The sequence below is a fragment of the Sprattus sprattus genome, assembly GCF_963457725.1.
Source record: "Sprattus sprattus genome assembly, chromosome: 19".
Taxonomy (NCBI): domain Eukaryota; kingdom Metazoa; phylum Chordata; class Actinopteri; order Clupeiformes; family Clupeidae; genus Sprattus; species Sprattus sprattus.
This window is the reverse complement of record NC_137917.1, coordinates 26,877,359-27,019,858: the sequence shown is the minus strand read 5'-3', so window position 1 is coordinate 27,019,858 and position 142,500 is coordinate 26,877,359. Positions and strand designations below refer to the sequence as shown.

The following is a 142,500-nucleotide window of genomic DNA, read 5'->3' as shown; positions in this document are numbered from 1 at the left end:
CACTCTGTCCCTCTCACTCTGTCCCTCTCACTCTGTCCCTCTCACTCTGTGTCCTCTCACTCTGTGTCCTCTCACTCTCTCATCTCACTCTGTGTCCTCTCACTCTGTCCCTCTCACTCTGTGTCCCTCTCACTCTCTCCTCTCACTCTGTGTCCTCTCACTCTGTCCCTCTCACTCTGTGTCCCTCTCACTCTCTCCTCTCACTCTGTGTCCTCTCACTCTGTCCTCTCACTCTCTGTCCTCTCACTCTGTCCCTCTCACTCTCTGTCCTCTCACTCTGTCCCTCTCACTCTCTCATCTCACTGTGTGTCCTCTCACTCTGTGTCCTCTCACTCTGTGTCCTGTCACTCTGTGTCCTCTCACTCTGTGTCCTGTCACTCTCTGTCCTCCACTCTGTCCCTCTCACTCTGTCCCTCTCACTCTGTCCCTCTCACTCTGTCCCTCTCACTCTGTGTCCTCTCACTCTGTGTCCTCTCACTCTCTCATCTCACTCTGTGTCCTCTCACTCTGTCCCTCTCACTCTGTGTCCCTCTCACTCTCTCCTCTCACTCTGTGTCCTCTCACTCTGTCCCTCTCACTCTGTGTCCCTCTCACTCTCTCCTCTCACTCTGTGTCCTCTCACTCTGTCCTCTCACTCTCTGTCCTCTCACTCTGTGTCCTCTCACTCTGTGTCCTCTCACTCTGTCCCTCTCACTCTCTCCTCTCACTCTGTGTCCTCTCACTCTGTGTCCTCTCACTCTCTCATCTCACTCTGTGTCCTCTCACTCTGTGTCCTCTCACTCTCTCCTCTCACTCTGTGTCCTCTCACTCTGTGTCCTCTCACTCTCTCATCTCACTCTGTGTCCTCTCACTCTCTCATCTCACTCTGTGTCCTCTCACTCTGTGTCCTCTCACTCTCTCCTCTCACTCTGTGTCCTCTCACTCTGTCCCTCTCACTCTGTGTCCCTCTCACTCTCTCCTCTCACTCTGTGTCCTCTCACTCTGTCCTCTCACTCTCTGTCCTCTCACTCTGTGTCCTCTCACTCTGTGTCCTCTCACTCTGTCCCTCTCACTCTCTCCTCTCACTCTGTGTCCTCTCACTCTGTGTCCTCTCACTCTCTCATCTCACTCTGTGTCCTCTCACTCTGTGTCCTCTCACTCTCTCCTCTCACTCTGTGTCCTCTCACTCTGTGTCCTCTCACTCTCTCATCTCACTCTGTGTCCTCTCACTCTCTCATCTCACTCTGTGTCCTCTCACTCTCTCTCCTCTCACTCTGTGTCCTCTCACTCTCTCATCTCACTCTCTCTCCTCTCACTCTGTGTCCTCTCACTCTCTCATCTCACTCTGTGTCCTCTCACTCTGTGTCCTCTCACTCTCTCCTCTCACTCTGTGTCCTCTCACTCTGTGTCCTCTCACTCTCTCATCTCACTCTGTGTCCTCTCACTCTGTGTCCTCTCACTCTGTGTCCTCTCACTCTGTCCTCTCACTCTCTCATCTCACTCTGTGTCCTCTCACTCTGTCCTCTCACTCTGTGTCCTCTCACTCTGTGTCCCTCTCACTCTGTCCTCTTACTCTCTCATCTCGCTCTGTGTCCTCTCACTCTCTCATCTCACTCTGTGTCCTCTCACTCTGTGTCCTCTCACTCTGTGTCCCTCTCACTCTGTCCTCTTACTCTCTCCTCTCACTCTGTGTCCTCTCACTCTGTGTCCTCTCACTCTGTCCCTCTCACTCTGTGTCCCTCTCACTCTGTGTCCTCTCACTCTCTGTCCTCTCACTCTGTGTCCTCTCACTCTGTCCCTCTCACTCTCTCCTCTCACTCTGTGTCCTCTCACTCTGTGTCCTCTCACTCTCTCATCTCACTCTGTGTCCTCTCACTCTGTGTCCTCTCACTCTCTCCTCTCACTCTGTGTCCTCTCACTCTGTGTCCTCTCACTCTCTCATCTCACTCTGTGTCCTCTCACTCTCTCATCTCACTCTGTGTCCTCTCACTCTGTGTCCTCTCACTCTGTGTCCTCTCACTCTCTCATCTCACTCTGTGTCCTCTCACTCTGTCCTCTCACTCTGTGTCCTCTCACTCTCTCCTCTCACTCTGTGTCCTCTCACTCTGTGTCCTCTCACTCTCTCATCTCACTCTGTGTCCTCTCACTCTCTCATCTCACTCTGTGTCCTCTCACTCTCTCTCCTCTCACTCTGTGTCCTCTCACTCTCTCATCTCACTCTGTGTCCTCTCACTCTGTGTCCTCTCACTCTCTCCTCTCACTCTGTGTCCTCTCACTCTGTGTCCTCTCACTCTCTCATCTCACTCTGTGTCCTCTCACTCTGTGTCCTCTCACTCTGTGTCCTCTCACTCTGTCCTCTCACTCTCTCATCTCACTCTGTGTCCTCTCACTCTGTCCTCTCACTCTGTGTCCTCTCACTCTGTGTCCCTCTCACTCTGTCCTCTTACTCTCTCATCTCGCTCTGTGTCCTCTCACTCTCTCATCTCACTCTGTGTCCTCTCACTCTGTGTCCTCTCACTCTGTGTCCCTCTCACTCTGTCCTCTTACTCTCTCCTCTCACTCTGTGTCCTCTCACTCTGTGTCCTCTCACTCTGTCCCTCTCACTCTGTGTCCTCTCACTCTGTGTCCTCTCACTCTGTCCTCTTACTCTCTCATCTCGCTCTGTGTCCTCTCACTCTCTCATCTCACTCTGTGTCCTCTCACTCTGTGTCCTCTCACTCTGTGTCCTCTCACTCTGTGTCCCTCTCACTCTGTCCTCTTACTCTCTCATCTCGCTCTGTGTCCTCTCACTCTCTCCTCTCACTCTGTGTCCTCTCACTCTGTCCTCTTACTCTCTCATCTCGCTCTGTCCCTCTCACTCTGTCCTCTCACTCTGTGTCCTCTCACTCTGTGTCCTCTCACTCTCTCCTCTCACTCTGTGTCATCTCACTCTCTCCTCTCACTCTGTGTCCTCTCACTCTGTGTCCTCTCACTCTGTCCCTCTCACTCTGTCCCTCTCACTCTGTGTCCTCTCACTCTGTGTCCTCTCACTCTGTGTCCTCTCACTCTGTCCCTCTCACTCTGTCCCTCTCACTCTGTGTCCTCTCACTCTGTGTCCTCTCACTCTGTCCCTCTCACTCTGTCCCTCTCACTCTGTGTCCTCTCACTCTGTGTCCTCTCACTCTGTCCCTCTCACTCTGTGTCCTCTCACTCTGTCCCTCTCACTCTGTCCCTCTCACTCTGTCCCTCTCACTCTGTCCCTCTCACTCTGTGTCCTCTCACTCTGTCCCTCTCACTCTGTCCCTCTCACTCTGTGTCCTCTCACTCTGTGTCATCTCACTCTCTCCTCTCACTCTGTCCCTCTCACTCTGTGTCCTCTCACTCTCTCCTCTCACTCTGTGTCCTCTCACTCTCTCATCTCACTCTGTGTCCTCTCACTCTGTGTCCTCTCACTCTGTGTCCCTCTCACTCTGTCCTCTTACTCTCTCCTCTCACTCTGTCCCTCTCACTCTGTGTCCTCTCACTCTCTCCTCTCACTCTGTCCCTCTCACTCTGTGTCCTCTCACTCTGTCCCTCTCACTCTGTCCCTCTCACTCTGTGTCCTCTCACTCTGTGTCCTCTCACTCTGTGTCCTCTCACTCTCTCCTCTCACTCTGTGTCCTCTCACTCTCTCCTCTCACTCTGTGTCCTCTCACTCTGTCCCTCTCACTCTGTCCCTCTCACTCTGTGTCCTCTCACTCTGTGTCCTCTCACTCTGTGTCCTCTCACTCTCTCCTCTCACTCTGTGTCCTCTCACTCTCTCCTCTCACTCTGTGTCCTCTCACTCTCTCCTCTCACTCTGTGTCCTCTCACTCTCTCCTCTCACTCTGTGTCCTCTCACTCTGTGTCCCTCTCACTCTGTCCTCTTACTCTCTCCTCTCACTCTGTGTCCTCTCACTCTGTGTCCTCTCACTCTGTGTCCTCTCACTCTGTGTCCTCTCACTCTCTCCTCTCACTCTGTCCCTCTCACTCTGTGTCCTCTCACTCTGTCCCTCTCACTCTGTGTCCTCTCACTCTGTCTTCTCACTCTGTGTCCTCTCACTCTGTGTCCTCTCACTCTGTCCCTCTCACTCTGTGTCCTCTCACTCTCTCCTCTCACTCTGTGTCCTCTCACTCTGTGTCCTCTCACTCTGTCCCTCTCACTCTGTGTCCTCTCACTCTGTGTCCTCTCACTCTGTGTCCTCTCACTCTGTCCCTCTCACTCTGTGTCCTCTCACTCTGTCCCTCTCACTCTGTCCCTCTCACTCTGTGTCCTCTCACTCTGTCCTCTCACTCTGTGTCCTCTCACTCTGTGTCCTCTCACTCTGTCCTCTCACTCTGTGTCCTCTCACTCTGTGTCCTCTCACTCTGTGTCCTCTCACTCTCTCCTCTCACTCTCTCCTCTCACTCTGTGTCCTCTCACTCTGTCCCTCTCACTCTGTGTCCTCTCACTCTGTCCCTCTCACTCTCTCATCTCACTCTGTGTCCTCTCACTCTGTCCTCTCACTCTGTGTCCTCTCACTCTCTCCTCTCACTCTGTGTCCTCTCACTCTGTGTCCTCTCACTCTGTGTCCTCACACTCTGTGTCCTCACACTCTGTGTCCTCTCACTCTGTCCCTCTCACTCTGTGTCCTCTCACTCTCTCCTCTCTCTCTCTCCTCTCACTCTTTTCTCCCCAGGCCATCACACGGCCCTCAGCAGCCAATAAGAACTTCCCTTACCACGTGCGGACGTCCCAGATCGGCATCCTGCTGCCCAGCCCTAAGGGTGCCGGTGGAGAGACCTTCCCTCACCACGCCTACGGGAACAGCAGCTTCCTTGGCGACTCGCAGCCCAACTTCACCGAGCTCTTCTCCATAAACGCAGTGAGTGAGAGGGGTGGGGGGTGGGAAAGAGACACAGAGCTGATGCTGATGACTGAGAGGGGTGGGGGTGGGAAAGAGACATGTAGGCTGATGCTGATGAGTGAGAGGGGTGGGGGTGGGAAAGAGACATGTAGGCTGATGCTGATACTGATGCTGATGCTGATGCTGATGCTGGTACTGATGCTGGTGCTGATGCTGGTGCTGATGCTGATGCTGGTACTGGTGCTGATGCTGATGCTGATGGTGGTGCTGATGCTGGTACTGGTGCTGATGCTGATGGTGGTGCTGATGCTGATGCTGGTACTGATGCTGGTGCTGGTGATGCTGCTGATGCTGATGCTGATGCTGGTGCTGATGGTGGGGCTGATGCTGGTGCTGGTACTGATGCTGATGCTGCTGGTGCTGCTGATGCTGACGACTGGGACTCACACACACACCTCTCTATAACTTCTATAACTGTTTGTTTGGTGGCCACAATGAAGGAAATTAGACCTATTTAATTGTTTTCATGTTTTGTAAATAACTGGCTAATTCTTTGTGCAGTCTTAAAAAACAAAAGAAGAAGTACCCTACATTGTTCTACATGCTGTATTAGTAATTCTTCCCATAACCATTTTAGCAGTAAGATTTCAAGTGGATTTGATGGTGGGTGGGACCTCGGGTGTGGAGGCGTGTATACAAACTCTCCCTCTTATTTTGATCTGCAGGCCCCGATGAAGACTGTGGATGAGGCAGGGGTGCGCAAGAGTCAGGAGGTGGCCCGGAACAGCGAGCAGAAGATCATCACCACCACGGCCGACCTCATATCCACCCTGACCCCCCCACCGCTCCCGCCCCTGCCCCCCCGCATCGTGGCCCACTCGCCCCCCACCCTCCGCCTCTCCTCCCACTTCACCGAGTACTTCAGCATGCAGGGCGGGCCCGGCCACGCCTCCAAAGCCTAGTCTCAGAGTGAGAGGGCCAACAGATCGGGAGGCAGACAGGCATAGAACAGAGGAAAGAGATGGATGGTTGTGTATCTGTGTGTGTGTGTGTGTGTGTGTGTGTGTGTGTGTGTTTGTGTGTGTGTGTGTGTGAGTGTGTGTGTGTGTGTGTGAGTGTGTGTGTGAGTGTGAGTGTGAGTGTGAGTGTGAGTGTGAGTGTGAGTGTGAGTGTGTGAGTGTGTGTGTGTGAGAGTGTGAGTGTGTGTGTGTGAGAGTGTGTGAGGGAGAGAATAAGGATGACATGGGATGGACTAGCGGATGCGAGGAATTTGCTGAGCTGCGTCTTCAAGAAAGTCCATTTTCACTTTTGTCTGGTTCGTATTTTTTTTTTGTATGTGTCAGGAGCAATAGGTAAGTGAAGTATCAAGGTGGGGAAAAGGAGGGGTTGGGAGAAGAAAAGTCAGGAAGTCGACTCAACTTCAAAGTGCAGAGCTTGTTAACGAATGAAGAAGCAATAAATATTTCAGTGGGACCAGGGAGAGACTGGGGCCCAGGCACAGGAGGAGCCCAAGGACTCCATCAAAGATTCATGGGGAGAGCCACGAGGAGGACCAGGGAGGAGGACCATGGAAGAGGGCCGTGGAGGAGGTCCATGGAGGAGGGCCACGCGTGTAAATAGCTGTGATGATAGCCTCCATGAGTATGTGAAATCACACAGACAAAACCATCACGTCAGAGTTTTAGACATAAACAGTCAGTCATCTTTTTATGTATTACTTTTAACTATGGTCAGGGTTTCTTGTGGTGCTGTGATCATCAAGAGAGACGCTCATTGCCATTGCAATAGAACTACGACTATGACGTTATTTACCTCCTTCATCTGAAACTATCTATTTGTAATGTTTTGGTTTTTATACACTTGTTTGCTATGATGTTGTCAGTGAACTCCATTTATGTTTGTGTTCATTCTGCACCGGACTTGTTATAATTATGAACAGTGAGCCTAATGTGGAGTTTAGCGCTGGCACTTCGCCGTGTGTTTCAGACAGGCATGCTTTTCTTACTGGTGTCTGATCTGAGGATCTTTTCAAATCCTCCTGCTATCCAATTTTGTGTATAGTCAGTTGTATATAGGCTATACATATATTTTCTATAATTTTACGTGTATGTGTATCAGATTGAGGCTATAATTGTTTAAAATTCTTTGTTTTCATTTAGTTAAATACTTCAGGATAACTTCATTTGTAGGGCAGATATATCCCAGTTTTTTTTTTTTAAATGTCTAAAGGTATCACAGTAACAGTATATTTCAATCTAAATGTTAAACTTCTGTAACACAGGAGAGCTAAGAGAAAATGTATACAGTGGGTCTGAAGTCGAGCGCTCCATATCCCTCTGGCGCCATCATGTGGTGTGGAGTCTTTATCCTTAGCGTCAGTGTATTGGCAGTTATCTGGACAGTCCCAAAGGATTGGAGCGACAGCGCTAGTTGTTTTATTACCTGTTGCATTACAAACATTCTAATCTGCATGGTGCACTTTAAAGTTACCTTGTTTCTCACACTCATGCTAACTCATGCCAATGCAACTCTAATGCTATGTAACGCATTATTACATGTGTTAAGGGTCAAGTATGTTTTCTTTGTAAACGTGTTTACTATTTTCGTATATATATCTACAAATATTTCCATGATTTGTAACTCCTTTGCAGAAGTGTTCATGTCAACAGCATAACTTACCATGCGTAGTGTCGATATTTGACTTTAAGATAGATAGGCTGGTACGTTATGTGCATAATGACATATTTATAAAGAGAGGTATTATTTAATGCTTATACAGAGAAGTCATACTTGAATCAGACTATGTGCAGGTTGGAATAGTTTTGTTTTTTTGAATTGCGTGTTCTCTCATTCCTCATTATACCCACATTAGTCCATATAATCTTAATCTATCAGCTGACAGATGTTCAGTCAGACAATTTAACAATTCATGATTTATGATATTAATGATCGATACCCTGAAGGGAACTCCTATGAATGATGCACATACAAGGACACAGTCACCTTATGAATGTTGCCTACTATAGAGAACAGCACAGTCACAAGCACGTTAGAGAATGATCCTGTAAAGAGCACACTACTGTTCAAAGACTTGAACAGCAACTGTTTTGAGTGTCAAATGGAATTGATCTGAAGCAGCCGTATGTACTCTTTTTGCCAAATTAAAAGAAATGATTTTGTTAAAAGGACTAACGTTTCTTCCTTCATTGTGAAGCTGGAAGTGAAAAATGCAATGATCAAGCGGATTTGTTCTGCTCAATGTCAGCACCTAGGGAATGAGTGAGAAGTGGAGGCTTGTGACTGAACTACTGAATATTGTACCCCCTCATCATGGGTCATCCAGAGAGTGGAGCTAACGTATAACAAAGGACCTTATCTTCAACACTTTACTTTAGGAAGTACGTTAGTGCCAATGAGTTTCTTGTTCTCATTTAATGACCTTCACACATCAAATCAACACATAAACATACATTGTTAATCAATTCAAACAGACAAAAAAAAAGCTCTTGAGTTTGACTTCAGACAGTTCTCTGTGCCACCCTCACTCAGGGCTCACTGTGGGCTAGTCAGCTGTGCCCTCTCCTCCCTGTAGCCCTTCAACAGCTGGTTGATCAGAGTCAGTTCGTTCTCCCGTTTGACTGGGTATAGTGGAGGGAATGGGTTACCCTTATACTCCAGCACCGCCATTTCAGCCCGGTCCAAGTTCTCCCTGTTGGGAAGTCGAGCCAGGCGTGTGTATCCTTTGACCTGGTTCTCGAATCTGGGCGCCAAGACCTTGAAAAGCTTCGGGAGCAAATCCTTTTCCTGTGAATATGGAGTGGGGAAATAACAACATCAAACCACAACCCAAAGTTTTCTCAATGCATTACAAATGTAAAAGGGCTGAGCTCAAACTCTAAGCAATGACAGGCTTCACAGCGGGATTGAAATCATGGAAAATGAGCTGCTCTTAACATACCGTGAGCCAGAAGTTGGCCATTTGCATCGCTCTTGCGTCCGTGTCTCCTCTCTTGGCGTAGTCAATCAGCTGAATTGAAAAGAGAGATCTATTAGCATGGACTCATGATTACTTGAAGTCTCTTGTGAATCACAGCCAGTAGTCTAACAGGAGGCATAGGATTTAGGCTAGGCTAAATAGACAAAACTTCAACAAGTTAATAAACAAGTAGCCAGTAGACAGCTGCCTCCATCCAAAAGCACAGATAACATTACAACCTATAATACAATCACTGCCAGATTCTGGTTTAACTTAAGCAGTAACATAACGTTAGTTGCTTTTTTGTAACGTTAACTTAAGCCCTGAGTGAAGTAAAGCAACATGGACCACCTTGGAAGCACATCAATGTTGTATACTCATAAAACAACGCTCACCTTATCGGCGTAGAACTGGACCTCATCTGCCCGTGCTCGTGTGGTCTCTATTCTCTCATGCCGAACCAGTCCTGTCAAAATGTTCCGGAGCATGTTGATCCGAGACTCGGGTCCCAGGCCCATTTTCCGGGCCACACGGCCATGGGATATCAGAGCTTGCAGCGTGAGTCGCATCTTCCAACCTAGCCCACGTTTTACTAGTTTGGAGAACCGACTTGCTTAACTGTAACTCTTCCTCGAGGATATTAATACATTAAGTAAGACAGACGCAAGTTACTGTGTGATTAGAAATGTAAGCATAACACTGAGATGTATGAGATGTACACTGGCTAGCTAACCAGCTAATGTCATAACACGCGCAGGCTTCTATGACATTGCCTGTCCGGTTGTATAATAGATCCGACTTGACAACTGCTCCCTTTCCAATGGTTCCGCCTTTGACTGTGGTGTCTTGTAAACCCACGTTTTGCCAAGTTTGCATGTATCGTCATCATTGTGTACATAAAATGAGAAATGACAGACACAGAAAAATGTAATATGCCTTTCCATTTAAAGGCATAGTCCATGATATTGACCCTTTTTTTTGTCAAATTCAGCAAAATTCTACTCATGTTCCTTTAGCTTTTCCTAAAAAACAACCCAGCTCTGTTAATGGAAAACAAAGTAGTGTTACTGTTCCATCCTTTAAACAACAAGGGGTGCACATATGCCAGGCCCCGTAGTGGTAATGTCCAAAGGCCACATGGTCGTTTTGGGTTGAGAACCGGCTGCCTTACACCCCAGAGTCATTTTTGACCCCACGGTCGTTTTGGCGATTTTTAAAATTTGTATTAAATATTTGAATAGTGTTTTATCCCTTATGCATTTCCCTAGTATAAGTGGAGTTTAAGTGGGGTTTAAAGAGAAACTTCAAATCACCACCACGGAATCTGTAATTTTACTGCAAAAAATCACCCCGAAAAGTTGCACAATCCTGGATGGACTGAAATCTTTACATGCATGAGTTTGCATGCATAAGTTTGCAGGCCCCAATGTCGTTTTGGCGTGTGGACCCCACACCCTTTTGGTATGTGGGCCCACACGTGTTAGGCCCCACAGTCCTTTTTCAGCTTGGGCCCCACAGAGCTACGGGTGTGCGGGTCCAACTGTCGTTCTGACCACAAACAGGGGCAGGGCAACTCAGGAACAGGGGTGAGAACCATAGACATACTGTATATAAATATCTATATGTCTATGGTGAGAACCTGCTGCCTCTCATCTTGTGAAATACCACCACTGGGCACTAGAGGGTGCTGTGGAGCCAGTTGTCAAGGCGCACAGGTAGAATTCTTCCAGTTTCTGTCAGTCACATGACTTGATATTAGAGTGCTGGGAACAACATGGGTAGTAACTGGAGTTTCCTGTTAGCACAGCCATAAAGTCACAAGAAAGTCAGAGTGTAAGAAGTGGCTTTCTTCAGGTCAGACATTTAGTCTGTGACTCCGTGACCATCGGCACCAGCTCTCTTTCAATGTCACCATGGTAGCTTGGTTTTGAATGTATTGTTACTTGTGCTGTATCAGTATTATTTTACTGGTGTTTTGGTCCTATGTTAAGTCCTATGTAGCTGTAGCCTATAGTATTATTTTACTGGTGTTTTGGTCCTATGTTAAATCCTATGTCACCTTGGGTACCTAAACCTGCACCCTGTCCACAATGCCAAAGAGCCAGGCCTATTGGTATGGCAGTCAGAGTGCATATTCAACCGTAGTGACGGCACTCCATCACAAGCTGGACAAAAGTTATAACTATAACCTCTCGAGACCGTGCCTTAATTATAGTCCAAATCCAGTGACTTTGGTATAATAAAGGTATAAGGTATTATAAAAAACCGGTATATGACTTCAAATAGACCACCACTCCACTCCTTATGAATCAGTTTATGACACAGGAAATCCCATGCATTTCAATCGTCCGCCACTTGATGAGCACTGGACAAGTTGCAACTTGCAAATTTCTTCTGGAAAAACACCAAGCGCTGTACTAACAGAAAGGGCGGTGCTTTTCAGTAGTTCTGGAGAATTTCTGGTCATTCGCGTTTTGCAATATTAATTTAACTCAGACGCAAACGTCTGCAGGGGAAGCTGTGTGGCCAGGTCTACAATTCGCACCCACACTGACGTGGTCCCACGTCTTTCTGCCACAACAGAAGCTGGAAGTCGAAGTTTTGATGTTGCTGCTGCTTTTGTGCTTTGCCCGGAAAGCATACCGATTTATCTCAGAAAACGGTGAGAATGGATAGGAAGGAAGGAAGGATGGAGGCTAATATCACGTCTAAAACTAGTTACCGAATGGAGAGTCTTCCTGAAACTCTCGGACCCTCGGTTTCCTAACCTATTGTATGCATCTATGTATGCGTCTTCCGTACTTTTCCAAAGGATGAAGTGTTGTCATTGGGAAAATCTTCCATTCTGTCATGTGCATGTTTGGGCATTAAGCCAATTCATGACATTACAGCCAGGAAACAAGCGGGGAGCCAGGCCCAGCCCACACACAATGTTGGTCATATATGACGGTAGTGATTGAATGGTGGAATATTTAAACATATGTTGGCCTATGTCTTCAGATAGTGTCAGCATTATTTGTCTTTGTGTTTGTTATATGCTGGCCGTCAACCTATTTAGCGTCATGCTAATATGGCCTGAACATACTGCAAAACGGTTATTTGATCGATTTGATTAGTTAACGCCTCCCGTTATGTTCAGAATGTAGCCGTCAAAGTGTCAACTCACAAATATCAGAAAAGGGGTGTGACACTTTATCAGCGAGGGAGCGAATGACTAAGTTTATAAAAGAACACAGACGTGCTAGGGCATGCATCAAAAGAGCAAGTTGGGACATTGTTGCTACGTTTACCACGTTACTACTGTAGGGTAACGTTATCTAGCTGGCTGAGTAAGCAGCAGTGGGCTATTCATGATCCCCGCCGGGGCTGTAATGGGGTTTACCTTTAGCCTACATGTATCACTGTTAGTGGATCGTGTTTGAATTAAGCTAACTTTATTTTAAAAGTGAGAGTTAACCACTCATACTTTGACGTTGGCCAACTTAAAGTTTGGAAGTGATTATTGTCTTACGAGTTAATAGGCATGTGTGACGTTTTTGAAAGATTCAAGGAACAATAAAGCATGGCGCTGAATATAACAAGTCTGCTGCCTAGCGTTTTTTTTTATTATTATTTGATTTGGGTGAGGGCGGGGGGCTGTTGAAATAATTTTGTCCCGGGCAGGCATCATGCACGCCATGCCAGATAACAGCATTAAGCATGAACAGCATTACATTAAGGAAGTTGTTCTTATAAATGAATCATTCGAAGGCTCGAAACCACAAGACCATGCCCATGTTCAATGCATTTTTCTTCAACGGTCTGTATTAACGTCGCCGTCCATGTGTGTTGGACAGAAGACTGTGAATGAGGGACGTGCAGTGTGACAGAACCTAGAGACTGATGAACGATCAGCACCTCGGCCACCACATGCGCTCTGATTGTCTGATCGTGTCACCACAAAGAATGATCGCAAATTCACTTCATCACTTTTATCTAAGCCTTGTCTTGGGAGTGAAACATTTTGAGTGGTACATGCATAGGCCTTCATTGGAACTTCTTCTTGAGTAACTTGTGGCAGCTTATTATAAAGTCTTTTTCTTGAGTAACCTATAGCAGCTTAGTATAATGTCTTTTTCATTAAGGGTAGTTTACCCAGTTTTGCATGTGTGGTCAAAATGAAAGCCAGTCATTAAATACAAGTTTATCTGCCAATTGAATAAAAACAGGCTAAACTGTCACACTGAATGTGTCACACACTAAACGAAGGAGGCAATGGAAATACAATAATTTTGACAATTAAATAAAAAGAAGTTCCAGAATGGGTAAATGCAGAGGAAAAATTCACTGCGACCTCTGTTTGTGTGTGTGTCCTGTGTCGCCACCCTAAATGCACGTGTGTGTTGCTGTGTGATGTTTTGCCACCCTAAATTAACTGACTTTGACTTAGATGTTCGTCATCGGCTGATACACGCTCCAAAGCCTTTTAGTTAGTCATTGGCTGATACAAGCTCCAAAGCCTCTTTAATTTAGTTTAATGTATCATAATACAGATCCTTACCGGATTAATTATTAACATATAAGTGTCCTTCATTTAGCCAATTTAAATGTTATGTTCAGGTTCATTTTGAGCACATTTACAGTTCATAGTTAATGTATCACTACACAGATTCTGTCATTGTATGAGTAAATAACACACATGCTGAGACAGGGAGACCTCGGCGGACTGTGTTGTTGTGGACATTGCTCAGAGCTTTCATTGCTTTTGAGGGGTACATTAGATTCATTAGATTATAAAACACGCTTCCAGATCAGATGAGACATATTGAAGTTATACAAACTCAGGAGAATATTGTTTTTCACTTAATTGCAGAATTGGCAGTTTTTTTAGAACTACACTGTCATGTTAGCACAAATGTAACAGAAAAGTTTAGGGTTTTTTCTGTCCTGATGTGTTCATGATCTTAAAGTTAATGCTTAACCTTTCAACTATCGAGTTTGTTAATTCCATTAAAAGAATGCATTCTTCAACATGGGCATTCAGAGGAAGTGAAACCCACCTTTAGGAACCTGTCTCGACTGCTATAAGCATTTAACACTTAAACTAAATCGTGCATTTTGGTACATCCTCCATGTAACTTAGAAATCAAGTGCAGATGTAGTGCAGGTTGAGGAAGCAGCAGCTGGACCATCAGGGCTTCAGGTGAGATCTCACTCATGTTTGGGATATCCAAAAAGGACAACAAAAATAAGTGGTCAAATAAATTTGGAGGATGTTTTTTTTTTTTTTACTTAGTTTTTATTATTAGTTAGTACACAAATGTTTGCCGGTTCAATATAACATCAATTAAGTTTATTTCTATATGGTGGGGGCTGCTGGGCAATGCTGAGACCAAATCTACGCCCTTGCATTAAGAGGAAGTGAAACCCGCCTTTGGGAAACTGTGCATATTGGTACATCCTCCATGTTGTCCCTCCCTGTGTGCTTAAGCCCTTTTGCTGACATATTACCTTGATTTAAACACACACACACACACACACACACACACACACACACACACTCGCTCTTTCACACACACACACACACACACACACACACACACACACACACACACACTCGCTCTTTTGCTGACACATTACCTTGATTTAAACACACACACACACACACACGCTCTTTTACTGACACATTACTTTGATTTATTGGGTGTTATTCATAGAGTAAAAGAGTTATCTCCAATTTAAAATGAGTTAAAATAATGCATGCTATGCATGTTGAGCAGATTTGACACTTTGACAGTAGTATCGAATGTGTTCAAGGACTCTTACTCTTAGGTACAGTGTGTAGTGTTTTTCTTTTAGCAGAAATGGAATACTGTTTTAATAATTATATTTTTATTAGTGCATAACCACCTGTAACTTTTGGTGTGTTTTCGTTAGCTTATCTTATCTGCATAGGAGCAGGTCATCTTCCACGCAGGCCGTCATGTTGCACCACAAAATTTCTACAGTACCCCAGCACCGACAACACTGCTCACAGACAGCACCGACAACACTGCTTACAGACAGCACCGACAACACTGCTTACAGACAGCACCGACAACACTGCTTACAGACAGCACCGACAACACTGCTTACAGACAGCACCGACAACACTGCTTACAGACAGCACCGACAACACTGCTTACAGACAGCACCGACAACACTGGGTTACAGACAGCACCGACAACACTGCTCACAGTCAACACCAACAACACTGCTCACAGACAGCACCAACAACACTGGGTTACAGACAGCACCGACAACACTGCTCACAGACAGCACCGACAACACTGGGTTACAGACAGCAACACTGGGTTACAGACAGCACCAACAACACTGCTCACAGACAGCACCGACAACACTGCTTACAGACAGCACCGACAACACTGGGTTACAGACAGCACCGACAACACTGCTCACAGACAGCACCGACAACACTGCTCACAGACAGCACCGACAACACTGCTTACAGACAGCACCGACAACACTGGGTTACAGACAGCACCGACAACACTGCTCACAGACAGCACCGACAACACTGGGTTACAGACAGCAACACTGGGTTACAGACAGCACCAACAACACTGCTCACAGACAGCACCGACAACACTGGGTTACAGACAGCACCGACAACACTGCTTACAGACAACAACACTGGGTTACAGACAGCACCGACAACACTGCTTACAGACAACAACACTGGGTTACAGACAGCACCGACAACACTGCTCACAGACAACAACACTGGGTTACAGACAGCACCGACAACACTGCTCACAGACAGCACCGACAACACTGCTTACAGACAACACCGACAACACTGCTTACAGACAGCACCGACAACACTGCTCACAGACAACACCGACAACACTGCTCACAGACAGCACCGACAACACTGCTTACAGAATGCACCAACAACACTGCTCACAGACAACACCGACAACACTGCTTACAGACAACACCGACAACACTGCTCACAGACAGCACCGACAACACTGCTTACAGACAGCACCAACGACACTGCTCACAGACAACACCGACAACACTGGGTTACAGACAGCACCGACAACACTGCTCACAGACAGCACCGACAACACTGGGTTACAGACAGCACCGACAACACTGCTTACAGACAGCACCGACAACACTGCTTACAGACAACAACACTGCTTACAGACAGCCTTTTGCTTTTTTTATGTTTTGGGTGGGAGCTTGAATTTGGTGGCGCAAGTTGGAAGATAAAGAAGAAGAGAGAATGGGAGTCAGTGGTTGGCGGTAATGTCTAACCATTTTGTCTTTTGAGATGTTTGAGTTTGAGAGTCCAAGTTTTGACATGGAGGATCCTTATTATTATTTAGCACAAGAAAAAACAAGGCAGTGTGAATCTTTGATGTCAAAGAGGCAAGAAACATGAAGGAAAACGAAATGGGGATAGCAGAAAACAAGGATAAACATGAGTGCGGCCTTCCCAAATCGAAATCGCAGAAGAGGGACGAATATTTTCAGAGTGACGCCGAAGTTGTCTGACAACGAGTTGTAATCTATCCAACCAACAGTTAGTTGTTTGATAGATTTAGCTAGAACAGGGCCGTGGGGATAGCACATAAGGGGGGACCCATCTGCTTGAGGTCGGCCGGGTGGTGATAGGAAGGTGGGAAGGGGGAGGGTTGTGTGGCAGAAGGGGGAGGGACACAACAGGGGTTGTACACAGCCAGCATTAGGGCGCTGGACATAGTATGTATACAGACATTAGGTGAAAGGTCTACTGAAACGAAGAAAGCGAAAGCAAGCCATGTTGTCGCTCTAACCACAAAAAATGACTATGCAGGGAACACACACAACTTTGGTCGGAAATGACGGAGATAACAAATGTGCAGAAAACACACACATGTACGATAAGAGCGTTGGTTCAAAGTATCCTATCCTAAAAAAAAATCTCTAAGAAACTCATTTGTCAAGTGATGACGACTTCATTGACACGTTGCCTTCACAGTTCCCTTGAAATTGCCCCCAGCTGCTGACAATTATTGAAAATAAAAGTGTGGGTTAACTGTAAACGTGCTCATAATGAAACTCAACATAACCTTTATCAGATTATATTGGCTAATGGAAGGATATAATTTATGACTTAATGACTATAGCCTATCTTTATGATCTTAAAACACATGACATGTTTGATTAACCTCTCCACACCTGCAGGCCAAGGTGATTACGGGAAAAGTCTCCTGAAAGCAAGAAAGCGAAAGCATGCCATGTTGTCACTCTTACTACATTAATGACTGTGCAGAGAACACACACAACTATGGTCAGAGATGACTGACCAGGACACACACAACTATGGTCAGACATAACTGACCAGGACACACACACAACTATGGTCAGAAATGACTGACCAGGGGACACACACAACTATGGTCAGAAATGATAGCGATAACAAATGTGCAGAGGACACACACTTGTACGAAAAGAGCGTTCCAAAAACATCCTCTAAGAAACTCATTTGTAAAGTGATTCATTCATTGACACATTGCCTTCAAGGTTCCCTAAAATCCTGTAATTGTAACGTTATAATTCCTGACAAAAAAAGACAAAATGAAAAAGAAAACATGTTCTCAGTACGCATTTTTACTTTTCAGACCCCTTATCAGCATTTCAGTCACCTGCAGTCTGGGATTTGTCAGGGCCCAACAGCTTGGGAGTGTTGGTCCACCTGACCTTAGAGTTGCTATTATGTTTTTAAATGACAAATGTGTACCAAGTCACGTGCTGTGACTTTAGATTACAGGTGGCAATAAATAAATGAACACAACTTAATCATGTTTAAAGTGGATGATGATCTATGTAGATCACATAAGATCATATTGAAATTTAAAAAAAGATGTACTATAAGAAGATAATAACGAAGATTATATCCCTAAAGCTGGTAAGGTAAAACCCAGCGTGATCAAGCATTCACTGATACTGTCTAAAAGTGTCCTCCAAATGTTTAGACTTTTTGTAAAAGTGTTCAAAGGTTGCTTCATTTGCACAATGCTTTGTGTTGATCACATAAACATGCTGTACTTTCGATCTCATTTATTCACATGACGGCACCATGTCAAAGCGAAACAGATGAAATGTTTGTTTAATTAACCTCTCCACCTGCAGGCCAAGATGATTACAGGAAAAGCCTCCTGAAAGCAAGAAAGCGAAAGCATGCCATGTTGGCACTCTTACTACATTAATGACTGTGCAGAGGACACACACAACTATGGTCAGAGATGATAAAGAAAACAAATGTGCAGAGAACACACACATGTACGATCAGAGCGTTGGTTCAAAATATCCTCTCCAAAAACTATCCTATCCAAGAAACTCATTTGTAAAGTGTTGACTGCTTCATTGACACGTTGCCTTCAAGGTTCCCTTAAAAAATTGCATCCTGTAACTGTAACATTATAATTCATGATATTAAAAAGGCAAAATGAAGAAGAAAACATGTTGAATGTTCTCACTATACTTTTTTGCTTTTCGGACCCTTCATCAGCATTTCAGTCACCTGCAGACTGGGATTGGTCAGGACCCAACAGCTTGGGAGTGTTGGTTCACCTTGGGTCATTCTGAAAGTGATGTTGACCTCGGAATTACTTTATTATGTTCTGAATTGACAAACTTGTACTGTGACCTCTTTTAGAAGTGGCATTTAAAACTTTTCAAACTGTTCGATATGAGAAATGTCTTGAGATGTCCAAAGGAGATCATAATATGTTGTCATGAAATGAAACGGTTCAAAGTTGTATAACCTGATTACTTTTACTTTTATTCTTTTGAAGTTATAAGAGAAGAAGAAAATCAACACACTATCCTATGTTCCCAAAGTGGATGATGATCTATGTAGATCACATAAGATCACATTGAAATCACATAATCCAAGAGATACAGTATGTGCATGTCCATATTACCTATATTTATATTACAGTAGGAAGGCAACTAAGCTCTTCCTCTTCACTGTGTCCCCCCCCCCCATTTGTCTGTTTGCCTGCCAAGGCTCTGAATGACAAAATGTTTCTTATCAGTGAATGTTAATATTTACCTGAGTTTGATTGACAGGTCATGTTAATATTTACCTGAGTTTGATTGACAGGCCATGCTGGAGGGGCTGAGATGAAATCACATGGTTACTAGGAAAAAGCACTGTATGCTAGAGCTCTTATATGTGACATTAAATACAAACATTGCAAGACACTGGTGGATGAACTGCACACAAGCTGCAATTTAACTGATAATGTGAAGTTGTTTCACACAGGGATGTGTGCAGGCATAAAGTAAACATCACCCCCATATTAAACACATTGTGAGAGATAGAGAGAGAGAGAGAGAGGGAGAGGGAGAGGGAGAGAGAGAGAGAGAGGGAGAGGGAGAGGGAGAGGGAGAGGGAGAGGGAGAGGGAGAGAGCAGGAGAGAGAGGGATGTGCAGGCATAAAGTAAACATCACCCCCATATTAAACACATTGTGAGAGATAGAGAGGGAGAGGAAGAGGGAGAGGGAGAGGGAGAGAGAGAGGGAGAGGGAGAGGGAGAGAGAGAGAGGGAGAGGGAGAGAGCAGGAGAGAGAGGGATGTGCAGGCATAAAGTAAACAGCACCCCCATATTAAACACATTGTGAGAGATAGAGAGGGAGAGGGAGAGGGAGAGAGGGAGAGAGAGACACAGGGAGGGAGAGGGAGAGGGAGAGAGGGAGAGGGAGAGGGAGAGGGAGAGAGGTAGAGGGAGCGAGCAGGAGAGAGAGGGATGTGCAGGCATAAAGTAAACAGCACACCCATATTAAACACATTGTGAGAGATAGAGAGAGAGAGGAAGAGGGAGAGGGAGAGGGAGAGAGAGAGGGAGAGGGAGAGGGAGAGAGAGAGAGGGAGAGGGAGAGAGCAGGAGAGAGAGGGATGTGCAGGCATAAAGTAAACAGCACACCCATATTAAACACATTGTGATAAATATGACAAGTTGTTATGAGCCTCCATGTGCCTTCACTAAATGAAAGACAGTTGTGGGGTTGTCTGTATTCATGTGACCGTTCATGCGGTAAGACACACAATACATTAGTGTAATTATCATAAGATTTGTATTGAAGGCTTTGGTCATTGCATCATTAAAAATACTTCTCGCAATCCTTTTATTACATTCACAGCATGCAATCGAGATGTTTATATCTTTGTAATTGAACCTATAAACAAATTACATGTTGTATAAGTCCTCCAAGGCCATGATTTGCAATTCATTTATGAACCAGATTCAGCAGCAGTCAGAATGAAACAGAACCCTAGGTGGTAGTTTTTCCATTATCCTGCCAAAAAACACATACGAACAAACACACCGAACACATAACCTCCTCGGCGTGAAAACCTTTCCATTGGTTTGACCTGTAAAGATGTACAGATCCTGCCGTTGGCAATAGAGGGATCAAATATAGAGATACTGATGGTGAACAGTACACAGAGTTCACAATGCATGTTAACGCTGCAATATGTACATATTATATGTCCATCAGAGATAGGCAGAATAAAATATGGATGGGGAACATGAACCCCCTGTAATTCAATTAAATTAAATTCAATTTTATTTGTATAGCGCCATAACAATACAATCGCCTCTAGGCGCTGCCTGTTAGGCAGGAAGAAACCTTAGGCAGAGACACGAAGGAAAGGACTGCTCGTGATATGAAGTTTCAATCTACTAGTACATGCAATAAGAACTAAAGCATGTGTTTAAGTGTCTGAGATATGTTTTCTATTTCTTAAAAAGGCAGTATTTATTGTTACACCAGGTTTTATTGCTCTTAGTTTGACTGTTCTCTCCCTTGTACGTCGCTTTGGGCAAAAGCGTCTGCTAAATGACTAAATGTACATGTAGAGATGAAATGAGATATGACTGCAGTGAAAATGATTCTATGTAACAATACATTTCTGAGTTTGTAAGATCTTGCATTGAGCATCCCACCCAACAATAACAAGCGAAAAAATTACAATCAAAGTGTATTCTGAATCAGAATCTCATTGTGAGGTTCAAGACGAGTGCACAATGTTAATGCTAGACAAGATGCAGTTGCATCAGTCTGACAAAAGCTTTATTGTGTAATGGTTAGGCCATGCTCCAGACTGGGGAACAGACTCATGTGTAATGGACAGGCCATGCTCCAGACTGGGGAACAGACTCATGTTGTCTGTGGGGGTGCTCAGAGGACTAGTCCTTAGTGGAGTTTCACAGACTGTGTGATGGTTACATAGCTGCCATGCTTTGTGGCATTTTGCTGATTCTGGTCCAGCATTACAGTGCAGCATAGCTCTGCCTGGAAAGAGTTCAGTCTCCCACTCAACTGCACTCACCCATCTTCACAGTAGCTTTGTTGTTTGACCAGTAGAAATGTCTAACTTTCACTTTGCAATCTCACAAAGTAGGTTACTTGTAGAAACATTAATGATTGTTGTGTTATGATTTGTAGTGGGGCTAAAGGAGTTCATTATGTTTTTTCAATGTTTTACATTTTTGTATTTCTATCAGTGCAATTTAAAAGCAATTCAGACTTTTAAAACATGTACATTTTTGTGACAGATATTTTCTTCTTATCATGTATTAGATCACGGGACAGCAGGAGTAAAGAAACATGGCGTAACAAACATGAAAAAAAATGAACTGCTGGCATGCCTGCCCAAACACATGTCCTCACATCTGCAAACAGACACATGCGCACAGACCTCTAGGTACTTTTCCAACACTAAGTCTCCTCCCAATTCGACAGCCCCTCCCATTTCCTTTTCACTGCCTCTCCCTGATGACAAATGTTTGTAAACCCCAGGCACGTGCGTTTCTGTGGCTATAAAGGCAGGCTGAGTTCATTCAAACAGAAACAGACAGTTTAACGGATTACCAGATGAGTCTGTGGGTCAGTCCAGATCTCATTGACTACAACACACATGCAAATACAGAATACAAAGAAATGACAGACAACATGAACGGTAAGAATTTGTACTTCATTTGTTAAACTTTTCTTTCATTACAAAGCTACAGTTATAACCAACCTGCACATTTTCATCAAATCTCTTCTAAACATCAGGCTATTCTAACACCAGTCAGTAATACAGATAGCTTGTTCAGGCAGTTACAGTAGCATCATGGGGGTACAGATAGCTACCATTTTTGGGGCAAGTACAGTAGAATCATGGGGGTTTCCTCTGGTCCTATGCGTGTAAATATGGCAAAAATGTGAAAGGGAAGTAGAGATGGTAGTCATCAGGAGTGGCAGTTTATCAGTCACCTGCTTCCCCAGATATTACTATTGCACTAGGCCGTGCATGAAGACACACTCTTATTAGTTGGTTAGATGATGAAATCAAATTCAAATTAAAGCTTAATTTCAAATCTAAAAATAAAAACATGGTTGAGGAGAGAGCACTATGACTGGGGGAGAGCTCTTAGATACCTAATGTATAGGTAGCACGATTACATGAAACCCAGTTTTTCTCTTTTTAAAATAGTTTTCTTTTTTCTTCTCATTGACCAGTAGGTGCCAAGCTCACCCATCGTTGTGGACTAACCTGCCTGGGCCCTCTGACCTTCCACCCTGGGGCCGTGGGCAAGAAGGTCACCCTCAGCCACGGGAACTGCAGGGCCTCGAGGGACTTGGAGACCTTCCAGGATGGCCTGGTGTTCAGCAGTCGCCCGGTGAAGCCTAAGGAGACGGTGCATTTCCAGGTGGAGCGAAGCCTTTTAGCCTTTCAAGGAGCCGTGCGGGTGGGATTCACCAACGTGTGCCCAACCAACCGCTCTCTCCCATCCCTGGCCATACCCGCCCTCACAGACAAGCCTGGGTACTGCGCACTGCCGGTGCCTCATAGTCACTGCCCGCCTGGCACCATGATCACCTTCTGGATGAACCGTGCGGGACAGCTTTGTTTCAAGACATCCACTGGAATGTGTAAAAATACGCAGACTGATTTGGACCTCACTCTTCCCCTTTGGGCCCTTATTGATGTCTACGGGCAGTCAACCACAGTGCTCTTACTCGGTGAGTTCACAGACGGTGTACAATGAGGCCATTTCTATCTTATAGGCCAACTATAGCCAGTGTGTCCTACGGTAATTGACTGATCTTCTGGTTATGTCTCTACTTTATAGGTTCTGAAAGGAGGACTTGTACGTTTATTAGAGAATCCTGCCCTGTTCCTGACAGCTTGTTTGAATGTGGCTATGAAGACACCCCACCTCGGTTAAAGAGAAGGATAGAAATGGCTCAAGGGGACCAAAGCAACAATAACAAACCTCCAACAGGTTAGTATCATTCAGTAGAAAGACCTTCTGAAGGCAGGCCAAGTGAAGCCTAGAAATCTGTAATTTTCAATGGAGCAACTCGAATTGCTTTTACAATATGCAAACCTTGAGTCAGGCATTCCTCTAAGACAGCTCTTCTTCGATCTTCCAGAATCCAGGTCAGAGGACTTGTGCTCGGTGTGCCAGGATCGTGAAGCTAGTTTGGCCCTCCGCTGCGGACATCGCTGCCTGTGCCTCCCCTGTGCTAACAGGGTGTTTGCAGAGTTCGGGACGTGTCCTCTGTGTCGGCAGAGTGTCTAGAAGAGTTTTGGACCTGGGCCTAGTTTCCCGAACGCTAAAAAGGACTTGAAATCGGTCGTAAGAGGGATTCTTGCTGGGCGGTTTCCCGACGCCGCACTTACGGCTATGATGAGTCTACGATGTCGCCAAAATCCACGTCGGCCGTTAAGATACGTCGTTATCGGGAAACGAGGCCCTGTCCTCTGTGTCGGCAGACAGTCTAGAATGTTCCATGCGGTGGTTGTGGTGCTGCCGTGCTGCCCACAGGCTAATAAAGACACTAAAAGGTTTCAAATCAGATGCGTCTGGTAGACACTAGAAGTATACCTGCACCCTACTTCAAGCAGTGCTATATGTTATTGCACTCTGATCATTTTGTACAGCCTTTATGCACTTTAAATACTGTTTTGAATACTCATTTTTTAAAGCATTTATGCACTTTAAATACTGTTTTGAGGAAGGCTTTTCCAATGTTTGATCAATGTGAATTGATTAAGGTTTACAAAAACATGTACTGATCAGAAAGTCTAATACGTCTCCAGTCTCCTGAGGGAACTGTTTACACCATACATTGTATATTTTGAGTCCTGTTTACATTATTTATTTGGTACTTGTAAATATTTGTGAATATATTTGTCAATATTTGTATATATAATTAAATCATGACTTGTCAAAACATGTACATTTGGTTATGGTTGATCATTGTTTTTCAAAAGAGGGACTAAGAGAGAGAGAGAGCGAGCGAGAGAAAGAGAGAAAAGGGGAGAATAACTAGCTAACTGACAGATGGGGTATGTTGTATCTGAACAGCCAAATAATCAATCATTTGAATATGTTATAATAATCAAGAAATAAAGTCTAACCACTAAAACCTTGTTCTCGGTATGGACGGGAAAAAGGAGCATTTAGTAATCTCTTCGGAAGAAATGAGCAATCAAATCAGCGGATCATATTGATCTGGTTGTTGCTTACTGTCACTTTTACTGACTGATAGTGATATCACACAATTTATGATTCACTATCGATCTGCTACATACCCAGCAAACCAACAAACTTCTACTCGTATTCAGTAAACTGAGTCTGTCTAGGACGCTGTTTGAACTAGGATCATTTATTGATCAAGAAGATTGATCCCTGCATTGAATTAGCATCATATATTGGTCAAGAAGATAACCCTCTGCATTTAACTCCTCCGTTAGCAGCGAACACAAACACACCCGGGAGCAGTTTGGGTGCCTTGCTCAAGAACACCTCAGCGGTGGATGTTAAGAAAGGGGAAAGCACACTTTATTCTGCCTACATCTTTATTTTGTCTACATCTTTAGTCTGTCGACGGCTTCATTCTGTTGACGTCTTTCTTTATTTATCACTGCTGGTTCAGAGAAGTAACTAGCTCGGTCGCAAGACCGCTTCTCTAATACCTAGGCCAAGGCTGCCCCACGCAGCTTCCAATGACCTGTTTGATGCCCTATAGGCTACTGATGGCTGTGAAGACTCAAACTAATAATATAAAATAACAAAAGCACAACAGGTTTGTTCGTGTTTTCTTGATTGTGAATTGATACCAGTAAAAAGGATCCTCTCACCAAAAACCAACTAATAAGACTGATCTAGTTGTATAGTTTAGAACTACGTGAAAACAGGCAGAACCACCACTTCCATCCTTTAAACGTGATCAAATCATAAAGATTGAAATGAACTGATCAGAGTTCTTTTAGTGTACTTGCTTTCATCAGCGTTAGTTGAAGACTGGTTTCTGTGTTTTTGAAGATATGCTGCCACCTAGCGACCATATGATGTTTTTTTTTTCAGTAACACCAAGAGAAATGACCAGATATGATTGTTTTTTTGGACTCAGATTGAGGAAAGATGATGACATGGAAGACATGGTCATATAGAATAAACCATACAGGGACATCTCTGACGTAAGTCAGCTGCACATCTAAGACCCACTTACCCCTCCATTAAAATACAAGGGTCGTTAGACATTGTTAATTACTCTATGCAGAGCATTAACTTAAAAGTGACTTTACAAACAGGCTCTCAAAATACTTGCCAAAAAAACCTAAATCACATCATCACTGTTCTCTCCTCCATTAGTACAGACTTTTGAGTTGGGACAACCTTATCACATTTAAGAACTGCTGTTTAATGTTCAAAATACGGTTTTACCTGGCTCCACCACTATGCAGCCTATAGTTTAGAACAGCAGCAACCAGTGCTACTCGAGGGGCAGCAAGAGGAGACTGTGATATTCCTTTTAAAAAAAAAGTGTGTTTGGACAGTCGGTTTTCTCAGTAAGGTCAGCCCGGGAATGGCACCATCTCCCACAGAACATTAGAGAATCAATCTCATTCAACTGCTTCAAAAGAAATCTCAAAGCATGTGTGAAAAGGCAGCCCCTCCTTTTCCCTAACGCACCTGACACCACCCGCGACATTTAAACTGAACGCTACTTCTCTGCCACACGGAAACACGCACACACGCATCCATACACAACCGGTTACTTTGGAATGTTGCACGGTGCCGGCAACCGTGTATCCATTCCAACACAGCACGATCATATTTCACAAATCGCTCTGTTACTCACCCAGTTACCATGCACCATCATAGCGATCAGCTTGGTACCAGTTGTATCCGCTCCATAACTCATTTCACGCTGTTAATCCATACATTGTCGCACCACACAAACAAGCATTGACATCACACACACTTCCTGGTCCCGCAAACTTTCCGTCCCCCAAGAAACCTGAGCTCTGGACAATTGCATGATTAAATGCTGAGATAATTGTGTAATTGGGATGGGGGAAAGGGAATGATTTGTGCAGGGGTAATGTCATTGTGTATCATGTCTACTTATATGTAAACGGACTGTTTAGTACCCTATTGTAGATGGTATGTTCCAATGAAGATAATTGGAAGGCTTTATTTAAGCTCAAGATTTTCTCACTTCTGGGTGGGAGTCTGGAGAGCAGGTAGACTGAAAAGCAAGTAGAAGTGATTTTGATTGTGAAGGAGAATTGTGCATTAGTAATTGGTGTTTGTTTGTTTGTTTGTTTGTTTGTTTGTTTGTTTGTTTGTTTGTTTGTTTGTTTGTCTGTTTAGAGGGTGTTTGCTGGCGTTTTGTCACTGCACTGTTTTGTCATCATTGTTTTTGCACTGTAAATAAATTCTCACTTAAGTTCACTGGATATCACCTTGTTTTGCCGTGTTCTTCACACCCTCACCCAAGACCTCTGGAAGTCCTAGGGCCACCATCCTGGTGTGGGAGTTAGCGCGAGGCGCAATCTTTTCACAGCATGGTTGAAAAATAACCAAAAATTTGATCATTAGTCGGTAAGCAGTAGAACTTGTATATTGGGATTCATTTTATTTTATTTCATTGTATTATATTGTATTTTATTTATCTTATTTTATTTTTGATTTATTGTCTGATTTTGATTTATATTTGATGTATACGTTCATGCCTTTTTTTTTAAGGTGTATAGCCTTTTTCACTCTGGCCGGGGGACTGCCAATGGAAACTAGCCTTTTGGCTATAATTGGGTGCATTTACATCTTAATGTTCATGAATGTACACTGTCCCTCTTGATCAAATAAACAAATTGTATTGTATTGAATAACTGTCAAAAACCTCAAGACTAGGAGCAGTGTGATTTCCCTCATATATATAGGATATGTAGCATTGCATTGTTGCATACATCAAAAGTAATTACCAGAAGAAGCATTGTGGACCTAATTTGCAATAAGAATAATGAAAAAAAAACAGCTGAACGTTAAATATCATTTTTCACAACCATTTATTTTCACACAACTTCTCTGTGACAGAGGGTTGTGCTGTGACTGCACAATATGATGTTACAGTGAGACACTGAATGGCAAGTTGTTCAATTTTGAGCCTTTTCAGTGTGTCAGGAACTTGAGTCTGCTGGTCATCCAGGTCTTAGGACAGGACTTAATAACTGGCCATAGTGCTGGTGAGCCAGTCGTTGAAGAGGCAAACCTGTTTAGTAAAAGAGACAAAAGTTAAATAAACTGGCATGTTAAAAGAAAGTCTAAAAAGAAGTCTAGATACTTTGTGTCATCAATCTTACCTTGGCGTAGACACCGGGGTTGCCGGCCTCAGCACAGCCGTATCCCCAGGACACAACACCCTGCAGCTCACCGTTGCACACCACGGGGCCACCAGAGTCACCCTGAGACAGAGAGAGAGAGAAGGAGAGAGAGAGAGAGAGGGAGAGATGTGTTTGGAATATCCGTGGAGTTAGCTACTGCAGTGATCACTCCAGATCATCAAATAGTGACCATTTTTAGATTTGGTCTTATGATGGAAAGCCTAATAAACTGAAAACCACACACGTTCATTACTAACTAAATTTAGATATTGTGTTTGGCTACTTACATTATAAATACATTTCAAAACATGTAAAAAAAATTATAAAAGACACTCCAGTGCTAAGGTTCCATTTGTCTGGTGCGTGACTGTACCTGGCAAGAGTCCTTGCCTCCCTCCAGGTATCCAGCGCAGAACATGGCATCGGTGATCATGCCGGGGTAGGAGTTGTCACAGTCGCGGTCGGAGAGGATGGGGATCTCCAGGCACTGGAGCTTGTCGCCGCTAACAGCTTAAGAGACACAATGAGGTAATTAATGGATTGAAGGGGATCAAAACTAACTAATGACTGTTTGTCATTCCGGTAGGCTCTGTAATGGTTAACCTCAGGGTGGCATACTCACCGGAGCTCATGGTGTTGCCCCAGCCGGACACGAGGCACTTGGTGCCAGCGGCGGCACAGCTGGTGGGCAGGGCCACGGTCTGCACGTACTTGTTGAGGGTGGCGGGCTTGCTCAGCTTGATCAGCATGATGTCGTTGTCTATGTTGTAGGAGCTGTAGTTGGGGTGACGGATGACGCGGGAGGATTTGATGAACTGCTCATTTCCCTCAGTCACTCTGATGTGGTGCTCGCCCATGCGAACCTCAACACGGCTGAGAGGCAAGGGTTACAATGCATAAATTACAAATGAACCAAACAGTAAATTATCATTTTTATTACTTTTGATGTATGATGAGTTTTGTGAACCCTTTTTTGTAATAGTATTGTATCTTATCATATCATGCAACACCATTTACATTTTGTGAATGCTCAATGGTCAATGTTCAACATTCAACATTGAGGTATTTCAGTTAGTCTTGGTGTTAAAGCAGGACGAGGCCAACACCACGGTCTGTGTCAAAACAAAACTATAAATAATACATTGGTTGAGTGCAAAAACTTACGACTTGTAGCAGTGAGCAGCAGACACGACCCAGTTCTCGTTGACCAGGGAACCACCGCAGAAGTGGTAGCCGGAGTTCAGAGACACCGTCCAGGGCTTGGAGTAGGGCTCGCACTCATACCCTCCAACAATCTTATCATCATCCAGAGCAACTGCACACAAGGCAAAAACATCATGCATTAGTCAGAGTAAAGTATAAGATTTTTTTTTTGCAGAGTGTACAGACATTTTGCGTTATACTCACAAGCAGCTCCCAGGAGCACAAGGAAGACCAGAGACCTCATGATTGCCAGTTGATTCTGTCGATGAATGTCTTACCTGGACACCTGGTATTTATACAGATCGTGAGGTGAGGTGGTGTCGCTGAAACCACGGTTATTGGTCAGTCAGTGACTTATCAGTTTCTATTTCTAGGCACAGTTGTGTTTTTAAGATAAAAAAGAAAACAGCTGCCTTTTTCCCAGGACTTGATTATGTAAAGTGGCTTCATTCCCTCAAATCTTATGTAAAATGCACATAGTAACCCCTGTCTTCTGTTGTCTGATACAATTTAACAAAATGAAACATTACATACAGTATATCCATTTCGATAATTGTGAGAAACAAGTCTCTAGAAGTACATAGCCTAGAAATCACATTGCTGTAAAACTACACACAATTCTTCTGAACAGATATCAAAGACTGAGCGACATAGGAGGTCATTCGTCCCAGCTGCCATTGAACTTGAATTATTATGCTCTTTACACCATACCTCCTTCATCCACTGTACATAGTACATAGCTGCATTGTATTGTTTGTAAGGTCTGTATATATTGTTTGTAATTATTGTAAATATGTGAGAACTGCAAGATCCCTGAATTTCGGGATTAATATAGTATTTATATAGTATCTATCTATCTATCTATCTATCTATCTATCTATCTATCTAGATAGATAGATAATTGAGATCTCTGCAGTTCTGGGTTTGGACTCTGGTTTGAAGAAAGATGATAACATGGAAGACATGGTCATAAAGAATAAACCATATAGGGACAAGCTTCGTACTGTGGCCATGACAATGGCACTGGAGCTAAATGCTATGAGCCAGATTAGCCTCTGCAGGACCTTGGTCTTCTTGTCAATCATGGCCACTGAACAAACAGGAAGGGACTGGAGCAGTGCCAGTCTCTTGTGCATTGGGAGCTATTTCTCAAGAGTGTCAATCAGGAGTTGGAAATCGTAATTGCCGAGGTCGCAGGAGGAAACTAGGAACACTTTAGGGGCTCCCACTTTCTTCAGATTATTTGTCAGTCCTCCCTGATTTGGCTGTGATAAGTTCTTTTTCTTCCTCTCGGCGCGGATATCATTGTCAAACTTCGAGCGCACAAAACAGCTTTTTCTTCCTCCTAATCTCTTTAGCCAGCATGATATCATTCTCCTTAAATCTTTCAGAGGTGATAATGATGTAGGAGTCAAAGGTTTTGAATTTTACATCCTTAGATAAAGCTTTCACAAGACGTTTGTCTCATTCTAGCAGGATCTGACTTAGTCTTTATTTGAACTCTAATAGTTTCACATTCAATGTCAAACCATCTGTTGGATGAACTATTGCTTTTCACGTTTAGTACTGCATCCAGGATAATGGAAAAATTCTCTTGTGATCTGAATTTGAGTTATCTTTGTTATCTGTGCTTTCATTGTCATACTGTATATCACTAAACACCTTTAAGTCATGATCATTCACTTCATATTTTTTACACTTAGTCCTGCATTCAAAATTATGTAAAAGTTGATATCACAAAGTAATCAAATCATATAACACTCTTATGACCTGAAATTGAGTTATCTTTGTCATCTGATTGTGCTATCTTTGATATCTGTGTTTGCTTTATCATATATTACTACACCCCTTTAAGTTAAGGTCATTTATTTCATACTTTTGACTGAGGCATGATTTTTTTAATGCCTTACATTTTATAAATATATATATAAAAAAAACATTTGAACAGAAGTGTTTCTCTCCATGGAGCGTTCAGATTCGGATGGAGTGTAATTTAATTTACTACGTTCAAGGCACTTGCTTGGATTTCCAGTTAAAATGACAAAATATAACATTTAGATTTTCTATCAAAATAAGAAATTGTATCCATAACTTACAACAGCACTACAAACAAATCCAAACAAGTGACTGTAGGTGATTATATTATTTTGTGATGCATGTGTTTTGGCCTGTCTTGTGTTGTCTGTTTACCAGCTGCTTTGTGTTCTGTTTAGTAAATGTTCGGTGGATGCCAGATAAGAAACCACGTTGAGATATGTTTGTAAACACACTGACTGACAACCTCAAATACACGTAGGAGTCTTAATCAAGATATGTTAAGAGATATGATTAAATTCATTGGTCATTTGTGTATTCTTTTTTCCTCTTTACTCACTTTATATAACCCGATTAACGATTACCTTGAATGCTTTAATTTTTCAATGTGACCGGCCTATATCTACGAGGGTGAACAACTTCTGTTTAAGAGATCATTAAATAAACAAAAGTCACAGGTTAACCTTGAGAGAAATGAGTGAACAAGCTATCACTCACGTAAAATTTGCCAAATGAAGATATACTGGTTGCCTTTCTTTGAAAACCACAGAAACTGGGGGTGGAGTCCCAGGTTGAGGTGCGTTGGATGTGGTTTCAGGTACCTCCTTTGGGCTCAGATACACATACGCGTTTTTGTAAAAACGGGACGCGAGCAAATGCATTGATTCCTATGGTACGCCCCTTCTCCACCACGCGTTGCGTCTTTGAAGCGTTTTTTAGGTGCGCTTAAAAGTTGAACTATTCTCAACTTTCCAGCGCAAGGCAGGGAAGCGCACCACTTCTGTTTTGGCCGCCGCACTTTGCCAAGGCGTTACTGAAGCGTTTCTGCCTGAAAAAAGACGCGTATGTGTATCTGAGCCCTTAGTGTGCATGTGTATTTTTCTTGCTCTCCATTAGATTGTTTGCCTATAATGTTATTCAACATATCAACCTTTCCCGCTTTGACTACTTCAACGCCCTCCTAACGGGCCTGCCGCCTTCCGTGGTGAAACCACAACAGATGAATGATAGTAGTTGGCTTCCCCTATCATAGAGACCGATGGTGACAAATTACCAGTGTGCATGGTTTGTTCTTCCGTGCTATCTAACGAAAGTATAAAGCCATCAAAGCTGCAACGACACTTAAAGACAACCCATGCTCACTTGGTAGAAAAAAAACATTTAATATTTCCAGCCTCGTTTTAAATCGTTTGCGAGCTAGCTTTTAAAAGCCCTTCATCAAGTTGCATTTCGTGTCGGGCAGACCACCAAGCCATACATAATTGCGGAAAGTGTAATATTGCTAGCAGTTAGTGATATGTGCATAACAATGTTTGGGAAGGATGAGCCCGCCCTGTGGATGAATTGGCAGCTGATGTAAGAGCACAACTAGTCGCGAAACTCCCGAAGGCAGATTATTTTGCACTAGGCTACAATTAGATGCACCCACCGATGTGTCAAACTACGCCCAGCTTTTAGCGTTTGTGCGGTTTGTCGACCAAAATGAGATGCAGGAGGAATTTCTATTTTGTAAGCATCCGCCTGGACGTACAAATTCAGAGATTTTCAAAGGGATCGAGGATTTTTTTCGTGAACATGATATTCCCTGACCAAAATGTGTCGCTATGTGCAAATATCAAACTACAGGCCTCGTATGGGATATTTCAACCATACTTAAGCTTCTCAAGCTACTCAATTCTTTTCCCCTCCCTAATTGAATTCAGAGTGATGGCTAACTAAGGGAGAAAAAATTTCAATAATAAACAGAATAAATTGAAATGAGTTGTGTGTTTTACAGATGATGTGTAATTCGGTTCAAACATGTGTAGGGGACTGTGCGTGTGTGTGTGGCTATCATTTTGTTCCAAATAAAATATATATATATATCAGGCTTAAATTTGGGAAGGCAGGGTGTGGGGGTCCCTGCTCAGTGTTCCTCTCAGCTAAGGGGGCCTTAGGCTGAAAAATGTTGAAGATTCCGGGGTCAGGCCATGCTCCAGACTGGGGAACAGACTCATGTGTAATGGTCAGGCCATGCTCCAGACTGGGGAACAGACTCATGTGTAATGGTCAGGCCATGCTCCAGACTGGGGAACAGACTCATGTGTAATGGTTAGGCCATGCTCCAGACTGGGGAACAGACTCATGTGTAATGGTCAGGCCATGCTCCAGACTGGGGAACAGACTCATGTGTAATGGTCAGGCCATGCTCCAGACTGGGGAACAGACTCATGTGTAATGGTCAGGCCATGCTCCAGACTGGGGAACAGACTCATGTGTAATGGTCAGGCCATGCTGCAGACTGGGGAACAGACTCATGTGGTCTGTGGGGGTGCCAAGAGCACCAGTCCTTGGTGGAGTTTCACTGACTGTTCGATGGTTACAAGAGTTCAGTCTCCCACTCAACCACACTCATCCATCTACACACTAACTGAGCTGCCTGACCAGTAGAAATGTCTAACTTTTACTTTGTTTGGTTTTTTTGCAATCTCAATTGGGATCTCATGAAAACTCAACTGCCGACATGCCTTTCCAGACCCACTGACTTTCATCCTCACAGAAGGGCAAACAGAAGCTCTCAGACTCATGCACACAGACTTCCAGGTTCTTTTCCAACAATTCGACAGCCCCTCCCCTTTCCTTTTCACTGCCTCTCCCTGATGACAAATGTTTGTAACCCCCAGGCACGTGCGTTTCTGTGGCTATAAAGGCAGGCAGAGAAAGGCTCAGTCAAACAGAAACACACAGTTTAATGTATACCAGACTAGTCTGTGGGTCATGCACATACAGAATACAAAGAAATTACAGACAACATGAACGGTAAGCATTTTTACATCCTTTGTAAAACTTTTCTTTAATTCCAAAGCTGCAGTAATATTAACATGAAAGAAGTTTATTTTTTAGAAATGTACCAACCTGCACTTTTCCAGATCAAATCTCTTGTTTTTAGTTCTTGTTAGTTAGAGTTCAGACTATCCTACTTACATTTATAGTCATACAGATATCTACCATGTAGATCACCTTGTGAATAATGAAGGCTATAAACTTCAAATAGCAGACAGTCGCTAGTCCACAGACACACTGCATTGCCATGTTGTGGCAGTTTCAGCCATGGATCATGGACGCTTGCCAGTAAACCTGGCCCCTAAATAGTAAATATCCAGTAAGGCAAGAATGTGAAAGAGAAGTAGGGATGGTAGCCATCAGGAGTGGCAGTTTATCAGTCACCTGCTTCCCCAAATATTACACACATTCACTTTAATAACTAGACACACTCTTTTACCACTTTAAAACTCTTTTACCTCTTTACTCTTTAACCTCTTTAACACTCTTTTAACTCTTTAACACTCTTTCTTCCCAGCTATTTCTGTGAACAAGAAGACACACTCTTCTTCTGTAAACAAAAGCATTTTGATGGGGGAACACGAAATAATCCTTTGTGTTTTGAATTTATATGAATTGATTTAGATTACAAAGTCAATTTTGAATGTGTAATTCAAAACATGGTTGAGGAGAAAGCACTAGGTGGATGAGAGCCCTAAGATAGGTTAAGGTTTCATGTTTACATTAAACGCAGATTGGCCAATGTGATTGGACACACACTAATGTCAACAAAAGGGTGATTGGGATAACAACAGGGAGCTGTTTAGAGCAGTTTTTCTCAACCATAAACCAGTCGGTTGACCACTGGAAAGGGCTTCACGCAGCCCAGTGGTTGAGAAAAACAGCCCTAAACAGCTCCCTGTTGTTATCCCAATCACCCTTTTGTTGACATAATCGTGTGTCCAATCACATTGGCCAATCTGCGCTAAATGTAAACATGAGAATGGAATATAGATTAGGTAAAATAAAGTGGGGTGTCTGTTGGGCCCCGGCCTGTTACAAATACGAACAGGTGGGCCTCGGAGTAGAAAAGGTTGAGAACCAAAACTTAAGGATACAGGAGAAACACAGACTCCTCTCACCGCAGTGGTTCTGAGGATAACACAACAGTATCAGAGGACTAAAGCCATTTCCAAGTCCTACAAAACAAAGTCTAGGATAAGGAAGACACAAAATCATGATGACATTACACACAGGCCAAACCAGTCGGTTGATAGACTTTGCAGCCAAGATATTGAAATTTGCTTTTGATCAGTTGTTGCTGATCTCTCTAATCACTCTGATTGATTCTTTTTCTCATTTCCCAGTAGGGGCCAGGCACTCCCGCCCCTGTGGACTAACCTGCCTTGGCCCTCTGACCTTCCACCCTGGGGCCGTGGGCAAGAAGGTCACCCTCAGCCACGGGAACTGCAGGGCCTCGAGGGACTTGGAGACCTTCCATGATGGCCTGGTGTTCAGCAGTCGCCCGGTGAACCCTAAGGAGAAGGTGCAGATCAAGGTGGAGCGAAGCCTTTTAAACTGGCAGGGGGCCGTGCGGGTGGGATTCACCAACGTGTGCCCAACCACCCGCCCTCTCCCATCCATGGCCATACCCGCCCTCACAGACAAGCCTGGGTACTGCGCTCGGCCGGTGCCTCATAGTCACTGCCCGCCTGGCACCACGATCACCTTCTGGATGACCCGTAAGGGACACCTGGGTTACAAGACATCCACTGGAAGGTGTGAATATACGCAGACTGACTTGGACCTCACTCTTCCCCTTTGGGCCCTTATCGATGTCTACGGGCAGTCAACCACAGTGCTCTTACTCGGTGAGTTCACAGACGGTGTACACTGATGCCATTTCTATCTTATAGGCCAACTATAGCCAATGGGGTCTTACAGTCATTGACTGATCTTCTGGTTTTGTCTCTACTTTCCAGGTTCTGTAAGGAGGACTTGTATGGGTATGTTTATGAGAGAATCATGCCCTGTTCCTCACAGCTTGTTTCAATGTGGCTATGAAGAAATCAAACCTCGGTTAAAGAGAAGGATAGAGACGGCTCAAAAGAGCAAACCGTCTCAAGAGGACAAGGGCAACAATAGCAAACCTCCAAGAGGTGAGTGTTCCGTCTGAAGGCCAAATTTTTACAATTTTCAAATCTTGTTTATATACTCCTTGGATATTTTTTTTTTAAGTCATATTGGATTGTTGACCATTGCACTGTTGTATTGTATTGTTTTGCACTGTTGTACTTATTGGCACTGTTGTATTGTTTTGTGTTGTGATGTATATATGTGTTATATGTGTAAGCACACTGAGAACCACTGCACCAAGACAAATTCCTTGTTTGGCTAACTTGGCCAATAAAAGCTGATTCTGATTCTGATTGAGTCAGTCATTCCTGAAAGACACCTCTTCTGTGATCTTCCAGAATCCAGGTCAGAGGACTTGTGCTCGGTGTGCCTGGAGCGTGAAGGTAGTTTTGCCCTCCGCTGCGGACATCGCTGCCTGTGCCTGCCCTGTGCCAACAGGGTGTTTGCAGAGTTTGGGACATGTCCTCTGTGTCGGCAGAGTGTCTAGAAGGTTCCATGCAGTGCAGCTGTGTGTTGGAAGAGTTCGGGCAGGTCCTCTGTGTCGGCAGAGTGTCTAGAAGAGTTTGGGACGTGTCCTCTGTGGCGTCAGAGTGTCTAGAAGAGTTTGGGACGTGTCCTCTGTGTCGGCAGAGTGTCTAGAAGGTTCCATGCAGTGCAGCTGTGTGTTGGAAGAGTTTGGAACGTGTCCTCTGTGTCGGCAGAGTGTCTAGAAGAGTTTGGGACGTGTCCTCTGTGGCGTCAGAGTGTCTAGAAGGTTCCATGCGGTGGTTGTGGTGCTGCCCTGGTGCCCACAGGCTGATAAGGACACTGCAGGTTTCAGCCCAGATGAGTCTGGTAGACACTAGAAGCATACCTGCACCCTACCTCAAGCAGTGCTATATGTTATTGCACTCTGATGATGTTGTACAGCATTTATGCACTTTAAATACTGTTTTTAAGGAGCACATTTCCAATGTTTGATCAATGTGACTTGATTAAGGTTTACAAAAAATGTTTTAGTCCTGTTTACATTTTGTATTTGGTACTTGTAAATATTTGTAATTATAATTAAATCATGACTGGTCAAAACAATTACATTGGGTTATGGTTGATAATTGTTTTTCAAAAGAGGGACTGAGAGAGAGAGAGAGCGAGAGAGAGAGAGAGAGAGAGAGCGAGAGAGAACGGGGAGACTAACTTGCTAACTAGGTAAGACTGATAGTTATATTTTTAGAACTATGCGAAATCAGACAGAACCACCACTTCCATCCTTTAAACGTGATCAAATCGTAAAAGTGAAATAAACTGATCAGAGTTCTTGTATGGCTTCTTGCTTTCATCCCGTTAGTTGAAGACTGGTTTCTATGTTTTTGAAGATATGAGGAATGTTGAAATGTGACAGGGGCGAAACACACTTTTTCCTTGTTCATTTAGTTATTTTAGTTCATGGAGAGCATTAAGTTATTTTGGACAAAATAACTTAAATTTCAACAGAAATTTTAACCATCCCTAGCCAAAGGCCTGGAGTGCATTACATGCGCTAGTCTGAATGGATTTTGCAGTGGAGCCTCAAAGCAGTGTCCCGCACTTCGTGACTCGTGTGCCAGCATCACCACTGCAACTGTAGAAGGTGAGAAAATGAACCCTTCACTTTGACAAACACTGACAGTTGATTGAATACATTTTTTATAAAAAAAGTTTCTACTGTAGATTAATAGATAAGCTTAACATCCTTACTCTGAAGTCTAGATTTCTTTCTTTGTTTGAGATTTCTATCGGTCCATCTATTGGATTATGGGTTTGTGTTTTCCTCATGACTATATTATATTTTGTATTTTTTGTTTGCAGGGGGTACCACTGCTATAGGAAATGTCAAAAGGTGCATCCCATCTGCACAATGTCTCAGTGGTTCCCTGAACTATGGAATCTCTAGGGTCACACTGAGCGCCTTGTGCTGTAACACAGACAACTGCAACACTGGAAGTCCTCCAGGTAATTATTTTGTGCTGACGGAATCTAATGATGAATCTAATGTTCAGAAAGGAGGCTGTGGGATCAATTTAGCGACTTTTTAGGCTTTGTCTTCTAAATCTAATGCCAATTCAATTCTTCCTGCCCTGTTTGGTTAAAATAATAGAAATTCTACAAAGCTGAACATGAAAGCATGGTTAATCTTCCAGTTGCAGTAAATGACACGGCCAATGGGAGGCAGTGTTTCACCTCGGATTCGGCGGGCTTCTCATCAAGGCTTCAATGTGCCGGTGATGAGGATCGCTGTTTCTCTGCAACAGGTGTGTTTATTTGTGTGTGCAGTACTATGTATTTTGAATAAAATGGCGAAATATATTTCTAGACAGTAGAGGAACATACCAGTCGAGGGTATGTAACACTGAAAGAGTGGAAAAGTATATATTTAGTTATGTAATCTATTGCTTTATTGTTTTATATTGATAGTACATTATTGTTTATATCTCTCTGTCCCTCCCTTCTGATTTTCCCTTCCACCACTAGTTAGTGTTGATGGACAGAGCACTACCTGGAAGGGCTGTGCCACCAGAAATGCCTGCTCTGGAGCGTTTTCAGAGGAGCTGGACTCGGTGGCTGTGGAACTGACCTGCTGTGAGGGGAATCTGTGCAACAGTGCCTGGAGTGCTACACACAGTGTCCTGTTCCTGCTGTGGCCCCTGGGCTCTGTTCTGCTCTTCCACTGAGCTGGCTTCAACTCAGGGTGACTCCTCTACTTGTGTTTGTGTGTGTTTGTTTTCATTCATGTGTTCTTAATATTTCAGAAACTATTAAAATAACTCCTGGACACATTTAAAGTCCATTTTCTTTAAAGTTTAAATCTATTTAGGAAGTAAACAAGTTGTCATTTGGCAATGTCTTTATTCAAGATGAACATTTAAGTACTCATCACATCTTGCTAGGGCCTAGGTTTAAAAACTCAAAGTTTCCCTTTAATTGAAACAATTAATAATTTACATATGGTGTGATTGTTCATGTTATGTGAACTTGGAACTCACCTGAATCATTTGTGGGTTTCCAATGATAGTTTCGCCTTATAATTACCAGTGAGTGTGTGTGTGTGTCACCATTACAGCGAGTAGTAGGACTGCAGTTGCAACCAACCATCCTTTGGAGTGTTGAAGTGTTGCGCTGTCATGAGCAACTTTTCGCTCATGACAGCACCATTGATTATTTATTCCTGTGATAAAACTAATGCAAGCATCTTCTGTGTTTTGACTTGATGCTGTTTTCTGTTCAACCATTTCACTCTGTCTGCTATGTTTCCCTCCTAGTGATGTTGGTATGTAGTTGATTTGTTTTGTTCACTGAACATGACTTTTGGGATAATCATGTACAGTATGTATTCAGGTTTATTTGGTAGTTGGCTTAGCCACACCATCCACTCATGGCTGTGAAGACTCAAACTGTGGTAAAAATATAAAATAACAAAAAGCACAAAAGGTTTGTTTGTGTTTTCTTGATTGTGTATTGACATGTATCACATCACCCATTATATCATTATCAGTAAAAAGGTTCCTCTCACCAAAAAACAACCAATAAGACTGATCTAGTTATATTGTTTAAAAGTTTTGAATGGAATGTGACATGCACAAGACAGCAAGTTATGTTCAGATGGAAAAAAGGTAAAGCCAGGCCTGCAGCAGGCCATAACCGAGTCTGAGTGTCAACTGACAACAGCACCAATATGTTGCTAATCTCACCCAATTGGACAGGCATTACAGTGCAACCATTCAACACAACAGCAAATCAGTTAAGTTGAACACGTGGGGGTGCCACACAAAGTGTAGTGTCCACCACAGTGGTCAAAATAAAGATCAACCACAAAAATCAGTCTTAATGTAATATATCAGTCTCATAAAATATATTAAACTATCAATTTGGAACTCTGATTAATAATAAAAATGAATTACTACAGTGTCAGAATGGGAAAAGGTGGCACGTAGAAAAGAAAGCAGACCGGAGAAAGCTCTTGACAACGTGCAATGTGCAGGTCAGCAGATAAAATACAGAAGTACTGTAAAGGGGAAAGTACCACAAACATCTTGTGCTTTTACTGTGTCTAGAGTGGACCAGACGTTATGTAACCATCTCATGATCGATGGGGGGCGGCCTCTCGGGACCCGGAGTGACATCACATAACTGAGCTTTAAATGCTTGAACATTTCTTGTGTTTGGCAGAAGGGTTTCTCCAGCTATTGATGTTGATGTATCTTTCTTGACTGCATTGCATTGATGGTTGTATTGTGTCATCATTTACCAACTTAACTTATCTTGCTACTGTAAGAATATTAAGAGTCAGTTTTTAGTCTGCATAGAAAATATTAAAAGATCAGTTATACATAGGAAAATACAGAGGCGGGGGACCTTTAGCACAGGAAGTGTAGAGGCAGTTGAGACCTTTGAAGTCTCCAGATCAAAAACTGTCATATAGCTAATCAAAGAGTGTCGAGCAGGCAATTCTTGTCAACAACTGTTTTAATGTTAGACACGTCACGGGGTCAGACCAGGGGCAAGGATGGAAACGGCCTCCGAAGCAAGTTGGAAACCACTTTCGATATGTCACTCGCACAACAGTATAAGAGGGCCGCCTAACCGCTCTCTCATCAGAACTCATCTTCTCCGACCATACAGCTGTATCGTCGTACTTTGTTGTGCCTCAGTAAACTTTTCTACTTGGTTACATTTGAACTTGTACGCCTCTTAACTCGAACTCCAACACCGATTAGACACGTCATTTTCCTACACTACAAAAAAGCTTCGTCCGGTGACTCCTCTCTAAACCAGCACGCAGGTAGAAAATACCTAACACGTGTTATGTGGAGAAGTTCACTTTGATTTTGACTGATGGACACTCCCATCAATGAAGAGACCAATATATAAACCAACACATGTACGCCGAACTATCTACCGTCAAGATGGTGATTGAAGTCATTTTTGTTGTGATGTGCCTGCTTGTGTCTCAAGGTAAGAAGATTATATCATCTGAAAATGAAGTAATTTGTTGAAATGTGACAGGGGCGAAACACACTTTTTCCTTGTTCATTTAGTTATTTTAGTTCATGGAGAGCATTAAGTTATTTTGGACAAAATAACTTAAATTTCAACAGATATTTTAACCATCCCTAGCCAAAGGCCTGGAGTGCATTACATGCGCTAGTCTGAATGGATTTTGCAGTGGAGCCTCAAAGCAGTGTCCCGCACTTCGTGACTCGTGTGCCAGCATCACCACTGCAACTGTAGAAGGTGATAAAATGTACCCTTCACTTTGACAAACACTGACAGTTGATTGAATACATTTTTTATAAAAAAAGTTTCTACTGTAGATTAATAGATAAGCTTAACATCCTTACTCTGAAGTCTAGATTTCTTTCTTTGTTTGAGATTTCTATCGGTCCATCTATTGGATTATGGGTTTGTGTTTTCCTCACGACCACATTATATTTTGTATTTTTTGTTTGCAGGGGGTACCACTGCTGTAGGAAATTTGAAAAGGTGCGTCCCATCTGCACAATGTGTCAATGGTTCCGTGAACTATGGAATCTCTAGGGTCACACTGAGCGCCTTGTGCTGTACCACAGACTACTGCAACACCGGAAGTCCTCCAGGTAATTATTTTGTGCTAATGGAATCTTATGAGGAATCTAATGTTCAGGAAGGAGGCTATGGGGTCAATTTAGCGACTATTTAGTCATTGTCTTCTTAATCTAATGCCAATTCAATTCTTCCTGCCCTGTTTGGGTAAAATAATAGAAATTCTACAAAGCTGAACATGAAAGCATGGTTAATCTTTCAGTTGCAGTAAATGACACGGCCAATGGGAGGCAGTGTTTCACCTCTGACTCGGCGGGCTTCTCATCAAGGCTTCAATGTGCCGGTGATGAGGATCGCTGTTTCTCTGCAACAGGTGTGTTTATTTGTGTGTGCAGTACTATGTATTTAGAACAAAATGGCGAAATATATTTCTACACAGTAGAGGGGCATACCAGTCGAGGGTATGTAACACTGAAAGAGTGGAAAAGTATAACTTTAGTTATGTAATCTATTGCTTTATTGTTTTATATTGATAGTACATTATTGTTTATATCTCTCTGTCCCTCCCTTCTGATTTTCCCTTCCACCACTAGTTAGTGTTGATGGACAGAGCACTACCTGGAAGGGCTGTGCCACCAGAAATGCCTGCTCTGGAGCGTTTTCAGAGGAGCTGGGCTCGATGGCTGTGGAACTGACCTGCTGTGAGGGGGATCTGTGCAACAGTGCCTGGAGTGCTACACACAGTGTCCTGTTCCAACCTGTTCCAACCAATAAGACTGATCAAGTTATATTGTTTAGAACTATGTGAAAACAGGCAGAACCACCACTTCCATCCGTTAAACGTGATCAAATGGTAAAAGTGAAATAAACTGTTCAGAGTTGTAGTATGGCTACTTACTTTTATAGTCCAGAAAAAGTAGCATTTTACGACAGACTAATTGTAACATTTCTTTGTATAACAAGTTTCTTTGAATATGAATGTTGATATGCAAATGAGCTATACACTAATAGAATATGCCCAAAATACTCCCAAATAGGCTTAATTTTTTCCAAAATGAACCTTTGCATAGAAAAAGTTTATTTTTAAATTAATTTGAATATGCACATGAGCTCCACACTTATTGAATATGTCCTAATTTGCATAGGCAGAAACACCATTCATATATATGACGAATACATCTGCACAATCTTCATCCAATCATCGTACTGCCCATGGGTGATGGCAATGCTGCTTATAGACTGGCCACTAACCTGAAGACTGCCTGGCTTGGTAGTACCTGCCAGGGGTATGGTGTTTCTGCCTATGCAAATTAGTACATATTAAATAAGAGTGGAGCTCATGTGCATATTCAAACTCATTTCAAAAGAAACTTGTAATACAAAAAAAACCATACAATAACTCTACAATACACTTGTGGTAACAAAGTATTTTTTTAATCAGTCCAACATGTTATTGTAACACATTTTACTGCTCTGTACTGCTTCTAGTAAATGCACAAATGGCTCCTCAGTTGAGTGCAGAAGAGTATGATGTAGAAGTGAGCATAGGAGTACTAGCCCTGCTCCAAGCCCTGGCCTGATTGGTCACTGACTGACCAATAGACTTGGTTTTAGCAACAGCACCTCACCGCATGATCTGCATAATACCAGGTGTCCAGGTAAGACCTTCATCAACAGGATCAACTGTCAATCATGAGGTCTCTGGTGTGGGGAGCTCCTCCTCTGCTGCCTCAAACGTGAGGGGAAGGGCTTCCTCTTCTCTCAGTCGTCCTCCAGGTGGCGCCATTTCCAAGGATGTAGTCACCTTACAAATGTACAAAACAGAAAACGACACACTAACATGGGGAACAGCATGACATCAGAGAAGGATCTTGTAAAGTGCACACTACTGTTCACAAAAACTTAAACAGAAACTGTTTTAAAGTTGCAGTAGGTAATCCTTATTAAAATAACTTTTTGTCACATTTGCTAAAACTGTCACTATGTCCTGACAGTAGTAAATGAGAAGGTCATCTGTGGAAGAAAAATCAGGCTCCTCTAGCTCCTACTGCCATTGGCAAGAGTCCCTCATGACCAAATCAAAACAACCAATCATAGCCTGGAGGAGGGTCTGACAGAGTGTCAGTCACTGCCTGTGCACACGTGGTGGACAGAGAGGTATGGGAGTTATAGTGAGAGTAGATTTGCTCCCCGTTTTGCATCCTCACTGATTGAAGTTGATCAGTGAAGATGAATTGAACAACATTTAAATCTCTACTCTTAGTTCTACTTTGTAAACTAAATACTTCAATATCAAGTCCAAGGGCACAGCAGCTATCATTGAATGGTTGAGTATTTATTTGGCACCAGTTTTCATCAGAGCTTCTGGGCTGATTTTCTTTACAGTACATGAGTCATAAAAGTAGTAGTAATTGTTGTTGTGACTCTACTTTGGTGTCTTTCTCACCTGTGTCTTTTTCAGACTTGTCCTTATGGCCACACTGTGGGACATGGACTTCCCAGCTTCCTACATTTCTACAAACGTATGCAATGGAATAAAAGGTCATTCACAGCCATCCATCCGTGAGGTGATTTTGGGGGATACAAGGTGGGCACTAAAACAATTAGCTGTACCTCCAGGTCTTTTGGAAAGGAGAACAGTGGGGGTCTAGCAACAGGACTTGTTGTTTGTGTTGTTCTGCTGTTTTGAGTTTTAGTCTGCCTTTTAGGAAGTTTGCCTGCTAGTCTTGGACTAAAGCACCAAAGCTCGTTAGACTACTTTAGAATCATTTTACATTTTCAATGGAGGATACACAGAAATGAGCGGGTTGCTATGAAATGAAATGACAGTAGAACCCAGCGTGATCATGCATCCAATGACTTTGAACCTTTTTGTGAGGTGTTCACAGGCTGCGTCCTGCATAGGACAGCACTGTGACAAAATAAAACATATGGAATGTTTGTTGTTGTAAGTAAGATTATTCTGGTCAGACTTGTTTGAATCAGCTGCAGGCCAAGGTGGAGTTGCTGTCAGTATGTTGAACGTGATGGCTGATGGCAACTACTGACAGGCCTGAGAGTCAAGGAATGCCTTGAGGCTTGAGGACAGATATACTTGAACTGACTGATATGATCTGCACTAGAGAAACATTAGTTTTATGCTCCGATTCACTGATTTGGATGGCGTATGTGCCAAACAGCTGACCGAGTAGCTGACCGAGAGTTACCATTACTGAGATCCTGATTGCTGGAATTTTGGACCTCAAAAATGAATGAGAATGAGTTAAATTATAGATATTATAGAAGACAGATATTTAGTTATTGTGCCCCTAGGAAGGTAACAGCAGATATACTTGAAGTGATCTGTGTTGCTGCATGTCTTCAGTCTTCTGCTGAAATGGTCATACTAACATCACAGCACACACTCACTCTGTATCACTGCAAGTTGTGTCAAAGCTACAGTACGCTTTAGTTTATCTAGTACCTTAATCGAATCCCTCAAGCACTCTATTCCGATCTTATGATCCCAGCACCGGGAATGGAACTCTATTCTGATCTTATGATTCCAGCACCGGGAATGGAACTCTATTCCGATCTTATGATCCCAGCACCGGGGATGTAACTCTATTCTGATCTTATGATCTGTCAGGGGATGGAACTCTATTCTGATCTTATGATCCCAGCTCAGGGAATGGAACTTGAAATTGTGCCTCCTGTAGAAAGAAATCCCAATTAAATGTTCAAGGGTTTTCTTTTCTTTTTTTACCAGGATTTTTTTCATCCTGGAAAAGTCATGACACTTTAAAATCCCATTTTCCAGGCCTGGACAAATCATGAAATTCAGTAAATTCATTGACAGTTTTGGAAAAATTAATTCTGGAGTAAATTAATTAGTTTTAGAAAAGTAATCTTGTTGTAAGTAGGTCTAATTAAATTAATTATTGTGCTCTTCCAATGATGATGTTTTGTTGTCAGAATTTCTCCAGTGTTACCACTGGAATTGACATAGCCTGACCTATTAAAAAAAAGAATGTAATTTTCATGAACACATTAGACTCAAACCTGTGGACTAAAGAAGGCAATTTTGTGTACTTGTAGATTGTGAAAGCTCAGTGACAAATCACCAAGGATCCTTGACAAGTCATGGAAAAGTTTTAAAATGTCAATGAAAATGGGTGGGAACCCAGACAGGTCACATGAATACTGCAGACCGCACCCCCACTGTCTGTCATTAAGTGAAGGCACATGGAGGCCCATAATAACTTGTCATACTTATCACAATGTGTTTATTATGGGTGTGCTGTTTACTTTATATTTGCACATCCCTGGGTGAGAAAAATTCCCGTTTTCATAAAAACGTATTTGTGAGATGTTCACAGGGCTGAACCTATAAAGGACATTGCATGATGTATTATTCCTTCAAGGCCATGATGTGTTCAAAACAAACAACCTACAACACAAGACATGAATGGCAGTAATCTATGAAATAGGTTTCAGGCAAACAGCTCTTCACTGGGCCTTTCTAAATAATGAGGGGTCCCTCCCCCTACAAAAAGGCAGCCTTTCTCCTTGAGGTCCACTGCCTCCAATCCTAAACAGAGGCCTGGTTTGCTTGTCCTGTCTCTTACAGAACTTACTGGAAAGGCTTCCACTCAAGACTCCAGCCAAGGCCAAATGCCCCTTGCAACATTAATAAAAGCAAAACTGAATTTGTGGATCCTGCCCGTGATTCGGATCAGCTCCAGAATGTAATGGCCCACACTACACCCTTCCACCAAGTTTCAAGTTTCATGAACATTGGGGCAGGAGTTGTTCTGTAATCCTGCAAACAAACAAATCACACCCTAAACATAATCTCCTTGGCTGAAGAAAGAAAACATTTCTTATCATTGTGGTATGTAAACATGTCAACATTGTGGTATGTAAACATGTCAACATGTAGACATTGTGCTATGTAAACCTGTTCCTGATTTACAGACCCTGCTACTGACAATAAAGAGGTTTCTCTGAAAACTCTAGGTAGACTGCATATTAAAGTTGCAAAAATATTAACTTGCAATGTAAACCACCTCTTAGGTGAAAGGACTGCTTGGGATATGAAGCAGCAATTACCATTGCATGTAATAAGAAGTGAAATATTTGTTTAGGTGTCTGAGATGAAATGAGAAATGGCTGCATTGAAATGGTCCTATGTATCATAACATTTGTGAGTTTGTAAGATCTTGCATGCAGCATCTTACCCAAAAGAAAAATCAAAAATGACAATCAACTTTTCTCTGGTTCAATCTTGCTCACAGTATTCTCAATGTAATCAGGATCTCAGTGCTTAAGTGCACAATGTTAATGCTAGACAAGATGCAGTTGCATCAGTCTAACAAAAGCTTTATTGTGTAATGGTCAGGCCATGCTCCAGACTGGGTAACAGACTCATGTGGTCTGTGGGGGTGCTCAGAGGACTAGTCCTTAGTGGAGTTTCACTGACTGTGTGATAGTTACAAGAGTTCAGTCTCCCACTCAACCGCACTCATCCATCTACACACTAACTGTGCTGCCCAGACCAGTAGAAATGTCTAACTTTTATTCTGTATGTTCTTTTCTTTTTGCAATCTCAATTTGCATCTCACAAAGTAGTTTATTTAACAGCTACTTTTAGTGTTATAGTATGTAAATGTTTTGTAAAAATAAAGATTGTCTTCATATCATGCATTAGAACACTTTAAAGCATGAAGAAGAATAACATGGTATGAAAACTCGACCTCCGACTTGCCTTTCCTAACCCACTGACTTTCATTCTCACAGAAGAGCAAACAGAAGCTGTCAGACTCATGCGCACAGACTTCTAGGTACTTTTCCAGCCCCTCCCCTTTCCTTTTCACTGCCTCTGCCTGATGACCAATGTTTGTAAACCCCAGGCACGTGCGATTCTGTGGCTATAAAGGCAGGCTGATAAGAGTTCAGTCAAACAGAAACAGACAGTTTAACGGATTACCAGACTAGTCTGTGGGTCTGACCAGATCTCATCAACGACAATACATGTGCACATACAGAATACAAAGACATGACAGACAACATGCATGGTAAGCATTTTTATACCATTTGTAAAACTCTTCTTTCATTGCAAAGCTGCAGTAATATTATCTTGAAAGAAGGTTCTTTTTTTAGAAATGTCCCAACCTGTACTTTTCCAGATCAAATCTCTTGTTTTTAGTTCTTGTTATTTAGAGCTCAGTCTATACTACTACCATACAGTCCTACAGATACCTACCATGGAGCTCACCTTGTGAATGAGAAAGGCTATTAAACCTCAAGTAGTAGACAGTTGAAGATTGTCATGATGCAAGCATTGCCATGTTGTGGCAGTTACAGTCGCATCATGAAGGCTTGCCAGTAAACATGGGCCCTAAGCCAGTAAATATGGCAAGAATGTGACAGGGAAGTAGAGATGGTAGCCATCAGGAGTGGCAGTTTATCAGTCACCTGCTTACCCAAATATTATTATTGCACTGAGCCATGCATGAAGACACACTCTTTTACCTCTTTAACACTCTTTCTGACTAGCTTCTTCTGTAAACAAAAGCAGTTTGATGGGGAACACGAAATAATCCTTTGTGTTTTGAATTTATATGAATTGATTTAAATTATGAAGTCGGTTTCAAATATATCATTTAAAACATGGTTGGGGAGAGAGCTCTATAAGTGGGTGAGAGCTCTGAAGATTACATGATTACATGTAAACCAGTGTGGCCAATGTGATTGGACACACGATGATGTCAACAAAAGGGTGATTGGGATAACAACACTGAGCTGTTTAGATGACACAGACTCCCCTCACCCCAGTGCTCCTGAGGATAGCACAACAGTATCAGAAGACTAAAACCATTTCCAATTCCTTCAAAACAAAGGCTAGGATAAGAAAAACACACAAGCCTGATGACATTACACACAGGCCAAACCAGTCGGTTGATAGACTTTGCAGCCAAGATACTGCAATGTGCTTTTGATCAGTTGCTGCGGATCTCTCTAATCACTCTGATTGATTATTATTCTCATTTCCCAGTAGGGGCCAGGACCACCCGCCCCTGTGGACTAACCTGCCTTGGCCCTCTGACCTTCAACCCTGGGGCCGTGGGCAAGAAGGTCACCCTCAGCCACGGGAACTGCAGGGCCTCGAGGGACTTGGAGACCTTCCATGATGGCCTGGTGTTCAGCAGTCGCCCGGTGAACCCTAAGGAGAAGGTGCAGATCAAGGTGGAGCGAAGCCTTTTAAACTGGGAGGGCGCCGTGAGGGTGGGCTTCACCAACGTGTGCCCAACCACCCGCCCTCTCCCGTCCCTGGCCATGCCCGACCTCACAGACAAGCCTGGGTACTGCGCTCGGCCGGTGCCTCATAGTTACTGCCCGCCCGGCACCACGATCACCTTCTGGATGACCCGTAGGGGACACATGGGTTACAAGACATCCACTGGATGGCGTGAATATACGCACACTGATTTGGATTTCACTCTTCCCCTTTGGGCCCTTATTGATGTCTACGGGCAGTCGACCACAGTGCTCTTACTCGGTAAGTTCACAGAAGATGTACACTGATGCCATTTCTATTTTATAGGCCAACTATAGCCAATGGGTCCTATGGTAATTGACTGATCTTCTGGTTATGTCTTTACTGTCCAGGTTCTGTAAGGAGGACTTGTATGGGTTTGTTTATGAGAGAATCATGCCCTGTTCCTCACAGCTTGTTTCAATGTGGCTATGAAGACACCCCAGCTCGGTTAAAGAGAAGGATAGAGACGGCACAAAAGAGGAGCAAACCGCCTCAAGAGGACCAAAGCAACAATAACAACCATTGGAGATCAGGTTAGTATCAACTCATACAGTAGAAATATCTAAAAAAAATAAATAATAATGGAGCAACTTGTTATCGCTTTTACAATATGCAAACCTTGAGTCAGGCAAGTCTTACTGTAAGACCATTGAAAAATCTTCTTCAACTGGGGCTCCACGACCCCCAGGGGGTCTGCGGAGGTACTGCAGGGGGTCCCCCAAATAATTTCATCTGAAGCATTTTTAAAATAATACTTAGGCTACCCATGAATCTTCACACGGTCATTTTCTCACCATAGCAACATGTGCAGCTACAGTAGCCTACATTTAGCCATACCACGTTAACTTCCATAACCATACAATTTGAAATAATTGTTTTGTAATTTCTCGGAATAAAGCTCCATGTCAGACACCGCTGATGGCCATTGTTCAGATGATCTACCTTCAGAGAATGCCAACACCCCTTCCATGAATAGCCATTAGCGCAAACGGGAAAGAGACGCATACTTAAATAATTACGTTTGGCTTCACCTAAGAGACCGGTGGTGACGAAATACCAGTTTGCATGGCCTGCTCTTCCGTGCTATCAAAACGAAAGTATAAAGCCAACAAGCTGCAACGACACTTACAGACAACCCATGCTAACTTGAAAGAAAAAAAACCTTTCACATTTCCAGGCTCGTTTGATATGCAAAATAATGTTTGGGAAGGATGAGTACGTAAAAAAAACTGAAATGACTTGGCAGCTGATGTGAGGGCACAACTTGTGCAAAATAATCTGTCTTCGGGAGTTTCGCTACTACAAAGATGAATCCACCGATGTGCCAAACAAAGGCCAGCTTTAGCGTGTGGTTCGTCGACCAAAATGAGATGCAGGAAGAAATTATATTCTGTACGCAGCTGCCTGGACGTACAAGAAGTTCAGAGAATTTTAAAGTGATCAACATTTTTTTCCGTGAGCATGATGCCTGGTCAAAATGTGTCGCAATGTGCACAGACGGTGCAATAACCATGTGTGACGCACTGCATGGTTCATAGAGAGAATCTTGTTGCCAAAGACATGAGTGATGATTTGTCAAACGTCAGGCCTCTCACTAGACATGAGATATTTCATCCATACTTTTCAAGCTACTCAATTCTTTGTCCCTCCCTAGTTGAATTTATATAATGGCTGTGAATTTCAATAATAAACAGAATACATTGAAACGAGTTGTGTGTTACAGATGTGTAATTCTGCTCAAACATGTGTAGGGGTGTATGTGTGTGTGTGTGTGTGTGTGTGTGTGTGTGTGTGTGTGTGACTGACACTTATATTTGAATATCAGGCCTACATTTGGGCGGCGGGAAGGGGGTCCCTGCTCGGTGTCCCTCTCTGCCAAGGGGTCCTTGGGCTGAAAAAGGTTGAAGACCCCTGGTCTAAGACATTTCTTCTGTGATCTTCCAGAATCCAGGTCAGAGGACTTGTGCTCGGTGTGCCAGGATCGTGAAGCTAGTTTGACCCTCCGCTGCGGACATCGCTGCCTATGCCTCCCCTGTGCCAACAGGGTGTTTGCAGAGTTCGGGACGTGTCCTCTGTGTCGGCAGAGTGTCTAGAAGAGTTCAGGACGTGTCCTCTGTCTCGGCAGAGTGTCTAGAAGAGTTTGGGACGTGTCCTCTGTGTCGGCAGAGTGTCTAGAAGAGTTTGGGACGTGTCCTCTGTGTCGGCAGAGTGTCTACAAGAGTTTGGGACGTGTCCTCTGTCTCGGCAGAGTGTCTAGAAGAGTTTGGGACGTGTCCTCTGTGTCGGCAGAGTGTCTAGAAGAGTTTGGGACGTGTCCTCTGTGTCGGCAGAGTGTCTAGAAGAGTTTGGGACGTGTCCTCTGTGTCGGCAGAGTGTCTAGAAGAGTTTGGGACGTGTCCTCTGTGTCGGCAGAGTGTCTAGAAGAGTTTGGGACGTGTCCTCTGTGTCGGCAGAGTGTCTAGAAGAGTTTGGGACGTGTCCTCTGTCTCGGCAGAGTGTCTAGAAGAGTTCAGGACGTGTCCTCTGTCTCGGCAGAGTGTCTAGAAGAGTTTGGGACGTGTCCTCTGTGTCGGCAGAGTGTCTAGAAGAGTTTGGGACGTGTCCTCTGTGTCGGCAGAGTGTCTAGAAGAGTTTGGGACGTGTCCTCTGTCTTGGCAGAGTGTCTAGAAGAGTTTGGGACGTGTCCTCTGTGTCGGCAGAGTGTCTAGAAGAGTTTCGGACGTGTCCTCTGTCTCGGCAGAGTGTCTAGAAGAGTTTGGGACGTGTACTCTGTCGGCAGACAGTCTAGAATGTTCCATGCGGTGGTTGTGGTGCTGCCGTGCTGCCCACAGGCTAATAAAGACACTTAAAGGTTTCAAATCAGATGCGTCTGGTAGACACTCACAAGTATACCTGCTGCACCCTACCTCAAGAAGTGCTATTGTTATATGTTATTGCACGCTGATCATGTTGTACTGCATTAATGCACTTTAAATACTGTGTTGATAAAGATAAAAAAAAAGTTCTGATAAACCAAATGTACTAAATATTTTAGATAGACTAAAAATGGTCTGTGTACTGTGTGTACTGTCTACACCATAAAATGGACATATATTATGTTCTGCCATTCTGTTTATACAGTTTATTCATTATGGTACTTGTACTGTGAATATTTGTAAATATAATTAAATTATGACACATATCCATTTGGTTATGGTTGACGATTGTTTGTTTTTTGAGAGAGAGAGAGAGAGAGTGACAGAGAGAGAGAGAGAGAGAGAGAGAGAGAGAGAGAGAGAGAGAGAGAGAGAGAGAGAGAATGGGGAGACACACATCACTGACTTGGAGACAGATGGGGAGTGTCCTGTCTGAACAGCTCATGATTAAATTGGTGATGATCAGGACCAAAACCTCACGCCACAAAACCATCTTTTTCCCGGCTGCAGTTAGCCTTGTTACCCCCACCTGACTTGGACTCTTCTCCCGCCCCCCCACCTCAAGTCTGTGTTACATTAACACACACTACATTGCACATTGCACATCCACATTGCATTATGCACTCCACTTTACTTCCCTTTATGTATTGTTTATATATTGTATCGTATATATTGTGTTCACTTTGTTCTTATGTGTAGTACGTATTGTGTGGGTATATTTTATGTTATGTGTAGTACGTATTGTGTGGGTATATTCTATGTTATGTGTAGTACTTATTGTGTTTGTATATTTTATGTTATGTGTAGTACGTATTGTGTGGGTATATTCTATGTTATGTGTAGTACTTATTGTGTTTGTATATTTTATGTTATGTGTAGTACGTATTGTGTGGGTATATTCTATGTTATGTGTAGTACTTATTGTGTTTGTATATTTTATGTTATGTGTAGTACGTATTGTGTTTGTATATTTTATGTTATGTGTAGTACGTATTGTGTGGGTATATTCTATGTTATGTGTAGTACTTATTGTGTTTGTATATTCTATGTTATGTGTAGTACGTATTGTGTGGGTATATTCTATGTTATGTGTAGTACGTATTGTGTTTGTATATTCTATGTTATGTGTAGTACTTATTGTCTTTGTATATTTTATGTTATGTGTAGTACTTATTGTGTCTGTATATTCTTATGTTTACTGTATGCACCTACTCACCAGAACAAATTCCTGGTAGGTGTAAACCTACTTGGCAATAAACTCGATTCTGATTCTGATGGTGGACCGACTCAACCCTTTTAAATGGACTGACTCAAGACCATGCCCAAAGGTAGACCAGCAACAATGACCCTTATTGATCGCCTCATGGTATTGTCAGTCCTTTAGTGTTCCTTGTGTTTTTCAATTCCTGTTCTGAGATCGCATTTGTTTTTAAAATTGTGCAAAAAGGAAATGTATTCATGAAGACCTTTCATGTTTTAATATAAATCCTCTCAAATCTTATCACAAAGCCAGACACCGCAAAAGCATTCTGATTAAAGGAACTCGAGAACAGCCATTAGGCCCTGTCAGTCAAACTCGAGCGATTGTCCTTAATTGTGATTGGCTAACAGCCGTTGTAAAATCCAGCATTACCTTACAATTTGACCTGATTACATTCCATATTACTGCGCAGCGAATGGCAAGGCATTCATATAGCGCATTTCATACCCAGTGTTCCATCTGGCTGTTGCGTTGCTTCAAGGGTTGCGTGGCAACGATTTATTTAGGAACTATAATTTTTAGTGGCGGAAGAATGACGGTTTATCATTAATTTAAGAAACAATAGTTTAATGATAAACCGTCATTCTTCCGCCACTAAAAATTATAGTTCCTAAATAAATCGTTGCTTCCACCTTCATTAGTTAAAGATTGGTTTCCATGTTTTTGGAGATATGCTCCCTATTGACTAGGTGGCCATATTGCAGCCATTTGAACATTTCTGTGTGATTTTGGAAGGACAAACTTGAATCTGTCCTTACAATATAGAGATCAAGAATACACAGATGTGACTTGTTTAAAGGACTCAGGAAAGTTGACGAATTCCATCCTTCAGACGTCATGAAACCGTAAAAGTGAAAGAAACTGATCAGAATTCTTGTATGGCTTCTTGCTTCATCCGCATTAATTGAAGACTGGTTTCTATGTTTTTGAAGATATGCTGCCACCTAGTGACAATGTGATGTTTTTTTCCAGTGACACCTAGAGAAACCAGATATGATTGTTTTTTGAGAAAAGATGATGACATGGAAGACATGGTCATATAGAATAAACCATATAGGGACATCTCTGAAGTAAGTCAGCTGCACATTACCCCTCCATTAAAATACAAGGGTCGTTAGACATTGTTAATTACTCTATGCAGAGCATTACATAGCTGTCAAATACCTCAAGACTAGCAGCAGTGTGATTTGCATCAAAACTAACTACAGAGGAAGCATTGTGGACCTACTTTGCATTAAGAAATGATGAAAAAACACAGCTGGGCATTAAATATTATTTTTCACAACCATTTATTTTCACACAACTTCTCTGTGACAGAGGGTTGTGCTGTGACTGCACAATATGATGTTACAGTGAAACACTGGATGGCAAGTTGTTCAATTTTGAGCCTTTCCAGTGAGTCAGGAACTTGAGTCTGCTGGTCATCCAGGTCTTAGGACAGGACTTAATAACTGGCCATAGTGCTGGTGAGCCAGTCGTTGAAGAGGCAAACCTGTTTAGTAAAAGAGACAAAAGTTAAATAAACTGGCATGTTAAAATAAAAATAAAAACACAAGCAGTCTAGATACTTTGTTTTATCAATCTTACCTTGGCGTAGACACCGGGGTTGCCGGCCTCAGCACAGCCGTATCCCCAGGACACAACACCCTGCAGCTCACCGTTGCACACAACGGGGCCACCAGAGTCACCCTGAGACAGAGAGAGAGACGGAGAGTGAGAGAGGGAGAGATGTGTTTGGAGAATCCGTGGAGTAAGCTACTGCAGTGATCTCTCCAGATAATCAAATAGTGACCATTTTTAGATTTGGTCTCATAATGGAAAGCCTTATAAGCTGAAAAGCACACACGACTCTAAATGTTCCTTAATAACTACATTTAGATATTTTGTTTGGCTACTTATATTACAAATACATTTCAAAACATGAAGAAAAATAATACAAGACACTCCAGTGCTAAGGTTCCATTTGATTGGTGAAGAAATGTACCTGGCAAGAGTCCTTGCCGCCCTCCAGGTATCCAGCGCAGAACATGGCGTCGGTGATCATGCCGGGGTAGGAGTTGTCACAGTCGCGGTCAGAGAGGATGGGGATCTCCAGGCACTGGAGCTTGTCACCGCTAACAGCTTAAGAGACACAATGAGGTAATTAATGGATTGAAGGGGATAAAAATTAACAAATGACTGTTTGTCATTCCGGTAGGCTCAGGTATGGTTAACCTCAGGGTGGCATACTCACCGGAGCTCATGGTGTTGCCCCAGCCGGACACAAGGCACTTGGTGCCAGCAGCAGCACAGCTGGTGGGCAGGGCCACGGTCTGCACGTACTTGTTGAGGGTGGCGGGCTTGCTCAGCTTGATCAGCATGATGTCGTTGTCGATGTTGTAGGAGCTGTAGTTGGGGTGACGGATGACGCGGGAGGATTTGATGAACTGCTCATTTCCCTCAGTCACTCTGATGTGGTGCTCGCCCATGCGAACCTCAACACGGCTGAGAGGCAACGGTAGTAATGCATAAATTAGTGCCATGAACAAAACAGTAAATTATCATTATTATTACTTTTGATGTATGATGACTTTTGTGAACCTTTTTTATTAATGGTTTTGTATCTTATCATATCATGAAACACCATTTACATTTTGTGAATGCTCAATGGTCAATGTTCAACATTCAACATTCGACATTCGACATTCAACATTCAACATTCAACATTCAACATTCAACATTCAACATTCAACATTCAACATTCAACATTCAACATTCAACATTCAACATTCAACATTCAACATTCATCATTCGACATTCAACATTTAACGTTGTCTGTTGTACTCTTGAGGTATTTCAGTTAGTCTTGGTGTTAAACCAGGACCAGGGCAACACCAAGTTCTGTGTCGAAACAAAACTATAAATAATACATTGGTTGAGTGCAAAAACTTACGACTTGTAGCAGTGAGCAGCAGACACAACCCAGTTCTCGTTGACCAGGGAACCACCGCAGAAGTGGTAGCCGGAGTTCAGAGACACCGTCCAGGGCTTGGAGTAGGGCTCGCACTCATACCCTCCAACAATCTTATCATCATCCAGAGCAACTGCACACAAGGCCAAAACATCATGCATTAGTCAAAGAAAAGTCAAATACATTTTTCTTAGCAGAAAGTACAGACATTCCGCGTGTTACTCACAAGCAGCTCCAAGGAGCACAAGGAAGACCAGAGACCTCATGATTGCCAGTTGATTCTGTCGATGAAGGTCTTACCTGGACACCTGGTATTTATACAGATCGTGAGGTGAGGTGCTGTTGCTGAAACCAAGGCTATTGGTCAGTCAGTGACTAATCAGTTTCTATTTCTAGGCAGACTTGTGGTTTTAAGATAAAAAAGAAAACAGCTGCCTTTTTCCCAAGACCTGATATTTTATGGTGGCTTTCTTCCCTTAAAGCTTATTTAAAATGCACACAGTAACCCCTGTATTCTGTTGTCTGATAACATATCCATTGATTCTTTTCGATAATTGCGAAAAACAAGTCTGTAAAAGTACATAGCCTCGAAATAACAATGCTGTAAAACGAATTCTTCATTAAAATTGCCAGATAGTTGAGATCTCTACCGTAGGAAAGAAGGGAATAAACTCACTCTCTCAATAACAATTTACTCACTAACTGCATTATTATTTATTTATGAAACAGTTTAATGAAGAGAATGTGCTTATAGCTGGTAAAGTTACTTATTCTTATTATAGTTATTATTATTGAGCTGCATTGTTTTGTATGAAAGGTGCTATACAAATAAAGTGTATTGTTATTATTATTTTTCAGCTGTTGCTTTTTGTTGAAGTATGCTGCCTTATTATGTTTGGGCAATTGGGCAACTAATTTCACAACCAGAGGACTATGGAAAGAGTTCTGATTAGAGCCTCTCGCTGCCCAGATACTGTATCTAGTTCTAGCTGGTTCTATATGATAAGTTAGCGATAATGTATAGTCCGGCGGAGGGGTCTTGTTTCGTCTAGAATGTCTCTGCAGTGGGATCCTGCTGTAATCTCTCCTCCTGATGTACTTGCAGAAACCCTCTGTCTACACATACATCTACCCATCCCCCCAGCACTGTCATGCATTCATTCTACTCCACTCATGATACATCTACATACTCTCTGCTAGCCTATTTACCCGTAATTTAAATAATTGTCACCATTGACATAGTTTTCTGTTTCATTGCTCTACTAAGCCTTGTAATAGTAACCTTACGAGCACTCTGTATACCCACTAAGCTATTCTACAATACTTGAACGCTCTCTCTCCATCTTATCCACTGTCAATTTTGTATGTATCATGTATATACCACCATATATCATCTGTTTGTATTTATCGTCTACATTTGCCACATCCTGATAGGTGTAGGAATTAATCTGCCATGTTTCTCATTCTTTCCCCTCCCTCCCCTTCTCTTGCCCTTTCCCCCCCATCTCTACCTCTCTACCTGCTCCATGCAGATGGCCCCCCTCTAGCTCTACCTCTCTACCTGGCCTGCTCCATGCAGATGGCCCCCCTCTATCTCTACCTCTCTACCTGGCCCACGCAGATGCCCCCCCTCTAGTTCTACCTCTCTACCTGGCCTGCTCCATGCAGATGCCCCCCCTCTAGCTCTACCTCTCTACCTGGCCTGCTCCATGCAGATGGCCCCCCTCTAGCTCTACCTCTCTACCTGGCCTGCTCCATGCAGATGCCCCCCCTCTAGCTCTACCTCTCTACCTGGCCTGCTCCATGCAGATGCCCCCCCTCTAGCTCTACCTCTCTACCTGGCCTGCTCCATGCAGATGGCCCCCCTCTATCTCTTCCTCTCTACCTGGCCTGCTCCATGCAGATGCCCCCCCTCTATCTCTACCTCTCTACCTGGCCTGCTCCATGCAGATGCCCCCCCTCTAGCTCTACCTCTCTACCTGGCCTGCTCCATGCAGATGGCCCCCCTCTAGCTCTACCTCTCTACCTGGCCTGCTCCATGCAGATGCCCCCCCTCTAGCTCTACCTCTCTACCTGGCCTGCTCCATGCAGATGCCCCCCCTCTAGCTCTACCTCTCTACCTGGCCTGCTCCATGCAGATGGCCCCCCTCTATCTCTACCTCTCTACCTGGCCTGCTCCATGCCTATGCCAGGGTTCTGCTCAAGGTTTCTTCCTGTTACGAGGGAGTCCTTGTCCCTGTCACCTTTGTGCTTGCTTCATGGGGGTTCAGGCAATTGTATTGTTTTGGTGCTATATTTAAACATTGTGATTTAATGTATTTGAATTAAATTGAATTAAAGGCAGCTATAATGGCCATCTAGGTTTAAAAATCACAGTAGATACTAACTAATGTAATAGGTACAGTGATACAAATGTTTATCATCAACTGCTATTGATTCCACAGAATGACATTAGTCATTGCTTCCCTCCCAATAACAAAGGTAAGAGTTGAAATAATAGTGTGACTGATAAAAAGTAACTCAAAATAAAGATGAGATGCTAATAAAATGAGGATGGTCACATACATGTAGTCTACAGCAGTAGCAGCTCCAGCACTGTGAGCAGGGGTGAATATTAACTTCACCAGGAATTCAAGTATACATTTTACAAATTAAAAGCCCTAAGACACTGGGATCTAGCAATGAAATACATTACAAATGTGTTTTTGTACAATTCCAATGTGCTTTTGCTCATTTGTATTCATCTACTATTATTTATCTTTTAATTATGTCATCTCGAGATTATGAGTATCAAAATCGGCAAGTGCATATTTAACTACAGCCGATGCAGTGCATGAATAGCTAGTGTTTTTGAGTTTGTATATATTTGACTCGGTCAATGTAATCTCAGACCATGTGTCATGTCATGCTACTATCTGAAGGCCTGTGTTTCATATTGAAGTTTTATCAATCTATCTTGTGAGAAGGTTCTACTGGTATGGTCATTTTGAACATATCTTTGCTATTAGTAGTAATTCAGCAAAGGCTTTGTTAAACAGCTGTAAAAGTCTCATCAATTCAACAAAGAATAGACTTGACAAGTTTTGGAAAATATGGAACATTTTCTACAATTTCCCTGTGAATAACAACATGGATGTTGATGGTTGGATGGATGATAAGATGGATATGTGCATTGTTGTGTTGTCTTGTATTGTTTGTCTGTAAAATGAACAAAATTCTTGATAAATATATGTTTTTAAAAAAGGTCTCATCAATTGATTGACCAGTCAACATAAAATCAAATATGTCTGGTGCTCTCAGCTTGTAAATATGCAGTTTTGTGAAAATTGTGGTGGGCAAAAACATAAACATTAGGTGCTAATGTTGTGAAAGCAGATTTGTACTTATCTTTTTTTTTTTTTTAAATGACAGTATCATGTCACAACACTCATGACTCATATTATTCGGTACTGGTTATTTCATATTGTGCTCTTTGTTCTATAATTCTACACATCTTCAGAGCAAACACAGAGTCGACATAGTCATGGTCTCACCAATTGCCCTCACCCACAGTGAAAGTTCTACTATGCCCCATGTTTTTTTGTTCAGTTGATATCTCTGTCAGTACCTTCTTGAGTGCAACACAATATGTGATTATATATTGTCTACGGTATATGCTAAGGCTGTGTTGTCCTATGCACTCCTGTACTAAAACAGTTTAAGTCGGTCAGTGTTTACACCCATATAATAAGCCAATAGAGACGGTGGTAAATAATAAAGGTGTTTATTTTGGAGATAGATATAGTTTGAACAGCAAATTCAGTCAGTGTTTACACCCATAAAATAAGCCAATAGAGACGGTGTTGAATAATGAAGGGGTTTATTGTAGAGACAAGATTATGAGTATGTACAAGATTATTGAGGTATACTGCTGTTCTCAGATATAGTTTGAACAGCAAACTTGCATTCATTCTATAAAAGCGTTGGATGGAAAAAGTAAACTCATTGTACAAAACATGCTCACAATTCACACCTTCTTAAAAGTGCAGTGAGATGTTGCAAGACTGCACAAAATGATATTAAAGTGTATAACAACATCCATCAAATGATGTCACTGTGATGGTACTCCGGTGTTGAAACACAGGCTTAATAGCTGGCCATGGTGCTCTCAAGCCAGTCGTTGAAGAGGCAAACCTGGAGAAGCAGGTAAAAGCATATTAGCACATTTATGTACAGTGGTTGAGAAGTGGTCATCCACCTAGTATGTTGCATTTTTATGTGCAATTATTTTATAATGTGAAATAATTAATCTTCACTCTCTAAAATACTGCATAGATTTAATTTGATCATTGCTGTGCTTGTTATTTTATGTTAATATTAACCACACAAGCAATGATGACCAGTCTGGATACTTTGTGTCATCAATCTTACCTTGGCGTAGACACCGGGGTTGCCGGCCTCAGCACAGCCGTATCCCCAGGACACAACACCCTGCAGCTCACCGTTGCACACCACGGGGCCACCAGAGTCACCCTGAGACAGAGAGAGAGAGGGAGAGAGGGAGAGGGAGAGATGAAGAGAGAGGGAGGGAGAGAGAGAGGGAAAGAGAGAGGGAGATAGAAGGATGGATTTGTTTGGAGAATCCATAGAGTAAGCTACTGCAGTGGTCTCTCCAGATCATCAAATAGTGACCATTCTTAGCTTTGGTCTTATGATGAAAAGCCTTATAAACTGACTCTAAATGGTCCCTAATAACTACATTTTTATATTTTGTTTGACTAACATTATAAATTAATTTAAAAACATGCAGAAATAATCAAAGACACTCCAGTGCTAAGGTTCCATTTGTTTGGTGCGTGACTGTACCTGGCAAGAGTCCTTGCCTCCCTCCAGGTATCCAGCGCAGAACATGGCGTCGGTGATCATGCCGGGGTAGGAGTTGTCACAGTCGCGGTCGGAGAGGATGGGGATCTCCAGGCACTGGAGCTTGTCGCCGCTAACAGCTTAAGAGACACAATGAGGTAATTAATAGATTGAAGGAGATCAAAATTAACTAATGACTGTTTGTCATTCCGGTAGGCTCTGTAATGGTCAGCCACAGGGTGGCATACTCACCGGAGCTCATGGTGTTGCCCCAGCCGGACACAAGGCACTTGGTGCCAGCAGCAGCACAGCTGGTGGGCAGGGCCACGGTCTGCACGTACTTGTTGAGGGTGGCGGGCTTGCTCAGCTTGATCAGCATGATGTCGTTGTTGATGTTGTAGGAGCTGTAGTTGGGGTGGCGGATGACGCGGGAGGATTTGATGAACTGCTCATTTCCCTCAGTCACTCTGATGTGGTGCTCGCCCATGCGAACCTCAACACGGCTGAGAGGTAAGGGTTACAATGCATAGATTAGTACCATGAACACAACAGTATATTATCATTATTATTACTTTGGATTTATGATGACTTCTGTGAACCCTTTTTTGTAATAGTATTGCATTTACATTATGTGAATGCTCAACATTCAACATTTAATGTCTGTTGTACACTTGAGGTATTTCAGTTAGTCTTGGTGTTAAACCAGGCCTTTGGTCTGTGTTGAAACAAAGCCATAAATGGTACATTGGTTGAGTGCAAAAACTTACGACTTGTAGCAGTGAGCAGCAGACACGACCCAGTTCTCGTTGACCAGGGAACCACCACAGAAGTGGTAGCCGGAGTTCAGAGACACCGTCCAGGGCTTGGAGTAGGGCTCGCACTCATACCCTCCAACAATCTTATCATCATCCAGAGCAACTGCACACAAGGCCAAAGCATCATGCATTAGTCAAAGTAAAGTATAATACATTTTTTAGCAGAAAGTACAGACGTTCTGTGTTTTACTCACAAGCAGCTCCCAGGAGCACAAGGAAGACAAGAGACCTCATATTGCTGATTGATCCTGTTGATGAAGGACTGGCCTGGACCCAGGGCATTTATACAGATCTGCCACATTTACCACACCCCGTCAGAAACTAGTCAGCCAATGAGAATGTAGAGACTCAGTGGTGTTGTTATGTGAAATGCATTGGAACATGTCTGCCCTACAAAGGCAAAGAGCAGTATGTGCATTTTTTCAAAAAAATTTTTTTTGCAGAAATTGAAAGTGCAGGGTCAGCTCTTCAATCTGTGAAAATTTTATGTTGATCAATAAACTGTTTCATGTAAATATTTGCAATTTAAATTTGCAGTGTGTATAGAAAAGTAGAAGTAGAGTAAAACCAAGCCAATTGCAGTATATGTCTTTACTGCAGTTTTCCCTGCTTCTACATGCAATACCTTAATGTATGCGTGTGTAATTTTAAGCAGTAATACAAAGGCAAAACGCAGTATAGCCTATAAAATTACCAGATTTTGCAAAAATGTAAAAAAAACTTAAAGGGTGGTGTTCACCTCACTTTAATCTATCTAATTATACATTTTGTTGTTAAATATAATTTAAAACTTTTACTTGGTGTAAAAAAAACCACAAAAAGCTGTTTTTCTCAGTTTGGGGTTTTTGCACTTACTGCTCTTTGGCTTTGTAGGGCAGATGTGCTTGAGCCTGCTCCCTTGTGAGAAAGGTGAAGTGTGTAACATCTGATGTGTTTCACGTGGTAGCTTTCAAAATCAAAGATATGCAAAGAACACCCAACTCTGGCAGTAGAGGACTTTGAACTCACTTCCAAATGTACTGTATTCATCCTCCATTTGATGCCCCACTCATGGAAGAGGTGATACGTAGTACAGTAATTTCGTGTTTACTTACATATGCAAGCTTTTCCTTCCACCCATGATTACATGGGTAAGAGTACAAGAGTTAAACACATAATTCCTGTAATTAAAGACCTATTTTTATTTTTTCAATTCTTTTGTCATTTAAGTTTTGTATTCATTTTAAAGATGCAAGTCCATACATACATATCAATTACATATACTGTATGTGTTACAAAACATCTCTCATTTGAGAGGGAAAACACACAAAAAAAACACACAACAACAAACATAAAACCGAACCTTAAAGGCAGCCAATATGAACCCTCGCAGTACTCCACACCCATTACAGTTAACATACAAATATACATTAAGTGTTATACACATACACCCCTCTCCATTATACTCATTAAAGTCCTGACAACCCTTCTAAGAGCTTGTACCAATACCGTAGACAAAATACAGCCAAACGTAGCTGGTTTTGCTTGAGTTATTCCGCACTCTTCCTATCATAAGTTCAAAAGTGGCTATCTCTGTCATTAACTTGGGCCACTCTGTAACCTCTGGTCTGTGAGGGCTCTTCCACTTACGTAGAATAATTCTGTTATCATCAAAACCTGTTATCATCACGCTAGTTTCTGCTTTAGTCAGGCCTGGTAGCATTTGAGATCTATCCCCTAACAGGCATAACCCCGGGGATTCTGGCAGGGGTCGTCTGAGCCAGCTTTCAAACTCTTTCAATACCGCCTTCCAAAAAGGCAATACTAAGGAACAATCCCATATAGCCTGGAGAAATGTACCAACTTCTTTGTAACACTTCCAACATTTTGGTTAGATCCATTTTATTAAACAACTTATTAGGAGTAAAATAGTATAATTTTATAATTTCTAGCATCTCTTGTTACCCTTCCAACATTAGAAATAACATCCTGACAAACATTTTGGTCTTAATACCTGATATATTTTTTTATAATAGTGAAGCAGAGTGTAGAATATGTGGAGAGTTAAGGAACTCCTGTATCACATTTTCTTTTTCCTCTGTCCTTCTCAGTCAAAAACTGCTCCCACACTGCTTCTTACCTGTAAATACCTTCAAAAATGTCCCTCTATTTGCTAAGTTCAAAGTGTTCTTTACGGTTTTCAAATGACATAAATGTTTGTTCTCTGTACAGATCTTGAACTGCCCGTATGCCTTTCACTAATCATGTTTGCCATGAGAATACCTTTTTCCCAATACAGACTGAGGGACTAATTCATATTGAAAAATAGCTTTGTTTATATTGTGATGTCCCCAATATCTTGTGTGCTCGTGCCCATGCCCACTGAGAATGGCGTAGAATTAGGTTTTTTCCTGTTGTCTGCCTATCTGTTTTCTTTTGTGACAATAGTTCCATAACACTGAATGGGCATGCAAGCCCCTCTTCTATCTTAACCCACACCAGACAAGATATGCACGTTCCCATATGTCTTCCTTGCTTATCTAAAATGCTATACTATGCAATTCCACATTTGGAAGTGACTTCTTTTTATTGATAACTATTATTCACAATGTAAGGGATAATGTATAGTCCGACAGTCGTTACGAGAAATGACTGAACTACTTGCGGATTGATATGAAATATGTGAATTAGAAGCACAAAACCCATTGCTAATGACAGCAGTCATACATTTTTCGCAGCAGTCAATATAACGAAAATATCAGACCTCTGAACGTTGGGGTGGTCAATTCAAATCAACAGAACTTTTTGGAACATTCTGAGGAGCCGCATAATAAAAAGAAATCTCAGACGTCCGAACGTTGGGGTGACACATTCAAATCAAAGAAACTTTTTGGAACATTCTGAGAACCCTTTAATAACATTATTTATTATATGGCAACGACAGTAGGAGCATTCTGATGGCTAATGGGTAGTCATGTCAGCCGCGTACTGACCTCCTCGCCGGGCTCCCGGTCTGATACAGATCCTTTTTGCCCTCTGACGTCATCTTCAAAATGAGCGATATTAATAGACATCAACCATGAGGAAATACAGAAGCAATAAAATGCGTTAAAGTATAAAAAAAATAACAAAAAGTATAATACCCACACCGGTCAATACGGAACCGTATTGCGTTGTGCATGAATTTCAAAATGACCATTTGGTCATGCCTCAATGTCGCTCAGTCTGTACGTTAAAGCCTCAGTTTGATATTTCCTGGCATGACCTCACTTTGGTTAGTAAGTAGTTATTATTTTACAGCTCCTCAGAATGTTCCTAAAATTGCTCTAACTTGAAGTCAGCAAGTATGGGTTGCTACACAAAACCTGGAACTTAAAATTCTTTCTTAGAGGAAATCACGAAACGTCAACAAAGTCGTTAAAAATAGTTATTTTGGAGGAATGTTTTCTTTTGTTTTGGCAAGTAATCGTATAATAAGCGGGATAATGTATAGTCTGGCCGTCATTATTGTAAAATAAATCCCTTCAGGACGAAAGACCCCTCCGCCGGACTATACATTGTCCCTTACTAATCATAGCTGGGCAGCAATAGGCTCTAATCAGAACTCTTTCCTCCCATAGTTCTCTGGTTGTGAAATGAGTTGCCCAATTGCCCAAATAAAAATTAGGCAGCATACTAAAACAAAAAAAAACAACAGCTGAAAACAACTGAATAGGTAACTCTTCTATGAACAGCTATAAAAACATTCTCATCATTAAAGTCTTTCATAAATAAATACTAATTCAGTCTGTGAGTAAGTAGTTATTGAGTGAGTGAGTTCATTCCTTTCTCCTCTGCACTTCTGAGATGTACAGATCTCAACTTTCTGGCACTTCAGTTCAGAAGATTGAATGTCTAGTATACAGCATTGTGATTTCTAGGCTATGTACTTCTACAGACTGTACATAGAAGATTGTTTCTCACAATTATCTGATTAAAAATTGAAATGGATAAATGTACATACTGTATGAAATATAGAATTTAGTCAAATTGTATTAGACAACAAAAGAATAGGGTTAGCCTTTGTGCATTTTAAACAAGCTTTGAGGGAATAAAGCCACCATACATTATAAAGTCTTGGGAAAAAGGCAGCTGTTTTCTTATTATCTTAAAACCTCAAGTCTTCCTAGAAATAGAAACTGATAAGTCACTGACTGACCAATAACCTTGGTTTTAGCAACAGCACCTCACGATCTGTATAAATACCAGGTGTGCAGGTAAGACCTTCATCGACAGAATCAACTGGCAATCATGAGGTCTCTGGTCTTCCTTGTGCTCCTTGGAGCTGCTTGTGAGTAACACACAGAATGTCTGTACTTTCTGCAAAAAAAATGTGTTTTACTTTTCTTTGACTAATGCATGATGTTTTGGCTTTGTGTGCAGTTGCTCTGGATGATGATAAGATTGTTGGAGGGTATGAGTGCGAGCCCTACTCCAAGCCCTGGACGGTGTCTCTGAACTCCGGCTACCACTTCTGCGGTGGTTCCCTGGTCAACGAGAACTGGGTTGTGTCTGCTGCTCACTGCTACAAATCGTAAGCTTTTGCACTCAACCAATGTACTATTTATAGTTTTGTCTGACACAGACCATGGTTTTGCCCATGGTCCTGGTTTAACACCAAGACTAACTGAAATACCTCAAGTGTACAACAGACAATGTTGAATGTTGAATGTCGAATAATGAATGTTGAATGTTGAATGTTGAATGTTGAATGTTGAATGTTGAATGTTGAATGTTGAATGTTGAATGTTGAATGTTGAATGTTGAATGTTGAATGTTGAGCATTCACAAAATGTAAAGGGTGTTTCATGTTATGATAAGATATAGCCGAATACTATTACAAAAAAGGGTTCACAAAAGTCATCAGCAATCAAAAGTAATAGTAATGATAATATACTGTTGTGTTCATGGTACTAATTTATGCATTGTAACCCTTGCCTCTCAGCCGTGTTGAGGTTCGCATGGGCGAGCACCACATCAGAGTGACTGAGGGAAATGAGCAGTTCATCAAATCCTCCCGCGTCATCCGCCACCCCAACTACAGCTCCTACAACATCAACAACGACATCATGCTGATCAAGCTGAGCAAGCCCGCCACCCTCAACAAGTACGTGCAGACCGTGGCCCTGCCCACCAGCTGTGCCGCCGCTGGCACCAAGTGCCTTGTGTCCGGCTGGGGCAACACCATGAGCTCCTGTGAGTATGCCACCCTGAGGTTGACCATTACAGAACTAACCGGAATGACAAATAGTCATTAGTTCATTTTGATCCCCTTCAATCCATTAATTACCTCATTGTGTCTCTTAAGCTGTTAGCGGTGACAAGCTCCAGTGCCTGGAGATCCCCATCCTCTCTGACCGCGACTGTGACAACTCCTACCCCGGCATGATCACCGACGCCATGTTCTGCGCTGGATACCTGGAGGGAGGCAAGGACTCTTGCCAGGTACATTTCTGCACCAAACAAATGGAACCTTAGCACTGGAGTGTCTTTAATTATTTTTTTTACTTGTTTTGAAATTAATTTATAATGTAAGTAGCCAAACTAAATACCTAAATGTAGTTATTAAGGAACATTTAGAGTCATGTGTGGTTTTCAGTTGATAAGGCTTTCCATCATAAGATCAAATCTAAAAATGGTCACTATTTGATGATCTGGAGAGACCAATGCAGTAGCTTACTCCATGGATCTCAAACACAACTCTTTCTCTCTCTCTCTCTCTCTCTCTCTCCCTCTGTCTCAGGGTGACTCTGGTGGCCCCGTGGTGTGCAACGGTGAGCTGCAGGGTGTTGTGTCCTGGGGATACGGCTGTGCTGAGGCCGGCAACCCCGGTGTCTACGCCAAGGTAAGATTGCTGACACAAAGTATCCAGACTGTTCATCATTGCTTGTGTGATTTATATTAACATAACATAACAAGCACAGCAATTATCAAATAAGTTATATCCAGTACTATAGAGAGTGAAAACAAATGATCTCACATTTTTCAATAATTGCACATAAAAATGCAAAATACTAGGTTGATGGCAGTGTCTTCGAATATTTCTATTCATGTGCTAATGTGCTTTTACCTGCTTCTCCAGGTCTGCCTCTTCAATGACTGGCTCGAGAGCACCATGGCCAGCTATTAAGTCTGTGTCTCAACACCGGAGTACCATCACAGTGACATCATTTGACTGATGTAGTTATTCACTTTAACATCATTTTGTGCAGTCTAGCAACAACTTGCTGCAGTTTGAAGAAGATGTGAAATGTGAGCATGTTTTGTACAATGAGTTTACTTTTTTCCATCCAACTCTTTTATAGAAATGAATGCCATTTTGCTGTTCAAACTATATCTGAGAAAAGCAGTTTACCTCAGTAATCTTGTTCACAATAAATGCCTTTATTATTTAACACAGTCTCTTTTGGCTTATTTTATGGGTGTAAAGACTGACTGACTTAAACTGTTTTAGTACAGGAGTGCGTCGGACAACACAGCCTTATAATGTACAGAATACGATATATATATATATATATATATATATATATATATATATATAAAATCACATGTATTGTTTTGCACTGAAGAAGTTACTGACAGTTGGAGGTATTAACTGAAAAAAAACATGGGGCATGGTACATCTTCCACTATGGGTGAGGGCAATGGGTGAGACCATGACTAAGTTTACTCTGTGTTTCCTCAGGATCTGTAGAATTATAAAACAAAGAGCACAATATGAAATAACCAGTACCGAATATTGTCATGAGTGTTGAATTGATACCTTCATTTTTCAAGATAAGTACACATATGATTTCACACCATGAACACCTAAGGTTTATGTTCATGCTCTCCACCATATTTACCAACCTGCATGTATAGAAGCTGGGAGCACCAGACAAATGTATTTGAATGTTGACTGGTAACATTCATCAAATTATCCCACAATGTAAATCAATTGATGAGACTTTGCTGTATGACCTCTAATAGCAAAGGTTTGTTCAAAATGACCATACCAGCAGAACCTTCTCACAAGATAAACTTCAATATATATAGAAACACAGGCCTTCAGATAGTGAGTTTACATTGGCCGAGTCAAATATATACAAACCCAAAAACACTAGTTATTCATGCACTGCATCAGTTTTAGTTAAATATGCACTTGCCGTTTTTGATACTCATAATCTCAAAATGAAATATTTAAAGCTAAATGATAATAATGAATACAAAGATGCAAAAGTACATTGGAATTGCAAAAAAACAGTGTTAGATTGTACTTCATTGCTAGATCCCAGTGCCTTAGGGCTTTTAATTTAAATAATGTATACCAGAAGTTAATATTCAACCCTGCTCAAAGTGCTGGACCTGCTGCTGCTGTAGACTACATGTATGTGACCATCCAGGGGTGGAGATCCCATTTCATTGTAGGGGACAAAACATGCTAACATTTCAGAGAGTAATTCCGGGGGCGGGGGGGGGGGGGGGGACATGAAAAAATTGCTTTCATGAGAGCTAATTCTCTTATCACTTTTAAAACAGAAATTCAAAGTGATTTTTGAATTATCTAAACAGCATTAAATGCACTAACACGAAATATCTACTCACAGACAAATAATGTCCAATGTTCAAGAGAACTTGATGCTCAAAATAAGTTATATAACAGCTCAAAGACGCTTCAACAGGGAATCAAACTACCAACCTTCTGATTACTATACAACCTGTCTACCTCCTTGTACCACTATCGCCCCATGTCACTAACACCAGCATTGTTCGAGAAACGCAGAAAAAATGACCTCAGTTAATTTAACTAATCTGGAGAGGCACTGACATGAAGACCTACGTTTATTAACTAGCATTAGCCTGCCCCTGACAGGACACTGTCCTAACTGTCTAGCTAGCTATCGTAATTACTCGGCAAACGTTCACGTTGTCATGTCAATCCATTATCAAACTTATGTTTACTTGTGCATATCAATTGGAACTTCGTAAATGGAGTTTAGAAAAACGTATTCTTTACATGTTCTTACTGTGTTCGAGAATGAGGTAAATCTCTTTACATATCTTTTATCATAGCATTTATTATTACTATATTTTACAAAAAAAAAAAAAAAACATGTAGCCAATGTAGACGATAAATACAAACAGACGATATATGGTGGTATATACATGATACATGCACAATTGATAGTGGATAAGATGGAGAGAGAGCGTTCAAGTATTGTAGAATAGCTTAATGCAGGGGTTTTCAACTGGGGGTCCGCAGCCCCCTGGTGGTCCGCGACTGCATTGCAGAGGGTCCGCGACATGAGCCTATGTTGATAAATTCACCATTGAATTTATTTTTATTTTGAAAAATTCGCTTTGATATTTCAACACATTTCCAGATTACTCTTGAATACCGTGAAAAATATCTTAAATATTTCAATCTAAATAGTCTGAATAGCCAAGTCGCATTGCTCGAAATATACTGATGTAGACCCATATTCAGCAAAGAAATTACACTGACAAGTGTTACAGGCGGAATATGTGCGCAGGGGGAGGGGCCGTGGTGACAGTGGTTAGTGATCTACCCTGATCATTTCACATATTGGCAGAACATCTGCGCCGGGGGAGAGGGCGTGCCGTCGGCGCATGCACACGCGCGCAGGCACATTAGTGGGCCGCAATTTACTTTTGCATTTATTATTATTTAGCTTTTAATTATGTCATCTCGAGATTATGAGTATCAAAAGTGTGCATATTTAACTACAGCTGATGCAGTGCATGAATAACTAGTGTTTTTTGGGTTTGTATATATTTGACTTGGTCAATGTAATCTCAGACCATGTGTCATGTCATGCTACTATCTGAAGGCCTGTGTTTCATATTGAAGTTTTATCAGTTTCTCTTGTGAGAAGGTTCTGCTGGTATGGTCATTTTGTACATATCTTTGCTATTAGTGGTAATTCAGAAAATGCTTTTGTGAAACAGCTGTGAAAGTCTCATCAATTGATTGGCATTGTGGGATTATTTGATGAATGTTACCAGTCAACATTTAATCAAATTTGTCTGTGAAATCATATGTGTACTTATCTTGAAAATGAAGGTATCAACTCAACACTCATGCCATTATTTGGTACTATAGTCAGTCAGTGTTTACACCCAAAAAATAAGCCAAAAGAGACTGTGGTAAATAATAAGAACATTTATTGTGGTGATAGATATAGCAAAATGGCATTCATTCTATAAAAGAGTTGGATGGAAAAAGTAAACTCATTGTACAAAACATTGCTAACATTTCACACCTTCTTAAAAGTGCAGCAAGTTGTTTCTAAACTGCACAAAATGATGTTAAAGTGAATAACTACATCATTCAAATGATGTCACTGTGATGGTATTCAGAAGACTTAATAGCTGGCCATGGTGCTCTCAAGCCAGTCATTGAAGAGGCAGACCTGGAAAAGCAGGTAAAACTACATTAGCACATGTATAGAAATAAGGTGAAGACACTGCCATCAACCTAGTATTTTGCATTTTTAGGTGCAATTATTCTATTATGTGAGATAATTTATTTTCACTCTTTATACTGCACTGCATAGATTTTCTTTGAGCATTGCTGTGCTTGTTATCTAATGTTAATATTAACCAGATGAGCAATGATGACCAGTCTGGATACTTTGTTTCAGCAATCTTACCTTGGCGTAGACACCGGGGTTGCCGGCCTCAGCACAGCCGTATCCCCAGGACACAACACCCTGCAGCTCACCGTTGCACACCACGGGGCCACCAGAGTCACCCTGAAACAGAGAGAGAGCGAGAAAGCGGGAGAGAGAGTGAGAGAGAGAGAGAGAGAGAGAGAGAGAGAGAGAGAGAGAGAGAGAGAGAGGATGTGTTTGGAGAATCCATGGAGTAAGCTACTGCAGTGGTCTCTCCAGATCATCAAATAGAGACAATTTTTAGCTTTGGTCTTATGATGGAAAGCCTTATAAACTGAAGACCACACATGACTCTAAATGTTCCCTAATGACTACATTTAGATATTAAGTTTGGCTACTTACATCATAAGTTATTTTCAAAACATTAATAGAATAGAAATAATTAAAGACACTCCAGTGCTAAGGTTCCATTTGTTTGGTGCAGAAATGTACCTGGCAAGAGTCCTTGCCTCCCTCCAGGTATCCAGCGCAGAACATGGCGTCGGTGATCATGCCGGGGTAGGAGTTGTCACAGTCGCGGTCAGAGAGGATGGGGATCTCCAGGCACTGGAGCTTGTCGCCGCTAACAGCTTAAGAGACACAATGAGGTAATTCATAGATTAAAGGGGATCAAAACTAACTAATGACTGTTTGTCATTCCGGTAGGTTCTGTAATGGTTAACCTCAGGGTGGCATACTCACCGGAGCTCATGGTGTTGCCCCAGCCGGACACAAGGCACTTGGTGCCAGCAGCAGCACAGCTGGTGGGCAGGGCCACGGTCTGCACGTACTTGTTGAGGGTGGCGGGCTTGCTCAGCTTGATCAGCATGATGTCGTTGTTGATGTTGTAGGAGCTGTAGTTGGGGTGGCGGATGACGCGGGAGGATTTGATGAACTGCTCATTTCCCTCAGTCACTCTGATGTGGTGCTCGCCCATGCGAACCTCAACACGGCTGAGAGGCAAGGGTTACAATGCATAGATTAGTACCATGAACACAACAGTATATTATCATTATTATTACTTTTGATGTATGATGACTTTTGTAAACCCTTTTTTGTAATAGTATTGTATCTTATCATAACATGAAACACCCTTTACATTTTGAGAATTTTCAACATTCAACATTCAATGTTTAATGTCTGTTGTACACTTGAGGTATTTCAGTTATTCTTGGTGTTAAACCAGGACTTTGGTGTGAGTTGAAACAAAACCATTAATGGTACATTGGTTGAGTGCAGAAACGTACGACTTGTAGCAGTGAGCAGCAGACACGACCCAGTTCTCGTTGACCAGGGAACCACCGCAGAAGTGGTAGCCGGAGTTCAGAGACACCGTCCAGGGCTTGGAGTAGGGCTCGCACTCATACCCTCCAACAATCTTATCATCATCCAGAGCAACTGCAAACAAGGCCAAAACATCATGCATTAGTCAAAGAAAAGTATTTTTTTTGCAGAAAGTACATTCTGCGTGTTACTCACAAGCAGCTCCCAGGAGCACAAGGAAGACCAGAGACCTCATGATTGCCAGTTGATTCTGTCGATGAAGGTCTTACCTGGACACCTGGTATTTATACAGATCATGAGGTGAGGTGCTGTTGCTAAAACCAAGGCTATTGGTCAGTTTCTATTTCTAGGCAGACTTGTGTTTTTAAGATAAAAAGAAAACAGCTGCCTTTTTCCCAAGACTTGATAGTGTATAGTGGCTTCATTTCCTCAAAGCTTTATTTAAAATGCACATAGTAACCCCTGTCTTCTGTTGTCTGATACAATTTGACTATTTGAGACATAACATACAGTAGCCTATATACATTTATCCATTTCGATGTTCAATTTTTATTCAGATAATTGTGAGAAACAAGTCTGTAGAAGTAGAAAGCCTATATATCACAATGCTGCTAAACTGTATCGATCCCTGCAGCTCAGAAGTGCAGGAAAGAAAGGAAAAAACTCACTGACTCAATAACTACTTACTATTTTACTGAATTATTATTTATTTTTGAAAACGATAATCAGGGACGAACAGGACCCTGACGCACAGTTTATTTAAGCAATAAGGTACAAGAGGCAGTACTGTATTGTTAATAATGTACTGTTCAAGGGTGTTGTTAGGCCCAACGGGTAGTGGAGGGCCGGCTAACCATTGAACAGTAAATTACGATTGACGATACAGTACTGCGTTGAGTATATTATTGCTTTTATAATACGGTTGCCGGCGACATTATAAATATTAAGGAAATAGTAAGCTGCCTTTAAAAGTTTTAGCCACCAAACTTTGTGTATCACATTTCAGTAGTCTAGAGAAAATAGTCCCTGTTTGCATGGCTGTTGCTATGCCACAGACAAACAGCATTGGGAACATCACGTTTGTTAGCCTAGCACCAAAAGTTTGTTGATGATTAGCTAGAAGATCGACATTGACGTCCACTTGAATGACTATGGATCCATGATGTTTTTTGTTTTGTCACCTGAATTATCCGCTTTGGCTAACCACTCATCAAAAAATCATTCTTCCCAAAATATCAAAGTTTACAAGAAACATGTTCGGTAACTGTCAAGCTTGAAATGACGCGCAAAATCTACCAGTATTTTGAGTGCGCACTGATATGGAACGCTCAGGTAAATGTAAACAGGTGTACAGTACATTTTCACTCAATACAGTGCACCACGTGACTCACTCTCAACCAATCAGAATGCTGAATTTCATCTACCCGTATTATAAATTACGGTTATTTGCCAAATAAACCTTCTAAGAATGTTCCATAGTTGGGGGGGTCTTTGCATATCTTTGAGTTTGAACACATCCGATGTTACAAGCTTCACCTTTCTCACAAGGGAGCAGGCTCAAGCACATGTTCCAATACATTTCACATAACAACACCACTGAGTCTCTAAATACTCATTGGCTGACTAGTTTCTGACGGGGTGTGGTAAATGTGGTAGATCTGTATAAATGCCCTGGGTCCAGGCCAGTCCTTCATCAACAGGATCAATCAGCAATATGAGGTCTCTTGTCTTCCTTGTGCTCCTGGGAGCTGCTTGTGAGTAACACACAGAACGTCTGTACTTTCTGCTAAAAAATGTACCTTCCTTTGACTAATGCATGAAGATTTGGCCTTGTGTGCAGTTGCTCTGGATGAAGCTTGTGCTGAACTGATACTCTTAAAGACGCAGCTAGATATTCATTCGGTTATTTTTCTAGCATTGATGTTTTTCTGTAACGTGATGTTTTGGCCTTGTGTGCAGTTGCTCTGGATGATGATAAGATTGTTGGAGGGTATGAGTGCGAGCCCTACTCCAAGCCCTGGACGGTGTCTCTGAACTCCGGCTACCACTTCTGCGGTGGTTCCCTGATCAACGAGAACTGGGTCGTGTCTGCTGCTCACTGCTACAAGGCGTAAGTGTCTGCCTTTCTGCTATTTGTGTATTTACTAGAAACAGCACAGTACAACAAAAAGTGTTAAAATAACATGTTGGGCTAAGAGCAAGTGCCGTGTGTCATGTAATGTCAAGATGAAAAAATTAGTATCTATTTAAGTGCATGATGTACTCAATACTAATGGTAATATGAATGACTTGACATGTGAATGTGTCCAAGGAATTGTTTATGTATTCCGTGAGTGAGGTATATTCCCTTCTCTTGCCTCTCAGCCGTGTTGAGGTTCGCATGGGCGAGCACCACATCAAAGTGACTGAGGGAAATGAGCAGTTCAGAACCTCTCTCCGCGTCATCCGCCACCCCAACTACAGCTCCTACAATATCGACAACGACATCATGCTGATCAAGCTTAGCCAGCCCGCCACTCTCAACCAGTACGTGCAGGCCGTGGCCCTGCCCACCAGCTGTGCCGCCGCTGGCACCAAGTGCCTCGTGTCCGGCTGGGGCAACACCATGAGCTCCTGTGAGTATGCCACCCTGAGGTTGACTGTGACAGAACCCACCGAAACAACAAGCAGTCATTAGTTCATTTTGATCTCCTTTAATCTATGAATTACCTCATTGTGTCTCTTAAGCTGTAAGCGGCGACAAGCTCCAGTGCCTGGAGATCCCCATCCTCTCTGACCGCGACTGTGACAACTCCTACCCCGGCATGATCACCGACGCCATGTTCTGCGCTGGATACCTGGAGGGAGGCAAGGACTCTTGCCAGGTACATTTCTGCACCAAACAAATGGAACCTTAGCACTGGAGTGCCTTTAATTATTTCTACATGTTTTGAAATGTATTTATAATGTAAGTAGCCAACACAAAATATCACAATTTAGTTATAAGGGAACATTTAGAGTCACGTCTGGTTTGAGTTGCGAAGGATGTCCAGATCACAGCTGAAAATGGTCACTATTGAAAGATATTATTATTAAGAGTTATGACACTTCTGCAGTAGTTTACTTTTGGGATTTTGCCAAACACATCCCTCTCTCTCTATCACTCTCCTTATCTCTCTCACTCTCTCTCTCTCTGTCTCAGGGTGACTCTGGTGGCCCCGTGGTGTGCAACGGTGAGCTGCAGGGTGTTGTGTCCTGGGGATACGGCTGTGCTGAGGCCGGCAACCCCGGTGTCTACGCCAAGGTAAGATTGCTGTCAAGTATCCACAGACTGGTCATCATTGCTCATGTGGTTTATATTGACATTACATAACAAGCACAACAATGCTCAAATAAAATATATGCAGTGCTGTATAAAGAGTGAAAATAAATGATCTCACATTATAGAATAATTGCACATAAAAATGCAAAATATTAGGTTGATGACAGTGTCTTCAACTACGTACTTTCTATAAATGTGCTAATTTGCTTTTACCTGCTCTTCCAGGTTTGCCTCTTCAATGACTGGATTGAGAACACCATGGCCAGCTATTAAGCCTGTGTCAACACCAGAGTAGCCTACCATCACAGTGACATCATTTGACTGATGTAGTTATTCACTTTGACATTATTTTGTGCAGTTTAGCAACAAATCCCTGCAGTTTTAAGAAGGTGCGAAATGTGAGCAGGTTTGGTACAATGAGTTAACTTTTTTCCACCCAACTCTTTTGTAGAACAAAAGCTAGTTTGCTGTTCAAACTGTATCTGAGAAAAGCAGTTTACCTCAATAATCTTGTACATACTCATAATCTTGTCTCTACAATAAACACCTTTATTATAAAACACAGTCTCTATTGGGTTATTTTATGGGTGTAAACACTGACTGACTTTAGCTGTTTTGGTACAGGAGTAAGTAAGATAAGTGTCACCAGCAAAATAACGGTCCTGTCTCCCAGCAGCCGGCGTAGCTCCGGTCCTGGGCCCTGTTCGTCGTAAGGGCTGAAGCTAAGTTAATCAATTGTCCTATTAGCCCGTTAACATTAGCGAGCTGATTGAGGACAGGATATATCGGCTCTTCAAAGTGCAAGGACAGGGGGGCACTGTAGCTCATACAGTAGCCTCGACCACATTCTGGCTTAACAACCACGGAGGACAAGGGTTCGAATCCTGATGTCATTTCTCCAGTCCACTTCCCACCTCTTCTCCCTCTCATTTCCTGTCCCACTCTTCACTAACCTTTCAATTAAAGGCATTAAAAAGCCTAAAGCAAATCTTTAAAAAAAAAAAGTGCAAAGACAATTGCGTGTGCACGTCCTACCATAAAGGCAGGAAAGGTCGTTCACCAAAACAATGATCTTCTAACGGTTTAATGGTTCTAAACTCAAAGAAAAAGGCTCTTTTTTTCTCCGCTGGAGAGCAGGAGATGAACATCAACGCTTATGAAGAATACAACACCATAATCATGGCAAAATCCAACCCCGCCACTGCTGCAAGAGCAAGACAATAAGCGGTGTATGGGGCTGTTAATAAATTATTCCTTATCGGCTGATTCTGTAGCACTCATACAAGAACTCATCTGAGAAAAGCAGTTTACCTCAATAATCTTGAACATACTCATAATCTTGTCTCTACAATAAACCCCTTTATTATTAAACATAGTCTCTATTGGGTTATTTCATGGGTGAAAACACCGACTGACTTTAGCTGTTTTGGTACAGGATTAAGTAAGACTTCTCTTCTTTCTCTCCTCTTTCCGGGGGTGTGGCAAGCTTATCCAGCTTCGCTTTAATTAGCCTGCGCCGGAGCAGGTTAGAGCTAATGGATCTGTTGCTATGGTGATTTATCAAAAGTCGCTTCCACGAACGAAAGGAGGGACTTATATTATCTCATCCTGAAAAATGTTCTCGTTAACTCGCTTAACGAGCTACGAAGAATAGGGCCCAGGAAGCCCTTTTTCCAGTGTTTGTTTTGTCCATGATACATAATGGTAACATGATACAATGTTGATGTATGTATGATACATTCCAGACATGCTTATTATGTATCATCCTGTACATCATATACAGTATGTACATTTATTGGGTTCTTTCTTTAGAAAGATTTGTCCACTGCTGCTTTGCTTTGTTACAAAATTGATTTTAGCTCTTGCCTTAGTTTTTGGTTTGTTTGTATTTGTTTGAATGACCTAGCCTAAACCTAGGTGTGAGCTAGGTGTAGCGTGCTGCTTTTATACTACTTTAAGTATAGTCCTCTCTCCTCCCTGCGGTGCAAGAGTGATATATGCAGTACTGGCTGCCCCAGGGTTCTTCCTTAGTTGGAGCGAGCTTACGCCAAGATTAAACTCTGCCCTGTTCAAGTAAACTAGGCTTAACCTCAACCCTTCTTCTCTCCTCTCTAGAACACCACAGAGAGTGTTGCAGCTGTTCTAAGGGGCAGGTGCCCAGATCTGAGTCCTCTTCTTTCACGCACTACATGCAGTATTTAGAGTGGTAATGTCCACCTCACCATTTGCAGTGATTGTTTTAGCAGTGCCTGTGCCTAGGTGTGTCGTGTGTTTGTGTGTGTGTGTGGACATGTGAGTAGGCACCAGGATCCAGAACAGGAAGGTGGCGTGGCGGTCTCACTCCTTTGTCAGGACAGGTAACCCCCTGGAACAGCTGCTCTCCATAGACCCCTTCAGTATACATTACCATTCTGGTGACAGCTATTACCCACTCTCTTGCCGTAGAGAGCAGAGCAGGGGCGTCCCTCTCTACCTTTAAGAAGCTCTTGAAGACCCAACTCTTCAGAGAGCACCTCCCTTCTTAACTGGCACCTTGGCTTAACCTGCACTTAAGCAGTAACAGGCCCGCACTTCTTTTTATTCTTTCTATGTCGTTTTCTACTTTTTGGAAAAAAAAAATAAAAAATAAGCAGTATTTATTGTTACACCAGGTTCTTAATGCTCTTAGCTTGATTGTTCTCTCCCTTGTACGTCGCTTTGGATAAAAGCGTCTGCTAAATGACTAAATGTAAATGTAAATGTAAATGTATTTTATCATTTAGCCTTGTATTAATAAATACTGTGATCTTTCTACTGAAATACCTTGTCACTGTCGTTACTGGAGCGTAGCTGTGTGAGAGCCCGCTTGTCTCTGTCAAAGGGTACACCTACTGTACACATAACAACATATCTGGGTGTGAAAGGCACCAGGTGGTGTAGTCACATTTCAGAGCTAAGACCTAACTACCAGTTGGTAACATAAGTACACATATGATTTCACACCATTAGCACCTAAGGTTTATGTTAATGCCCTCCACAATTTTCACAAAACTGCAATATATGCAAGCGTGGAGCACCAGACATGTTTGACTGATGTTGACTGGTAACATTCATCAAATAATCCAACAATGTCAATCAATTGATGAGACTTTTACAACCGTCTCACAAAAGCCTTTGCTGAATTAGTACATTTAGCAAAGATTGATTTGCTGAATTACTACTAATAGCAAAGATATGTTTAAAATGACCATACCAGTAGAACCTTCTCACAAGATAGATTGATGAAACTTCAACATGAAACAAAGGCCTTCAGATAGTAGCATGACATGACACACATGGTCTGAGATTACATTGACCGAATCAAATATATACAAACCCATAAACAGTAGTTAATCATGCACTGCATCAGATGTACTTCACTTTGCACGTTTTTGATACTCATAATCTCAAGATAAAATAATTAAAAGCTAAATAATAATAAAATAAACAATGGTGCAAAAGTACATTGGAATCGTACAAAAACAAAGTCGAAATGCACTTCATTGCTAGAGCCCAGTGTCTTAGGGCTTGTAAAATGTATACCTGCATTCCTGGTGAAGTTAATATTCACCCTTGCTCACCAGTGCTGCAGCCGCTGCTGCTTTACATATCATGTACAGTATGTGACCATCCTCAATTGTTTTGCATCTTATCTTTATTTTGAGTTACTTTTTATCATTCATACTATTATGTTAACTCTTCTTTTGTTATTGGGAGGGAGGAGGTGGTTTTCCCCATTTGGGAGGCAATGACAAATTTCAATATGTGAAAACAATAGTAGCATTTTTAGTACTGTACCTATTATCATCTTTCCATAGTCCTCTGGTGCTGAAATAAGTTGCCCAATTCCCCAAACATAATTAGGCAGCATACTAAAACAAAAAACAACAGCTGAATAAAAATAATAATACACTTTATTTTGGTAGCACCTTTCACACAAAACTAAATCAATAATAATAACTATAATAAGAATAAGTAACTCTTCTACTGACAGCGATAAACACATTCTTGTCATTAAACTCTTTCCTAAATAAATAATAATCCAGTAAGTGAGTAAGTTGTTATTGAGTCAGTGAGTGAGTTTATGTATCATTATTTAATTACATTTTTTTCTTTTTGCACAGTGCGGATCGTAGATAATTTTTTGACATTTCACTACATGTTCGTGTATTTGACAAATAAAGCACCTGAACCTGAACTTGAACTATCTGGCACTTCTGTTCAGAAAAAATGAATGTGTAGTTTTACAGCATCGTGATTTCTAGGCTTTGTACTTTAGACTTAACTTAAAAATTGAACATCAAAATGGATAAATGTATACTGTATTTTATGTTTCAATTAGTCAAATTGTATCAGACAAAAGAAGACAGGGGTTACTATGTGCATTTTAAATAAGCTTTGAGGGAATGAAGCCACCATACAAAATTCAGGTCTTGGGAAAAAGGCAGCTGTTTTCTTTTATCTTAAAAACACAAGTCCACCAATAGCCTTGGTTTTAGCAACAGCACCTCACCTCAAAATCTGTATAAATACCAGGTGTCCAGGAAAGACCTTCATCGACAGAATCAACTGGCAATCATGAGGTCTCTGGTCTTCCTTGTGCTCCTTGGAGCTGCTTGTGAGTAACAGGCAGAATGTCTGTGCTTTCTGCTAAAAAATGTATTATACTTTTCTTTGACTAATGCATGATGTCTTGCCCTTGTGTGCAGTTGCTCTGGATGATGATAAGATTGTTGGAGGGTATGAGTGCGAGCCCTACTCCAAGCCCTGGACGGTGTCTCTGAACTCCGGCTACCACTTCTGTGGTGGTTCCCTGGTCAACGAGAACTGGGTCGTGTCTGCTGCTCACTGCTACAAGTCGTACGTTTCTGCACTCAACCAATGTACCATTTATGATTTTATTTCAACACACGCCAAAGTTCTGGTTTATCAACAAGAATAACTGAAATACCTCAAGTGTACAACAGACATTAAACATTGAATGTTGAATGTTGAACATTCACAAAATGTAAATGGTGTTTCATGATATGATACGACATAATACTATTACTAAAAATGATGATTAACTGTTTTGTTCATGGTACTAATTTATGCATTGTAACCCTTGCCTCTCAGCCGTGTTGAGGTTCGCATGGGCGAGCACCACATCAGAGTGACTGAGGGAAATGAGCAGTTCATCAAATCCTCCCGCGTCATCCGCCACCCCAACTACAGCTCCTACAACATCAACAACGACATCATGCTGATCAAGCTGAGCAAGCCCGCCACCCTCAACAAGTACGTGCAGACCGTGGCCCTGCCCACCAGCTGTGCTGCCGCTGGCACCAAGTGCCTTGTGTCCGGCTGGGGCAACACCATGAGCTCCGGTGAGTATGCCACCCTGTGGTTGACCATTACAGAACCTACCGGAATGACAAACAATCATAAGTTAGTTAGTTAGTTATCCCCTTCAATCTATAATTATCTCATTGTGTCTCTTTAGCTGTTAGTGGCGACAAGCTCCAGTGCCTGGAGATCCCCATCCTCTCTGACCGCGACTGTGACAACTCCTACCCCGGCATGATCACCGACGCCATGTTCTGCGCTGGATACCTGGAGGGCGGCAAGGACTCTTGCCAGGTACATTTCTGCACCAAACAAATGGAACCTTAGCACTGGAGTGTCTTTAGTTATTTCTAATAAATTTATTTTATAATGTAAGTAGCCAAACTAAATATCAAAATGTAGTCATAAGGGAACATTTAGAGTCATGTGTGGTTTTTAGTTCATAAGGCGATTTATCATGAGACCTAAGCTAAAAATGGTTTCTATTTGATGTTCTGGAGTGACCACTGCAGTTGCTTACTCCATGGATTCTTCTAACAAATCTCTCCCTCTCTCTCTCTCTCTCTCTCTCACTCTCTCTCCCACTTTCTCTCTCTCTCTCTGTCTCAGGGTGACTCTGGTGGCCCCGTGGTGTGCAACGGTGAGCTGCAGGGTGTTGTGTCCTGGGGATACGGCTGTGCTGAGGCCGGCAACCCCGGTGTCTACGCCAAGGTAAGATTTATGACACAGAGTATCCAGACTGGTCATCATTGCTTGTGTGGTTAATATTGACATTACATAACAAGCACAGCAATGATCAAACTAAATCTATGCAGTACTATAGAGATTGAAAATAAATGATCTCACATTTTTTAATATTTGCCCATGAAAATGCAAAGTACTAGGTTGATGGCAGTGTCTTCAACTACTTTCCATACATGTGCTAATGTGCTTTTACCTGCTTCTCCAGGTCTGCCTCTTCAATGACTGGCTCGAGAGCACCATGGCCAGCTATTAAGCCTGTGTCTGAACACCGGAGTACCATCACAGTGACATCATTTGACTGATGTAGTTATTCACTTCAACATCATTTTAATGCAGTCTAGAAACAAACTAGCTGCACTTTTAAGAAGGTGTGAAATGTGACCAGGTTTTGTACAATGAGTTTACTTTTTCCATCCAACTCTTTTATAGAATGAATGCAAGTTTGCTGTTCAAACTATATCTGAGAACAGCAGTATACCTCAATAATCTTGTACATACTCATAATCTTGTCTCTTCAATAAACCCCTTTATTATTAAACATTGTCTCTATTGGCTTTTATTATGGGTGTAAACACTGACTAACTTTGCTGTTCAAACTATATCTACTGTATCTCCACAATAAACACCTTTATTTTTTAACACAGTCTCTTTTGGCTTATTCTTTGGGTGTAAACACTGACTGACCTTAGATGTTTTAGTACAGGAGTGCGTAGGACAACACAGCCTTAGCATATAATGTATACCATATATAACTACTTGTAGTGTGTCGCACTCAAGAAGAAACTGACTGAGATATCAACTGAAAAAAAACATGGGGCATGGTATAACTTCCACTGTGGCTGAGGGCAATGGGTGAGACGACGACTACTAAGTCTACTCTGTGTTTACTCAGGATCTGTAGAATTATAAAACAAATGGAATAACCAGTACCGAATAATATCATGAGTGTTGTGATACTATAATTTGTTCAAGATAAGTATACATATGATTTCACACCATTAGCACAAAAGGCTTTGTAATGCCCTTCACCATTGTTACAAAACTGCATATTTACAAGCTGGGAGCACCATCTATAATTATTTGAATGTTGACTGGTTACATTTGTCAAATAGTCCAACAATGTCAATCAATTGATGAGCCTTTAAAAAAACTAAAAAAATATATTCTATTTATTAAGAATTTTGTTCATTTTACAGACAAACAATACAAGACAACACAACAAGGCACATATAATGCAATCCGCTCTCACATATAGCACATACAATAGAGGTTCGTGTCACAGTAGACAGTGTGTTAGAGTCATTAGGATTACATTAGCTAACTTACATTATTTAAAGGGGAGAACAAAATGATAACATACAAATACAAGAAGGACTCAATCCATTTTTATCATCCATCAACCATCAACATCTATGCTGCTATTCTAAAGGAAGTTGTAGAAAAAGTTCCATATTTTCCAAAACTTGTCAAGTTTATTCTTTGTTGAATTGATGAGACTTTTAAAGCTGTTTCACAAAAGCCTTTGTTGAATTACTACTAATAGCTAAGACATGTTTAAAATGACCATACCAGTAGAACCTTCTCACAAGACAGATTGATGAAACTTCAATATGAAACACAGGCCTTCAGATAGTAGCTTGACATGACACATGGTCTGAGATTACATTGACCGAGTCAAATACAAACCCAAAAACACTAGTTATTCATGCACTGCATCAGCTGTAGTTAAATATGCACTTTTTTGATACTCATAACCGCTAATCTTTTAATTTGTATAATGTGAACATGAATTCCTGGTGAAGTTAATATTCAGCCCTGCTCACAGTGCTGACGCTGCTACTGCTGTAGACTAGATGTATGTGACCATCTTCACTCTATTAGCATCTCATCTTTATTTTGAGTTACTTTCTATCAGTCACACTATTATTTCAACTCTCACCTTTGTTATTGGGAGGGAAGCAATGACTAATGTCAATGTGTTAAAACAATAGCAGTTGATGATGTATATTTTTCGTACTGTACCTCTTACATTAGATAGTATCTCATGTGATTTTTAATCCTAAACGGCTATTAGGACTGTCTTCAATTCAATTCAATTCAAATCAATGAAATACATTGGTTTTAATATATAGCAGCAAAACAATACAATTGTCTCGCTTCACAGAACCCAGAACCCGAACCCCCATGGAGCAAGCACAAAGGTGACAGGGGCAAGGACTCATAAATGTTGGTAAACAATTAACGGTAGGTAATATGGCCACTTTATCAGTAATAATACTATGGCAGGAGAGGGAGAGAGAGATGGAGATGAAGAGGTAGAGGTAGATGAAGAGGGAGAGGAAGATGAAGAGGGAGAGGGAGAGGGAGAGGGAGAGGGAGAGAGAGAGAGGGGGGAAGGTAGAGGGAGATGAAGAGGAAGAGGGAGAGGGAAAGGTAGAGGGAGAGGGAGAGGGAGAGGGAGAGGGAGAGGGAGAGAGAGAGGGAAAGGGAGAGAGAGAGGGAAAGGTAGAGGGAGAGGGAAAGGGAGAGAGAGAGGAAGAGGGAGAGAGAGAGGGAGAGAGAGGGAAAGGTAGAGGGAGAGGGAGAGAGAGAAAGAGAGGGAGAGAGAGGGAGAGTGAGATGAAGAGGGAGAGAGAGAGGGAGAGGGAGAGGGAGAGGCTGCCTGGCATAGTGTGTGTGAATGTTTATGTTCAGTTATGATTAGTTATGTTGAGTAAGGCCCTTTTACACAGCACGCCTTGTCTGTAGTCCAATTTTATTCATGTTAGAAATGTTATATAAGTTTAGTTTCGATGAGTTATGTTATGTTACGTTGTGTTACGTTTTGTTGGCTGACATAATGCATGGATTTATTTGTTACGGTGTACAAGGATAGTAAGGGTGGCAGGAAACAACAACAGTGCACAACTGGCTGGCGACAGCCGCAATACACGTTGCATGCTGTACCTGGGATCCGTAAAGGCCAGTTTTGTATGTTAAAAGGAGCACTTTGAAATCAATTCTTTTTTCATTTCTACTTTACCCATAAAAACTTTTAACCATGCCATTCATAAAGAAATAAGTGGCCCATCTAACATTTATGACGATGTCATTGTAGTGTCGAAAGATTTTAATGGGTGAGCTAATGGCCTTGAACCATATATGAAGGAGGGCTGTTAACAACTCCCACACTCGTTACACAAGCTGTTTTCAGAAGGGAATGTTAACTATTAGCTTAGCCTAATTGATTGCATTACTGCAGCTAAAATAAAAACAATATATACTTGCAGAAAGATATGAAATGTGCGAATTAGAAGCATAAAACCCAGCGGCCATTATTTTTTTGCAGTGGTCAATATAAAAAAATTCAGACCCCCAAACGTTGGGGTGGTCCTTTCAAATCACCGGACATAGTTTTGAACATTCTGAGGAGCCGCATACTAACAAGCATGCAGAGAAGGCAGCTCAGAATGTTCCAAAAAGTTTGGTTACTTGAAGTCATGGGTTGTTATGCAACACCTGGAACTTTAAAGTTGTTTTTGCCTGAAGAACATTTTTTTCTTAGGGGAAATCACTAAACACCAACCAAATCATTAAAAAAAATAGTTTTTTTGGGGAGGAATGTCTTCCATCGGTTTGGCAAGTAGCCATATAATAAGCGGGATACTACATAAATCCCCTCAGGACGTAACAAGGCCCCTCCACTGGAATATATATTATCCCTTACTTCTAGATATATCTACTACTTAGATATAGATCTAGTTAGAACTAGATATCTGGGCAGCAAGAGGCTCTAATCACAAACCCCTTCCTTCCATAGTTCTCTGGTGGTGAAATGAGTTACCCAAACATAATTGGGCAGCATACTAAAACAAAAAACAACAGCTGAATAATAATAACAATCCACTTTATTGGTATAACAACTTTCATACAAAACAATGCAGCTCAATAATATGAACTATAATAAAAATAGTAATAGTAAAAAGTAACTCCTCTACTAACAGCTATAAACACATTATTGTCATTAAACTCTTTCATGAATAAATAATACTCCAGTAAGTGAGTAAGTTGTACTTTGAGTGATTTAGAGTTTATTCCCTTCTATCCTGCACCGTTTTCCATATTTAATACATTTGTTTCTTTTTGCACAGTGTGGAGAGTAAACCCTTTTTTATATTTCACCACATGTTCGTGTATGTGACAAATAAAGCACTTGAACTTGAACTTGAACTTAAACTATCTGGCACTTCAGGTCAGAAAAAATAATGCGTAGTTTTACAGCATTGTGGTTTCTAGGCTATCTACTTCTACAGACTTGTTTCTCACAATTTTCTGATTCACAATTGAACATCGAAATAGATAAATGTATATACTGTACGTTATGTCTCAGTTAGTGAAATTGTATCAGACAGAAGACAGGGGTTACTATGTGCATTTTATATAAGCTTTGAGGGAATGAAGCCACCATACAATAACAAGTCTTGGGAAAAAGGCAGCTGTTTTCTTTTAATCTTAAAAACACAGGTCTGCCTAGAAATAGAAACTGATTAGTCACTTACTGACCAATAGCCTTGGTTTCAGAAACAGCACCTCACCTCACGATCTGTATAAATACCAGGTGTCCAGGTAAGACCTTCATCGACAGAATCAACTGGCAATCATGAGGTCTCTGGTCTTCCTTGTGCTCCTTGGAGCTGCTTGTAAGTATCACGCAGAATGTCTGTACTTTCTGCAAAAGAAAATGTATTATACTTATACTTTTCTTTGACTAATGCATGATGTTTTGGCCTTGTGTGCAGTTGCTCTGGATGATGATAAGATTGTTGGAGGGTATGAGTGCGAGCCCTACTCCAAGCCCTGGACGGTGTCTCTGAACTCTGGCTACCACTTCTGTGGTGGTTCCCTGGTCAACGAGAACTGGGTCGTGTCTGCTGCTCACTGCTACAAGTCGTACGTTTCTGTATTCAACCAATGTACCATTAATGGTTTTGTCATGAGTAATAATAATGGCAATATACTGTTGTGTTCATGGTACTAATTTATGCATTGTAACCCTTACCTCTCAGCCGTGTTGAGGTTCGCATGGGCGAGCACCACATCAGAGTGACTGAGGGAAATGAGCAGTTCATCAAATCCTCCCGCGTCATCCGCCACCCCAACTACAGCTCCTACAACATCAACAACGACATCATGCTGATCAAGCTGAGCAAGCCCGCCACCCTCAACAAGTACGTGCAGACCGTGGCCCTGCCCACCAGCTGTGCCGCCGCTGGCACCAAGTGCCTTGTGTCCGGCTGGGGCAACACCATGAGCTCCGGTGAGTATGCCACCCTGAGGTTAACCATTACAGAACCAACCGGAATGACAAATAGTCATTAGTTCATTTTGATCCCCTTCAATCCATTAATTACCTCATTGTGTCTCTTAAGCTGTTAGCGGCGACAAGCTCCAGTGCCTGGAGATCCCCATCCTCTCTGACCGCGACTGTGACAACTCCTACCCCGGCATGATCACCGACGCCATGTTCTGCGCTGGATACCTGGAGGGAGGCAAGGACTCTTGCCAGGTACAGTCCGGCACCAGACTAATGTTTGAAAATAAATTATAATTTAAGTAGCCAAATAAAATATCACAATTTAGTTATTAGGGAACATTTAGAGTCATATGTGGTTTTGAGTATAGAAGGCTTTCCACCATGAGACCACAACTGAAAATTTATTTTTGGATTCTGCCAAACACAACTCTTTCTCTCTCTCTCTCTCTCTCTCTCTCTCTCTCTCTCTCTCTCTGTCTCAGGGTGACTCTGGTGGCCCCGTGGTGTGCAACGGTGAGCTGCAGGGTGTTGTGTCCTGGGGATACGGCTGTGCTGAGGCCGGCAACCCCGGTGTCTACGCCAAGGTAAGATTGATAAAACAAAGTATCTAGACTGGTCATCATTGCTTGTGTGGTTGATATTAACATAACATAACAAGCACACCAATGATCAAAGAAAATCTATGCAGTGCTGTAGAGATTGAAAATAAATTATTTCACATTATAAAATAATTCCACATTAAAATGCAAAATGATGACAGTGTCTTCGACTACTTTCTATAAATGTGCTAATGTGCTTTTCCCTGCTTCTCCAGGTTTGCCTCTTCAATGACTGGCTCGAGAGCACCATGGCCAGCTATTAAGCCTGTGTCTCAACACCGGAGTACCATCACAGTGACATCATTTGACTGATGTAGTTATTCACTTTAACATCATTTTGAGCAGTGTATTAACAACTCTCTGCAGTTATAAGAAGAGATGTGAGCAGGTTTTGGACAATGAGTTTACGTTTTTACATCCAACTCTTTTATAGAATGAATGCCATTTTGCTGTTCAAACTAAATCTGAGAAAAGCAGTTAAGCTCAATAATCTTGTTCCGTGTGTCCAAAATAAACACCTTTATTATTAAACACAATTTCGTTTGGCTTATTTTATGGGTGTAAACACTGACTGACTTTAGTTGTTTTGGTACAGGAGTGAGTTGGACAACACAGCCTTAGTTTATAATGTATACAATACTGTATATAATCACATGTATTGTATTGCACTCAAGATGCTAATGACAAAGATACCAACTGAAAAAAAAACATAGGGCCATAGAGACCATGGCTATGTTGACTCTGTGTTTGCTCTGAAGATGTGTAGAATTATAGAACAAAGAGCACAATATGAAATTACCAGTACCAAATAATGTCATGAGTGGTGTGACATGATACTGCCATTTTCATGATAAGTACACATATGATTTCACACCATTAGCACCTAAGGTTTTTGTTTATGCTCTCCACAATATTTACCAAACTGCATGTATAGAAGCTGGGAGCACCAGAATGTTGACTGGTAACATTCATCAAATAATACCACAATGTCTATCAATTGGTGAGACTTTTACAGCTGTTTCAAAGACATTCTTTGCTGAATTACTACTAATAGCAGAGATATGTTCAATATTACCATACCAGCAAAACCTTCTCACAAGAGAAACTGATAAAACTTCAATATGAAACACAGGCCTTCAGATAGTAGCATGACATGACACACATGGTCTGAGATTACATTGACCGAGTCAAATATATACAAACCCATAAACACTAGTTAATCATGCACTGCATCAGATGTATTTCACTTTGCACGTTTTTGATCATTTTTACTCATAATCTCGAGATAAAATAATTAAAAGCTAAATAATAATACATTTATACAAAGGTATATTGGAAATGTACAAAAACAAAGTCGAAATGTACTTCATCGCTAGATCCCAGTGTCTTAGGGCTTTCAATGTGTTAATGTGTACCTGATTTCCTGCTGAAGTTAATATTCACCCTTGCTCACCAGTGCTGGAGCTGCTGCTGCTGTAGACTACATGTTTTTTTTCTTGCGTCTCATCCTTATTTTGAGTTACTTTCTATCAGTCATGCTATTATTTCAACTCTCACCTTTGTTATTGGGAGGGAGGCAATGACTAATGTCAATGTGTGAAAACAATGCAATTGTCTCGCTTCACAGAACACAGAACCTGAACCCCCATGGAGCAAGTGAGAGAAGGGGATGGAGGGGAAATAATTAGAAACATGGCAGATTAATTCCTACACATATCAGGATGTGGCAAATTCAGACGATAAATACAAACAGATGATATATGATGGTATATACATGATACATACAAAATTGATAGTGGTTACGATTGAAAGTGGGCGTTCAAGTATTGTAGAATAGCTTAGTGGGTATACAGAGTGCTCGTAAGGTTACTTTTACAAGGGTTAGTAGAGCAATAACTTTAATGATTACGGTGAGGAGGTTGGCAAAACAGTCAGATGAGAAGTGGTGAGTGCTCCAGGATGTGGGCTGCTCTGTGCCAGGAACCAAAAAGCATTTTTAGGGCAGAGTTCGCTTCTCTGACATGGACAGCCCATAACAAATTGACTGGGTTGTCTTTTTTCAGCCTTTTTGGGTTGGTAACCATGCCTGAAATCCAAATCTATGTGTAGAAGCACTACAAAAGTGAAATTATCATAATATGTCCCCTTCATCATATATACAACACACACCTCTCGTCTAGTTACTTCACTAATGCAAACACATGTGCCTGACTATCTGCCTCCTTTTCATCTAAATGCACTGAGTACCCTGTGTCTGGGACAATTGTAACATGTCAGTCTGAAGGGGTCAAATTTAACAGCCCTGCATTGTTCAAAACAAAACAATCGCCGATTAGGTTTTTTCTGTAAGTTGTGGTGCTTCACTTGCTAGCTACCCTTGCTGTTGCAACCCATTATCTGTAATTCATGTAACAACTTTTTCACAGCTGACTTCTCCTAATATTCAATAAGACTTAACTATGCTTTTGTAAAACCTAAAACATTGAGAGTGCTCAAGAGGGCCCATTTAAATGTTCCTGGAATCGTTCCTGGAAATAAGGACCTAAAAATGGAAGTGGGGTGAGAAAACACCAACTGCTGGGAAACTCAACAGACGTTTTGGAAGAAAAAGATTAATCACATGGTTACAGGGCATTTAAGGTCACATGGCAACAAGCATCAACACCAATCCCAAACAACACGTATATTTTATTAGTCCTGATATCTTGTTGACCATTCAAACATCAAAAAGAAGCGGAATATGTTAAATGTTTCTATCAATTGATATATTTTGATAAACCGTAGACGAACTTAAGCTTGAGATTAGATGTGACCAACAGTATCTAATTACATCACTTTTCCAGTGGTATTTAGAATTCTCACCAAGGGTAAGGATACATGAAGATTGTGCCCTTGAGGCCAGTTAATCATTAATACAACAGATATCTCACCAATCATTACAATTTTGACATTATAACATTTGCCAGCTCTTTGGGACTAGTGTCTGATTGGTCAGTTTTCTGAATGTAGGCTGTGATAAAGTGATCTGAGCCTTGTCCGGTCTACATAAATACCAGCAGTCTGAGTCAGACCACCATCAACAAGAATACTTTAACAATCATGAGGTCCCTGGTCTTCCTTGTGCTCCTGGGAGCAGCTTGTGAGTATGCACCTCAATACCTAGCCTCGCCTGTTCTCAGGTGCAGAGCACATAGCTTAGTGAGCTAATGAGCACCTAGCTTAGTGAGCTAATGGGTAAGGCTGCACTTAGAATCCCAGCATGGTCAACTGAAACGTGCTGTGCCCTTGGGCGAGGCATCTAAGACTCTGCATCGTCTTAGTTCACCCAGTTGTATAAAACAAAAATAGGGTACCGGCTGGGGGTCAACCTGCAGTGGACTGTAACTGGCCTTCATGTTTAGGGAAGGATTCATCGACAGTATTTTCCGTTTATCTAAATATATGCCTATATGCCATGCAATGTCCTATTATGTTCTATAATGTTTTGTTGTGCAGTTGCTCTGGATGATGATAAGATTGTTGGAGGGTATGAGTGCCAGCCCTACTCCAAGCCCTGGACGGTGTCTCTGAACTCCGGCTACCACTTCTGTGGTGGTTCCCTGGTCAACGAGAACTGGGTTGTGTCTGCTGCTCACTGCTACAAATCGTGAGACATGAAAATCAAATGTTTTAACTGTCTGAAGGGTTAATAATGGCCTTAGAAGAAAGACCCTAGAATAGTTATGCATCTTTTAATTATCGACATCTGACATCAGCTGACGTTAGGACAAATCTTTTCAGATCTTCATGCGTGAGTTACTGAACTGTCTTCCCCTCTGATTCTGATTCTGTCAGTCGCTCACTCTCTCTATTCTTCCTTCCCCCAGCCGTGTTGAGGTTCGCATGGGCGAGCACCACATCAGAGTGACTGAGGGAAAGGAGCAGTTCATCTCCTCCTCCCGCGTCATCCGCCACCCCAATTATGACTCCTGGAACATCGACAACGACATCATGCTGATCAAGCTGAGCAAGCCCGCCACCCTCAACCAGTTCGTGCAGGCCGTGGCCCTGCCCACCAGCTGTGCCGCCGCTGGTACCATGTGCCTCGTGTCCGGCTGGGGCAACACCATGAGCTCCCGTGAGTATGCCACCATGAGGTTGACCATAACAGAACCAACCGGAATGACAGCAAGTAATTAGTTCATTTGAATCCCCTTCAATCCATGAATTACCTCATTGTGTCTCCACACCATGAGCTCCTGTGAGTTTGCCCCCCCCTGATGTTTACCTCAAGGTCAAAGCCTAGGTTATCATGTGTGTTATCAAGGTCAAAGCCTAGCTTATCATGTGTGTTATCAAGGTCGAAGCCTAGGTTATCATGTGTGTTATCAAGGTCGAAGCCTAGGTTATCATGTGTGTTATCAAGGTCGAAGCCTAGGTTATCATGTGTTTTATCAAGGTCGAAGCCTAGGTTATCATGTGTGTTCATTGTGTGATTCTCCCCTTCATTACCTCTTGCAGTTGACGATGGTGACAAGCTTCAGTGCCTGGAGATCCCCATCATCTCTGACCGTGACTGTGAAGACTCCTACCCCGGCCAGATCACCCAGTCCATGTTCTGCGCTGGATACCTGGAGGGCGGCAAGGACTCTTGCCAGGTAGGGCAAAGTGGTCCACATTTTCACCATATATTTATTTCCCCTTCCCTTCTGCCGCCCCTCCTTGGGGTTCATGCACTATACTCTGTAAAGCGCCTTGAGACAATGTCATTGTTATGGTGTTAAATAAATAAATAACATATAAATAACATATAAATATTATATAAATAACATTGAATTGATTAGGTTACTCCGATTACAGACCAGGGCAGCAAACGCAGAACAGAATGTGTGCTCAACATTCTCTCGGACGCTCTGAGACAATAAGCATGAAACTCATGAGACAGAGACAATGAGCATGAATCTCATGATTTAGATGAATCTCATGTTTCCGATGGTGTGTAAAAAATGAGTAACCATTCTCTCTCTCTCTCTCTCTCCCTCTCTCTTCATCTCTACCTCTCCCTCTCTCTCTCTCTCTCTCTGTCTCAGGGTGACTCTGGTGGCCCCGTGGTGTGCAACGGTGAGCTGCAGGGTGTTGTGTCCTGGGGATACGGCTGTGCTGAGCCCGGCCACCCTGGTGTCTACGCCAAGGTAAGATTCAGCCAATATGATTTAGAGAATAATACCGAAGGTGTACTAGTGTAATATATCTTTCTGTGCACAATATTAGTGCCTGTGGTATTGATAATAGGAATATAAGTGCTTAAAGTATTGATAATAGGAATATAATTGCTTATAGTATTGATAATAGAAATATTAGTGCCTATAGTATTGATAATAGGAATATAAGTGCTTGTAGTATTGATAATAGGAATATTAGTGCCTATTGTATTGATAATAGGAATATTAGTGCCTATAGTATTGATAATAGGAATATTATTGCCTATAGTATTGATAACAGGAATATTATTGCTTATAGTATAGATAACAGGAATTTTATATTGAAATGCTATTTGGGATACTGGTCTTGATGCACTACTCTGGATTCCACTCCCTAAATATAAATAAAAAATACTCAGACACTAATGAACCGACACAAAGAAATACAAATCATAGCATAGCTAATTTAACAGAATTATGAAACCTTTCTACTCTTCTTCGCTCTGTCAATGATCAATGATCGGAGGTCACACCCACAGAATCACAGAGACTGTTTGGTTGCTGATGACATCATGTGTTCACTAGTGCTAATCAAGCCGTCTTCCTTCAGGTCTGCCTCTTCAACAGCTGGCTCACTGAGACCATGGCCAACTACTAGATCAGGTCTGCCTCTTCAACAGCTGGCTCACTGAGACCATGGCCAACTACTAGATCAGATCTGCTTGCAATCTCACTTTAGCTCTGAGGGGCACAAGCTTGTCATCTGAATAAAATCATTAAAAATAAATGATTTGTGTACTGTGTTTTTTACAGGTCACATTTTGCATTTATTTTGTTAAAGAAAGCTACTTTAACCGTCAACCAAGTGCTTCAATGAGGCTGATCCTGACAGATCGTCTAACCCTACACCCACATTTATTTAAAAAAACATCTAAAGTATACACACATACATATACACACTGTGTAAGTGACAACTTGGCAAAACCTATGAATGCTTGCTAGACAGAGCTGCTATACCACCTATTCTAACTACCAAGTACTAAGTACTAAGTTATTATTATTATCATCATCATCATCATCATCATCATCATCATCATCATCATCATTATTATTATTATTACTATTATTATTATTACTATCATTATTATTATTAAAGTTCAGACAACTCCCACTGCAGTTTGGCATCCACATAGATACATATTACACAGCATTGCTTATAGTGGTGGTACCCAGGTAGAAATAAAGTGTATTTAAATGTGCTAAAAATGTGCTAATTAGTAACTCAGTGTACCTAATATATGTCCAATAATAAGCACTTATATGTTAATTGATGTTACGACCTATACAACCCCAAAAATATACAGAAGTGTTTTATCAGTGCATTACATAATAGTGTGCTTTCAATGTTATTACATTTTTAGTGGATTATACACTTCAGTTGGAAATATATTAGTTCAATAAGAATGTGGGGGTATTACAATTCAATTAAATAAATTAAATATGTTGTAAATATATGTATATGTTGGTGCTATTGTGCATAAATAGTAATACTCTCTTTAAAAGCGCCACCAAGATAATTTTGGTACTATCCTGACAACAGCACCAATGAACTATAAACTATTCAACAACTATGCAGATCAATGTTGAACAGAAAGTGTGCCAACCAGTAGTCAAAATATAGACCAGTCACAAATCAGCCTCATAAATCAGTCTCATAAAAAAAACTAAACTATCAATTCGGAACTCTGATGGAAAAAAAATGTCAGCATTTACGTATTCTTGTGCAACATTTAATAGACCAGCATATACAACCAAAAGCATTTATTCAAAAAAATATCTGAAGTAAAACATGCAATATGCAATCTTACTAGATGTACCCAACTATTGGGTATAGGGGAGGGTGTGTGTGTGTGAAGGATAGAGAGAGAGTGCGTGTGTGTGTCTCTGTGTGAGTGAGTGCGAGAGCGTGTGCTGTTTAAGGGGCCGATCACACCGAGACGAGTTTCTGAAAACGCGTCTCTAGGGAAACCATTGTTTTCCTATTGTAGGGTGCACCTTTTACGTGCCGCGCTTCACGTTTTGTAGCGTTTTTTAGGCACGCATGAAAGTACAAATATTCGAAACTTTTTAGTGCAAGGTCGGAGTCGCACAGCTCATCAATGTCAAACTCGGCCCAGGCAGCCAATCATATGAAGCAAGAGGCGGGCTTTACTGCTTACCCGCTTCCTTCCTGTTTTTATGCCAGTAGAATTGGTAGGAACCATAGACATATTTACATGTATATGTGTCTATGTGAACGGTGGGAATGGCAAATGCAGACGAAAGGTTAAAACTAGCGGTGTATAATTTATGATACTACATAATTCAAGGTCACCCTATTATTTATTACTAATCGGTGATCGTATGGTTGCGCACGCAGTCCCGCTCGACAGGCGCACCAGGCTGTTTTGCCAGGAGCACTTTGCCAAGGCGTTTATGAAGTGGCTGCACCTGTAGAGGCGCGTCTCTGTGTGATTGGGCCCTAAGTGTGTTTGGTGTGTGCCAGAAAGAATGTGTTTGGTTCTTTGTTTGGTTTCCTTAATTCCGCAGGCGTGTTTGTGTGCACAGCCATCAACACCAGTGAGGTCAAACTAATTAGCCTATGTGAAGCGCAACGTTTGAGTTTCCCCTGCGTGTGTGGTCATGTTTAAGGCCAACGTTTGAGTTTCCCCTGCGTGTGCGGTCATGTTTAAGGCCAACGTTTGAGTTTCCCCTGCGTGTGTGGTCATGTTTAAGGCCAACGTTTGAGTTTCCCCTGCGTGTGCGGTCATGTTTAAGGCCAACATGTGTGTGATCTGTGAAATTGTGGTACCATGTTAGAAGAGAAAAATGGTTAGTAATGCATTTAAGACCCTACATCTCTGGGGGGCATAACTAACACTGATTCTTGTATGGTGTGGTGAAGCCAGCTACCTAATAACCTAACAAAACAAATATATCCTAACAGTAACGTTCCGTAAACAAAACAAAACAGTACATGTACATCGACAAAGGTTTAACAATCTTATGTTTAGCCTAGCGTTTTCAAGCGTTTGTTGAGCCAGGTAGGAGAGAGTATGTGGATGACCTTGGATCAGGAGAGCGAGGGCTCCCCTGTGAGAATGGCTTGCATTCATTACTTTGGCGAATATGTATTCAGGATATGGTATAGAAGAATCAGAATATGCAAGAAGCATTGTAAATGTATTTATTTATTATTTCAGAAAATGAACATAGACATCATGTCGTTATTATAACATTTCGCCTTCTTGCAGGTGGAGTTACATAACCAATCCAAATCTGAATCCGAATTGTTTTTTATTTCAAAGTAAGTTTAAGCCTACCAGGAATTTGTTTTGGCATATTGGTGCAGACAATTAACATAAAAATCAGCTGACAGGAGTTGTCTTGACAGGGTTGTACTTATACTCTTAAATCAAAGACTGATGTTATTTTATTTCCTCTTCAATAAAATAGGTTGAAAGCCACACCCGCTGTTCACATCTCTGTTTCATGAGGACATGAAGGAAGCTAAGCACTTAATTGGACTGTTTTGAAGTGCAGTGCTGTTGTAGCTCACATATCATCTGTGCAACTGAGGTAAGTTAGGGATACAATTACTTCTTTTGATAGGAAATCAAAATGTGTAACTGGACTTTTAACTGGAAATCCAAGCAGGTTCTTGAATAGAGTAAATAAAATGACACTTCATCAGAATCTGAAAGCTCCATGAAGAGTAGCCGTTCTGTTTAAATGTTTTATATATTTGTAAAATGTAAGACATTTATCTTTTAAGGCAAAATCATGCCGTAACATTTTTTTTAATAAATGACCATGACTAAAAGGTGTGTGGTGATGTATGATACAATAAAACATACTAAACATATAACAACCCTATACTAAGCTGGAAAATAAAAATATGCTAAATATACTCATTGTACTTAATAAACACTGCAGAGGGAAAAGACAAGACAATGCTCAAATTCAGTTCATAAGAGCATTTACTTTGTGAAATAAACTTTTCCATTATTCTGAATGCCGTCCTAAATGTGAAAACCAAAAGTTGATCCACGAATGACGTCTTGTGAAAGCTTCATCTTCTACCAACAGGAAAGGCAAGGCAAGGCAAGGCAATTGTATTTGTATAGTATAGCGCATTACATGCACATGTGCAACTCAATGTGCTTTACATCAACAATAGCAGAAACAATAAATAATTAAAATAAAATGATAAAAAATGAATTAAGAGTAAATGAAACATGCCAAAAGAAGATGACAAACATAAAAACACAAGATAAGACAAGGAAGTCACACACATAAGCTGGGAGGGAACCAGTTTCCCAGGACTGAATTCCTTACAGACACAGATCAAAGATGAACTTAGCTTTCCCCCTGAGAGCAAAACTAAATGCCACCACAATTTGTTTCCTTCCAGATCCATACACACATTCATACACACAGATGTTGTACGAGGAAGTCATCCCAGAGCCTGCTGCTGATGCTCTTCCGATCATCACCACTGAATATGAAGGAATTGAGGAAATAATCAATATTTGCAAGAAGGATTCAGCAACCTCCAAGGTGAAAGAGAAGCTTGATCTGCTTGAAAATGTCATCTTGAATGTTGCCATAACGGGCAATACGGGCGCCGGGAAATCCTCTTACGTCAATGCTTTTAGAGGGGTGCCTGATGATGATAAGGGTTCGGCCCCGACTGGAGTGACAGAGACGACCATGGAACCCCTTATGTACCCCCATCCCACCATGGCCAATGTGCGGATCTGGGACCTGCCAGGTATCGGAAGCCCAAAGTTTAAGGCGAAGCAGTACCTCAAGGACGTCAAATTCAAAACCTTCGACTTCTTCATCATTATCACCTCTGAGAGATTTAAGGAGAATGATATCATGCTGGCTAAAGAGATTAGGAGGAAGAAGAAGTTGTTCTATTTTGTGCGCTCGAAGATTGACAATGATATACGCGCCGAAATGAAGAAAAAGAAAAAGAACTTCAGCCAAGAGGAGGTTCTCAGCCAAATCAGGGAGGACTGCAAAAAGAATCTGAAGAAAGTGGGAGACCCTAAAGTGTTTCTAGTTTCCTCCTGCGACCTCGGCAATTACGATTTCCAACTCCTGATTGACACTCTTGAGAAAGAGCTCCCAATGCACAAGAGACTGGCACTGCTTCAGTCCCTTCCTGTTTGTTCAGTGGCCATGATTGACAAGAAGACCAAGGTCCTGCAGAGGCTAATCTGGCTCATAGCATTTAGCTCCAGCGCCATTGCCATGGCCCCAGTACCAGGCTTGTCAATCGCATGTGATCTTGGAATAATGATAGCCTTCTTCCTAAGATGCCTCAAAGCCTACGGCTTGGATGACAGGTCACTCAAAATACTTTCCGAAAGAGTGGACAAGTCCACTGAAGAGCTCAAGAATCCCATGAAATCCCGCTTCAAAGATGGAGTTGACAGGAAACTTGTGATGAAGTTCCTCACCTCTACCGATTTGGGAGCGGCAATAACTATTGCGTACATTCTAAGTGCCATACCCCTTGCCGGCACTGTGGCTGCAGGAGGAGTCTCCTTTGGCACAGTCTTTCATCTACTTAACAAGGGCCTTCACGAAATGGCAGAGGATGCCAAATTAGTGCTGTTAGGTGCAGGCCTAGAAGCATCAGAACGAAAGAAGGGGTGCCGGGACAAAGACACCAAGGAGCAAGGAGCAGGAGCAGGAGCAGGAGGAGGAGGAGGAGCAGGAGCAGGAGCAGGAGCAGGAGCAGGAGCAGGAGCAGGAGACCGAGACCGAGACCGAGACCGAGACCGAGACCGAGACCGAGACCGAGCCCGAGCCCGAACCCGAGCAGGAGCAGGAGCAGGAGCAGGAGCAGGAGCAGGAGCAGGAGCAGGAGCAGGAGCAGGAGCAGGAGCAGGAGCAGGAGCAGGAGCAGGAGTAGTGCAAACTTGCATGTGAGCACAGGTTCAAAGACGTGAGACATGCTCCGTCGGAGTGTGGATGAAACTGTCTGATGTTTAATAATGAAATAGAGAGGCCTTTTACGGTTGTCACCCTTCAAACACGGAACACAATTCAAACACAGAATAAAGGATAATGCCCAAAGAAGTCTAAACATGTTGTGACATCAGACAGTCCAATGAAGGTCTGACAGAACAATGCCAATAGACGCATGGACAGGTGAAATTAAATCCTATGAAATACAAACAGAGAGACAGAGTGAACATTTATTTGATGAGGAGCATTAGAGCAAAACCATAAACAGGTGAAAATAACATAATTGTAATGTAGTGACTTGTGCATTGCCAGTTGTTATCATTCTCTTTGATTTATCATAAAATGGCCTCATAACAATACATTGTGTTTTGTGATTTTTTTCATATGCTTTGTGTGATTTACTTAATTTGTCTACGTCACTCATTATATCTACATCTAATAAGCTACACCACGAAGAAGACAAGAGCCTCTACCTGACATCTGAGCCTTTAAAGAGTGCAACACACTAATTTAAGGAAGGACTGAGCCTTTAAGGAGTGCAACACACTAGTTTAAGGAAGGACGGAGCCTTTAAGGAGTGCAACACACTAGTGTAAGGAAGGACTGAGCCTTTAAGGAGTGCAACACACTAGTGTAAGGAAGGACTGAGCCTTTGAGGAGTGCAAGACACTAGCTTAAGGAAGGACAAGAATGGAGAGGGAAACAACCACAGAGACAAACACATACATGCAGAAGGTCTTGGAGTCTAATAAAATGTTGTAATGTAATGTAATGTTGTAATGTAATGTAATGTAATGTAATGTAATGTAATGTAATGTAATGTTGTAATGTAATGTAATGTTGTAATGTAATGTAATGTTGTAATGTAATGTAATGCTATCACAGGTAAATGATCATACACAACCACAGCTCACTGGCACTCCACATTCCACATACCTTTTTTTCACTGCCAGTGTTGAGAACCAACCCAAGTTGAATGCAAGTCCGTCTCCACAGACTTGAGCTGATGAAAAGCTACGCGTCTGTACTCCATCTAGTCCGTCTCCACAGACTTCAGCTGATGAAAAGCTACACGTCTGTACTCCATCTAGGGGTGAAACCAGTGATTGACTTTGTTGGTTGATTATCCAGTCAGAGATATACATCAATGGCCTACTTACTTTGATTTTATGGATCTGCTCCGTGAACACTGAAATACAGGATTTTAGTCCAGGGTGTCCAAAGTTTTTTGTTATTTTCCTGTCTCAACTGAAACATTTACAGATTTTAGTCCTGAGTGCCAGTGCTTATGAACTAAGGATAAGTGAAACACATGAGTGACACTTGTGTAAGGGGAAAAAAAGACAATTTAATAAAAACTCGACTGACACATTCCAACTTGCACCTCAATCAAGACTGAGGGACACTTTCTCCACCTTACCTATCCTGGATATGTGACTGTTGAGTCTCATCTAAAAATAAAAACAATGTACATTTGATGGCTAACTCAACTTGTATCTCAACTTATATGTGTTTTAAATGCAAGGTATTGTTTTGTTTTTCGAAAACATTACATAGTAATTGTTCTCAGTAAGCCAAATGTATTTCCTTTACTTCCCTGTCATTAAATTGGGTATCAATCCAGTTGAGCAACATTTCAAAACATAATTTTCTTAGTACCATGACTACACTGTGAGCAGTGCTATGGCATTGTTGCTCAAATGCTTCTATGAGTACTGTATAAAGACAATATCCTACGTAAAAATTTTAATTTTAATATCTACTCACGCTATTAATTTCACACCTATTCATACTTTTGGTGACATTTTGATATGTTGAATACCATTAAAGGCAAAACAAACAGTGGAGAGACAGTAAAACACACACACACACACACACACACATACACACAAAAAAGCAGGTACCTGAAACCACATCCAACGTACCTCAACCTGGGACTCCACCCCCAGTGTCTCTGGCTTTCAATAAAGGGCAACTAGTATCATTTGAGAAGATTTACGTGAGTGATTGCTTGTTCATTCATTTCTCTCAAGGTAAGCCTGTGAGGTTTGGTTATTAATGATCTCTTAAACAGGAGTTGGTCACCCTTGTAGATATACACATTGAAAAATTAAAACATTCAGGTTAATCTGTAATCAGGTAAAAAAAATGGAGTAAAGAAGAAGAACAGAATACAGAAATGACCAATGAATTTAATAATTTCTCTGAACATATCTTGAATAAGACTCGGTTGTCGCTGTGTTTATGATTATCTGGCATCAGCCAATGGTTTAACCAGCACAGGCATTACAAAAGAGTAATCACCTACAATTACTTGTTTGTATTTGTTTGTAGTGCTGTTGTAGCTCACATATCATCTGCACAAGTTACGGATACAATTTCTTCTTTTGATAGAAAATCTAAATGTTACATTTTGCCATTTTAACTGGAAATCAAAGCAAGAGCCTTGAATTGAGTAAATTAAATTACACTCCATCAGAATATGAAAGCTCAATGAAGAGTAGCACTTCTGTTAAAATGTTTTATATATTTGTAAAATGTATGGCATTCAAAAAATCATGCCTCAAAAATATGAAATAAATGACTATGACTAAAAGGTGTGCAGTGATACATGATAAAGCAAACACAGATAACAAAGATAACAAAAAATTCAGGTCATTAGAGTCTTATATGATTTGATTACTTTGTGATATCAACTTTGCCATAACTCTGAATGCTGGACTAAATGTCAAAAAAATATTAAATGAATGATCATGACTTAAAGATGTGTAATGATATATGACAATGCAAGCACAGATAACAAAGATAACTCAAATGTAGCTCATGAGAGCATTTACTTTGACATTATTCTGAATGCAGTACTAAATGTGAAAAGCGATAGTTGATCAAACAGATGGTTTGACGTTGAGTGTGAAACTATTACAGTTAAATAAAAGATTAAGTCAGATGCTGCTATAATGAGACGGATGTCTTGTGAAAGCCACACACCCATCGGCTGGGAAGGAACCAGTTTCCCAGGACTGAACTCCTTACAGAAACATGTCAAAGATGAGTTTAGCTTTCACCCTGAGAACAAAACTAAATGCCAACACAATTTTTTTCCTTCCAGATTCACATACACATTCATACGAACAGATGTCTTACGAGAAGGTCGTCCCAGAGCCCTCTGCTGATGCTCTTCCGATCATCAACACTGAAGATGAAGAAATTAAGGAAATCATCAAGAGTTATGAGAAGACATCTGCAGATGCAGCAACCTCCAAGGTGAAAGAGAAGCTTGATTTGCTTGAAAATGTCATCCTGAACGTTGCCATAACGGGCAATACGGGCGCCGGGAAATCCTCTTACGTCAATGCTGTACGAGGGGTGCCTGATGATGGTGAGGGTTCAGCACCGACTGGGGTGACGGAGACGACCATGGAACCCCTTATGTACCCCCATCCCACCATGGCCAATGTGCGGATCTGGGACCTGCCAGGTATCGGAAGCCCAAAGTTTAAGGCGAAGCAGTACCTCAAGGACGTCAAATTCAAAACCTTTGACTTCTTCATCATTATCACCTCTGAGAGATTTAAGGAGAATGATATCATGCTGGCTAAAGAGATTATGAGAAAGAAAAAGCTGTTCTATTTTGTGCGCTCGAAGTTTGACAATGATATCCGCGCAGAGATGAAGAAAAAGAACTTCAGCCAAGAGGAGGTTCTCAGCAAAATCAGGGAGGACTGCACAAAGAATCTGAAGAAAGTGGGAGCGCCTAAGGTGTTCCTAGTGTCCTCCTGCGACCTCGGCAATTTCGATTTCCAACTCCTGATTGACACTCTTGAGGAAGAGCTCCCAATGCACAAAAGAATGGCACTGCTTCAGTCCCTTCCTGTTTTTTCAGTGGCCATGATTGACAAGAAGACCAACGCCCTGCAGAGGCTAATCTGGCTCATAGCATTTAGCTCCAGTGCCATTGCCATGGCCCCAGTACCAGGCTTGTCATTCGCATGTGATCTTGGAATAATGATAGCCTTCTTCCGAAGATGTTTCGAAGCCTTTGGCTTGGATGACAGGTCACTCAAAATCCTCTCAGCAAGAGTGGACAAGTCCACTGAAGATCTCAAGAATCCCATGAAATCACGCTTCAAAGATGGAGTTGACAGGACAATTGTGATGAAGTTCTTCGCCTCTCCCGAAATGGGCGCGGCGATAAGTATTGCGTACATTCTAAGCACCATACCCATTGCTGGCACTCTGGCTGCAGGAGGAGTCGCCTTTGGCACAATCTTTCATCTACTCAACAAGGGCCTGAATGAGATGGCAGAGGATGCCAAATCAGTGCTGTTAGGTGCAGGCCTAGAAGCATCAGAGCAAGAGAAGGAGGATGGAGGTAAAGACACCAAAGAGCAGGAACCGGAGCAGAAGCAGGGAGCCGGAGCCGGAGCCGGAGCCGTGCAAACTTGCATGTGATGACAAATTCAAAGACCTGAAACATGCTCTGCCGGAGTGTGGATCAAACTGTCTGATGTTTAATGATGAAAAAGAGAGGTCTATTAGGGTTGTCACCCTTAGCAATTACAACACGGAATAAAGGATAATGCCCAAAGAGGTCTAAACATGTTGTTACATCAGACAGTCCAATGGAGGTCTGGCAGACCAATGCCAATAGATGCATGGACAGGTGAAATGAAATCCTATGAAAAACAAACAGAGAGACTTTTTTTGTGATGAGGAATCATTAGAGCAAAACCATAAAGCATTTTGCAACCTTTTAAGGCTACCTAGGCATACATAACAGAAAGCAATGCATGTATTCTTAACAGAGTTGATGGGTAAAATAACTATATGTATTACTGTGCTGTGTGTGGAAGGAATGTACACAGCGTGTGATGGGAAAGAACATCATTGTAATGTAGTGACTTGTGCATTGTCAGTTATAGTCCTTCTCTATGATCACATAAAATGGCCGCGTAATAATACATTGTGTTTTGTGATTTGTTTTTCCATATGCTTTGTGGGACTAACTTGATTTGTCTACGTCACTCATTATATCTACATGTAATAAGCTACACCAAGAATAAGACAAGAGCCTCTACTTGACATCCTAGCCTTTAAGGAGTGCAAGACACTAGTTTAAGGAAGGGCAGGTATGGAGAGGGAAACAACCACAGACATACACATACATGCACAACCACAGCTCACTGGTACTCCACATTCCACTTACCTTTTTTTGAATGCAGGTCCGTCTCCATAGACTTGAGCTGATGAAAAGCTACACGTCTACTCCATCTAGTCCGTTTCCACAGACTTGAGCTGATGAAAAGCTACACGTCTGTACTCCATCTAGTGGTGGAACCAGAGATTGACTTGGTTGGTTGATTATCCAGTCAGAGGTGTGTACATTTGTCATGGGACTGACGGACGAACAGCCAGAGAACAAACACGATAGACCAACAGGTCGAAGGGAACACAGACGCTGAGGAACAGATCCTTTCACACGTTGATACCCAAAGGCTCGAAGCACTGGTAGATAACTGAGGAAACAGGCACAGAAGACACAGAAAGGATATGACAAGAGTCGAACTCTCTAGACTAACTAAACTAGACGCCGTAGCGTGAAACAAAACACACAAGTCAAACTTGGCTAATCTTAGAACTAAACTACAACTAAGACTATGACAAAAACAAGGGTGAACACTTCCTTAAAAGGCGGTAATACTCATTGGACGTCAGGAATATAGGATCGCGAATGTAGTCCATGAAGTGCGAGACCAGACGCAGAGTGAAGGGAGTGAGAGGTATAAGTAGGGAAGTGACAGGTGTAGGTGATTAGTACTCGGGTGAGTGTGAGCGTGGTGCAGGTGAGCGAGTGGAAACCAAAGGGGGCATGGTTGGTGCATGTCTGGACTCTGACGTAACATTATCCTCTCTTCCAGGGACCGCTCCTACGGGCCTAGGACCCTGACGTCGTCGCCGTAGTCTACCTCTAGCCCGGGGTGCCGGCATTAAAGGTGGTCGCGATCGAATGCGACGAGGAGGGCGGGATCCATAATGTCATCCCGTAGCACCCAGGCTCTTTCCTCCGGGCCAATAAGGTACTCGAGGCGACCCCGACGAAGCCGTGAATCCTGAATTTCTCGGATGGCGTAGACTCCTTCAGACATCTGCATGATGTTGATGGCGTCGGACTGCCCTCTGTAGGTGGTGGTGGCCAGACCACTCTGTAGGTGGTGGTGTCCAGACCCTCTCACTCTGCTGGAACCAGTGATTGACTGCAGGAACCATAGAGGGGGTAACCGAGGGTTAACTGAGGGGGGTAACTGAATTTCTCGGATGGCGTAGACTGGACCCTCGTCCAACAAGAGCGGCAGCAGGGATTCGTTCACGCCAGGCTGTGAGGAAGAAGGGAGAGGAGTGATCGGAGGGTGATGTGGCTTAAGAAGCAACACGTGAAAGACAGGGTGAATACAGTGGTGAGGTGGTAGTTGCAGCTTATATGTGACATCATTGATCTGAGATATTATGGGAAGGGACCAATAAAGCGAAGACGTAGCTTGCGGGAAGGCAGTCGCATCCGGATGTCCTGGGATCGTACTCACCTTCCTGGTCCATACTGATACCGGCTGGTCTGATGTAGGAACTTCATGCGATCCGTATGGAACTTGCATTTCTCGGCCTTGGCATACAGGTGGTGTTCACGAAGCTTGAGGAGTACCTGAGACACATGCTGAATGTGTTCAGTCTCTTTCCGGGAGTATATCAGAATGTCGGCAATGTAGATAATCACGAATTGATTTAAGTACTCCTGGAACACGTCGTCCATGAAACAGAAGGGACGAGGGGAAGCGAGCAACGATTCTAAACGGTGATCCGGTTAAGGGCACGGTAGTCAATACAGGGCCGAAGTCCTCCCTCCTTCTTCTTGATGAAGACGAAATTCGAGGCTGCCGGTGATGTCGAGGGTCGTATGTAGCCCTGCTAAAGAGCATGGCCTTACTCTCTGGTAGGGCGAGAGGGTAAACCCTCCTTTAAGGCACAGGCTCAAGATGGCTGTGGCTAAAAAGAGGGGAGCCATGGAGTTTGGTAGCTAGCTAGCCGTCTGGACACAAGCTGGGGTCTGATCAGCCCCGACTGGGTCACCTGGAGGAGGGCGTATGACAGGGGTATCCAATTAAAATTCTAAGGGGTCCAGTTTCAAAAATGTTCCTCAAGCTTGGGTTCCGGAGGCCTATCACACATTTTTTATGACCGTTGATTTCACTGATATAGGACTGCATGTGTTTTATGTACCAACAGTCAAGGTGTGCATTATGATTCAGGGGCATATTTAGCCAATATGAGTATAGGCGCTAGTAGTATCTGTTTGGTCAACAACTGACTATCAGATCAAATGAAGGTCTACATTTCAATAATATTTCAATAGTGTTTATTGTGTTTTTTCATATTATTAACATTAAACATAGTGTCCAGCATATTCCCTAGCAAAGTTTCAGCTTTTTTTCGCAGTTCGGATTCGAGAGGGTTATTTTGATCAAATTCTTTGTGCTTCATATCGTAGTGGCGTTTCACGTTGACGAGTGCCACCGTCTCAGAGCATATCAGGCACACATGCTTACAGCTGCGCGCAGGCAGAATGAACATGTACACGTCTGTCCACTCTTCTTTTAAAGCTCGGTTCTCGCTGTCTACCTTTCTCTTCTTAGAGCATGCCATCTTTCTCTTCAACCGCAAACTGCAATGAATCTTTCCCTCTCAACTCTCACGCACTATTTTCTTCAGTCAAATTGTCTGCAGCTCTTGCGTGCACCAGTCCCACAGCTCGCAGCTTTAAAAGTGAGCAGTGCTGCGTAGAGTAGGCTATCATCTGATTGGCTACTGGCATTATAAAGTTTAAACAAAAGCATAGCCTACCATAAAGTTATGGTTCATTTAATGTATTTAACCCAAACATCAGTTGTTAAAACCGCTTGGTCAAATTATTTAAAAAAACATTTATTTTTTGTTGCAATTGTGTCTCGGTCCGGAGACGAGGTCAGTTGGGTCCGGACCCGGACCGCGGTCCGCCTATTGCCGACCCCTGGCGTATGATGTTGAAAGACCCGAAACGTCCAATGATTCCAGGAACATCACTTTAGATGTGTCCAGATTAGGCATCAGTAGATCTATGTACACAGCCAAGTTTCAGATTTGATCTGCCATGTCCAGACAGGTTGAAAGCCACACCCACTGTCCATGTCTCTGTTTAATGAGGGTATGAAGGAAGTTAAGCACTTGTTTGAAATGTTTTGTAGTGCAGTGCTGTTGCAGCTCTCATATCATCTGTGCAACTAAGGTAAGTTATGGATTCAATTACTTCATTTGAAAATCAAAATGTTACATTTAGACATGTTAACTGGAAATCCAAGCAAGTGACACTCCAACAGATTCTCAAAGCTTCATGAATAGTAGCACTTCTGTTAAAATATTTTATTATACTGTATTTGTGAAATGTAAAGCATTAAGAAATCATGCCTTTAAAATATTCAATGAATGATCATGACTAAAAGGTGTGTAGTGATATATGATAAAGCAAACACAGGTAACAAAGATAACTCAAATTCAAATCATAAGAGCATTTACTTTGTGAAATAAACCTTTCCATTATTCTGAATGCAGTACTAAATGTGAAAAAGCAATAGTTGATCCAACAGATTTTGACAATGAATGTGAAACTATTAGAGTTCAAATAAAGATTCAGTCATATGCTGCTAGAATGAGATGGACGTCTTGTGAAAGCTTTATCTCCCACCATCAGGGAAGTCACACACACATCAGCTGGGAAGGAACTGAATTCTGAACAGACACAGGTCAAAGATGGTCAAAGATGGACTTAACTTTCACTCTGAGAACAAAACTGAAAGCCAACACGTTTTTTTCCCCTTACAGATTCACATACACATTTATACAAACAGATGTCGTACGAGGAAGTCATCCCAGAATCCTCTGCTGATGCTCTTCCGCTCATCAACAGTGATGATGAAGAAATTGAGGAAATCATCAAGTGTTGCAAGAACACTTCTTCAGACGCAGCAACCTCCAAGGTGAAAGAAAAGCTTGACTCGCTTGAAAATGTCATCTTGAACGTTGCCATAACAGGCAATACTGGCGCTGGGAAATCCTCCTACGTCAATGCTGTACGAGGGGTGCCTGATGATGATAAGGGTTCAGCACCGACTGGAGTGACAGAGACGACCATGGAACCCCTTATGTACCCCCATCCCACCATGGCCAATGTGCGGATCTGGGACCTGCCAGGTATCGGAAGCCCAAAGTTTAAGGCGAAGCAGTACCTCAAGGACGTCAAATTCAAAACCTTCGACTTCTTCATCATTATCACCTCTGAGAGATTTAAGGAGAATGATATCATGCTGGCTAAAGAGATTATGAGGAAGAAGAAGCTGTTCTATTTTGTGCGCTCGAAGATTGACAATGATATCCGCGCAGAGATGAAGAAAAAGAACTTCAGCCAAGAGGAGGTTCTCAGCAAAATCAGGGAGGACTGCACAAAGAATCTGAAGAAAGTGGGAGCGCCTAAAGTGTTCCTAGTTTCCTCCTGCGACCTCGGCAATTTCGATTTCCAACTCCTGATTGACACTCTTGAGGAAGAGCTCCCAATGCACAAAAGAATGGCACTGCTTCTGTCCCTTCCTGTTTGTTCAGTGGCCATGATTGACAAGAAGACCAAGGCCCTGCAGAGGCTAATCTGGCTCATAGCATTTAGCTCCAGCACCATTGCCATGGTCCCAGTACCAGGCTTGTCATTCGCATGTAATCTTGGAATAATGATAGCCTTCTTTCAAAGATGCTTCGAATCCTTCGGCTTGGATGACAGGTCACTCAAAATCCTATCCGAAAGATTGGACAAGTCCACTGAAGATCTCAAGAATCCCATGAAATCACGCTTCAAAGAAGGAGTTGACAGGAAAGTTGTGATTAAGTTTTTTACCACTGCAGAAATGGGAGCGACGGTAACTATTGCATATATTCTCAGCACCATACCCGTTGTTGGCACTCTGGCTACAGGAGGAGTCTCCTTTGGCACACTCTATTATCTACTCAACAAGGGCCTTAAAGAGATGGCAGAGGATGCCAAATCAGTGCTGTTAGGTGCAGGCCTAGAAGCATCAGAGCAAGAGAAGGAGGATCAAGATGAGGACACCAAGGAGCAGGAACCGGAGAAGGAGCCATAGCCGGAGAAGGAGCAGGAGCTGGAGCAGGAGCAGGAGCAGGAGCAGGAGCAGGAGCAGGAGCAGGAGAAGGAGCAGGAGCAGGAGCAGGAGCAAGTGCAAGGAGAGAAGAGCAGGAGCAAGGAGAGGGGAGCAGGAGCCACAGCAGGAGCAGGAGCAAGGAGAGGGGAGCAGGAGCAGGAGCAGGAGCAAGGAGAGGGGAGCAGGAGCAGGAGCAGGAGCAGGAGCAAGGAGAGGGGAGCAGGAGCAGGAGCAAGGAGAGGGGAGCAGGAGCCACAGCAGGAGCAGGAGTAGGAGCAAGAATGATGAGGAATCATGAGATCAAAACCATAAAGCATTTTGCAACCTTTAAGGATACTTAAGCAAACATAACAGGAAGTTGATGGGTATAATAACTGTTTGTATTACTGTGCTCTCTAGTGTGTGGAACGAATGTATACTGCGTGTGATGGAAAAGAACATCATTTTAATGTAATGACTTGTGCATTGTCAGTTATACTCCTTCTCTATGATTCTGTCCCACAATTGTGCACATTGGCGCCTCTGGTGGCCAAAAGGACATTATCACGGACTTGGTGTACTTTATGTTCAAAGGTGCCTTTGTTTTCTTTGTGTGCCCTCACATGTTTCCCATTATGTGTCCTTACCTGTTTCCCATTTTGTGCCCTTTGTCTCAATTAGCTAGGAGATAAATACCTGGCTAGGTCCCTCGCCTTTATCGGGTCGTTAGTCTTTGCACAAAGACAAGCAGCCCTCTCATGCACTCGGGTGCCTCTGCTTTAGCTAGTTTTGGGGTGGTGTCTCGTTGCGGTTCTCAAGCTCTTTTGTATCACTAACTGAGTAGTGCTCTCAAGCACTTTTCCCCCTCTAGCTATAGCTAGTCACATGTTTCAGGTTAGTGTCTCGTGGCGGTTCTCAAGCCGCTTTTGGCTTCTTGAAGCCTGCCTCTGGTATCTTCTGTTCAGGTCCGTCTGAAAGCTACACTTTTGAATTCCTTTAGTTAATGGCCTTTTGCCCTGTTCTGGATCTTTTGTGTTTTTCGGGTGTCCACTATTTGAAATTAAAAGAAACTTAAGTTTGAAACGTCATCTCTCAATTGGTTCCTCACTAACACACTTGGCTAAAGCGCTGGGTCCCAAATCCAGCGACTTGGATTCAATCCCTGACAGAAGCCTGACAGATTCTTAATAAAATGGTCGCATAATAAAACATTGTGTGTTTTGTGATTTTTTTCCATATGCTTTGTGTGATTTACTTAATTTGTCTATGCCACTAATTATATCTACATGTAATAAGCTACACCAAGAACAAGACAAGAGCCTTTAACCGACATATGAGCCTTTAAGGAGTGCAAGACACTAGTTTAAGGAAGGACATAGCCTTTAAGGAGTGCAACACACTAGTTTAAGGAAGGGCAGGTATGAAGAGGGAAATAACCACAGAGACATACACATACATGCAGAAGCTCTTGGAGTCTAATGGAATGTGTAATGTGATGTTATCCCTGGCAAATGATCATACAGTTGATTATCCAGTCAGAGATGCCCTACTTACTTTGATTTTATGGAACTGCTCCATGAACACTGAAATACACTGAAATACAGAACTTTAGTCAGGAGGGTCCAAAGTTTTCTGTTCTTTTCCTCTGACTGAACTGAAACATTTTCTGATTTTAGTACTGAGTGCCAGTGCTTATGAACTAAGGATAAGTGAAACACATGAGTGACACTCGTGTAAGGGGAAAAAAGACAATTTAATAAAACTTGACTGACACATTCCAACATGCACCTTCATCAAGACTGAGGCACATTTTCTCCACCTTACCTATCCGGTTCTTCTCATAATGCTTTCATAAGTTGGGAAATATTTAATCTATCAAAAAGGATATAAGGTCACTATTGGGGCTATGGAAGCACTGAGGTCTGTTATGAGACTGTTGAGACTCATCTATTAAGCATGATGCTGTGCTTATGATGGGCTGCCTGCTTTCTTCTGATGGAGTTCCTGAGTGCCACATAGAGATACTGTGCTATTAGAGATAATGTGCCACATATAGATACTCTTAGACTACATAAGGTTATGAATCGGAACTCTAGCAAGACACTGTGTTGTTTCATCAAAGTTCTATATTAGATATGAATTCCATCACCATGGCCATTTCCATTTCTAGTAGGTTGCCATGGTTGCATTTGTGTCTTCTATTAGTATCTCAACACATGTCTGCTATTGCTTTTCTCAAGAACATTCCATAAATGCTTTCAGTAAGTAAGAAATAAATCCCCTTGCTTCCCTGACGGTAAATGGGGTATCAATCCGGTCGAGCAACATTTCAAAACATCATTTTTTTTTAAGTACCATGGTTTAGCTGTAAGCAGTGTTGTGGAATTGTTACACAATGCCTCCAGACGTGTGTACTGTATTAGGAGAATATCCTATGTGAAATGAAAACATAATTGCAATAGTTATTCACACTTTTCATTTTATACCTATTCACACTTTTAGTGACATGTTGAAATGTTGAATACCATTATAGGCAAAACAAACAATGGACAGCAGGAAAAACACACACACACACACACACACACACACACAAAAGGAGGTACCTGAAACCACATCCAACGTACCTCAACCTGGGACTCCACCCCCAGTGTCTCTGGCTTTCAGTAAAGGGCAACTAGTATGACTTCATTTGGCAAGTTTTACGTTGGTGATTGCTTGTTCGTTCATTTCTCTCAAGGTAAGCCTGTGAGTTTTGATTATTTAATGATCTCTTAAACAGGAGATTGTCAGCCTTGTAGATATACATATAGGAAATTAAAGCTTTAAGATTAATAGCAAAAAGTGAGTAAAGAAGAAAAAAGAAAACACAAATGATCAATACATTTGATCATTTCTCTCAACATATCCTGAATTAGTCTCCTACATGTATTTGAGAAATTGAATGTATAGATTTTTCTCTCATTGAAACGTCATTACCATGTAAGTGTTGATTGTCAGTCTTTTTACAATCATATCTCAATGTGGTTTCTTATCCGACGTTAAAACCAACCGTTTACTCCACAGAACACATAGCAGGTGGTAGACAGACACCACAAGACAGACCAGATCTGGGATCAGACCAGAGACCAGGACAGGCATCACAAAAGAGTAATCACCCACACTCCAACAGGCATCACACATATTCCATTGATGTCCTCCATGGTAGGTGTTGTCTAATTGGAGCCTGTACGCTGGTCAGTGCAAAACAAATGTTAAACTCATATGCTCACTCTGCCTAATGATTCCTTTGTTTTAAATTTTGACTGATATTTTCAGACCACAGCATTCAGCATTTTGCAGACAATTTACTCAGCTGAAGTTCAACTCCTGGTGTATGTCTAGCGAAAGGTAAGAGATTTGATTTTTATCAACAGAACAGTACAAAGTGTGTGGAATGCACTGTGTGTGTTTACAGGCAGAGGCTAAAGGGCTGTTCAATGAAACCGACTTACGGAGGTCGTTAGTGAAGTGTGTTTAGAGTCTACTCTGCTGTATCTTTTATAATATTATCACTTATAGAGGCCATTGGCTAAGTGTGTCTACAGTCAAAACTACTGTATCTTTCAGTGATTTGGCTTAGTGATTTGGCTTAAATGTATAACATTTATATATACAAAATTCTATCAAGTTCCCTATGTAGATAATTTGACATTAAAGCATGGTAAAACTTTTGACACTACATTCCCAGTCATTCTATGTTAGTAACCTTTACAACAGTGTTCCCAGCACTAGAATTCAGTTTACCTCTAATTTGTATTATGGGCTGCGGCACAAGTGGCAGCATCCCAACCAAGTGAGGGTCCATGTGCCTCCTAATCTCTCTCCCAATCTCTCTCCCAATCCCTCTCCCAATCCCTTTCCAAATCCCTTTCCCAATCCCTCTCCCAATCCCTCTCCCTTTCCAAATCCCTTTCCTAATCCCTCTCCCAATCCCTCTCCCAATCCCTTTCCAAATCCCTTTCCCAATCCCTCTCCCAATCCCTCTCCCTTTCCAAATCCCTTTCCTAATCCCTCTCCCAATCTCTCTCCCAATCCCTTTCCAAATCCCTTTCCCAATCCCTCTCCCAATCCCTCTCCCTTTCCAAATCCCTTTCCTAATCCCTCTCCCAATCTCTTTTCCAATCCCTCTCCAAATCCCTTTCCCAATCTCTCTCCCAATCCCTTTCCCAATCCCCCTCCCAATCCCTTTCCCAATCCCCTCTCCCAATCCCTTTCCCAATCCCGTTCCCAATCTCTCTCCTAATCCCTTCCCCAAACTCTCTCCCAATCCCTTTCCCAATCCCTCTCCCAATCTCTCTCATTTCATGTCACCCCATATTGTCCTATCCAAATAAAGTCAAAAATGCTTTTTAATCAGCTGTTTTGGGGTGTTTATATCAGGGCTGATCATGCATGGACATTTGTCATTGCCTCTTCTGTTATTGTAATTATGATAATTACAAACATACAAGTAACGAACAAAAAAAGTAATGTTTCCTTTCTAGCATTTTGTTGTTAATTCCACAGTAAAGAACAGTATTTCAGCTCTGGCATGTCTGATTATAGCTCTTAATAGTTGTCTCTGTTTTCAGAGCCGCCATGTCAGGTGATTTAGATAATGTTGCAGAGCCTGACTGTGACATTGGCACAGACATTTACAATGAAGGTGACAAAGCGGACATTGCTAAGGGATTTTCACGGCCTCCACAAGAGTTCCAGGAGGACATCAAGAGTCTGGATCATGTGACACTCAACATAGCTGTAACTGGAAGTACAGGAGCAGGAAAGTCCACCTTTGTGAACGCCATACGGGGACTGGGTAACGATGATGAGGGAGCAGCCGACACTGGAGTGACGGAAACCACAAGGATTCCCACGGCATACCCACATCCCACAATGCCAAATGTCACCGTTTGGGATCTGCCAGGTATCGGTACTCCCAAGTTCAACGCCAAGACGTATCTGTCCGACATGCACTTTGAGCGCTTTGACTTCTTCATCATCATCACCTCAGAGAGGTTCAAAGAGAATGACATAAACCTGGCCAAAGCAATCAGGAAGAAGAAAAAACTGTTTTATTTCATTCGCTCAAAGATTGACAATGACATCAATGCAGAAAGCAAAAGAAGAGACTTCAATGAAGAAGAGTTGTTATCTAGGATCAGAGAAGACTGTAAGAAGAACTTGAAAAGTGTTGGAAACCCACAGGTTTTTCTGATATCCTCCTTTAACTTCGAAGATTATGATTGGAACAGGTTGATGGACACTCTGGAAAGAGAACTCCCCGACAACAAGAAACACGCCCTCATTCTGTCCCTTCCAGTCTACTCCATGGAGGCCTTGCAGAGGAAGAAGAGGCATTTTCAGAGGATGATTTGGCTTACAGCCTTTGGCTCTGCTGCTGTAGCCCTCTTTCCTATCCCTGGTCTGACGGTGGCGTGTGATTATGGCGTTGTCACTGCATTTCTAAGAAACATTTTCAGATCTTTTGGGCTTGAAGATACCGCTCTACAGATCCTTGCAAAGAGGGTGAAAATGAACTGGCAGGACTTGAAAACTGAAATGACATCCAGGTTTAAGGATGGAGTCACAACTAAGGTGGTAAATTCTTTTTTCAAAACGCCTTCAGTGGCCTTCATCATGACCCTCAAAGCACTCCTGAACACCGTGATCATAGCCGGACACCTGCCTGCTGGAGCCGTGACAGTAGGCATCATCCACCACCTGCTCAATAAAGGCCTCAGAGAAATGGAGAATGATACCATATCTGTGCTGAAGAAGGCACGACTGCTGCAGCAAGAGTAGATTCCATATCCTCTATATGGTGGGGGGATCTATGGGTCTATCTCAGTGAGGCAACACCACCAAGCAAAGAACACTGGAAAAGTATGTGTTTGGAATCAACTGTATGATAGTGTGTTTGTGTTTTTTGATATACTCTCTTTCAAAATCTAATTCTGTACATTAATGTGAATATTTTGCCGCAAACGCTCACATATTAACATGTGTGGAACATGTGTTCCTCTAAAACTGTAAATAGGTTGAGGTTCACATGTAAGGATTGTAAATAGAAGCTGTAAAGTTTGAAATCACGGGCCGGTAATCTTTAGATCATAACACACAGATGGACTTCTAGTTTCATATACTCTGCAGTTGTGTGTGGGTCAGCTGTATACAGAACATGTCATCAAGAACATTCCAGGGCCTCTGCACTGTTCCACGGCTTGACTTTTCTTACACCCATCCTGACGCTCTTGTCTTTGCCCTCTCTCTCTCTTTATCTCTCTCTGCTTTTCCCCACATGGGTTAAAGAAATGGCAGGAAATGGAATTAAGGGTACATAAGTTTTGTATGGCATTGCAAGAAAATAACCTTCTCTTATTTGGTTTCATTTGAATGGTCTCAGTGTAAGTGGTGTGGAGTGGTCTCAGTCCTGCATCTGAAAAGATTTGTTTTCAATAAAGAAACATTCTGACCCCTATAGGCAACAACTAAGCCCTCTCTGGAGGAAGCATACCCCTCCATTTTTTTTTTAATAACTCCATGTATGAATCCTGTCTGTGGGATCCTGGCAAAAAAGCATTCTGAGTATTCTGTAGCCAGACACTCCCTCTCCTATAATCCTCTGAGCAGCCAAGTATGTCCATCCCCCCTGGGTGTTTAAGTGTTTCATATGTCTTCTCTTAGGTATTTGGGACTTTTGATTGTTCATTTTAGATGAATGTAAATGTCTGAATTTGTAACTGAATAAGTGCACATGTATTGAGATATCGTCTTGTTCATGAGAGATTCACACCCCTATTAGATATGAATTGCACCACCATGGCCATTTCCATTTCTAAGAGGTTGCCATGGTTGCATTTGTGTCTTCCATTGTTGGCTCTCACTGGCATGCATCATGTCATTATGCCACCATCTAGAAATGTACATTTGATGGAAAACTCAACTTGTATCTCAACTCATGTCTGTTTTCGTGCAAGGTATTGTTTTTTTCAAGAACATTCCATAAATGTTTTCAGTAAGTAAAAAAAAAATCCCTTGCTTCCCTGTCGGTAAATGGGCTATCAATCCAGTCGAGCAACATTTCAAAACAACATTTTTGTAAGAACCATGGCTTAGCTGTAAGCAGTGCTGTGGCATTGTTGCATAAAGCTTCTAGATGATTTGTACTGTATTAGGAGAATATCCTACGTGAAATGAAAATATAATTGCAATACTTTTGATTTCACACCTACTCACACTTTAAGTGACATGTTGATTTGTTGAATGTCATATAAGGCAAAACAAACAATTGAGAGTCAGAAACACACACACACACACACAAAAGGAGATAACTGAAACCACATCCAACGCACCTCAACCTGGGACTCCACCCCCAGTGTCTCTTGTTTACAAAGAAAGGCAACCAGTATAACTTCATTTGGCAAGTTTTATGTGAGTGATTGCTTGTTTATTCATTTCTCCCAAGGTAAGCCTGTGAGTTTTGGTTATTTATTGATCTCTTAAATAAGAGTTGGTCACCCTTGTAATAAATTTGATCATTTCTCTCAAAATGTCTATTACAGTCATTTGACAAATGTAATTAATATATGTTTTTTCTCATTTAAAAACAACATTACTATGTAAGTGCTGGGTGCCAGTGTTTTTACAAACATATCTCAATGTGGTTGCTTATCCGACGTTAAAGACAGGCTAGATCTGGGATCAGACCAGAGACCAGGACAGGCATCACAAAAGAGTCACTCCAACAGGCGTCACACATATTCCATTGATGTCCTCCATGGTAGGTGTTTTCTCAATGGAGCCTGTAAGCTGGTCAGTGGAAACAAATCTCAAACTCCTATCCTCACTCTGCCTAATGATACACGCTGATATTTTCAGACCACGGCATTCAGCAATTTGCAGACAAATTACTTGGCTGAAGCTGCAGACAAATCACTTACATGGTATATGTCTGGAAAAGGTAAGAGAGTTTCTTTGTAACAAAGTACAGTACAAACAGAAATGTTGTTAGGAATGAACTGTAGGTGTTTACAGGCAGAGTCTAAAGGGATGTTCAAAGAAATCGAATTACAGAGGCCGTTAGTGGAGTATGTCAACAGTCAAATCTGCTGTATCTTCCATAATATTATCACTTAACTTGACTCTGCGTCTGCTAGCCAAATAGAGTACTATACTATAATTGGTAATATCATGAAAGATACAGCAGATTTGACTGTAGACACACTTCAGAAGAAGCCAGAAACGTAATGCTGTGGCTTAAATGCAATTGGGGCCTGAATAGCAGGATTTAAATAGAATAATAATAATAAATAATGTAACAACAATAAAAGTAAATTGTCCTGAAAATGTCCTGATTAAATCAGTCATGATCTGTGGTGTTACACTGGACTGCAGATGGGTCATGGTGTTGACCCAGCAGGTTAGGTGGCAGAGCGCTCTATAGTCTCAGTGTGCTGTATGGGGGTGGCTAGTTCAGGACAGCAAAACCTTGCCATGGAAAGCATATCTGATTATCACTCAGAGGTCCCTGTAGTGCCAGGAAACAGTTGGAATATAACTACACATGACATTTTAAAAGAACTTTTAAAAGAACAGACGTACAGTTTCAGTAAATCACCAGTTAAACTACTTAAAGGATTAAGACTCCAAAGGTCGGTGAAGGATATACCCTCCTAAGGTCAAGTATCACCTGTCAATGCTGTTTTAGACTACTAATCAATGGGAAGATGAGATGGCAAAAAAGGTATTTTCAAAATGGCTAGTGTCAAGGGGGGCATAGAAAATGATGCATTCTGACTTGTTCTATCAGAAGATATGGAGATAAAGTTGAGGGAAATGGATAATTGATTAGGCCTTTGCACAGGGTAGACATTATGTCTCTCTTTACTTGGTCATTTCTTAACTTTAATTAGTATTTTAACTACTAGCAGAAATAATCACTTTCAATAGATTTGGATTGACACCCAGAGCTCAAACTGGAATCCAATGGAATAGGTTCAGACCACAATGAATGCAGTGAATGTGGGTATGCCAGAACCAGGCTGGCAATACCTGATCTTGCGGAAAAAATATTTTCTGTAATCAGGGTGGTTTATAAAAACATATACGCATTTAATATTTCCCCACTCTTTCTTCACAAGTCTTAGTGTGAGCATGGAGGTATGCACTCTTGTGTAAAAACACCATTTTAAAAATACTATTCCTGCTTTGCTGAACATCAATTTTATGTGTATACGCTCCTGATACACCGGTCCCCAGGAACAGCCATCAGAAAACTCACCAGCTCTCTTTCACAACATCAAATGCAAATAGAGAACACTATTACACTATACCATGAAGTTACATACATGCAAATAGAAAACACTGTAACACTATACCATGAAGAGAACACTATCACACTATACCATGAAGTTACATACATGCAAATAGAAAACACTGTAACACTATACCATGAAGAGAACACTATCACACTATACCATGAAGTTACAAATGATATATATACAGAATGAGAATATTATAGAATCACTTTATTATTATATTAGTTTCTGAATCACTTGACAAATGTAATTAATCCAGAGTAACCCCAGAGTTGCGGAGACATATATATATATATATACATATATTCATTTCTGAAATGAATTGTATTGTAGTAATGTCATGTCTAAGCCCTAGTGATTTAGCTTATATGTTATGTTGTTGGCATGACTACCTTTGTACATGAATATATACGTATATATAAATACTATCAAGTTTCCTATGTAGATAATTTGACATTAAAGCATGGTCAGACTTTTAACAAAACATTCCCAGTCGTTCTATGTTAGTAACCTTTAAAACAGTGTTCAGGGTTCCCAGCAGTAGAAAAACACTTTACCACTAATTTGAATTATGGGCTGCGGCACAAGCGGCAGCATCCCAACCAAGTAAGGGTTCATGTGCCCTCAGGAGCTGTGCTTCGAATCCAGCCTGCGGTCCTTTCCCAATCACTCACCCAATCCCTTTCCCAAACCCTGTCCCAATCCCTTTCCCAATCCCTTTCCCAATCTCTCTCCCAATCCCATTCACAATCCCTTTCCCAATCTCTCTCCCAATACCTTTCCCAATCCCTTTCCCAATCCCTCTCCCAATCCCTTTCCCATTCCCTCTCCTGATCCCTTTCGCAATCCCTCTCCCAATCCTTTTCCCAATATCTCTCCCAATACCTTTCCCAATCCCTCCTCCAATCCCTTTCCCAATCCCTCTCCCAATCCCTTTCCAAATCCCTTCCCCAATCCCTTTCCCAATCCCTCTACCAATCCCTTTCCTAATCCCTCTCCCAATACCTCTCCCAATCCCTCCCCCAATTTCTTTCCCAATCCCTTTCCCAATCCCTCTCCCAATTTCTTTCCCAATCCCTCTCCCAATCTCTCTCCAAATCCCTTTCCCAATCTCTCTCCCAACCCCTCTCCCAACCTCTCATTTCATGTCATTCCATATTGTCCAAATCAAAAAATAAATGATGTACTGTTCTTCCAGCTCTTACATCTGTCTCGCTTGCTGCAACTATTACAGCTGTCTATGTGTGTTTATATCATGTGAGGACATTTGTCCTTGCCTCTTCTTTTATTGTAATTACAAACATACAAGTAACGAACATTACAAGTTGTGTTTCCTATCTAGCATTTTGTTGTTAATGAACAGTATAAAACAGCATTTCATCTCTGGCATGTCTGATTATAGCTCTTAATAGTTCTCTCTGTTTTCAGAGCCACCATGTCAAGTGATTTAGATAAGCTTGTGGAGCCTGAAAGTGACATTGGCACAGACATTTACAATGAAGGTGACAAAGCGGACATTGCTAGGGGATTTTCACGGCCTCCACAAGAGTTTCAGGAGGACATCAAGAGTCTGGATCACGTGACACTCAACATAGCTGTAACTGGAAGTACAGGAGCAGGAAAGTCCACCTTTGTGAACGCCATACGGGGACTGGGTAACGATGATGAGGGAGCAGCTGATTCTGGAGTGACGGAAACCACAAGGACGCCCACAGCATATCCGCATCCCACAATGCCAAATGTCACCGTTTGGGATCTGCCAGGTATCGGTACTCCTAAATTCAATGCCAAGACATACCTGTCCGACATGCACTTTGAGCGCTTTGACTTCTTCATCATCCTCACCTCAGAGAGATTCAAAGAGAATGACATAAACCTGTCCAAAGCAATCAGGATGAAGAAAAAACTGTTTTATTTCATTCGTTCAAAGATTGACAATGACATCAATGCAGAAAGCAAAAGAAGAGACTTCAATGAGGGACAGTTGTTATCTAGGATCAGAGAAGACTGTAAGAAGAACTTGAAAAGTGTTGGAAACCCACAGGTTTTTCTGATATCCTCCTTCAACTTGGAAGATTATGATTTCAGCAGGTTGATGGACACTCTGGAAAGAGAACTCCCCGACAACAAGAAACACGCCCTCATTCTGTCCCTTCCAGTCTACTCCATGGAGGCCTTGCAGAGGAAGAAGAGGCATTTTCAGAGGATGATTTGGCTTACAGCCTTTGGTGCTGCTACTGTAGCTGTGCTTCCTGTCCCGGGTCTGACGGTGGCGTGCGATTATGGCGTTGTCACCGCATTTCTAAGAAACATGTTCAGATCTTTTGGGCTTGAAGATACCGCTCTACAGATCCTTGCAAAAAGAGTGAAAATGAACTGGCAGGACTTGAAAACTGAAATGACATCCAGTTTTAAGGATGGAGTCACAACTAAGGTGGTAAATTCTTTTTTCAAAACGCCTTCAGTGGCCTCCATCATGACCCTCAAGTCACTCCTGAACACCGTGATCCCAGCCGGACATCTGCCTGCGGGAGCCGTGACAGTAGGCATCATCCACCATCTGCTCAATAAAGCCCTCAGAGAAATGGAGAATGATACCATATCTGTGCTGAAGAAGGCACGACTGCTGCAGCAAGAGTAGATTCCATATCCTCTATGGTGGGGGGATCTATGGGTCTATCTCAGTGAGGCAACACCACCAAGCAAAGAACACTGGAAAAGTATGTGTTTGGAATCAATTGTATGATAGTGTGTTTGTGTTTTCTGATATACTCTCTTTCAAAATCTAATTCTGTACATTAATGTGAATATTTTGCCACAAACACTCACATATTAACATGTCTGCTGGAGTGAGTGAGTGACTGCTGGAGTGAGTGCTGGAGTGAGTGAGGAGTGAGTGAGTGAGTGAGTGAGGAGTGAGTGAGTGAGTAGTGAGTGAGCTGGAGTGAGTGAGTGCTGGAGTGAATAAGTGAGTGAGTGCTGGAGTGAGTGAGTGAGTGTTGGAGTGAGTGAGTGAGTGAGGAGTGAGTGAGTGAGTGCTGGAGTGAGAGAGTGAGTGAGTGAGTGGGTGAGTGAGTGAGTGCTGGAGTGAGTGAGTGAGTGCTGGAGTGAATGAATGAGTGAGTGAGTGGGTGAGTGAGTGAGTGAGTAAGTGAGTGAGTGCTGGAGTGAGTGCTGGAGTGAGTAAGTGAGTGAGTGCTGGAGTGAGTGCTGGAGTGAGTGAGTGAGTGAGTGAGTGAGTGAGTGAGTGCTGGAGTGAGTGAGTGATGGAGTGAGTGATGGAGTGAGTGAGTGCTGGAGTGAGTGAGTGGGTGAGTGCTGGAGTGAATGAATGAGTGAGTGAGTGGGTGAGTGAGTGAGTGAGTGAGTGAGTGCTGGAGTGAATGAATGAGTGAGTGAGTGGGTGAGTGAGTGAGTGAGTGAGTGAGTGCTGGAGTGAGTGAGTGAGTGAGTGAGTGAGTGGGTGAGTGCTGGAGTGAGTGAGTGAGTGAGTGAGTGAGTGAGTGCTGAAGTGAGTGAGTGCTGGAGTGAGTGGGTGCTGGAGTGAGTGAGTGGGTGAGTGAGTGAGTGAGTGAGTGGGTGAGTGAGTGAGTGAGTGAGTGAGTGAGTGAGTGAGTGCTGGAGTGAGAGAGTGCTGGAGTGAGTGAGTGAGTGCTGGAGTGAGTGAGTGAGTGAGGGAGTGACTGCTGGAGTGAGTGAGTGAGTGCTGGAGTGAGTGAGTGAGTGAGTGAGTGAGTGAGTGAGGGAGTGAGTGGGTGAGTGAGTGAGTGAGTGAGTGAGTGCTGGAGTGATTGAGTGAGTGAGTGAGTGAGTGAGGGAGTGAGTGGGTGAGTGAGTGAGTGCTGGAGTGAGTGAGTAGTGAGTGAGTGAGTGAGTGAGGAGTGAGTGAGTGAGTGCTGGAGTGAGTGAGTGAGTGAGTGCTGGAGTGAGTGAGTGAGTGAGTGAGTGCTGGAGTGAGTGAGTGCTGGAGTGATTGAAAAGGTTACTGTTTCAACTACTGATACCTCCACCTTATAAACGAAGGCTGGCAAAATGTTATAATGAATGTACAGTTTCGATATTTGTAAGTGTAAGAATTCAATACAATTGCGATACACTGGAAGATGTTTGTTCATTTGTTGTATGAAAGGTTTTTGCCTTTTAGTGTAACACCATGGCTGTAAGAAAATAAACATGTGTTTATGTCTGTTCTCATGTTTTACAAGAGTTATTGGCTTTATGTTGACACACAGCACAGCATTAAGTGATGCAGCTCTGATAGTAGACATGAGCCTCTAACAACAAGTGAATCTTACTATTAAGTATTTTATCATGGTAAATATAACTAAATTACTAATGTCTTTGATCAGGGCAATACGTGGCTAATCAATTCAAACTAAAATGTTTTTCATGCAACAATTTGATTTTGATGTTACCCACACTGATGTTACCTTTTTAAAATATAACTACAAACATTTAGGTATAAAAAACAGAGGTTTAATACAGTATACAAATATTTACCTACACAACAGTTTCCCTTAAGATTTGTGTGGTAACGATAAGAACATGACACATTTCTTCAGCATGCTTGTTTTTGACAGGAATACGTTGTGCAATAATACATGTCTGCTGGTAACTTTAAACCATCTTGTTGGGCAGCATTCTAGTGACTCTAGTATTGAACGGATGATTACAGTAGGCGTTAACATTTGTCCTCAGTCTTTGTATGATGACACATACAATGACAAAGTGTTTAGTGGCATCTATTAGTAGAAATGGAATATTTTCATTAGTGTATAATTACCTGTAACGATAGATTGTTCTGTTTTCATTAGCTTAGAATGAGGGCAGGAAATGTCCACTTAAAGGTTTTATATGTTTAATATGTCAAATGTATTGGCAACACCGGAAGACAGTTTTTCGAAATCTTAAGGATTCGTTTGTGCTGACCTGCAGAGGAAGATTTGCTGCACAGGTTTATATCATTGAAATATAATAAAATTGCAAACAGGTGGAGTTTTAAGCTCCGGTAAATGACAGCTTAAATGTGTAAAGTATCTCTTTTGATACTAAACTGGGGGGCATAACATTTATACCAGAGCTGCCTCCCTTTACCAAGACTTTTCACAGAACAGAACTAGAGACAACACCGCAGCTTCTACGAATGTGTCACGGAATGGCAGTCGACCCAGGGAATGCTGGGAGGTGGAGTTTATTGAGAACAGCCAAAACCGGGGGCACAGGGGGGAAAAAACAGGCAAAACACAAAAACAACTCCAGATACAAAAGCACAGAGGATATGTCCAAATGGTCACGCACAATATGTCAAAGTCCAAAACAGGCAAAGCACAGAGGTGATGTAGTTAAGTTAAGCTAAGGGAGAAAACAAGAGAACACAGGAACACTGGACCTGACGGCGCAGGGGCACGGAACCAGAACTAGGACAAAACAACCTGGAAGTCGCGGAGAAAACTGCCGTGGCAGGGGAGGTCGGGACCCAGAACCTGTCTCGTCGCGGGAATAAGCCAAGCAAGTGGGATACGTGAACCGACAGGGAGTGAAGGGCATGAGGAGGTTATAAGGAGTGGGTAACAGTAGCCTGACGATGTCATACTCATAATTCTAGTCAGAATATGAGTCTGAGACCGGACTATTGGGCTGTGATTATGGGGCGTGTTTCAACGAACCAGGAAAGAAAATTCCTCTTCGCTGAATTGGATACCTAGAACCAATCAGAGCAACGTAGTATTTCCATCTGATAGATTAAACTTTTACCTGATCCTGTAGGAAGGACGGCAAAAACATCTTTTCAATCGACAAATGCCTTGATCGCGTTTCTCTGTTCCTCTTTCAAAATGAATGCGCTGTCATATCTGTTGATGTTACTTAATTAGCACTCAAGGCTAGAAGCTACCATTCGTTTGAATGTTTTTTTTTTCTACGCGTTAGCATAACCTATCAATAATGCTCTAGAGTGCTTCAGTTAAGACCCATAATCCTGGGCAACACTCGTTTTGCGTATACACAACTAACCGAGTCAATGTAGACATATAAAAGTCGTGTAGATAGCTTAAATCATATAAAATATGTCCCACTAAGCTTCCGAGACGGCGCCATCTTTGTTCGATGTATACCGGTATTCTATCTAGATCTGTCCATCAACGTATAAAGCCCGCCCTTACAATTTGAATGGTCAGATCACTTTTCGGGGCCGTTTAAACCCTCCCAATTAACTCGACTCCAGACTGAATCTCCAGACCAAAAATTTTGTGGGCGGAGTTCAGGCTGGTATCCAGGCTAGGGTAACAGGTGTGCGGGACCAGAAATCAAGTGCTTGGGCAGGTGAGTTCCAGGTGTGTGGGATCCGGGCTGATTGTGAGTGTAGATGAAGTGCAGCTGGGAGTGTGAATGTGGCTGAAGCTGTAGAGGAGGTGTGTGAGTACAAAGTCAAGAAAGGGGGCGTGGTCGGAGCTGAGTTCAGCGCAGACGTGACACTAAGCCACCTCAGTGCTCAGTGTTCAAGGTCACAACACAGTGGCTTTTTTCAATACCACAATGCTACCTCCCACTCTTATAACACACTGGAGGTCATGTTTTACGTCTTCAAAAACAGATTTTGAACCTACTTTTGTTATGTATTTTGCTGAACATGTTCAAACATGGCAAAGAAGAAATGTTCCCCTCACCACGTTCTTGGCATCTAATAATTTACTTTCACCTGTTGACACACACACACACACACACACACACACACATACACAAACACACTCACACTGATGGAGGGCAGCAGTAGACAAGTATGTGTTAATAGTGTGTCCTTTGTAGGGCAGCAGTAAACAAGTTTCACGTTTGTTCCACCTCTTCTACTCATCAGATTATGTTATTCTGTCAAGAGCTCCCGGAAACAGCAACAGGAATTTCAGCAATGAGTGTGACTCCGAGAACTGAAACTGCGATAACACAAAGCACAGAGATTTAGAAGACACTACAGAAGACACAAAGAACAGGCATGAGAACAGACCACTCTTGAGTAAGATACAAATGTTTTAGTAAATACTGTTAACTTATTCTGGAAACGTTATATTTGGTTGACCCTCGGTATGTTCAACTGCCATTTACCCTCTTTGTTTATCACAGAATAGTCTTGCAAGGAAACGTTCTTGTACAATTGATGAAATTGTACTTTTCCCAGGATCCACACAAACGCCTTAGGAAAAGATGCTGTTGATTGTGTTCAAATTGTGAAAGAGTTTGAGATTGCTGTCAACCTTCAGAGGTAAGGACAAAATGGCAGTCATTATGATTGATTGATGTGTAGTTTACATAGCAGATTTTGAATGTATATTCATTTAGTTCCACAGAGGAGGGATGGTGGATTTTATATTTTAATAAGATATATATAGAACATGCTCTTTGACAAGATCTTATATATGTCTCAAAACAAATAGTAATAACAGTAAAATTGAGGCCTTGATTCTTGCTGTTATTCAGATGCTCCACAAAATGTATGAATCATTTTGTTTCAGTAGTAAACACCATGGCAAATCAACATACCAGGTGTCTTTCCTCGATGGACAGCCCTCAGGCTGATGACGACTGGTGTACTGTGGCTCATCCTTATCCTCGAAACATCTATGCCACCACATGCCATGATGATGAAGAGGGGCAGTACTCTGAGGAATATGACACTGGATCATGTGATAGCATCTGGGGACAGGAGGACCCCTATGTTACTGAAGTCCTCTACGAGGAAGATCATAACTCACAGAACGTCTTGGAAGAAGATGCTGCGGGAGACGACGACACAAATGAATACGACAATGTTTACGAAGTGCCTTTGTTTATTGATTTTTCTCTTCAAGACACAATCAGACAAGGAATCGGAAATGAAGATGTGGCCTCTGCTTGGAGTGAGGAAGACACCGCTAATGGCCCCAAAGAATATGACACAGATGTCCAAGAGCAATTCATAATGTCACCAAGAGACATCACAATTAAAGAGAGAGTTGAACGCCTGGATCATGTGACACTCAGCATAGCTGTAACTGGAAGTACAGGAGCAGGAAAGTCCACCTTTGTGAACGCCATACGGGGACTGGGTAACGATGATGAGGGAGCAGCTGGTTCTGGAGTGACGGAAACCACAAGGATACCCACGGCATACCCACATCCCACAATGCCAAATGTCAACGTTTGGGATCTGCCAGGTATCGGTACTCCTAAGTTCAACGCCAAGACGTACCTGTCCGACATGCACTTTGAGCGCTTTGACTTCTTCCTCATCCTCACCTCAGAGAGGTTCAAAGAGAATGACATAAACCTGGCCAAAGCAATAAGGAAGAAGAAAAAACTGTTTTATTTCATTCGCTCAAAGATTGACAATGACATCAATGCTGAAAGCAAAAGAAAAGACTTCAATGAGGAACAGATGTTATGTAGGATCAGAGAGGACTGTCGGAAAAACCTGAAAGGTGTGGGAAATCCAAAAGTTTTCTTGATGTCTTCCTTTATTTTGCAAGATTACGATTTCACCAGGTTGATTGACACACTGAGACGAGATCTTCCAGCAAAAAAGAAACACGCCCTCGTTCAGTCTATTCCCGTCTACTCCATGGATGCTTTGGCAAGGAAGAGGAAGCATTTTCAGAGGATGATATGGCTTCAAGCCTTTGGCTCCGGTGCCGGTGCAATACTGCCCATTCCTGGTGTGACCCTGGCCATTGACTACCGCATCGTCACGTCCTTCTTCAACAAAGTGTTTCGGTCACTTGGCTTGGATGAAAACTCGCTACAGCGTCTTGCATCCCGGGTAAACGTGGAGCAGAAGGATCTGAAAAAGAAATTGCGGTCACGGTTTAAAGATGGCATCCCAGATAAAGTTTTGATGTCCTTTCTAAACACCCCCTCCATGGCTTCTCTGATGACGCTTAAAGTTGGGTTGTCTGCTGTTGTGGGGGTAGGTGCACTGCCTGCAGGCGTCATCTCAGTTTGTTTGATGCGTTACCTACTGAACAAAGGACTGAAGGAAATGGTTGGAGACGCTGAAGCATTGCTGGTGGCAGCAAGACTCGATAAACTGTAAAAAAAATCAATACAAAATAAATACACACTGTAGATGTTGTGGTCTGACTGACTGTGATGGAACTGACTGGAGAACTGTCTGGCCAAGGTCCACGCTTGCAAATGACATAAAATTAACATTGACATGTTTACATTGCAAATAGCTTGTGACGAAAAAAACGTAATGATCCTGTCCTAATAAAGTTCAATTTTCTTCCAAATGTTTGCCTGTGTGGTGTTTTCACTGGTGTACCTGTTCAATTAATAAGACAAATTTAAACAATAAGAAAACATTCAGTTAAATGTGACAGTGTGTATCATTTAATGAAGGCCTCAATAAACATGGTCTATTGCATTGTTAAGATCTCAGACAACACGGTGAAATTATCATTTTGCTTTTGTAGTCACCTGTTGCTGTAGTGTCACAGCACGGCTTACAGAACTATTGTGCATGACACAGCACCATAAAATTCGCACCAACAGCAACGCGCATCATCAACGTGCATCATCAACGTGCATCACCAACGTGCATCCTCAACGTGCATCATCAACGTGCATCTTCAAAGTGCATCATCAATGTGCATCTTCAAAGTGCATCATCAACGTGCATCTTCAAAGTGCATCATCAACGTGCATCTTCAACGTGCATCATCAACGTGCATCTTCAAAGTGCATCATCAACGTGCATCATCAACGTGCATCACCAACGTGCATCATCAATGTGCATCACCAACGTGCATCATCACCGTGCATCATCAATGTGCATCACCAACGTGCATCATGTGCACCCTCTGATCAGTAGCATTTGCTTGACAGGCCTGAGGCAGCAGCATTGATTGACAGCTAGTTTCGTTGTGGTCTATACCAGCCTTACTGGCTGAAAGTGATGTGAGTGCCATCACTACATTTGAAATGTGCACCATTACAGTCTCTAAGATCATGTGTATAATGCTTGTTATTCCTTATTGATGGAGGAACCCTGTTTTGTAGCGTCTATTTAAGTAATACAAATAAGTAGAAAAAATGGGGCAGCGTAGGATCTGGTCACTCGTGACACCTAGCCCACAGATGAAGCATATGTGATATGTAACTTCCCACAAACCTGAATGATCCTTGACCAAACTCAAGTAAAATATAATTTGATGCCACTTTCACTGAGTATGAAGTTTCATAACATCAAATGTGACAGGTGACATGCAACATAGATAGTTAATGTTCCTAATGATGACTTGTTTATTATTGTGTGTTTTACTGGAGAGTGAGTTCATGATGACTTGTACAATGTTCTTGAGTTTCTTACATAGCATGTTAACTTTGGGGCCAGGAGGTGAGGGACAGAGGGGAGGAATGTTGCACGACAAGAACAAAGCTTTACAGTTCCAGGAAGAATATCATCAGAAATCCACTCCAAACTCTTAACCCCTTCCAGTAAAGAATACCTCAGTAATTGTTGACGTGTGTACATAAGAATGTCACACTGAGTCAAAGCCAATCTTCTTGGAAGAGCTTTGATTGCCAGAAAACAACCTGGGTATTGGAAAGTAGAAACGAGGGGTTTACCTGTAATTGCTCAGCGGGTTGCACCTAGATGGCTGGAGACGCAGAAGCATTGCTGGTAGCAACAAGACTCAATCAGTAACAAAAATAAATAAACATGTGTACTTTGGCAAAAAATCTACTGCACCAAGATGTGTTGATTGTCTAAGCATGTGTACTTTATTATTATTGTTATTAGACAGACTGAGGTAGAATCGTTGTTTTGTGTGTGTGTCATAACCAGGAGGCATGGCCTAAATTCCTGGCCACACCCACAGTTTAAACCACTTTGTGAAAGTAGCTACCGGTAATCACACTTTCAGGTAGTTCTTCATGCCAAGGCTTCTGCACGCTATAAGCAATACTAAGGTGAGTGCATTTTTCTATTCAGACACTTCCTGCACAAAATCTTGGGATAATGTTCTCTGTTGTGTCGATCAAGCTGAAAAACTGAAAAGGTACAAACCGCATCTTTGGGAGAAAGAGAAGTGTGCTGTGCTGTGCTGGGTCTTATTCGTCTCTTCTAAGTCAGTGTGATGGCAGATTTATAGTCCAGGCGACAAGAGTTGCTCAACAAAAAAACGATTTAAAATTGACAAAATCTTCTGCTAAATGCTACAGTCACCTGCATGTAACATTTTGAAAAAGTGCAGAGACCGTACATTTTTTGTCGCTTCCGCTGATAGGATGGCAAGAAATGTTTTTAAATGGGAAATGTATTTTTTTTTTACTTTTAAATACAAACTACTATATTTTATTTTCATAAATGTTGTGGTAGCTGCTGCTTTACTTTTTATTTTATTTCTTATGCAACTTGAGTATTTTATATCTTGTATCACATGTACATCCCTGACCCTACCCAAAATTATGCTTTAAATGTTTTACACATAGTGCACAGCACACCCTAGTGTTTACATGCAGTAATACTCAAAACACACATAACAACAATAACTGCTACTGATGACTCAACTACATCGGTGAAGAACTGTTAATTGAACCAAATTTATACTTGTTTCATACACAATAAAAGAGGCCACAGGCATGAATGTAGCTCTATCTCTACATAATGAATTGATCTAAATGATTAATAATAATTAATAATTTTAAATATGCAGTATTATTACTGAAAAGAACTTGCAAACAAATAGCCTTAGTGTACTAAGTGTCATGTCTTTTGCTGCATCAAAGTTGAAGAACAGAATAGAGCAGATTTTCAAACAAATCCTCTTTCCCTTCAGTGTTCCTTGAGGTTTTTCTGGTAATGGACAAATGTGAAAAACAATAATTACTACCATACAGCTTGTCTAACTAGGGTTATATAAGATTCAGTTATAAAACACCTTGATTAGTAAGTTGTTTCATTTACTTGTATAAGGCCAGTGTTACCGGTATATATATATATTTTCATGTTTGTAACCTCCCTCAGGGCATCAGCGAGTGGAATTCTGACTAGGGAGATAAATAAATAATAATGCATTTTATTTGTATAGCACACTTTCACATTCAAAGATGTCTCAAGGTGCTTAACAGGGTCACAATAGCAATTTTAAACAGTGCATTCAAAACAATACAGAAAAGAAATAAAAGAAAAACAGAAACCAGGACTTTAGGAGAAGGCAGATGTAAAAAGATGGGTTTTGAGGTGGGATTTAAAAGTAGCGATGGAGTCCAAAGCCCCTAATGTTCTCCGGGAGCTTGTTCCAGAGTCGTGGCCCCAGCGAGGAGAAGGCACGATCTCCTATTCTGGACATATTTGTCCGGGGAACTTAAAGAAGGTTTGCTTGTCTATCTTACAGACTTACCTATCTGTAGCTATTGGCAGTGTAATTGTTTTGCTGAACACGACAATGTATAGGCTTCATGAGTTTATCTTTGGCAGTGCGACTGGGCTATTCAGATTATTTAAGATGTCATGTCTATTTATATGTCAGTTTGAAAATGTAATGGGCTGTTTCACTTTGAAAATGCAATTCACATGTTTTCCCCTGCGTACAGTTAAATGAAAAAAAAATTATTTCTAATTTTTGTTTGTGTTTGATTTGTCTTGCCCAGCATAACCATGACAGAGGCAAACATTGTAATGGATGAGAATGGTGACCTCTTCGTCCCCTTGGACCGTCGCACAAACTCAACGGATCCTGAGCCGAAATTCTTACGCACTAGTGAGGAGTCTGTTGACGAGCCACCACGAAAATCTGAACACACAGTGGGAAAGGATACGGATAAAGGCAATGGTTTACAAAGTTCATCTGAAAATGAAACACCATTCAATACGGCAACTGGGACAGAAAAAATTCTTGAGCTTCTTTCAAATTCAAAAGATGCTAATACCAAGAAGGGCCAGAGCAAATCAACACAAGGAGAAACTACAGCCATTGAGCAAAATGTCAAATCAAAGACACCCACTGAATCCAGCTCAGGAGAAATGAAAAATCAGCTGGAAAATTCTTACCTAGCTCTCCTTGATGAGACCCAAGGTCAATCTCAACCAATGACCAGCGCAACTAAAAAAGAGATACAGGGGCAACTACCCACTGAGGAGAATGTGTCCGATACACCAATCAGCTCTCAGAACAAATCTACAATGATTCCCCAAATGACAACTAGTATTGATAATGTCCAAACAGGACATGGTGCAGCTCATAGTACAGTGAGCCAACCTGAATCAGCTGAAACCGCACATGAAGAGAATCTCCCTCGAACCAATTCGCAGCTCTTGACCAAGAAGGACCAGTTGTTTCCTTTGAGACATATGCAAGAAGATAAAGACTCTAAAATGATGGAAAGACTGTCCCACACTCAAGAAGAGGACTTAATGGCCAGCGATAAAGGGGAACATAAGCCTCAGGAGAATGCCAAAGAACACGTAGATGAAAGATCTACACAAAAGTATGCTAAAGAGCACGTAGATGAAAGATCTACACAAAATAATTCTAAAGACGACATAGATGAAAGATCTACACAAAAGTCGAAACAACCAACCACTTCAAAACCTCAGAGAAAGAGGGACGAAAGTAAGGCAGATATTATTGCCCCCTATCAAATGCCTCGAATGGAACAAAACATAAAGAACCAGACACCAGTAAAACATGAGGATGTCTCTTCACTGTCCATGGAAATAAACAGTGAATTAGCACAACTCTATCCTAATTTGTCATTCTTTCAGGCAAATGTTCACCCTAATCAGGTGAATGCTTTGCTTGGTGCTCCCAAGGATACCAAGTCTCCACAGAGTCCCACTGGCGTCTCTCCTGAACACTTACATGAAAGTAAGATGCCTGCCCCAGCCGAACATCGGAATGAAAAGATAGTGGAAAATAGCACTGAGTCCATTCTAAACACCACCACTGCAAGCGTCAGTGAAGAACCAACAAAGCGCAGCAATGCAGAGACCTCCACCGAAACTCCACCTCAACACAGCCAAAACAACCGAGCGTCAGAGCTCAGTTACCACAATTTGAGTGCTGTAGATGGTGAACTGACACAGACAGAGATGCATTCAGCCGGACCATTTACCGCAAACATTTCACCAGTAAAGGAGCAAAATACAAAACCAATCGGGCCAACCTGTTCAGAGTCTCTGAATTTTCAAGACCACTTATATGAAGAAGCTGACCAAATCGGCCTGCTGGAGGAGCCCGTCCTGAGGCAGCAGTTGGAGCGTCTGGACCACATCTCACTGAACATCGCAGTGACCGGAACGACCGGAGCAGGGAAGTCTACCTTCATCAACGCAATCAGGGGGATCGATAACGGCGAAGAGAACGCAGCCCCAACCGGAGTGACTGAGACCACCATGACTGCTTTTCCGTACCCCCACCCCTCGATGCCACACGTGACCTTTTGGGACCTACCAGGGACAGGAAGTCCGAAGTTTAAGGCGAAGAAATACCTGAAGGAGGTCAAATTTGAATTCTATGACTTTTTCGTCATCATCTCGTCCGAGAGATTCAAAGAGAACGACATGCTGCTGGCCACAGAGATACTGAAGATGAAGAAGACGTTCTACTTCCTGCGCTCAAAGATAGACAACGATGTTCACTCTGAACAGTGCAAAAAGAACTTTAATGAAGAAAAACTGCTCCAGCGTGTCAGAGAAGATTGCACAAACCATCTAAAGAGCATGGTCAATCCCACTGTGTTCTTGGTGTCCTCCTTTGAATTAAATAAATATGATTTCCAACGGTTGGTGGACACTCTGTGGAAAGATCTTCCGGCGCACAAGAGAGATGCTCTGACGCTGTCCTTGCCCATATATTCCACAGAGGTGCTGGAGACCAAAATCAAAGCTTTCGAGAAAATGTCCCTTTCCGCAGCCAAGGCAGCGTCCTCAATCTCAATTGCACCGATCCCCGGTCTGGCGATAGCCTGCGATGCAGGAATCTTGCTCACCTTCTTCAGAAAGTGCTACTACGCTTTTGGCATGGACGACAAGTCTCTCGATAAGCTCTCGGAGAGAGTGAACAACCGCCTCCTGAAGAACCTGAGGGATTCCAGACCCTTGGTCATGGCAATACGGCAGAATGAGCTGAGTGCCAGAGAGCTCTCTGCGTTGGCGAGCAAGAGGGCGGCTCTTGTGGTTGCCTACAGCCTCGTGCCCGTCTGGGGCAGCAAGAGGGCAGCAAACATATCCCACTCTGCCACCCTGGGCCTCCTGAGCGAGGGACTCAAGGAGCTGGCAGACACAGCCAGAGAAGTGCTGAAGGTAGCCAAAATTGATCACATCAAGTGATGAGGGTAGAGAAAGAGGAGTGTTTTTATCCGTTACAGACACAGCTGTCAAGGAAGCCAACTGCCCTGGAGCCATACAGAAAAACCGGTTTTCTTTATAGAATTATCTATTGCTATCATGGAAAACACCTGCTTTGGTACCTGCTGAGACAAAAATATATTAATAGCATTATGACAAGAAAACAAACGCTGAACTTCCAGCACAGCCATGGGGATATCCTTTACCAACTCTCGATGCCACTTTCGATCATGTCACATCAATCACGCTTAATTAGATATCTCAATAATCTAATTTTATCTTATAAAAATAAAAAGTCAATTAAAAGTATTTTTCTTTTAGCATACATCTTTTCAACATCGTAAGTTTTTTTTTAACTTTATACATAGCTTGAATAAGTTACCCCTCCTTTTCTTTCATTCGTTTGCCTCTTGTCTTTCCAGTCTATCAGTCTTTGCACACCTCTCCCTCCTTTCTTCCTTTCTTCTTCCTTGTCTGTCTCTACAACATGTTGATTAGCTAGAATAGTGTTTGGCCCAGTCCCAGCCACTTTGTTTGCCTTTTACAGTCAGGAGTGTGTAGAAACGATAAGGTTTGTACACACACACACACAGAATTGACAGACAGAGTTAGTTTACTTTTTGCTTGGGTATTACAAATGCAAATCCACACATATTAACTGGTTATGCAAGGGTGAATCAACTTCCATGTCAATATCTTTGTAGTTGAAATTTTAGATTTCACTTTACTTTTGTAGTCTTTAAATGAAAATCTACATATATTACTGTAACTGGTTGTGCCATTACATTTATATGGTTGGAGTTATGGGGATTAAGGCTAAGGTTTATGAATGCACTACATATGAATATTATTATATAAATTTTAACTTAAATGTGTAAACTTTTAACTCCACCATTTCCTGTGAGAATATTTAGCAACGTTCACATGATAGAAAGGAGAAGTTTTCTTAACGAGTGTTGGAACATGCAATTGAAATCTCATTAATGATCAACATTAATAAAATGAATAATATTTACACGGTAAAACATTTGTTGTTTATGTAGTGTTGAATATATGGATATTAAATAGTGAACATAAGTTAAGCATTAGAATGTTCAATCACGATGAATTAATTGTTTTGCAATTGTAGAATATGTATGGATGCATTAGTGAACATTTGTATGCTACAGGTTGTGGAAGTCATTCAAATATAATGAATTATTCTGAGAATATGTAGTTATGTTCATAAATCGAGCTCTATATATAATCTGTTAAAAATCTTCAGACAAATAAAATAGCAACTTATAAACTGTTGACAAAATGAGCTGAAAATAACAACAATGAAATACTCTCCTGCAAGTGTCAGGAAAAGATGTGTTTTTTCTTCTTTAAATATATAAATAAATTTGCTCCAGAAATATGTTTTGATGGACTGTGGATCAGGTGCACTTTAAAATGTTAGAAATACCACAAAAATTAACAAAACATTTCAAAGCGCCATTTGACAGCATATACTTGTGTCCACAAAACAACCCTGTTTTTAAATGTTTATTCTTTTGTTTATTTGGTAAATAAGCCCACAGCCCTCAATAACTGGCCCTTAATGTATCTAATAGCTGGAGAGGATCTCATTAATCCAGGGCAACAGGGAACAGACTTTAGTGTAAACGCCAGGGTAGTTGGGTTGAGCACAGCCGTAACCCCAAGACACGATGCCCTGCAGTGCTCCATTACAGACCAAGGGACCACCAGAATCGCCCTGAGAGGGAGAGGAAGAGAGAAAGAGGGAGAGAGAGGGAGAGAGAGAGAGAGAGAGAGAGGACGAGAGACAGAGGTAGAGGAAGAGAGAGAGAGCAGGAGAGGGAGAGGAAGAGAGAAAGAGGGAGAGAGAGGGAGAGAGAGAGAGGATGAGAGAGGATGAGAGAGGACGAGAGACAGAGAGAGACAGATGGAGAGGAAGAGAGCGAGAGCAGGAGAGGGAGGGAGAAAAAGAGAGGATGAGATAGAAAGAGAGAGAAAGAAAGAGGGAGAGAGAGAAGATGAGACAAGAGAAATGTGTGAGATTGGGCCTGTGTGTGAAAGTCACAGCCACCGGAAAGGTAAACGTTCGGCCATGCTAACTAGTAAACATTTAGTGAATATTAGTAATACATTATTTTGGAGTTTTTAAAAACTAATTCTCAGATACAATTAATGCAGAAACCCCTATTTTATTGGCACAGCATGGACCCTAAAATGTCAATATCTGCTATCTCCCTTGTGAGTGGATCTCTCAAACATTTATTTATGGCTGCATTTGGAATGGTAAGCAACCTCCCACCTGGCAGGAATCTTTTCCTCCCTCCAGGAAGCCAGCGCACACCATTTGCTCCGTGATCTGGCCAGGGTAGGAGTTCTGGCAGTCCTGGTCAGATAGGATGGGCACTTCCACACACTGGAGGTGGAAAGGGTTGAAAACTGTGGGACAGGGAGAGGAAAAGGAACAGAGGGGAGAGAGGGGAGCAGAGGAAAGAGAATGTGCCACATAAAGTCAATCTTGCTACGGTTTAAGTGAAGTAAAGATGGAACTAACAGCATGAGCAGCAGTGTAGTCCAGGGTATAACCCACGGAGTATACCCACTTATATTTCAGTCAGCATTGCGTATACCCACTTTGCAAAACAGGGCGTTTATCCTGTGCTGTATGGGCTGCTTAAAAAGAAGAAGAGTATAACCCACAGAGTATACCCCCTTCTCTAGGGACCACTACACCACTGAGCATGAGGATCAACGGCAGGCGTTGGACATTTGCTGTACAGTATTAAACTCTGATCTGTAAACTGTCACAGAATGTATGTTTGTGACGCCGTATAAAGGATAGTCTCAAGATTGCTGTTGCATTATAAATCTGGTTAAAGTTGACCTATGCCATTCAGCTCCTCTGGAGCTCAGAGAAGGAGTCCTTGTGTAACACTGTCTTTTTCTCACAAACAAATCAATGTCGAAAGGACACATTTTAATACTAGACTTTCCCAAGCACAGAAATTAAACTGAAATGCCAAGACAAATGTTTGGGAAAAGGTCTTCCCTGCTTCCACTCATCTGCACCCTGGCACGGACCTGAGTCGGTGTAGATGTTTCCCCAGCCGGACACCACACACATATCCCCAGCGCTGGGGCAGGCCGTGGGCAGGGAGATGGGCTGGACAAACTCGTTGACGGAGACTGGGTGAGCCAGCTTCATCAGCATGATGTTGTGGTCCAGCGTCTGGTAGTCGTAGCTCTGGTGCCAGTAGATGGCGTCCACAGCCATGTACTGTTCTGTGCCCTCATACTCCCAAATATGGTGGTCACCCAGGATGGCGATCTGGCCATAGGGACTGGAGATGGGCAGGTGGTCAATAGATAAGGAAATTACAGAAATCAGAAAACGGCATTGAAGATAGAAATATGCATATTCAAATCGAATCATCTAATCTAATAATGTAAAATCTAAAGCATTCTTCCCCGCATGCATGCATACTCTACGTACATATATGTATACATTGAAACACAAAGACAGACAAACATACCGGCATGAGGTATGTCAAAGAGAAAGTTATAATTAATCAGAATTAAAAAATATTATTTAAGAATTTCTTTATAGTCATGGTTAAGATATTTGGAAGACGCTTTTGTCCAAAGCGAAGAAGCGAATATGGCTTTAAAAAATCACATGATGAAGTAAGAGACTTGGAAAGGGTGGTTGAGATTCTTTCAAAGTTGCCTCCAAGCTGCAGTACTCACTTGATCCAACAGTGGGCAGCAGAGATGACCCACTGGTCATTGATGAGGGAGCCGCCACAGTAGTGGTAGCCGATGTTGAGCGAGACCTGCCAGGGCTGGGAGTGAGCTTCGCATCGATACCCTCCAACAATCTTATCATCCAGTGGGGCTGCAACTGAGGGGAAGGCGTTAACACAAGGATAAAGTACTGCGGGAAGGGAATATGAAGGATACTGTGACATACATGTATATATATATATATTTATATACACTATATCGCAACAGATATGTTGTGTATGGTACCATCAAGACTAAAAGTAACTTTCCTAATCTCTGCATTGAGACTACATACAGAATAAAGAAAGTGATATGGGAATATAAACATATATGATGTAGCATGCTCTTAGGTGCAGATATAGAGACATATCGAGACATGTAAAACAAACAGATGCCAAACAAGATTAAGTATAAAAGGATGGAGAGAGAGCTGATTGGATATTAAGAGGATGGACAGAGAGCTGATTGGATATTAAAAGGATGGCTAGAGAGCTGATTGGATATTAAAAGGATGGACAGACCAGATTGGATATTTAAAGGATAGCTAGAGAGCTGATTGCATATTAAAAAGAAAGGACAGAGAGCTGATTGCATATTAAAAAGAAAGGACAGAGAGCTGATTGCATATTAAAAAGAAAGGACAGAGAGCTGATTGGATAATAAAAGGATGGCTAGAGAGCTGATTGGATATTAAAAGGATGGACAGAGAGCTGATTGGACATTAAAAGGATGGACAGAGAGCTGATTGGATATTAAAAGGATGGACAGAGAGCTGATTGCATATTAAAAAGAAAGGAGAGAGAGCTGATTGGATATTTAAAGGATGGACAGAGAGCTGATTGGATATTAAAAGGATGGACAGAGAGCTGATTGGATAATAAAAAGAAAGGACAGAGAGCTGATTGGATATTAGAAGGTGGTCAGAAACTAAGTGAATCCATCTTCCAAGCACGGCTGTATTGTGAAGAGACTACTGACCTGTAGCGCCCAGAAGAGCGAATGCAACGACACAGATGATCATCATTCTGCTGGCTCTTATCTTCACCCGACTGGACACCAGACTCGTTGACCAGGTGTTTTTATAGGTGTGTTTATCTCTTCTTCCCAATCCCAATCCACCCTTTTCCTGACCCCCCCCCCCCCCCCCCCCCCCTCCCATTTGTCCCCAAAACACAGGTCGTCCACCAAGGCCCTACACACCACTGTGGTTGGTTAGTTGTTGACGAAGTCCACAATAGGATTGAGATCCCTTAACCTTGCCTTCATCGCTCCACTTCTTCAGTTCCAAAAGATTAGATGAGTGGAAGCTCTGCTGCAGCTGGTGAAGTCTCAAGCTTGTCAGGACAAATTGATTTGATAACACTTAATGGGTAAACTGAATACAATTTGGATAAAGAGGAACATCTGAAAATAAAATGTTTTGGTGTTAAAAAAGTGTTACATAACAGAAGTGGAGCAGCAGTTTTGGGGTATTGTTAGAAAAAAATATTTGTAGGTTGTTTCCTGTTCATCACAATAAATATGTGAATATCGAATACTTCGGTAGACGAAAGGCAAATACCTACTATCTAAAACCGACAATCTAACATTTCACTGGTCCAACACTACAGGTGGCAATTTCACTCAGTGTTTGGATTTGAGTCAAGGGCAAAATGAAGTTCACTGGCCAATGCCCCTGTGTCCCGGTCGTGCCGCTTCGCTCTATTCAACATAATTATGCAAAATCAGGCCGTACGTAAACCTAGTATGCCACCCAGCTGCTTGTACAAACCTTGGTGATTTCCTGCCTTGACTACTGCAACGCCCTCCTAACGGGCCTGCTGGCATGCGTGGTGAAACCACAACAGATGATACAGAACGCGTCTGGTGTTCAACCAACCGAAGAGGGCACATGTCACCTCGCTACTCATTGAGCTCCACTGGCTGCCTGTAGCTGCTCGCATTGAGTTTAAGTCACTTATGCTTGCTTACAGCGTGATTGCTGGTCCTGCTCCCTCCTTCTTAAATGCTCTTGTAAGGGCAAATGTTACCCCAAGGATGCTGCGCTCGTCTAATGAGCGTCGTTTAGCACTGCCGTCTGTGCAAGTACGGCAATCTAGACGTAGTTCCACGTTGGTGGAACAAGCGGCCTTGCACCACCCGAGCAGGGGCGTCCCTGCCTAACTTTATGAAGCTCTTGAATACCAAACTCTTCAGAGAGCACATCCCTTCCTAACTTGCACTTCTACGTAAGGGATAATGTATAGAACGCAGGTCATTGTCGGGAAAATAAGCCCCGACAGGGCGAACAGCACCCCGACGCGAAGCGGAGGGGTGTTGATTCACCGTGAAGGGGCTTATTTTCCCGACAATGACCGGCGTTCTATACATTATCCCGCTTATTATACGGCTAAAACTAAAAAAATTACTTAACACAGTGTGTCTTTTTACAATGTATTTGTTTTTGTTACTATACGTAGTGTTAAAAAGCAGAGAAATAGTTCGCCAAAGACGTTGAACTTCAAAGACAGTTGAACATTCTTTAGAACACAGCTGCTCAACCGTCCGCTGAAACTCCCTTGATAAGTTACCGTACTACTTGCGGAGTGCTACGAAAGATGTGAATCAGAGGCAAAAAGGCCACTTTCCTTGACAGCGGTCATTAACTGCATAGCAACGGTCAGTTATCGGAAAATAGTTGACCGCAGAACGTTGGGAAGCCCCATTCAAGTGAATGGAGCATTCTACAGCATTAAGAAGAGCCGTGTAATAATAGTACTTAACTTGCACTTACAGGGACTTACAGGGATTCCTGCACTTTTTTTCTATTTCTTATGTAAAAATAGTATTTATTTTTACGCTAGGTCTCTATTGCTCGCAGCTTGATTGTTCTCTCCCTTGTACGTGGCTTTGGATACATTTTAATGTAATGCAGAGGTCCTCAGGACACCACTTCACATGCAAATATGATAACAGTAATCTGTTTTCATTAAGCCATTCATTTGTCTAATGCTAGAAGGATAAGATAAATTATCAAATGAGCTAAATTGATTGTATGTTCTTTCGTGGGAAATTCTTCAAATATGGTGGCTGTTACAATGTTCCCTACACTGTCCACCACACAGAAATACATGCACAACAACACATATTCAGCAGATACTGGGATTAAGCATTAACTACAGAGGTGTGTAAACAGGTTTGTGTGAGTGAGGGAGGGTAGAGAGGCTTTATAAATGAGCTGAGGTGCGACCTGTTGTCTTCGCCACTGAAGTCACTGAAAACCATGAGACTGCTTGTTCTGCTGGTGCTGGTTGGAGCTGCTGGTAAACTAACAACATTATTATCATACTAACTCCATAGAACAAGCACACACCATTATTATCATACTAACTCCATAGAACAAGCACACACCATTATTATCATACTGACTCCATAGAGCAAACACACAACATTATTATCATACTAACTCCATAGAACAAGCACACAACATTATTATCATACTGACTCCATAGAACAAGCACACAGCATTATTATCATACTGACTCCATAGAACAAGCACAGTCTGAACGGGACTGCAGAATTGACAGTGTAGTGATCATTTTCAGATAAATAATCTTAAATATGTATGTATTTTTATGAACTTTCTGGTATGTGGGCGTAAATGAAGTCCAAACGATTATGCAAGCTTTTTTATTTTGCTCAATAGCCTGAAAATAAGTTTCCTACTGTGATTTTCATAAAAAATGTATTTTATTATTAAGACTTCTGTAGACCACCATTGATGGTACACTGATGCTGTCACTCTGTCACTGTTCTTTGCAGTGGCAGTGCCCAGGGAGGATGGCAGGATCATTGGGGGGTCTGAGTGTACCCCAAACTCCAAGCCGTGGATGGCGTCCCTGAATTACGGATACCACTTCTGTGGAGCGGTGCTCATCAACGAACAGTGGGTGCTCTCTGTGGCCCACTGCTGGCACAAGTAGGTACTGCATGAAACCGATCAATACCTTCCAGACTCATGATTTAAAAAAAAAAAAAATCAACAGAGGACTGTCACTAAAGTAACAGATTTGCCTAAATTATATAAAATACAAACAATTTGCATACATTAATGTGTAACACATGCATTTATTATGTGTTACATAATCCTTTTTACAGAAATCTGAATTCATCCGAAATCCTAAACCTTCCGAGGATTCCTATTTCAGTTTAGCTTGAGCTTTTCTTCCTCTTATTTGATCTCCGTCGTGATTTCCTTCTGGTCCATCACTCTTGTCCTTTCCCCTCAGCCCCTATGCCATGCAGATCATCCTGGGAGAGCATAACGCACGGGTGTTTGAGGGCACGGAGCAGCTCTTGAAGACTGAGAACATCGTCTGGCATCCCAGGCATGTGGTTAATGTTCCTCTGTCATAGTTAGCATTTAGCATGTTGCTATCCAACAGATGCTTTACCTCATGTGGTAAGGTTCCTCTGTCATAGTTAGCATTTAGCATGTTGCTATCCAACAGATGCTTTCCCCGATGTGGTTAAAGTTCCTCTGTCATAGTTAGCATGTTGCTATCCAACAGATGCTTTACCTCATTTACCTCATACTTTATACTACGGGCCCAGGAAGCTCCATTGTCGGAATATCTGCTTGTGACGTAAATTGCTTTCACAATCATGAGTTCTCTTAAAGATCTGCGCAACTGGAGATTAATACGCATCTACCACCGTTCACGTGAAAGACATTTACTAGGTGTTAGCAACTGTCTCTTAGAATCCTACATGTCTTGTGCGCCCCAGCTATGACTACCAAACCCTGGACTATGACATCATGCTGATCAAGCTGTTCCATCCAGTGAAGCTGACTGACACGGTGCAGCCCATCCCTCTGCCCTCTGGCTGTCCTTATGGGGGCTTGCCCTGCACTGTGAGCGGCTGGGGCAAGACCAGCCCAGATGGCGGTGAGTGAGACAGGCAGAGAGAGAGACGGACAGAGAGACAGAGACAGGCAGATAGAGACACAGACAGAGAGATAGAGACAGACAGAGAAACAGAGACAGGCAGATAGAGACACAGACAGAGAGATAGAGACAGACAGAGAAACAGAGACAGGCAGATAGAGACACAGACAGAGA

At 42.0% G+C, this 142,500-nt stretch overlaps 20 protein-coding genes across 26 annotated transcripts in view; 14 read left to right on the top strand and 6 right to left on the bottom strand.

Annotated features, from left to right (window-relative positions):
* The window catches only part of tmem145 (transmembrane protein 145), a gene marked incomplete at its 3' end in the record, with an annotated part of 34,008 nt that extends 28,223 nt beyond the window's left edge, over positions 1–5,785 (top strand). The window contains exons 14-15 of the mRNA XM_080858309.1: positions 4,656–4,841; positions 5,549–5,785. Of these exons, the coding sequence (XP_080714435.1) occupies positions 4,656–4,841; positions 5,549–5,785 (423 nt within the window). The remainder of the gene's footprint in view (positions 1–4,655; positions 4,842–5,548) is intronic.
* Positions 5,786–8,236: 2,451 nt separating this feature from the next.
* Positions 8,237–9,567, bottom strand: mrpl17 (mitochondrial ribosomal protein L17). The gene is made up of 3 exons (XM_080858439.1): positions 9,195–9,567; positions 8,782–8,850; positions 8,237–8,627 (listed from the first exon to the last, which is right to left on the bottom strand). Exons 1-3 carry the CDS (start codon positions 9,366–9,368, stop codon positions 8,376–8,378), a joined length of 495 nt encoding a protein of 164 aa, XP_080714565.1. The 5' UTR covers positions 9,369–9,567; the 3' UTR covers positions 8,237–8,375.
* Positions 9,568–21,721: 12,154 nt separating this feature from the next.
* On the top strand, positions 21,722–23,418 carry LOC308380968 (E3 ubiquitin-protein ligase NEURL3-like; the record flags this gene model as incomplete). The annotated part of the gene is made up of 4 exons (XM_080858449.1): positions 21,722–21,806; positions 22,352–22,855; positions 22,966–23,118; positions 23,270–23,418. 4 exons carry the CDS (start codon positions 21,722–21,724, stop codon positions 23,416–23,418), a joined length of 891 nt encoding a protein of 296 aa, XP_080714575.1.
* Positions 23,419–27,352: 3,934 nt separating this feature from the next.
* LOC308380304 (trypsin-2) lies at positions 27,353–28,959 on the bottom strand (the record flags this gene model as incomplete). 2 transcript variants are annotated; one of them, XM_080857602.1, is made up of 6 exons in its annotated part: positions 27,353–27,400; positions 27,492–27,593; positions 27,886–28,015; positions 28,131–28,385; positions 28,677–28,827; positions 28,920–28,959. In XM_080857602.1, the coding sequence occupies 6 exons, from the start codon at positions 28,957–28,959 to the stop codon at positions 27,353–27,355; spliced, it is 726 nt and encodes a 241-aa protein (XP_080713728.1). The 2 variants fall into 2 exon arrangements, with proteins under 2 accessions (XP_080713728.1, XP_080713727.1); XM_080857601.1 differs by having other exon boundaries at positions 27,886–28,022; positions 28,135–28,385.
* A 4,582-nt stretch (positions 28,960–33,541) lies between these two features.
* Positions 33,542–36,174, top strand: LOC308380737 (E3 ubiquitin-protein ligase NEURL3-like; the record flags this gene model as incomplete). Its single annotated transcript, XM_080858141.1, has 4 exons — positions 33,542–33,548; positions 34,919–35,422; positions 35,534–35,710; positions 36,026–36,174. 4 exons carry the CDS (start codon positions 33,542–33,544, stop codon positions 36,172–36,174), a joined length of 837 nt encoding a protein of 278 aa, XP_080714267.1.
* Positions 36,175–47,262: 11,088 nt separating this feature from the next.
* On the top strand, positions 47,263–50,618 carry LOC308380171 (E3 ubiquitin-protein ligase NEURL3-like; the record flags this gene model as incomplete). The annotated part of the gene is made up of 4 exons (XM_080857444.1): positions 47,263–47,281; positions 48,262–48,765; positions 48,876–49,058; positions 50,470–50,618. The coding sequence occupies 4 exons, from the start codon at positions 47,263–47,265 to the stop codon at positions 50,616–50,618; spliced, it is 855 nt and encodes a 284-aa protein (XP_080713570.1).
* A 3,527-nt stretch (positions 50,619–54,145) lies between these two features.
* Positions 54,146–55,917, bottom strand: LOC308380303 (trypsin-2; the record flags this gene model as incomplete). Of its 2 annotated transcripts, none has more annotated exons than XM_080857600.1 (6): positions 54,146–54,193; positions 54,289–54,390; positions 54,686–54,815; positions 54,931–55,185; positions 55,634–55,784; positions 55,878–55,917. In XM_080857600.1, the coding sequence occupies 6 exons, from the start codon at positions 55,915–55,917 to the stop codon at positions 54,146–54,148; spliced, it is 726 nt and encodes a 241-aa protein (XP_080713726.1). The 2 variants fall into 2 exon arrangements, with proteins under 2 accessions (XP_080713726.1, XP_080713725.1); XM_080857599.1 differs by having other exon boundaries at positions 54,686–54,822; positions 54,935–55,185.
* Positions 55,918–59,776: 3,859 nt separating this feature from the next.
* LOC308381156 (trypsin-2-like) lies at positions 59,777–61,542 on the bottom strand (the record flags this gene model as incomplete). 2 transcript variants are annotated; one of them, XM_080858676.1, is made up of 6 exons in its annotated part: positions 59,777–59,824; positions 60,062–60,163; positions 60,497–60,626; positions 60,742–60,996; positions 61,261–61,411; positions 61,503–61,542. In XM_080858676.1, 6 exons carry the CDS (start codon positions 61,540–61,542, stop codon positions 59,777–59,779), a joined length of 726 nt encoding a protein of 241 aa, XP_080714802.1. The 2 variants fall into 2 exon arrangements, with proteins under 2 accessions (XP_080714802.1, XP_080714801.1); XM_080858675.1 differs by having other exon boundaries at positions 60,497–60,633; positions 60,746–60,996.
* Positions 61,543–65,577: 4,035 nt separating this feature from the next.
* On the top strand, positions 65,578–67,456 carry LOC308381030 (trypsin-2-like; the record flags this gene model as incomplete). Of its 2 annotated transcripts, none has more annotated exons than XM_080858525.1 (6): positions 65,578–65,617; positions 65,710–65,860; positions 66,272–66,522; positions 66,635–66,771; positions 67,070–67,171; positions 67,409–67,456. In XM_080858525.1, the coding sequence occupies 6 exons, from the start codon at positions 65,578–65,580 to the stop codon at positions 67,454–67,456; spliced, it is 729 nt and encodes a 242-aa protein (XP_080714651.1). The 2 variants fall into 2 exon arrangements, with proteins under 2 accessions (XP_080714651.1, XP_080714652.1); XM_080858526.1 differs by having other exon boundaries at positions 66,272–66,526; positions 66,642–66,771.
* A 3,235-nt stretch (positions 67,457–70,691) lies between these two features.
* Positions 70,692–72,498, bottom strand: LOC308380934 (trypsin-2-like; the record flags this gene model as incomplete). Its single annotated transcript, XM_080858401.1, has 6 exons — positions 70,692–70,739; positions 70,980–71,081; positions 71,433–71,569; positions 71,682–71,932; positions 72,227–72,377; positions 72,459–72,498. The coding sequence occupies 6 exons, from the start codon at positions 72,496–72,498 to the stop codon at positions 70,692–70,694; spliced, it is 729 nt and encodes a 242-aa protein (XP_080714527.1).
* A 1,479-nt stretch (positions 72,499–73,977) lies between these two features.
* On the top strand, positions 73,978–75,837 carry LOC308380930 (trypsin-1-like; the record flags this gene model as incomplete). Its single annotated transcript, XM_080858395.1, has 6 exons — positions 73,978–74,017; positions 74,223–74,373; positions 74,628–74,878; positions 74,991–75,127; positions 75,445–75,546; positions 75,790–75,837. 6 exons carry the CDS (start codon positions 73,978–73,980, stop codon positions 75,835–75,837), a joined length of 729 nt encoding a protein of 242 aa, XP_080714521.1.
* A 4,323-nt stretch (positions 75,838–80,160) lies between these two features.
* LOC308380931 (trypsin-2-like) lies at positions 80,161–81,904 on the top strand (the record flags this gene model as incomplete). Of its 2 annotated transcripts, none has more annotated exons than XM_080858396.1 (6): positions 80,161–80,200; positions 80,292–80,442; positions 80,698–80,948; positions 81,065–81,201; positions 81,517–81,618; positions 81,857–81,904. In XM_080858396.1, the coding sequence occupies 6 exons, from the start codon at positions 80,161–80,163 to the stop codon at positions 81,902–81,904; spliced, it is 729 nt and encodes a 242-aa protein (XP_080714522.1). The 2 variants fall into 2 exon arrangements, with proteins under 2 accessions (XP_080714522.1, XP_080714523.1); XM_080858397.1 differs by having other exon boundaries at positions 80,698–80,952; positions 81,072–81,201.
* A 4,386-nt stretch (positions 81,905–86,290) lies between these two features.
* Positions 86,291–87,806, top strand: LOC308380933 (trypsin-2-like; the record flags this gene model as incomplete). Of its 2 annotated transcripts, none has more annotated exons than XM_080858399.1 (6): positions 86,291–86,330; positions 86,430–86,580; positions 86,697–86,947; positions 87,060–87,196; positions 87,427–87,528; positions 87,759–87,806. In XM_080858399.1, the coding sequence occupies 6 exons, from the start codon at positions 86,291–86,293 to the stop codon at positions 87,804–87,806; spliced, it is 729 nt and encodes a 242-aa protein (XP_080714525.1). The 2 variants fall into 2 exon arrangements, with proteins under 2 accessions (XP_080714525.1, XP_080714526.1); XM_080858400.1 differs by having other exon boundaries at positions 86,697–86,951; positions 87,067–87,196.
* Positions 87,807–90,642: 2,836 nt separating this feature from the next.
* LOC308380932 (trypsin-2-like) lies at positions 90,643–93,381 on the top strand (the record flags this gene model as incomplete). The annotated part of the gene is made up of 6 exons (XM_080858398.1): positions 90,643–90,682; positions 91,039–91,189; positions 91,410–91,660; positions 92,044–92,180; positions 92,613–92,714; positions 93,334–93,381. The coding sequence occupies 6 exons, from the start codon at positions 90,643–90,645 to the stop codon at positions 93,379–93,381; spliced, it is 729 nt and encodes a 242-aa protein (XP_080714524.1).
* Positions 93,382–97,202: 3,821 nt separating this feature from the next.
* On the top strand, positions 97,203–99,749 carry LOC308380735 (interferon-inducible GTPase 5-like; the record flags this gene model as incomplete). The annotated part of the gene is made up of 2 exons (XM_080858139.1): positions 97,203–98,389; positions 99,701–99,749. The coding sequence occupies 2 exons, from the start codon at positions 97,203–97,205 to the stop codon at positions 99,747–99,749; spliced, it is 1,236 nt and encodes a 411-aa protein (XP_080714265.1).
* A 2,133-nt stretch (positions 99,750–101,882) lies between these two features.
* Positions 101,883–103,199, top strand: LOC308380734 (interferon-inducible GTPase 5-like; the record flags this gene model as incomplete). Its single annotated transcript, XM_080858138.1, has 1 exon — positions 101,883–103,199. The coding sequence occupies one exon, from the start codon at positions 101,883–101,885 to the stop codon at positions 103,197–103,199; it is 1,317 nt and encodes a 438-aa protein (XP_080714264.1).
* A 4,481-nt stretch (positions 103,200–107,680) lies between these two features.
* On the top strand, positions 107,681–108,958 carry LOC308380733 (interferon-inducible GTPase 5-like; the record flags this gene model as incomplete). Its single annotated transcript, XM_080858137.1, has 1 exon — positions 107,681–108,958. The coding sequence occupies one exon, from the start codon at positions 107,681–107,683 to the stop codon at positions 108,956–108,958; it is 1,278 nt and encodes a 425-aa protein (XP_080714263.1).
* A 4,614-nt stretch (positions 108,959–113,572) lies between these two features.
* On the top strand, positions 113,573–114,778 carry LOC308380732 (interferon-inducible GTPase 5-like; the record flags this gene model as incomplete). Its single annotated transcript, XM_080858136.1, has 1 exon — positions 113,573–114,778. The coding sequence occupies one exon, from the start codon at positions 113,573–113,575 to the stop codon at positions 114,776–114,778; it is 1,206 nt and encodes a 401-aa protein (XP_080714262.1).
* Positions 114,779–135,206: 20,428 nt separating this feature from the next.
* Positions 135,207–138,664, bottom strand: LOC308380731 (serine protease 1-like; the record flags this gene model as incomplete). The annotated part of the gene is made up of 6 exons (XM_080858135.1): positions 135,207–135,356; positions 135,918–136,054; positions 136,697–136,956; positions 137,363–137,516; positions 138,377–138,459; positions 138,654–138,664. 6 exons carry the CDS (start codon positions 138,662–138,664, stop codon positions 135,207–135,209), a joined length of 795 nt encoding a protein of 264 aa, XP_080714261.1.
* A 1,996-nt stretch (positions 138,665–140,660) lies between these two features.
* The window catches only part of LOC308380929 (trypsin-like), a gene marked incomplete at both ends in the record, with an annotated part of 4,180 nt that continues 2,340 nt past the window's right edge, over positions 140,661–142,500 (top strand). Inside the window, 4 exons of the mRNA XM_080858394.1 lie at positions 140,661–140,700; positions 141,200–141,356; positions 141,667–141,765; positions 142,166–142,326. Of these exons, the coding sequence (XP_080714520.1) occupies positions 140,661–140,700; positions 141,200–141,356; positions 141,667–141,765; positions 142,166–142,326 (457 nt within the window). The remainder of the gene's footprint in view (positions 140,701–141,199; positions 141,357–141,666; positions 141,766–142,165; positions 142,327–142,500) is intronic.

Excerpts from the sequence above, each read along its gene's own strand:
- mrpl17 (XM_080858439.1), bottom strand. The coding sequence starts at position 9,368 with ATGCGACTCACGCTGCAAGCTCTGATATCCCATGGCCGTGTGGCCCGG. Across the intron at positions 8,851-9,194 it reads TCCAGTTCTACGCCGATAAG|CTGATTGACTACGCCAAGAG; the intron begins GTGAGCGTTGTT and ends TTTTCAATTCAG. Across the intron at positions 8,628-8,781 it reads TGGCCAACTTCTGGCTCACG|GAAAAGGATTTGCTCCCGAA; the intron begins GTATGTTAAGAG and ends CCATATTCACAG.